At 42.2% G+C, this 102500-nt stretch overlaps 5 protein-coding genes across 6 annotated transcripts in view; 3 read left to right on the top strand and 2 right to left on the bottom strand.

Annotated features, from left to right (window-relative positions):
* Positions 1–827: 827 nt before the first annotated feature.
* chrm5a (cholinergic receptor, muscarinic 5a) lies at positions 828–35474 on the top strand. The gene is made up of 2 exons (XM_067454446.1): positions 828–966; positions 31461–35474. Exon 2 carries the CDS (start codon positions 31488–31490, stop codon positions 32898–32900), a length of 1413 nt encoding a protein of 470 aa, XP_067310547.1. The 5' UTR covers positions 828–966; positions 31461–31487; the 3' UTR covers positions 32901–35474.
* Positions 35475–37454: 1980 nt separating this feature from the next.
* On the bottom strand, positions 37455–40851 carry zgc:194887 (uncharacterized protein LOC571819 homolog). Its single transcript, XM_067454444.1, has 2 exons — positions 40548–40851; positions 37455–38925 (listed from the first exon to the last, which is right to left on the bottom strand). The coding sequence occupies exons 1-2, from the start codon at positions 40669–40671 to the stop codon at positions 38231–38233; spliced, it is 819 nt and encodes a 272-aa protein (XP_067310545.1). The 5' UTR covers positions 40672–40851; the 3' UTR covers positions 37455–38230.
* A 1134-nt stretch (positions 40852–41985) lies between these two features.
* On the bottom strand, positions 41986–51007 carry emc7a (ER membrane protein complex subunit 7a). The gene is made up of 5 exons (XM_067454855.1): positions 50645–51007; positions 45260–45379; positions 43077–43215; positions 42717–42797; positions 41986–42539 (listed from the first exon to the last, which is right to left on the bottom strand). The coding sequence occupies exons 1-5, from the start codon at positions 50899–50901 to the stop codon at positions 42333–42335; spliced, it is 804 nt and encodes a 267-aa protein (XP_067310956.1). The 5' UTR covers positions 50902–51007; the 3' UTR covers positions 41986–42332.
* Positions 51008–51913: 906 nt separating this feature from the next.
* acp7 (acid phosphatase 7, tartrate resistant (putative)) lies at positions 51914–73072 on the top strand. 2 transcript variants are annotated; one of them, XM_067454854.1, is made up of 14 exons: positions 51914–52076; positions 52607–52704; positions 55313–55513; positions 56635–56817; positions 57283–57308; positions 57894–57991; positions 61875–61937; positions 62283–62397; positions 62526–62639; positions 68409–68475; positions 70259–70326; positions 70600–70671; positions 71782–71919; positions 72230–73072. In XM_067454854.1, exons 2-14 carry the CDS (start codon positions 52611–52613, stop codon positions 72293–72295), a joined length of 1305 nt encoding a protein of 434 aa, XP_067310955.1. In that variant the 5' UTR covers positions 51914–52076; positions 52607–52610; the 3' UTR covers positions 72296–73072. The 2 variants fall into 2 exon arrangements, with proteins under 2 accessions (XP_067310955.1, XP_067310954.1); XM_067454853.1 differs by lacking the exon at positions 51914–52076 and having other exon boundaries at positions 52574–52704.
* Positions 73073–97797: 24725 nt separating this feature from the next.
* LOC137090852 (uncharacterized) overlaps positions 97798–102500 on the top strand; it is a 5114-nt gene continuing 411 nt past the window's right edge. The window contains exon 1 of the mRNA XM_067454808.1: positions 97798–99340. Within this exon, the coding sequence (XP_067310909.1) occupies positions 98219–99340 (1122 nt within the window). The 5' untranslated portion in view covers positions 97798–98218. The remainder of the gene's footprint in view (positions 99341–102500) is intronic.

The raw sequence follows: 102500 nt of genomic DNA, 5'->3' as shown, positions 1-102500 counted from the left end.
AAATGTCATACGAATTGGCGTGACATATATACGCCATTTAATGAGATCAGTCTGTCAAATTGTTTTCAAATTGTTCTGAGTTGACTGTACTAAAATGGCCGCCACAGTCCCCAGATCTCAACCCAATAGAGCATCTTTGGGATGTGGTGGAACGGGAGCTTCGTGCCCTGGATGTGCATCCCACAAATCTCCATCAACTGCAAGATGCTCTCCTATCAATATGGGCCAACATTTCTAAAGAATGCTTTCAGCAGCTTGTTGATCAATGCCACGGAGAATTAAGGCAGTTCTGAAGGAGAAAGGGGTCAAACACAGAATAAGTATAATCCTTTTGGTGAGTGTAAGTCGTTATTTCGTTTTTTTGCACACAAAAACTATTCTCGTCGCTTCATAAAATGATTGTAGAGCTGCTGTAGTGAGATGGGCTTTGTGAGAAAGGAACATTTTAAGCTAAAACAGCCTGCCATAGGGCAAGTAGCCCGCTAGTAATGAACGCCCGCTTGCCCTCTCACTGCTCCTGTTCCTTTCACAACCTCTCCTCTTTCCTCGCTCCTTGACTTTCTCCAGTCTTCACACGACTCTATCAGCCTTCAGTCATCTGTGATTAGTGTGACTCTCTCTCTCTCTCTCTCTCTCTCTCTCTCTCTCTCTCTCTCTCTCTCTCTCTCTCTCTCTCTCTCTCTCTCTCTCTCTCCCCCTCTCTCTCTCTCTCTTTCTCTCTCTCTCTCTCCTCATCCTCACTTCTGTGTGCATGTGAAGCGCAGCAGTAACTCAGTCTCACTGTGAATAGTGAGTGTAACTGTGTTTGTGACATGTGTGCAGGATTCACTGCATGTTTGGATGGGACGTTTTGCTCACAGTGGATTTATAAACGCTGGAGGAGTAAAAGTGGAGTCGTTTACCATGTTTACCGCAGGACGTCTGTGCCTGTGTCTCCATGAAGCTGCTTTTGGGACGCTGGTTTCTGTAAGTATAGCCTCAGTCTGGGTCAATGATGTGGAATGTATTGGGGCTAGTGGTCACACTTTTCATTCTCGTGGAAACACAAAGCTGGACTCCATCAATACTGCAAGAGGGGCATGTTTTTTTCAGGTGGTGTCTATTGTAGTGTCTTATTATTTAATGTGGATGTTAATTAATGTGAGAGTAAATGCTGTGAGATGCAACACAATGGAGGAAATTACAACAATAATGTGAAATTGAATTAAATGTTGCCACAGTAAGGTTTTCAGAAAAACATTAAGTATATACATCAATCATGGAGCACTTTTCTTAAATGTTTGAATGTTCTTGTTTAAAAACTTTCAGTATTCAAAAACACATGACATTTAATGACAAATACTGAGAACGCGGCTAACAAAAATATGTTCCAGGAATGTTTCGCTGAGGTTCGCAGTACGTTATGAAAACGTCTCTGAAAGTTTTTGTCTTGGTTACGTGAACATTCCATTGTAACATTATGGAAGCGTTACTTTAGAATGTTCTCTGATCGTTCCGTTTCGTCGTTCTTCAAACATTACGGAAACGTTACTTTAGAATGTTCCCTGATCGTTCCGTTTCGTCGTTCTTCAAACATTACGGGAACGTTACTTTAGAATGTTCCCTGATCGTTCCGTTTCGTCATTCTTCAAACTTTACGGAAACGTTACTTTTGAATGTTCTCTGATCGTTCCCTTTCGTCGTTCTTCAAACGTTACGGGAACGTTACTTTAGAATGTTCCCTGATCGTTCCGTTTCGTCATTCTTCAAACATTACGGAAACGTTACTTTAGAATGTTCTCTGATCGTTCCGTTTCATCGTTCTTCAAACATTACGGGAACGTTACTTTAGAATGTTCTCTGATCGTTCCGTTTCGTCGTTCTTCAAACATTACGGAAACGTTACTTTAGAATGTTCTCTGATCGTTCCGTTTCGTCGTTCTTCAAACATTACGGAAACGTTACTTTAGAATGTTCTCTGATCGTTCCGTTTCGTCGTTCTTCAAACATTACGGAAACGTTACTTTAGAATGTTCTCTGATCGTTCCGTTTTGTCGTTCTTCAAACATTACGGAAACGTTACTTTAGAATGTTCTCTGATCGTTCCGTTTCGTTACGGGAACGTTACTTTAGAATGTTCTCTGATCGTTCCGTTTCGTCGCTCTTCAAACGTTACGGGAACGTTACTTTAGAATGTTCTCTGATCGTTCCATTTCGTCATTCTTCAAACGTCACGGAAACGTTACTTTGGAATGTTCTCTGATTGTTCCGTTTCATCGTTCTTCAAACATTACGGAAACGTTACTTTAGAATGTTCTCTGATCGTTCCGTTTCGTCATTCTTCAAACGTTATGGAAACGTTACTTTAGAATGTTCTCTGATCGTTCCGTTTTGTCGTTCTTCAAACATTACGGAAACGTTACTTTAGAATGTTCTCTGATCGTTCCGTTTCGTCATTCTTCAAACATTACGGAAACGCTACTTTAGAATGTTCTCTGATCGTTCCGTTTCGTCGTTCTTCAAACATCACGGAAACGTTACTTTAGAATGTTCTCTGATCGTTCCGTTTCGTCATTCTTCAAACATCACGGAAACGTTACTTTAGAATGTTCTCTGACCGTTCCGTTTCGTCGTTCTTCAAACATTACGGAAACGTTACTTTAGAATGTTCTCTGATCGTTCCGTTTCGTCATTCTTCAAACGTTATGGAAACGTTACTTTAGAATGTTCTCTGATCGTTCCGTTTCGTCATTCTTCAAACATTACGGAAACGTTACTTTAGAATGTTCTCTGATCGTTCCGTTTCGTCGTTCTTCAAACATTACGGAAACGTTACTTTAGAATGTTCCCTGATCGTTCCGTTTCGTCGTTCTTCAAACATTACGGGAACGTTACTTTAGAATGTTCCCTGATCGTTCCGTTTCGTCATTCTTCAAACTTTACGGAAACGTTACTTTTGAATGTTCTCTGATCGTTCCCTTTCGTCGTTCTTCAAACGTTACGGGAACGTTACTTTAGAATGTTCCCTGATCGTTCCGTTTCGTCATTCTTCAAACATTACGGAAACGTTACTTTAGAATGTTCTCTGATCGTTCCGTTTCATCGTTCTTCAAACATTACGGGAACGTTACTTTAGAATGTTCTCTGATCGTTCCGTTTCGTCGTTCTTCAAACATTACGGAAACGTTACTTTAGAATGTTCTCTGATCGTTCCGTTTCGTCGTTCTTCAAACATTACGGAAACGTTACTTTAGAATGTTCTCTGATCGTTCCGTTTCGTCGTTCTTCAAACATTACGGAAACGTTACTTTAGAATGTTCTCTGATCGTTCCGTTTTGTCGTTCTTCAAACATTACGGAAACGTTACTTTAGAATGTTCTCTGATCGTTCCGTTTCGTTACGGGAACGTTACTTTAGAATGTTCTCTGATCGTTCCGTTTCGTCGCTCTTCAAACGTTACGGGAACGTTACTTTAGAATGTTCTCTGATCGTTCCATTTCGTCATTCTTCAAACGTCACGGAAACGTTACTTTGGAATGTTCTCTGATTGTTCCGTTTCATCGTTCTTCAAACATTACGGAAACGTTACTTTAGAATGTTCTCTGATCGTTCCGTTTCGTCATTCTTCAAACGTTATGGAAACGTTACTTTAGAATGTTCTCTGATCGTTCCGTTTTGTCGTTCTTCAAACATTACGGAAACGTTACTTTAGAATGTTCTCTGATCGTTCCGTTTCGTCATTCTTCAAACATTACGGAAACGCTACTTTAGAATGTTCTCTGATCGTTCCGTTTCGTCGTTCTTCAAACATCACGGAAACGTTACTTTAGAATGTTCTCTGATCGTTCCGTTTCGTCATTCTTCAAACATCACGGAAACGTTACTTTAGAATGTTCTCTGACCGTTCCGTTTCGTCGTTCTTCAAACATTACGGAAACGTTACTTTAGAATGTTCTCTGATCGTTCCGTTTCGTCATTCTTCAAACGTTATGGAAACGTTACTTTAGAATGTTCTCTGATCGTTCCGTTTCGTCATTCTTCAAACATTACGGAAACGTTACTTTAGAATGTTCTCTGATCGTTCCGTTTCGTCGTTCTTCAAACATTACGGAAACGTTACTTTAGAATGTTCTCTGATCGTTCCGTTTCGTCGTTCTTCAAACATTACGGAAACGTTACTTTAGAATGTTCTCTGATCGTTCCGTTTCGTCATTCTTCAAACATTATGGAAACATTACTTTAGAATGTTCTCTGACCGTTCTGTTTCGTCATTCTTCAAACGTTATGGAAACGTTACTTTAGAATGTTCTCTGATCGTTCCGTTTCGTCATTCTTCAAACGTTATGGAAACGTTACTTTAGAATGTTCTCTGATCGTTCCGTTTCGTCATTCTTCAAACGTTCTGGAAACGTTACTTTAGAATGTTCTCTGATCGTTCCGTTTCGTCATTCTTCAAACGTTATGGAAACATTACTTTAGAATGTTCTCTGACCGTTCTGTTTCGTCATTCTTCAAACGTTATGGAAACGTTACTTTAGAATGTTCTCTGATCGTTCCGTTTCGTCATTCTTCAAACGTTATGGAAACGTTACTTTAGAATGTTCTCTGATCGTTCCGTTTCGTCATTCTTCAAACGTTATGGAAACGTTACTTTAGAATGTTCTCTGACCGTTCTGTTTCGTCATTCTTCAAACGTTATGGAAACGTTACTTTAGAATGTTCTCTGATCGTTCCGTTTCGTCGTTCTTCAAACGTTATGGAAACATTACTTTAGAATGTTCTCTGATCGTTCCGTTTCGTCATTCTTCAAACGTTATGGAAACGTTACTTTAGAATGTTCTCTGATCGTTCCGTTTCGTCATTCTTCAAACGTTATGGAAACGTTACTTTAGAATGTTCTCTGATCGTTCTAAAACAAGTAGTAACACTTAAAACACTTAAAATGAACGTCCATAAATAACGTGTATAAATAATTTTTTTGTGATAATGTTTTGAGAACAATATTAAAGTGTACATAACAGTTTCGGTCAGTCTCATGTTAATCTTGAGTATCTATAGAGTAGTGTTGATCCTTCATATCTCACAAGAATCTTTAGTTTATCATATTTGCAAAAGAGATACACTGTAACAATTCTTTCAGAAAACAGCTGAGTCCGTGGAGGCGTGCAGTGGGTGGAGCTAAAGAGTCACAAGAGTCTTTGTGTGTGTGTGTGTGTGTGTGTGTGTGTGTGTGTGTGTGAGTGCGCGCTCCTCTGGGAGAAGTGCCCATATAAGGAGTTCCACTCTTTATGACGTCATACAGGTCCATACTCGGAAAAAAAAACCTCTCAGAAACTTGTTTGAATCCTGAAGGAGTGTATTTGGCACAGAAATAATTCCTCCAACTCATTTTTTTAAATGTTGTCCATGATTATCATGAGAATCTACTCTTTAACAGTGTAAATAAGGCAGAATGCAAGAAATAGCATTAACTTTAACCCTTTAAAGACCAGACAAACATTCTGCTAATGTTACTGGAAGAAACACTTGTTCATAACATTGAGAGAAACCTTGCCAGAGTGTTTCCTCTGAACACAGCTGAACCCTTTAGATCTTCATTATACACCGAGTTCTGTGGTCTTAGATATTTGGATGCAGTTTTAAGCGACACACAGAATGATTATTAAAGAATAAGTAAAGCAGGACTTGAACAGAATTGTGATCCGAGTTCATTCACACTAGAAATGCTTTAACATTCATCAGCAGGAGCAGTGCTGATAGATGCCATTGGTTTAGTGTTTCTCATTTCCTCTCCACCATCAGAATTAATCACACATGAGCATGACACAGATTAGAGGCGGTCAGCCGTGATTTTAACGAGTCCTGCAGAGAACTAAAATGAGCCAAACGCTGGGGAAATGTGAGCTTTCTGACCCGAGATGCTGTAAAACACTCAAATCAGACATACTGACAGATGCACTCCAAAAAATGATGTTCTTCCTCATGTTCGCTCTTTCCAGCACAAATATCTAAACATTTTTAAATCAAGAAACATTTACTGGAGAAACAAAATGACAAAATTAATAATGTATTATATATAATGTATTATGTTCATTATACATTTTCTGAATGCTTTCTGGATGTTTATTACTTTCTGGTTTTAAAAAAATGTAGGGAAAATTTCATTCTTTTTCTAACATTGTGGGAATGTTACATTTAAATGTTCTCTGAGCGTTACTCTAGAGTGTTCTCTGAGCGCTACTCTAGAGCAGTGGTTTTCAAACCTGTCCTGGAGGACCCCCAGCCCTGCACATTTTGTATGTCTCCTTCATCTAACACACCTGATTCAACTCATGAGCTCATTAGTAGAGACTTCAAGACCTGAAGTGGGTGTGCCAAATATGGGAGACATATAAAATGTGCAGGGCTGGGGGTCCTCCAGGACAGGTTACCACTGCTCTAGAGTGTTCTCTGAGCGTTACTCTAGAGTGTTCTCTGAGCGTTACTCTAGAGTGTTCTCTGAGCATTACTCTAGAGTGTTTTCTGAGCGTTACTCTAGAGTGTTCTCTGAGCATTACTCTAGAGTGTTCTCTGAGCGTTACTCTAGAGTGTTTTCTGAGCGTTACTCTAGAGTGTTCTCTGAGCATTACTCTAGAGTGTTCTCTGAGCATTACTCTAGAGTGTTCTCTGAGCATTACTCTAGAGTGTTTTCTGAGCGTTACTCTAGAGTGTTCTCTGAGCATTACTCTAGAGTGTTCTCTGAGCGTTACTCTAGAGTGTTTTCTGAGCGTTACTCTACAGTGTTCTCTGAGCGTTACTCTAGAGTGTTCTCTGAGCATTAATCTAGAGTGTTCTCTGAGCGTTACTCTAGAGTGTTCTCTGAGCGTTACTCTAGAGTGTTCTCTGAGTGTTACTCTAGAGTGTTCTCTGAGCGTTACTCTAGAGCGTTCTCTGAGCGTTACTCTAGAGTGTTCTCTGAGTGTTACTCTAGAGTGTTCTCTGAGCGTTACTCTAGAGTGTTCTCTGAGCGTTACTCTAGAGTGTTCTCTGAGTGTTACTCTAGAGTGTTCTCTGAGCGTTACTCTAGAGTGTTCTCTGAGTGTTACTCTAGAGTGTTCTCTGAGCGTTACTCTAGAGTGTTCTCTGAGCGTTACTCTAGAGTGTTCTCTGAGTGTTACTCTAGAGTGTTCTCTGAGCGTTACTCTAGAGTGTTCTCTGAGTGTTACTCTAGAGTGTTCTCTGAGTGTTACTCTAGAGTGTTCTCTGAGCGTTACTCTAGAGTGTTCTCTGAGTGTTACTCTAGAGTGTTCTCTGAGCGTTACTCTAGAGTGTTCTCTGAGGGTTGGGAATCGTGAGAAATTTTCCGGTTCTGGTTCCGGTTCCGATTCCGCCTAACGATTCCGGTTCCGATTCCGGTTCCATTAACATTATTAAACAAATAGTGGTAAAGGAAAAAGGCACAATACGCAACTTTAAACAATCCTTTTTTGTGTTTATTACTTGCTCTCAAATGAATTTACAGGTTGGCAATGTCAAAAAAAAAGTCTTGAACTATACATATATTACAGGATTAATCAAGCCATATGGAATTTATGGAAATTAAAATAAACATGTTCAAATTAACACCTCTGAAATTGTCTTATTACATTTTCTCTCTCTGTTTTAGGGATGTTAACCGATGACCGTTTGACCGATGGTTGACCGTATCAACGTTAACCGATCAAAGTTGTCGGTTGTCGGTTAAAAAAAAAGTGATCTCTAAATTAGGCTATTATAGACAGTGGACTAAACGCTACTACAGTTAGCCGTCTCATTCCAAAATCTTTTTGTGTGAAGTGAACATATCCCTAGCACTCAATTTTTCATAACTCTCCTGTTTGTACTTTAGAAACCAATAAAAACACTGGCGCGAGGTCGTAGCGTTTGCGCGCTCACAAGGTTTGCAAAAAGTAAACAGGCTAAAACACTCGAGGTTAGAGCCAGAGCAGACGACAGTATGAAGCGTGCATTCGGCATAAAATGGGCTTACATTTGGAAATATATTACATCTACATTTCAGTGGTAACACATAAGGTGTTGATCGTCTTTCTTTATTATTGTTAGCACTAACTGTTACCTCGAACTAAAGCGGCGTCTCTTCGGAGCTGTCATTTTCTTAAATGAGCCGCGGCAATGTTTCAAATGAGCTCATAACGCTAGACAAATGCCTTTATTTTCAACTCGATCACCTTGCCCAAACCATTTCGAGCCATTGTCCTTGGATTACATACAAGCTCCTCTGCGCCGCGTTTGCGGAACTCACGCTGTGGGGGATTTTAAAAAAGTGATGTGAGGGGAAGGGAGGCGGCAGCGTTAGGACAGTGTGTGTGTGTGAGAGAGAGAGAGAGAGAGAGAGAGACAGAGCGGGAGTGTGGCTCGCGGCTATGCTCCCAGCGTTTCGCACTACACATTGCACCAGAACCGTTTTCGGAACCGACACTCAGGAATTTTGCGCGGTTCCGGTATTTTTCAAAAATCAGTATCGGTTCTGCATAAGAACCGGTTCTCGGTTCCCAACCCTACTCTTGACTGTTCTCTGAGCGTTACTCTTAAGTGTTCTCTGAGCGTTACTCTTGAGTGTTCTCTTGGCATTCCTCTTGAGTGTTCTCGGAGCGTTACTCTTGAGTGTTCTCTGAGCGTTACTCTTGAGTGTTCTCTTGGCATTCCTCTTGAGTGTTCTCGGAGCGTTACTCTTGAGTGTTCTCTGAGCGTTACTCTTGAGTGTTCTCTGAGCGTTACTCTTGAGTGTTCTCTGAGCGTTACTCTTGAGTGTTCTCTGAGCGTTACTCTTGAGTGTTTTCTGAGCGTTACTCTTGAGTGTTCTCGGAGCGTTACTCTTGAGTGTTCTCTGAGCGTTACTCTTGAGTGTTCTCTGAGCGTTACTCTTGAGTGTTCTCTTGGCATTCCTCTTGAGTGTTCTCGGAGCGTTACTCTTGAGTGTTCTCTGAGCGTTACTCTAGAGTGTTCTCTGAGCGTTACTCTAGAGTGTTCTCTGAGCGTTACTCTAGAGTGTTCTCTGAGCGTTACTCTTGAGTGTTCTCTGAGCGTTACTCTTACTCTTGAGTGTTCTCTGAGCGTTACTCTAGTGTTCTCTGAGCGTTACTCTAGAGTGTTCTCTGAGGTTACTCTAGAGTGTTCTCTGAGCGTTACTCTAGCGTGTTCTCTGAGCGTTACTCTAGTGTTCTCTGAGCGTTACTCTAGAGTGTTCTCTGAGCGTTACTCTAGAGTGTTCTCTGAGCGTTACTCTAGAGTGTTCTCTGAGCGTTACTCTAGTGTTCTCTGAGCGTTACTCTAGAGTGTTCTCTGAGCGTTACTCTAGAGTGTTCTCTGAGCGTTACTCTAGAGTGTTCTCTGAGCGGTACTCTTGAGTGTTCTCTGAGCGTTACTCTAGAGTGTTCTCTGAGCGTTACTCTAGAGTGTTCTCTGAGCGGTACTCTTGAGTGTTCTCTGAGCGTTACTCTAGAGTGTTCTCTGAGCGTTACTCTAGTGTTCTCTGAGCGTTACTCTAGAGTGTTCTCTGAGCGGTACTCTAGAGTGTTCTCTGAGCATTACTCTAAAGTGTTCTCTGAGCATTACTCTAGAGTGTTCTCTGAGCGTTACTCTAGAGAGTTCTCTGAGCGTTACTCTAGAGTGTTCTCTGAGCGTTACTCTAGAGTGTTCTCTGAGCGTTACTCTAGAGTGTTCTCTGAGCGTTACTCTAGAGTGTTCTCTGAGCGTTACTCTAGAGTGTTCTCTGACCATTACTCTAGAGTGTTCTCTGAGTGTTACTCTAGAGTGTTCTCTGAGCGTTACTTTAGAGTGTTCTCTGAGCGTTACTTTAGAGTGTTCTCTGAGCATTACTCTAGAGTGTTCTCTGAGCGTTACTCTAGAGCAGGGCTATTCAAATCTTACCCTGGAGGGCCAATGCACTGCAGAGTTTCGCTCCAGCCCTGATCAAACACACCCACCTGTGATTTTCTAATGATCCTGGAGACACTGATTAGTATGTTCAGGTGTGCTTGATTAAGGTTGGAGCTAAACTCTGCACCGCATTGGCCCTCCAGGGTAAGATTTGAATAGCCCTGCTCTAGAGTGTTCTCTGAGCATTCATTCTCGTGTTACGCGTCACGTTTGAGATTCAAGAACCAATGATGTTCATTCTCGTTTTATGCATCAGGGTTTCAGCTTCAAGAACCAATGAGGTTCATTCTCATGTTACGCATCACATTTAAGCTTCTCAAGAACCAATGAGGTTCATTCTCATGTTACGCATCACGTTTAAGCTTCTCAAGAACCAATGAGGTTCATTCTTGTGTTACGCATCACGTTTGAGCTTCAAGAACCAATGAGGTTCATTCTCGTTTTATGCATCAAGGTTTCAGCTTCAAGAACCAATGAGGTTCATTCTCATGTTACGCATCACGTTTAAGCTTCTCAAGAACCAATGAGGTTCATTCTTGTGTTATGCATCACGTTTAAGCTTCTCAAGAACCAATGAGGTTCATTCTTGTGTTACGCATCACGTTTGAGCTTCAAGAACCAATGAGGTTCATTCTCGTGTTACGCATCACGTTTGAGCTTCAAGAACCAATGAGGTTCATTCTCATGTTACGCATCACGTTTGAGCTTCAGGAACCAATGAGGTTCATTCTCATGTTACGCATCACGTTTGAGCTTCAGGAACCAATGAGGTTCATTCTCGTGTTACGCATCACGTTTGAGCTTCAGGAACCAATGAGGTTCATTCTCGTGTTACGCCTCACGTTTCAGCTTCAAGAACCAATGAGGTTCATTCTCGTGTTACGCATCACGTTTGAGCTTCAAGAACCAATGAGGTTCATTCTCGTGTTACTCATCACGTTTGAGCTTAAAGAACCAATGAGGTTCATTCTCGTGTTACTCATCACGTTTGAGCTTCAAGAACCAATGAGGTTCATTCTCGTGTTACTCATCAAGTTTGAGCTTCAGGAACCAATGAGGTTCATTCTCGTGTTACGCATCACGTTTGAGCTTCAGGAACCAATGAGGTTCATTCTCGTGTTACGCATCACGTTTGAGCTTCAGAAACCAATGAGGTTCATTCTCGTGTTACGCATCACGTTTGAGCTTCAGGAACCAATGAGGTTCATTCTCGTGTTACGCATCACGTTTCAGCTTCAAGAACCAATGAGGTTCATTCTCGTGTTACGCATCACGTTTGAGCTTCAAGAACCAATGAGGTTCATTCTCGTGTTACTCATCACGTTTGAGCTTAAAGAACCAATGAGGTTCATTCTCGTGTTACTCATCACGTTTGAGCTTAAAGAACCAATGAGGTTCATTCTCGTGTTACTCATCACGTTTAAGCTTAAAGAACCAATGAGTTTCATTCTCGTGTTACGCATCACGTTTGAGCTTCAGGAACCAATGAGGTTCATTCTCGTGTTACGCATCACGTTTGAGATTTTAGAACCAATGAGGTTCATTCTCGTGTTACGCATCACGTTTGAGCTTCAGGAACCAATGAGGTTCATTCTCGTGTTACGCATCACGTTTGAGCTTAAGGAACCAATGAGGTTCATTTTCGTGTTACGCATCACGTTTGAGCTTCAGGAACCAATGAGGTTCATTCTCGTGTTACGCATCACGTTTGAGCTTCAGGAACCAATGAGGTTCATTCTCGTGTTAATGCATCACGTTTGAGATTTAAGAACCATTGAGGTTTATTCTCGAGTTACGCATCACGTTTGAGCTTCAGGAACCAATGAGGTTCATTCTCGTGTTTATGCATCACGTTTGAGATTTAAGAACCATTGAGGTTTATTCTCGAGTTACGCATCACGTTTGAGCTTCAGGAACCAATGAGGTTCATTCTCGTGTTACGCATCACGTTTCAGCTTCAAGAACCAATGAGGTTCATTCTCGTGTTACTCATCACGTTTGAGCTTAAAGAACCAATGAGGTTCATTCTCGTGTTACGCATCACGTTTGAGCTTCAGGAACCAATGAGGTTCATTCTCGTGTTACGCATCACGTTTGAGATTTAAGAACCAATGAGGTTCATTCTCGTGTTACGCATCAAGTTTGAGCTTAAAGAACCAATGAGGTTCATTCTTGTGTTACGCATCACGTTTGAGCTTCAGGAACCAATGAGGTTCATTCTCGTGTTACGCATCACGTTTGAGATTTAAGAACCAATGAGGTTCATTCTCGTGTTACGCATCATGTTTGAGATTTAAGAACCAATGAGGTTCATTCTCGTGTTACGCATCAAGTTTGAGCTTCAGGAACCAATGAGGTTCATTCTCGTGTTACGCATCACGTTTGAGCTTCAGGAACCAATGAGGTTCATTCTCGTGTTACGCATCACGTTTGAGCTTCAGGAACCAATGAGGTTCATTCTCGTGTTACGCAGCAAGTTTGAGCTTCAGGAACCAATGAGGTTCATTCTCGTGTTACGCATCACGTTTGAGCTTCAAGAACCAATGAGGTTCATTCTCGTGTTACGCATCACGTTTGAGCTTCAAGAACCAATGAGGTTCATTCTCGTGTTACGCATCACGTTTGAGCTTCAAGAACCAATGAGGTTCATTCTCGTGTTACGCATCACGTTTGAGATTTAAGAACCAATGAGGTTCATTCTCGTGTTACGCATTAAGTTTGAGCTTCAGGAACCAATGAGGTTCATTCTCGTGTTACGCATCACGTTTGAGCTTCAGGAACCAATGAGGTTCATTCTCGTGTTACGCATCACGTTTGAGCTTCAAGAACCAATGAGGTTCATTCTCGTGTTATGCATCACGTTTGAGCTTCAAGAACCAATGAGGTTTATTCTCGTGTTACGCATCACGTTTGAGCTTCAAGAACCAATGAGGTTCATTCTCGTGTTACGCATCACGTTTGAGCTTAAAGAACAAATGAGGTTCATTCTCGTGTTACGCATCACGTTTGAGCTTCAGGAACCAATGAGGTTCATTCTCGTGTTACGCATCACGTTTGAGCTTCAGGAACCAATGAGGTTCATTCTCGTGTTACGCATCACGTTTGAGCTTCAGGAACCAATGAGGTTCATTCTCGTGTTACGCATCACGTTTGAGCTTCAAGAACAAATGAGGTTCATTCTCGTGTTACGCATCACGTTTGAGCTTCAAGAACAAATGAGGTTCATTCTCATGTTACGGAGCACGTTTGAGCCTCAGGAACCAATGAGGTTCATTCTCGTGTTACGCATCACGTTTGAGCTTCAAGAACAAATGAGGTTCATTCTCGTGTTACGCATCACGTTTGAGCTTCAGGAACCAATGAGGTTCATTCTCATGTTACGGAGCACGTTTGAGCCTCAGGAACCAATGAGGTTCATTCTCGTGTTACGCATCACGTTTGAGCTTCAGGAACCAATGAGGTTCATTCTCGTGTTAATGCATCACGTTTGAGATTTAAGAACCATTGAGGTTTATTCTCGAGTTACGCATCACGTTTGAGCTTCAGGAACCAATGAGGTTCATTCTCGTGTTACGCATCACGTTTCAGCTTCAAGAACCAATGAGGTTCATTCTCGTGTTACTCATCACGTTTGAGCTTCAGGAACCAATGAGGTTCATTTTCGTGTTACGCATCACGTTTGAGCTTCAGGAACCAATGAGGTTCATTCTCGTGTTACGCATCACGTTTGAGATTTAAGAACCATTGAGGTTTATTCTCGAGTTACGCATCACGTTTGAGCTTCAGGAACCAATGAGGTTCATTCTCGTGTTAATGCATCACGTTTGAGATTTAAGAACCATTGAGGTTTATTCTCGAGTTACGCATCACGTTTGAGCTTCAGGAACCAATGAGGTTCATTCTCGTGTTACGCATCACGTTTGAGCTTTAGGAACCAATGAGGTTCATTCTCGTGTTAATGCATCACGTTTGAGATTTAAGAACCATTGAGGTTTATTCTCGAGTTACGCATCACGTTTGAGCTTCAGGAACCAATGAGGTTCATTCTCGTGTTACGCATCACGTTTCAGCTTCAAGAACCAATGAGGTTCATTCTCGTGTTACGCATCACGTTTGAGCTTAAAGAACCAATGAGGTTCATTCTCGTGTTACGCATCACGTTTGAGATTTAAGAACCAATGAGGTTCATTCTCGTGTTACGCATCACGTTTGAGATTTAAGAACCAATGAGGTTCATTCTCGTGTTACGCATCATGTTTGAGATTTAAGAACCAATGAGGTTCATTCTCGTGTTACGCATCAAGTTTGAGCTTCAGGAACCAATGAGGTTCATTCTCGTGTTACGCATCACATTTGAGCTTCAGGAACCAATGAGGTTCATTCTCGTGTTACGCATCACGTTTGAGCTTCAGGAACCAATGAGGTTCATTCTCGTGTTACGCAGCAAGTTTGAGCTTCAGGAACCAATGAGGTTCATTCTCGTGTTACGCATCACGTTTGAGCTTCAAGAACCAATGAGGTTCATTCTCGTGTTACGCATCACGTTTGAGCTTCAAGAACCAATGAGGTTCATTCTCGTGTTACGCATCACATTTGAGCTTCAAGAACCAATGAGGTTCATTCTCGTGTTACGCATCACGTTTGAGCTTCAAGAACCAATGAGGTTCATTCTCGTGTTACGCATCACGTTTGAGCTTCAAGAACCAATGAGGTTCATTCTCGTGTTACGCATCACGTTTGAGCTTCAGGAACCAATGAGGTTCATTCTCGTGTTACGCATCACGTTTGAGCTTCAAGAACAAATGAGGTTCATTCTCGTGTTACGCATCACGTTTGAGCTTCAGGAACCAATGAGGTTCATTCTCGTGTTACGCATCACGTTTGAGCTTCAGGAACCAATGAGGTTCATTCTCGTGTTACGCATCACGTTTGAGATTTAAGAACCAATGAGGTTCATTCTCGTGTTACGCATTAAGTTTGAGCTTCAGGAACCAATGAGGTTCATTCTCGTGTTACGCATCACGTTTGAGCTTCAGGAACCAATGAGGTTCATTCTCGTGTTACGCATCACGTTTGAGCTTCAGGAACCAATGAGGTTCATTCTCGTGTTACGCAGCAAGTTTGAGCTTCAGGAACCAATGAGGTTCATTCTCGTGTTACGCATCACGTTTGAGCTTCAAGAACCAATGAGGTTCATTCTCGTGTTACGCATCACGTTTGAGCTTCAAGAACCAATGAGGTTCATTCTCGTGTTACGCATCACGTTTGAGCTTCAAGAACCAATGAGGTTCATTCTCGTGTTACGCATCACGTTTGAGCTTCAAGAACCAATGAGGTTCATTCTCGTGTTACGCATCACGTTTGAGCTTCAGGAACCAATGAGGTTCATTCTTGTGTTACGCATCACGTTTGAGCTTCAAGAACAAATGAGATTCATTCTCGTGTTACGCATCACGTTTGAGCTTCAGGAACCAATGAGGTTCATTCTCGTGTTACGCATCACGTTTGAGCTTCAGGAACCAATGAGGTTCATTCTCGTGTTACGCATCACGTTTGAGCTTCAGGAACCAATGAGGTTCATTCTCGTGTTACGCATCACGTTTGAGCTTCAGGAACCAATGAGGTTCATTCTCGTGTTACGCATCACGTTTGAGCTTCAGGAACCAATGAGGTTCATTCTCGTGTTACGCATCACGTTTGAGCTTCAAGAACAAATGAGGTTCATTCTCGTGTTACGCATCACGTTTGAGCTTCAAGAACAAATGAGGTTCATTCTCGTGTTACGCATCATGTTTGAGCTTCAGGAACCAATGAGGTTCATTCTCATGTTACGGAGCACGTTTGAGCCTCAGGAACCAATGAGGTTCATTCTCGTGTTACGCATCACGTTTGAGCTTTAGGAACAAATGAGGTTCATTCTCGTGTTAATGCATCACGTTTGAGATTTAAGAACCATTGAGGTTTATTCTCGAGTTACGCATTACGTTTGAGCTTCAGGAACCAATGAGGTTCATTCTCGTGTTACTCATCACGTTTGAGCTTAAAGAACCAATGAGGTTCATTCTCGTGTTACGCATCACGTTTGAGCTTCAGGAACCAATGAGGTTCATTCTCGTGTTACGCATCACGTTTGAGATTTAAGAACCAATGAGGTTCATTCTCGTGTTACGCATCAAGTTTGAGCTTCAGGAACCAATGAGGTTCATTCTCGTGTTACGCATCACGTTTGAGCTTCAAGAACCAATGAGGTTCATTCTCGTGTTACGCATAACGTTTGAGCTTCAAGAACCAATGAGGTTCATTCTCGTGTTACGCATCACGTTTGAGCTTCAAGAACCAATGAGGTTCATTCTCGTGTTACGCATCACGTTTGAGCTTCAAGAACCAATGAGGTTCATTCTCGTGTTACGCATCACGTTTGAGATTTAAGAACCAATGAGGTTCATTCTCGTGTTACGCATCAAGTTTGAGCTTCAGGAACCAATGAGGTTCATTCTCGTGTTACGCATCACGTTTGAGCTTCAGGAACCAATGAGGTTCATTCTCGTGTTACGCATCACGTTTGAGCTTCAGGAACCAATGAGGTTCATTCTCGTGTTACGCAGCACGTTTGAGCTTCAGGAACCAATGAGGTTTATTCTCGTGTTACGCATCACGTTTGAGCTTCAGGAACCAATGAGGTTCATTCTCGTGTTACGCATCACGTTTGAGCTTCAAGAACAAATGAGGTTCATTCTCGTGTTACGCATCACGTTTGAGCTTCAGGAACCAATGAGGTTCATTCTCGTGTTACGCATCACGTTTGAGCTTCAGGAACCAATGAGGTTCATTCTCGTGTTACGCATCACGTTTGAGCTTCAGGAACCAATGAGGTTCATTCTCGTGTTACGCATCACGTTTGAGCTTCAGGAACCAATGAGGTTCATTCTCGTGTTACGCATCACGTTTGAGCTTCAGGAACCAATGAGGTTCATTCTCGTGTTACGCATCACGTTTGAGCTTCAAGAACAAATGAGGTTCATTCTCGTGTTACGCATCACGTTTGAGCTTCAAGAACCAATGAGGTTCATTCTCGTGTTACACATCACGTTTGAGCTTCAGGAACCAATGAGGTTCATTCTCGTGTTACGCATCACGTTTGAGCTTCAGGAACCAATGAGGTTCATTCTCGTGTTACGCATCACGTTTGAGCTTCAAGAACCAATGAGGTTCATTCTCGTGTTACGCATCACGTTTGAGCTTCAAGAACCAATGAGGTTCATTCTCGTGTTACGCATCACGTTTGAGCTTCAGGAACCAATGAGGTTCATTCTCGTGTTACGCATCACATTTGAGCTTCAGGAACCAATGAGGTTCATTCTCGTGTTACGCATCACGTTTGAACTTCAGGAACCAATGAGGTTCATTCTCGTGTTACGCATCACGTTTGAGCTTCAAGAACAAATGAGGTTCATTCTCGTGTTACGCATCACGTTTGAGCTTCAGGAACCAATGAGGTTCATTCTCGTGTTACGCATCACGTTTGAGATTTAAGAACCAATGAGGTTCATTCTCGTGTTACGCATCAAGTTTGAGCTTCAGGAACCAATGAGGTTCATTCTCGTGTTACGCATCACGTTTGAGCTTCAAGAACCAATGAGGTTCATTCTCGTGTTACGCATCACGTTTGAGCGTCAAAAACCAATGAGGTTCATTCTCGTGTTACGCATCACGTTTGAGCTTCAAGAACCAATGAGGTTCATTCTCGTGTTACGCATCACGTTTGAGATTTAAGAACCAATGAGGTTCATTCTCGTGTTACGCATCAAGTTTGAGCTTCAGGAACCAATGAGGTTCATTCTCGTGTTACGCATCACGTTTGAGCTTCAGGAACCAATGAGGTTCATTCTCGTGTTACGCATCACGTTTGAGCTTCAGGAACCAATGAGGTTCATTCTCGTGTTACGCAGCACGTTTGAGCTTCAGGAACCAATGAGGTTCATTCTCGTGTTACGCATCACGTTTGAGCTTCAGGAACCAATGAGGTTCATTCTCGTGTTACGCATCACGTTTGAGCTTCAAGAACAAATGAGGTTCATTCTCGTGTTACGCATCACGTTTGAGCTTCAGGAACCAATGAGGTTCATTCTCGTGTTACGCATCACGTTTTAGCTTCAGGAACCAATGAGGTTTATTCTCGTGTTACGCATCACGTTTGAGCTTCAAGAACAAATGAGGTTCATTCTCGTGTTACGCATCACGTTTGAGCTTCAGGAACCAATGAGGTTCATTCTCGTGTTACGCATCACGTTTGAGCTTCAGGAACCAATGAGGTTCATTCTCGTGTTACGCATCACGTTTGAGCTTCAGGAACCAATGAGGTTCATTCTCGTGTTATGCATCACGTTTGAGCTTCAGGAACCAATGAGGTTCATTCTCGTGTTACGCATCACGTTTGAGCTTCAGGAACCAATGAGGTTCATTCTCGTGTTACGCATCACGTTTGAGCTTCAGGAACCAATGAGGTTCATTCTCGTGTTACGCATCACGTTTGAGCTTCAAGAACAAATGAGGTTCATTCTCGTGTTACGCATCATGTTTGAGCTTCAAGAACCAATGAGGTTCATTCTCGTGTTACGCATCACGTTTGAGCTTCAGGAACCAATGAGGTTCATTCTCGTGTTACGCATCACGTTTGAGCTTCAGGAACCAATGAGGTTCATTCTCGTGTTACGCATCACGTTTGAGCTTCAAGAACCAATGAGGTTCATTCTCGTGTTACGCATCACGTTTGAGCTTCAAGAACCAATGAGGTTCATTCTCGTTTTACGCATCACGTTTGAGCTTCAAGAACCAATGAGGTTCATTCTCGTGTTACGCATCACGTTTGAGCTTCAGGAACCAATGAGGTTCATTCTCGTGTTACCCATCACGTTTGAGCTTCAGGAACCAATGAGGTTCATTCTCGTGTTACGCATCACGTTTGAGCTTCAGGAACCAATGAGGTTCATTCTCGTGTTACGCATCACATTCGAGCTTCAGGAACCAATGAGGTTCATTCTGGCACATCAAGCGGGTTCGATTGAGCTTCTGTATATGTCCGCTGATCAAAATTTAAATATGAATAAAAGCCTAAATTAAACCTTTTTATTATATAATATGATCAAGTCTCTTCCTATAATTTGGACTAGTTGGACTTCTTATGAGCTCTTTTTGAACTTTTTGATGCATCAAAGTGGTATTTGTGTGGACTGTCAATGGAGAACTAGCTCAGATAACCAAAAGTCTTACTGGTGTGCAATGACATGATGGTGAGTAGTTAATAGTTGAGCTTCAACTATTTATGGTTGAAGTATTCTCCAGAACAACCAACAAGGTGTGATGAGGCATCCCTACAGCGAATCTATAAATCGGATGGAAAGCACCTTTTTAGCCTGACAGGTTAGGATGTGAGGCCGATATTCCCTCTCTCCACGGCCTCAGAGAAGATGAGCTGGGACACTTTTCCTCCTTGGACACTTCATTACCCTTTTGGACAATTTTTTTGTTTTATTTTTTGTTAAATAAAAGCCTCTCAGAGGCCTGACGCCACACCCACTGCGTCGGTGGTTTGTTTCTCCTGCCACAACTGGAAAACGAGAAAAACACAGTGCGCTTTTTTTGTCTTTTTCTTTTTTTTGCAATGCGCTGCACATAAATGAACTGGATGATAAACGAGTTGCAGGATTGTCTGGCGTCTGCAGTTTCACCTGAGACTCAAACACAAACTCACCGCTGGAGGAAGTTTGTCAGTCGCAGCAGAATGCAGGGACATTAGATACAGGTCAGATCACCACACACACACACACACACACACACACACACACACACACACACACACACACACACACACACACACACACACACACAGCTGAGGCTCACTGGAATGTGACGTGAGACAGTAAAACATTGTGAGGACTGAGAGTCTCAGAGGTCATTAGCAGATCCGACGCTTTCATTAGAGTCAGAAGTCAGGACTCACAGCAGCTGTTTATATGGAGCTTTTTCTGACACAAAATAAAACAATTAATCTCATTGCAAGATTTGATCTCAAATGCTTGCTATTAAGAGTTTCTATCGCACAATTCAGAGAAAAAAACGTCAGAATTGTGAGATAAAAAGTCTTCTTGTATTCTTTGGCGGGGTCATATCATACAATATTTATATTGGTTTTGTTCTGACCAAATGGCTATATTAAGTTTTTTTTTTTTTTTACACTGAATTTATAGATTGAAGTAATGAGTAATGTTAATAAACTGCATGTTCTTACTATAGGGTTAGGATAAGGGTTTGGTTTAGGGTTAGTTGCATACAATTATGCATAATTTACTGTTATTACTATGGTAAGTACATGTAACAAAAACTCATTTCTTAATTTCCTATATTGTTTGTTCTTATTGTAAGGAGTAATTAACAACTACACAGTAAAAAATGCTGGGTTAAAAACAACCCAAGTTGAAAATGGACCCATTTTCAACTTGGGTTGTTTTTAACCCAGCATTTTTACAGTGTAGTAGGTTTAAGTGGTTGAAGCTCAGTTTCAGATGATCTGATTGGTTTGTGAAGAAGTTTTCAGTTCTGACACTTCCTGGATTTTTTCATGTAGTTTTGACCGATATTTCAGTTTGTGATCTAGGTAAGTTTATCTTTGAGCTGCATCATGATTTGGGTGAATCATCCGATATGATTATTGATTTTTAAAATCAAATCTGAAAATGCATACGTGCATGCATATTTAATAAGATAATGCGTCATTTGTGTATATCTAAACAATATTTCTGAAAACTTGTTTGCAGTTCTTAACAGGGCCGTAACCAAGTCCCCCCCCCCCCCCCCCCTCCCAATATTTGAAGCACTTGCACTGCTCTGCTGCACTTTATTACGCAGCGCTCTGTATGTTAGGATGACAAAAGGTTTAAAGGTTACATTTTCAGTCTGGTTTGCCTCAGGTCTAAAGCGATCGTCAATATGAAAATGATTGAGTCAAATCAAAGTAGGCAGGGTTTGCGTTCTCTTTTGGCTCATAGACGGCAATCTATTGCTTAATGCCTTTGCGGAGAGAGACTTTCTGGTGAAATCACAAAACAAAATACACACAAACGTGTCCGTGCTCTGAAAGGGTTAGTTCAGCCAGTAATGAAATGTGTGTCATTAACTCCTCTCCCTAATGTCGCTCCACACCCGTAAGACCTCCGCTCATCTTCACACACAGTTTAAGATATTTTATATTTAGTCCGAGAGCGTATGCAAGTGTATGCACACTATACTGTCCATGTCCAGAAAGGGAATAAAAACAATCAATATCAATTCGCTGATTCATAACCGTTTGAATCTTTATTTTAGGATTGAACACAAACGCGGAAGAGAAGCCAATGCTGAATAAAGTCGTAGTTTTTGTTATTTTTGGACCCAAATGTATTTTGGATGCTTCAAGAGACTCTAATTAACCCACTGATGTCTCATATGGACTACTGTGATGATGTTTTTATTCCCTTTCTGGACATGGACAGTATAGTGTGCATACACTTGCATACGCTCTCGGACTAAATATAAAATATCTTAAACTGTGTGTGAAGATGAACGGAGGTCTTACGGGTGTGGAGCGACATTAGGGAGAGGAGTTAATGACAGACATTTCATTTTTGGCTGAACTAACCCTTTAATATACAATCATTGATGAACATGTTTGATTTTAATAAGGAAGGGAAAAACTATAGGAGAGCGGATTAGGACCTGTAACCTTTGCCAAGGTTTATAAAAATCCTACCACCATTAAGGTATTCAAACTAGAATTAGACCTTGAATTTTGTTCACTGTTCTGTTTCTTTATGCTTTATAAAGACCCCCCCCCCCCCCCCCCCCCCCAATGTAATGAATACCTATTAGTTAAAGCTTCTGGCCACACCGCAAAAAACGCTTTTCTCACTTAGTATTTTTGTCTTGTTTCAAGTCCAAACAACTAAAAATTCTTACATTAAGAAACATTTACTAGACAAGTAAAAATTATTGTCTTGTTTTGGGGAAAATAACTCAAAATGAAGAGAGTTTTTGCTTAAAATAAGATAAATAATCTGCCAATGGGGTGAGAAAAATAATCTTGTTTTCTGTTTGAATTAAGATTATTTTTCTCACCCCATTGGCAGATTATTTATCTTATTTTAAAGCAAAAACTCTCTTCATTTTGAGTTAGTTTTCCCAAAACAAGACAATTACTTTTGCTTCTCTAGTAAATGTTTCTTAATGTAAGAATTTTTAGATGTTTGTACTAGAAACAAGACAAAAATACTAAGTGAGAAAAGCATTTTTTGTAGAGTTGTTCTCTGGTTATTTTAATGCTAAATCTAAAACTCTCAGCTCATCAGAATGAAGAGAACGCCAGTGTGTGTGAGTGACAGTGAGATCAGACCATCCGTCAATAATACAGTCATCATTTATTCATCTGCTTCCTCAGAAATCTGCCCACCACATGCCGCCTTCACACCAGAAAAACACAAGATATCGGCGAGGCAGATCGTCCAGCTTTTATCACTCTGACTCAAAGCCTTTAGCGTGTTGTTTTAGATCAGCTGGTGAATTTAAAGTCACTGAGCAATACCGTGATTCAGTGTCTATTTCCAGCAATGAGGATGGCAATAACAGGATGAGCTATTGAAGTTAAAACAGTTCTATTAAACATCTCAAAGTTAACTCTGAATATCTGTCTGAGATTAGATGAAGCTCAGAGACGGTGATGCTCTTCCTCATGTGCCTGTTTATATTAACATCTACACATTCTTCAATCAACACACGTTATCTTGAGATGCTAAATTAGATGTTAAATGTTAAATTAGTAAATTTTATCATAAAAAAAAGAAAATCGATAACACTTTAGAATAATGGTTGGTTATTAATAGATATTAAACTATGCAGGACTAATGCGTAGCACTACATTAACACTTCAGCTACTGCTATTAACTAATATAGAAACAAGCTGAACTCATCAGTAAGTAATAATGAATTTAGGAGATAGTTCCTTATTAAATAATCAATAATTACTGATGGAGATTAGCCTCATTAATAACTATTAATAAACTGACCAATTATCACAATACTGTGTGTCTAAGATGTAATTAATCATATTCTTTACTGTGAATAAAGTCATAAAATGCTTCACTAATTACTGAAGTGTTATCTAGTCATTATGCAGGAGCTACTGGTGATCTGGGCCATTATTTTAATGTGGAAAATATGTTTTTCACTTTAAAATAATGGTCCAGATCACCAGCAGTCATTGAAGAGTGATTGGGAGTAATTATAGTGATGCATTGTATGACTTTATTCAGAGTAACAAAGGACAATTTTTAAGAACTACTAGTGATCTAATAATGTTTTCCACTTTAAAATTATGCTCCAGATCTCTAGACGTTCCTGAATATTGCCTCTAGGTAACACTTAAGGATATAGTGATGCATTTTATGACCACATTAAGAGTAAAAAAAGACAATTTCTCACATCTCAGACATGTTAATGTTGTGATTAGTAATTAATTCGTAATTCTTTATCATTTTTTCTTGTTACCTATTAGTTATTAGTAACGCCAGTCTCATTCAGTAACTATTGATTACCTAATAAGGAACTATCTTAGTCCTGAATTCAATATTACTAACTGATTAGTTCAGCTGATTTCTATATTAGTTAATAGTAGTAGCTGAATTGCTAATGTAGTGCTACTTATTAGTCCTGCATTACTTCCTGCATAGTTAATAACGGACGATTATTATAAAGTGATACCAAAAAATCTAACTCTTCCTCCTCTACTTTTTCTCTTTTCCCTCCTTTTCTGTAATATCCAAATCTTGGTATTTAGGACACTTTTTGCGTTTCTTTGCCTCTTCATGACAGATCGCTTCTGTACTCCTCAGTTGTAAGTCGCTTTGGATAAAAGCGTCTGCTAAATGTATAAATGTAAATGTCAAGCTGTAGTGAACTACAGCCGCTAAAGAGACTGGGCGTGATTCTGATATATTAGAAGGCCTTTCTGTTCTTTACTTGAAGTAAAAAGAAGTGGAAATATCTTTGCAGCGATATACCGAACATCTCGGCACTGCTGAGAGCGACGTTTAGATGAACAAGTGAAAATGTGCTGCATGCTTTTCTCTCAATAACAAAATAAACAGAAGTGAGAAAACATGAGTTGAGAAAGCATCTGATCGCAGTCATGTGAGTGTGTTTGCAGCAGCTCCACAGATGAAGTCATTAAATCACACTATGATAGCTTGATTATGAAGTACACTACAAAAAATGCTTTTCTTACTTTGTGTTTTTGACTTGTTTATGCCTGTCCTGTCTTGTGTGCACATGTGGGTTTTGTGATGTCTAGCAGTGCTCCTGTCATTGTCAGATCCCTCCCCATTGTTATCTGGTTAGTGTTGATTTCTCCCACCTGTTCCCTCTTGATTTCTTCCCTTTATAAGCTCCTTGTGTTTGTCAGTCTGTGTCGGATCCTTGTTTGTCTACGTCTCCCGTTCCCTATGATTCCTTTTGGTATGTTTTTTGAGCTTTGGTTTATGTTTCGGTATGTGTTTAGCCCCCTCGTGGGTGTTTGTTTTGTATTTATGTTTTGTTTTGTTAATAAATTATCATTTCCCTGCAATTGAGTCCTCGCACTAGTTTTCCTTTGTTTGTGACGTGACAGTTTCTAATCCAAACATCTGAAAAAATTAAAACAAGAAGTATTTACTAGACAAGCAAAAGTAATTGTCTTGTTTTGGGAAAAAATAACTCAAAATGAAGAGAGTTTTTGCTAAAATAAGATAAATAATCTGCCAATGGGGTGAGAAAAATAATCTTAATTCAAACAGAAAACAAGATTATTTTTCTCACCCCATTGGCAGATTATTTATCTTATTTTAAGCAAAAACTCTCTTCATTTTGAGTTATTTTTCCCCAAAACAAGACAATTACTTTTGCTTGTCTAGTAAATGTTTCTTAATGTAAGAATTTTGAGATATTTAGACTAGAAACAAGACAAAAATACTGAGTAAGAAGAGCATATTTTGCAGTGTATATTTGAGACTATAGACTATATACATCTGACAGTTTGAAAGAATCCCGTTTCTTTTCGACACACATTGACATTACCGTACATGAATGGCACTTTCGGCTTTACTCTGAACATTGTATAAGCATTTATTAATAAGTTTCATGTGTCATTGACCGGATGAGAGCCGTAAACGTCACATGCTCTTGATTTTCTCGGTGAAAGCATAAAAACTTCTTTACATAAAAATCAATCTACAGTCTTTCATAGGAAGGTCTCGTTTTTAAGTTTCATTACAAGCTGTTCACACATTAACAAAATGTGATTAATACAGTAAAAATTACTACATGCATTTGATAAATTCTTCAGAAAAAGACTTAATACTTTATCCAGCTGACAGGAAACATTCTGGCAAAGGTTCTCTTAATGAACACATTATTTACACCAATCAGGCATAATGATGATGATCTCTTCATCTCCTGTTAGTGGGTGGGATATATTAGGCAGCAAGTGAACATTTAGTCCTCAGAGTTGATGTGTGTGAAGCAGGAGAAATGGGCAAGCGTAAGGATTTGAGCGAGTTTGGCCAGATTGTGATGGCTAGACGACTGGGTCAGAGCATCTCCAGAACTGCAGCTCTTGTGGGCTGTTCCCGGTCTGCAGTGGTCAGTATCTATCAAAAGTGCTCCAAGGAAGGACCAGTGGAGAACCGGCCACAGGGTCATGGGCGGCCAAGGCTCATTGATGACCGTGGGGAGCGAAGGCTGGCCCGTGGGGTCCGATCAAACAGACGAGCTACTGGAGCTCAAACTGCTCCAGAAGTTAATGCTGGTTCTGATAGAAAGCTGTCAGAATACACAGAGCAGCTCAGTTTGAGGCTCTGATATAAACTTCCTGTGTGTTTTGTGCTTCATCTTCTACATTGTCAGAGTATTTTGTACGAGTGTGTCATGTCCATTCAAAGCAAATGGTTATTATTCTTGTGGATTTCTCTTTTCTTGTGTGTGTGTGTGTGTGTGTGTGTGTGTGTGTGTGTGTGTGTGTGTGTGTGTGTGTGTGTGTGTGTGTGTGTGTGTGTGTGTGTGTGTGTGTGTGTGTGTGTGTGTGTGCGTGTGTGTGTGTGACGTTAAACTCATCCAGAAGGCACATGCCGCCCGCGCTCAAGTGTTTGTTTGATTTGTCTTCTGCCTCGGATGATGTTGGCTTTATCATTCAAAAGAAATCACTCCACCGTTTCCCTGGAAACAAAAAGCCACGGACACATCATACGTGTGCCAGTTCACGTGTTCTTCATCTGACCACAGAGACGAGTTTGATATAAATTAGGCTGATTGAACACAAACATATCTAATTTCAACACAACTTAATTTAATTAAGTAAAGTAAACATCATTTAAATGTGTCTCATCTATGAAGGGCCTGAATCATTTTTTTGAGTGATGGCGAGTTTGACTGAGGATTATCCCGACTAACAGCAGCTGACCGCAGGCATTTACAACAAAATATCTGAGGTACTTTTTTCAAAAAAGTAACAAGTTTCTTTTTGACATTTATTTCAAAGTAAGTGCGAACATGATGGTTATTCGCTGCAAAAAAATGCTTTTCTTTAATTAAGAAACATTTACTAGACAAGTAAAAAACTATTGTCCTGTTTTGGGAAAAATAACTCCAAATGAAGAGAGTTTTTGCTTAAAATAAGATAAATAATCTGCCAATGGGGTGAGAAAAATAATCTTGTTTTCTGTTTGAATTAAGATTATTTTTCTCACCCCATTGGCAGATTATTTATCTTATTTTAAGCAAAAACTCTCTTCATTTTGAGTTATTTTTTCCCAAAAACAAGACAATTACTTTTGCTTGTCTAGTAAATACTTCTTGTTTTAAGAGTTTTTAGATGTTTGGACTAGAAACGAGACAAAAATACTGAGTAAGAAAAGCATTTTTTTCAGTGTTGTAGTTCTAAACTAAATGTGAGCATGTTCTCATCTCATGTGCACAATAAAGATTCAGTATTATGATGAATAAAATCAAAATCAGAATACTATGCAAACCTGCAATAATTAAATATGAAATAAAACATAAAAGTATTTTTATGCATTTAATCTACCTTTATTGACCGATGTTTAGCTGCTAACTTTCGGTGATTCATTTAAACCAAAAGCAAAAAATTACTTTAGTTTTTTTAGTTTTTATTGTGAAGTAATGTGTCCTGCGTCCTATTTTCCATTATGGAGAATAGCTGAAAGGTTTGTTTGAGCAGCGCCCTCTACTGTACACGTGTAAATTAGCATTTTTACCTCGACCTGAGGTTTATTATTTCAGTTTTGGTGTGAAGAGGTCTTTACATTTGCCCAAAAATTAAACTTTTTTATTGTAAAAAAAAAAAAACAAAGGTGAGAAATAAGTAACGCAAAAGTAACGTAACACATTACTTTTCTTAAAAAGTAAGTAACTCAATTAGTTACTTTTTAAAGGAGTAATGCAATATTGTAATCAGTGTTGGGTAAGTTCCTCTAAAAAGGAATAAATTACTAGTTACTAATTACATCTTCAATAGTGTATTTAGATTACTGTACACATTACTCTCTCCAAAAAGTATTTAATAACTTATTACTAATTACTTTCTAAATTGACATAGACATGGCTCTTTTAAGTCATTCAAATAAATATTATAAAACTACATAAATTACTCTTATTAACTGACCAAAGTTGTGTCAAAAATGTGAAAAGGATAGATAAAAACATGCATTTTAAAGTTAGACTTTCAATTGGTTAATGCTAATAAATGTTAATTCCACTATTGTATTATATTATAATACAAATCATTGGTGTATGTAATACAACATTTATTGTAATAATATCTGAAATGTATATCTTTGTAATTATCATTGTACATTCTGGGAAATGTTTATAGTAACACTATTGCATATCTTGTACCAATCTAATCGAAAAAAGGAAAGAAAAAAGAGTGACGCTCATTAGAGAAATATTATAAAGAGTAGGCATAATAAGCAGTGGCTTCTGCCTATACCTTTTTCGGTTATGTATATTATTTGTTATATTTCTTTGGTTATTTTATTTAAATATTTTGTGTTTGTGTTTTTGTTTTGTTTTATTAATTGTGGAAAATGTTCTGTAAAGACCGAAATAAATAAATAAATAAAATATATAATTGTTCTGCAGTCTATACAGTTTTTAGTTCAATTACTTGTGAAGTAACTGTAATTAAATTATAGAAAAAATGTATAGTAATCCCTTACTTTACTTTTTCAAGGGTAAAGTAATTGAATTAAACTTAGTATACTCAACACTGATTGTAATGCATTACTTTTCAAAGTAACTTTCCCCAACACTTGTTAATTTTGTCACTTATTTTTAATTTAGTTTTAGTCTTAGTCTTGTGCTAAATGTCCCTGTTAGTTTTAGTCATATTCACATATCTTTTTTAGTTAGTCAAGTTTTATTCGACTAAAAGTCTCGTCCTTTTAGTCTAGTTTCAGTCAAAAGACAACTCAAGTTATCTTAGTCACGTTTGAGTTAAAATAGTCTTTTTTACATAAATTATTTCTGAGATGATTTCTAAAACCATTTCAGTCAAATAGTGTTTCACTCGTCTCAAATATTGGTTAAATGTCTTAATTACCAGACAAAATACACTTGATTAATGATTTTTGTTGAATGCAAAATGCAACTTTGTTAATTTATCGATTTCGATCAGTATCAATTCATATAGCGTACTGTGCATATAAGGGAAATAAGTTTGCCTTTTTAAGCACTTTTTTAAACTTTTCTTGGGTTAAATTATTTAAAAAAAGGTAAATGACGAACATATTTCGTCTCATCTCGTCTGACGAAATTAACACTAATCAGTGATGACCTCTGAACCACGGCAGACATTCACTCACAGATGGACTTGAGATTCTTCCAGTAATGACTTTATAATGAATGACAATGATGTTTAATCATAGACGCTATCATCTATTTTATTAGATGATTATGATTATATTCTATGATGAACTTAATTAATGAACCTTCACAGACAAATACTATTACTTAACTATTTTTAAAGCATTTTGGTTGAGTTTAGAGAAACCAGTGGCATTTAAATGGACCTGTGGTTTCTCTTCTGGATATCATATTCAGATATTATTTCTGACAACTATCGGAAAAATACATAATAGTTTTTAAGATTAAACAAGGGTTATTTAGGTTTTAGTTTTTATTAATAATGTTCTGAATTATCTTTTATTTTTATAAATTCATTTTTATTTTTATTTCAATTGAATTGTTAGTATTTTTGTTATGTGCTTTTGACATTTTTTTCCAGATTTTGTCCAGATAGTGCTTCAATTAGAACATATTTCCCTTTTTAGTCCAATTATCAAAGTTTAGTTTGTTTATCCATCCAATATTTATATTTAAGATTTATTTTAATCAACAAAATTTTCTAAAGTGTTAGTTGACGATGATAACCTTGGGTTAAATGTCCAGACTATTTTATTTCATTTTATTTATTTTTTTGTCTTTATTTATTTTCAGTTAGCCATTTTTGTGCAACATTTTCATCTTATTTTTGATATTATTTCAGATTTATTTCACTTAAAAAAATGTTTAAATCCTTGTAGTTGGTGGTGATAACCCTGTATTAAATACAGACTCTTTAGGTAAGTTTTATTTTTATTTCAGTTTTTATTCCAGTTAGATATTTTAGTGCACCATTTTTATTTTTATTTTAAATCTAATATTATATTTATTATTACATGCAATTAATCATGAGTTAACCCACAGCAATCATGCGATTAATCGCAAGTAAACTCACGACAGCCATGCGATTAATCGTGAGTTTACCAATGACAGTCACACGATTAATCGTGAGTTAACTCATGACAGCCATGCAATGAATCGCGAGTTTACCCACGACACCCATGCAATTAATCGTGAGTTTACTCATGACAATCATGCGATTAATCACGTGTTTGCCCACAAAAGCCATGCGATTAATCGTGAGTTTTCCCATGACAACCATGCAATTAAACGTGAGTTCACCCACGACAGCCATGCGCTTAATCGTGAGTTCACCAATGACAGCCATGTGATTAATTGTCAGTTAACACACAACAGCCATGCAATTAATTGTGAGTTTACCCACGACAGCCACATGATTAATCGTGAGTTATCCCATGACAACCACCCATTAATCATGAGTTTACTAATGACAGCCATGTGATTAATCGTGAGTTATCTCACGACAGCCATGTGATTAATCGTGAGTTATCTCACGACAACCACGCAATTAATTGTGAGTTTACTAATGACAGCCATGCGATTAATCGTGAGTTCTCTCATGACAACCATGCAATTAATCGTGAGTTCACCCATGACAGCCATGCAATTCATTGTGAGTTTACCCATGACACCCATGCAATTAATTGTGAGTTCACCCATGACAGCCATGCAATTAATTGTGAGTTTACCCATGACACCCATGCAATTAATTGTGAGTTCACCCATGACACCCATGCAATTAATTGTGAGTTCACCCATGACACCCATGCAATTAATTGTGAGTTTACCCATGACACCCATGCAATTAATTGTGAGTTCACCCATGACACCCATGCAATTAATTGTGAGTTCACCCATGACAGCCATGCAATTAATTGTGAGTTTACCCATGACACCCATGCAATTAATTGTGAGTTCACCAATGACAGCCATGCAATTAATCGTGAGTTTGCCCATGACAACCATGTGATTAATCGTGAGTTTACCCATGACAACCATGCAATTAATCGTAAGGTTATCCACGACATCCATGCAATTAATCGTGAGTTCACCCATGACAGCCATGCAATTAATTGTGAGTTTACCCATGACAACCATGCGATTAATCGTGAGTTTACCCATGTCAAACATGCAATTAAGCGCAAGGTTATCCACGACATCCATGCAATTAATCGTGAGTTCACCCACGACAGCCACATGATTAATCGTGAGTTATCCCATGACAACCATCCAATTAATCATGAATTTACTAATGACAGCCATGTGATTAATTGTGAGTTCACCCATGACAGCCATGCAATTAATCGTGAGTTTACCCATGACAACCATGCGATTAATCGTGAGTTTACCCATGACAACCATGCAATTAATCGTAAGGTTATCCACGACATCCATGCAATTAATCGTGAGTTCACCCATGACAGCCATGCAATTAATCGTGAGTTTACCCATGGCAACTATGCAATTAATCGTGAATTAGCACACAACAATGCAATTAATCACAAGTTAACTCATGACAATCATGCTATTAATCCCGATTAAATATTTTAATCGATTGACAGCTCTAATATATATATCTTAATTTTATTTCTATCTTAATTTTTTTACAGTGTGGCCTTATAGCTCTATATGGAGCAAATGAGCCGTTCCCACAGGGTCCTAAAGTCAGTTTTTCTCCAGTATGCATCCAGGTAAATCTTTAGACATTTCCTGACCTGAAGTCATCGTGTGTGTTTCTGCAGGAGATGGCCGTGCTGACCAGCGTGTGAATGAAGGATCGACCTGCTGCGATCATCATGAGCGGTGAAAATATCAGCGCCAACGCCTCGGGCCTCCTGCTCACACACAGCCTGTGGGAGGTCGTGACCATCGCCAGCGTTTCCGGCATCGTGAGCCTCGTCACAATCATCGGGAACGTCCTGGTCATGCTGTCCTTTAAGGTGAACAGCCAGCTGAAGACGGTCAACAACTACTACCTTCTGAGCCTGGCCTTCGCTGACCTAATCATTGGCGTCTTCTCCATGAATCTCTACACCTCTTACATCCTAATGGGCTACTGGGCGCTGGGCAATCTGGCTTGTGACTTGTGGCTAGCTCTGGATTATGTGGCCAGTAATGCTTCTGTGATGAATCTATTGGTTATTAGTTTCGACCGGTACTTCTCTATCACCCGACCGCTGACGTATCGAGCCAAACGTACGCCGAAGCGAGCGGCCGTAATGATCGGTTTGGCTTGGCTCGTGTCTTTCGTCCTCTGGGCTCCGCCAATCCTATGCTGGCAGTATTTTGTAGGAAAACGTACGGTTCCTGAACGTCAGTGTCAGATCCAGTTTTTTTCAGAGCCTGTTATCACTTTCGGGACGGCGATTGCGGCGTTCTACATCCCTGTATCCGTAATGACTATCCTCTACTGCCGGATATACAAGGAAACCGAAAGACGCACCAAAGACCTCGCAGAGCTTCAAGGCGTCAACTCTTCTTCCGACTCCGAGCCACAAACCATCCGCTCGTGTTTCGGCTGCAAGCACACTAGCGAAAAAGAACGAAGTGACACTCCCAAACCCGCCGACTTCAATAGCTACGCCTCTTCTGAAGACGACGAACGCTCCACGTCTCCCGCCGTCTTCCAGGCAAGCAAACTTAAGGCCGAAAGCGAGGACTACTTCCGGGCAAGCCCTATGAGGAGCAAGAAGTGTGTTTCGTACAAGTTCAAACCGGCATCCGGTCCGCTTAAGAACACCAACGGAGACGCCAAACCCTCGTCCTTTTCATCCGCCGAGTCTGTGAACGCGCCCTCATCCTCGTCTTCTTCCAAACCCGCCGACGGCACACTAAAAAGCCAGATTACCAAGAGGAAGAGGATGGTCCTGATCAAAGAAAAGAAGGCGGCCCAGACTCTGAGTGCCATCTTGCTGGCCTTCATCCTCACCTGGACCCCCTATAACATCATGGTGCTCGTATCTACCTTCTGCTCCCAATGCATCCCGCTCTCGCTCTGGCATTTGGGATACTGGCTGTGTTATGTCAACAGCACCGTGAACCCCATGTGTTACGCGCTCTGCAACAAAACCTTCCAGAAGACCTTCCGCATGTTGCTGCTTTGCCAGTGGAGGAAGAAGCGGGTGGAGGAGAAGTTGTACTGGTGCGGACAGAACCCGACGGCCGGTGGCAGACTCGCCTGAGAGCCATCCTGAACTTTACATTACAGTCACTTGAGGACAGAAACACCACCCAATTTTACTCTGCTGCATTTATCTGATCATAAATCCAGTAAGCAGTGAAATATTCCTCCTGTGTAAATCATCTGTTCTCTATGTTAATATATAGTAAGGTGTGATTTTTTTTCCTGTGATCAAAGCTAAATTTATCATCATTACTCCAGTCTTCAGCATCACTTTACTGTCGCTTTTGAAAAGTTTAAAGTTGACCTATTATGCTCAGAATGTGTGCGTGAAGTTTCAGCTCAAAATACCCCACAGATCATTTTTTATATCATGTTGTAAATGTGCATTTTTGAGTGCAAGGAAATACATGTTATCATGCATGTGTCTTTAAATGCAAATGAGTGGCTGCTCTGCCCCCTATCCAGAAGAGGACAGAGCCTGTACTGATCCTCTGAAAAAAACTAAAACATCTGTTTGGGTTTGTTGATCATCTCTATCGCGCTCACTCACGTGGGCAAAGTCCGTCGGCAGCCGTGGGCGGAGTCTATGATAATAGAGCGGACTCCATCAGCAGCCGTGGGCGGAGTCTATGATAATAGGGTGGACTCCATCAGTAGCCGTGGGCGGAGTCTATGATAATAGGACGAAGTCCGTCAGCAGCCGTGGGCGGAGTCTATGATAATAGGGTGAACTCCATCAGCAGCCGTGGGCGGAGTCTATGATAATAGCGGACTCCATCAGCAGCCGTGGGCGGAGTCTATGATAATAGGACGAAGTCCGTCAGCAGCCGTGGGCGAAGTCTATGATAATAGGGCGGACTCCATCAGCAGCCGTGGCGGAGTCTATGATAATAGGGCGGACTCCATCAGCAGCCGTGGGCGGAGTCTATGATAATAGGGCGGACTCCATCAGCAGCCGTGGGCGGAGTCTATGATAATAGGACGAAGTCCGTCAGCAGCCGTGGGCGGAGTCTATGATAATAGGGCGAAGTCCGTCAGCAGCCGTGGGTGGAATCTATGATAATAGGGCGAACTCAATCAGCAGCCGTGGGCGGGGTCTATGATAATAGGGTGGACTACATCAGCAGCCGTGGGCGGAGTCTATGATAATAGGTCGAAGTCCGTCAGCAGCCGTGGGCGGAGTCTAGGATAATAGGGCGGAGTCCGTCAGCAGCCGTGGGCGGAATCTATGATAATAGGGCGGAGTCTGTCAAAAGCCGTGGGAAGAGACTGATAATAGGGCGGAGTCCGTCAGCAGCCGTGGGTGGAGTCTATGATAATAGGGTGGAGTCCGTCTGCAGCCGTGGGTGGAGTCTATGATAATAGGGCGGAGTCCGTTGGCAGCCGTGGGCAGAGTCTATGGTAATAGTGCGGAGTCCGTTGGCAGCTGTGGGCAGAGTCTATGATAATAGGGTGGAGTCCATCAGCAGCCGTGGGTGGAGTCTATGATAATAGGGTGGAGTCCGTCAGCAGCCGTGGGTGGAGTCTATGATAATAGGGTGGAGTCCGTCAGCATACGTGGGTGGAGTCTATGATAATAGGGTGGAGTCTGTCAGCAGCTGTGTGAGGAGTCTATGATAATAGGGTGGAGTCCGTCAGGAGCCGTGGGTGGAGTCTATGATAATACGGTGGAGTCCGTCAGCAGCCGTGGGTGGGGTCTATGATAATATGGTGGAGTCTGTCAGGAGCCGAGGGCAGAGTCTATGATAATAGAGTGGAGTCCGTAAGGAGCCGTGGGCAGAGTCTATGATAATAGGGTGGAGTCCGTCAGGAGCCGTGGGTGGAGTCTATGATAATAGGGTGGGGCCTAAGCAAGGTGATGTCACACTGCTAGAATCTGCAAGCGGCTTGTTCTGAGACACTGCTTATGATTTGATCAAAATACCCCACAGATTATTCATTATATCATGTTGTAAATGCCCATTTTTGAGTGGGAGGAAAAACATGTTGTTTCTGTGCATGTGTCTTTAAATGCAAATGAGCAGATGCTCCACCCCTTATCTAGAAGAGGCGGAGCCTGTACTGATACTCTGCCAAAAATTAAAACATCTGTTTGGCTTTGCTGATCATCTCTATCGAGCTCACGTGATAGTCCATCAGACATTGTGGGCGAAGTCTGTCAGCAGCTGTGGGTGGAGTCTATGCTAATAGGGCGGAGTCTGTCAGCAGCTGTGGGTGGAGTCTATGCTAATAGGGCGGAGTCTGTCAGCAGCTGTGGGTGGAGTCTATGCTAATAGGGCGGAGTCTGTCAGCAGCTGTGGGTGGAGTCTATGCTAATAGGGTGGGTGCGGGGCCTAAGCAATGTGACGTCACACTGCTAGAATCTGCAAACGGCTTGTTCTAAAACACTGCTTATGATTTATGGGGATTAAAAAAGAGGAGTGAGTGGATTTTATCATTATTGTGTGGTTGTGTAACACTGCCGCCACACACATTTATGCTCAAACATTTAAGAGTGAATTTTGCATAATAGGTGCCCTTCAATGTGTCCTTGATGATTAAAAGTAACTAATGCTAACATTTAAATGTTAATATATCACAAACCCAATCCTCATCTGAGAATGATTAGTGAAGGATCATGTGACACTGAAGACTGGAGTAATGATGATAAATTCAGCTTTGATCACAGGAATAAATCACACTTTACTATATATTCACATCGAGAACAGATGATCTACACTGGAGGAATATTACACTGATTACTGGAGTTATGATCAGATTATTGGGCAGAAGAGACTTCTTAGTTATTCAAACATTTGACCGGTAGTTTAGTTCACCCCAGTAAAGCCCTAAATGCCCTATAAACTGGCCCATATGAGTCTCCACGTCTCCTGTAAAACTTTACCATGTTTGAGAAGAGTCAAATCTCCCCTTTAATATTTTCATCAGTATTTATGTGAGAACTTAACTCTATAAAGCAGCAGTGTGTGATGTTCAGATGTTTCACAGCATTGATGTAGATTGAGTGGTCAGAATATGATGGTGTTCAGTACAGAACAAACTCCATCTGATCCTGTTATACCGTCACAGTGTTAATAAGGGCTCATGTCGTCCGTGTCAAAGGCTTGATGTCGATTGTACCCACTTCAGATGCCTTACTGTGCCATTATAGGGGCGGAAGATGCAGGGACACTGTAACAAATTTTGTTGGTTTAACTTAAAAAAGTAAGTAATCTGGTTGCCTTAAAAAAATTGGAGTTGATACAATGAAGGAAATTGGCTTAATTGGAGAAACTCAAAATATTGTTGTATCTCAACCACATAAAAAATATGATAAATCATGAAAATAGCACAATTTGGCTGCGTCATCACAAATAAAACACACAATTACCCAACATGCTTACACAATATTTTGATAATATTTGAATAAAGGTTGTCGATTCTCAAAAATGTTCATTGTATTAACTCAAATTTTTAATTTCAATGAACTTAAAATGTTAAGGCAACCAGTTAACTTATTTTTAAAGTAATTTTTTACAGTGAGGAAACAAACAGCGTGTGATTTCTGTCTGTAGATGTGCTGTAAACAACTCAATGAAGGCGAACAAACATTCAGAACTTCATATTTTCATCAGCTTTATTGCTTGGTGGATTGAAACCACACTGCAAAAACTTCAGTGTTTCTCCAGCACACATATATAAACCTTCATAAATCAAGACATGTTTACTGGAGAAGAGAAATGAAGTGGGTTTGCTCAGAAAAGATCGACTTAATTCATTAAAACGAGATTATTTTGTTCTTGTTTTAAACACACTCACTTCATTTTGATGATTATTTTCTTCAGTCGTGTCTCTTCTCCAGTAAATGTGTCGTGATTTATGAATGTTGAGATATTTTTGTGCTGGAAAACCAGACAGAAACTCTGTAACCCGCGGTGTGTCTTTGGTCTGTTCGTTCCCTGTAATCGTGTGTGTGATCAGGTTTGAGAGACGTTTTGTACTCTTCAGTACAAATAAATCTGACGTTTAAATGTTTATTGAATAAAAAAGAAATAGATAATTGATCGTCATGTGGTGAATGGGTTAAATGGGGGGGGGGGGTAATTAACATTTAAAAATTTCACATTTTAAAAAATCTAGTGTTCTATATGTCTAAACATGTATTCAAATGCAAAACCTAAAAATAATTAAGCAGTTATGATCTGCAATACTTTGAGCAACTTGACTATTATTTATTAAAGAGCCATAAATAATAAGCTATACTTAGTGGGTACTGGCATTACAAATTAAAATTATTATTTTTCAGCCACAAAATGACTCTAATTTGCCTCTTTGCATTAGAATTCTCTCTGTTAACCTTAATTACTACACTAATTGTAATATAAATAATATAAATATTAAAAGAAAAATATTTTAAGTGGTCATTAATGGACCATAATTAATGCACAAATAGTATTTAGTACCAAACGATCTCCTCAAAATATTCAAAAAATATTACTAAACTAAACTTAAATATACAACATTTATTTAATTGAAAAATAGTTAATGTGTACGGTCACATTTGACCATGATAGTAAGGAAAACCTCAAATAAATCTGACGTTTAAATGTTTATTGAATAAAAAAGAAATAGATCATTGATCATCATGTGTTTAATGGGTTAATAATTCAATACCCTGGAAAAAAAATCACATCTTATCAATTCTTTTGACTTGTTTTATCTAATCATTCCTTGATGAATTCATTTTAGAAGCTAAACGACAAGAATTAACATATTGATTTCAGAAAATCGAACAGCATATTGTAAATGTTAAAAATAAGAAAAAAATGCAATTGGGGTCAGAAAAATAATTGGTAAACTTTATTTTACAGTGTTCTTATTACACATATGAGACATCAGTGGGTTAATTAGAGTCTCTTAAAGCATCCAAAATACATTTGAAAAATAACAAAAATAACAAAAACTACGACTTTATTCAGCAAGTCGTAGTTTTTGTTATTTTTGGACCCAAATGTATTTCTGATGCTTCAAGAGACTCTAATTAACCCACTGATGTCTCATATGGACTACTGTGATGATGTTTTTATTCCCTTTCTGGACATGGACAGTATAGTGTGCATACACTTGCATACGCTCTCGGACTAAATATAAAATATCTTAAACTGTGTGTGAAGATGAACGGAGGTCTTACGGGTGTGGAACGACATTAGGGAGAGGAGTTAATGACAGACATTTCATTTTTGGCTGAACTATCCCATTAATGGTTGAACAGAGTTCATCCCTGTCAATTTTTTGTGTGTATTCGTGTGACAGAAGTCCTGAGGTCTTAGACCACTCCGAAAAACAATTTAAAAAATATATATGAGTTTGGGGTCAAAATGACCAGAGGTGAGGCCGAATAATGGATGATCAGAGTTCGTCCCTGGCACAGTCTCCGGTGCGAATGACCTTGACCTGCTCTGACGGTCTCACCATCATCCAGGCGTATTTGCACAGGTGCTCTTTATTGCAATCTTTCTGCCAGTAGATGACGTTCCTCCGGTTGAGGTTCGCACCGGCGCACGCGTCGTACCACCATCCACCGCCTGCGACGCCCTGGAACTCCAGTTTGGCGCAATTTTGGAAGTAGTTGTCGTTGTCGCGATCTCTGGTGGTGAAGCGTTGGTTGTCGTGAAGGTAATTCTCGGTGTCCAGCGTGAGCGCGTCCGCCGCCGTGCCGTTAAACGGACCCAAACGCAGCCGGTACTGCGCGTCCTCGCCCTCCACCAGAACCGGATCGTACTCGCCCGTTTTGGTCAACGCGTCTTTGTCCACCAGCTTGATCCCGAGCTTATATCGCACAGGTCCGGTTGTGAGCCGGTGCAGGTGCTCGTTGCCCAGCCAGTGGTTTCCGGTGAGTGATCCGAAGCCACGCTTATACTCGTCCCAGCCGCGGTCGAAGTCTACGCTTCCGTTAACCGTGATGTGCTGAACTACCGTCCATCCACCGGCGCTCATGGCACAGTGCACCGCGATCGGAGAGGCTCCGGGCTGGATCAGGTACAGGCCGTCCCGCGTCTCACCGGCGGAGCTCTGCCACAGCTCATGACAGTCCCGGGGAATCTCTGAGAGAACATCACACACACACACACACACACACACATTAGGTTTTAGAATTGTGGGGACTTTCCATAGGGGTAATGGATTTACTCTGAACGCTCAGAGAACACTCTAGAGTAACGCTCAGAGAACACAAGAGTAACGCTCAGAGAACACTCAAGAGTAACGCTCAGAGAACACTCTAGAGTAACGCTCAGAGAACACAAGAGTAACGCTCAGAGAACACTCTAGAGTAACGCTCAGAGAACACTCTAGAGTAACGCTCAGAGAACACTCAAGAGTAACGCTCAGAGAACACTCTAGAGTAACGCTCAGAGAACACTCTAGAGTAACGCTCAGAGAACACTCTAGAGTAACGCTCAGAGAACACAAGAGTAACGCTCAGAGAACACTCTAGAGTAACGCTCAGAGAACACTCTAGAGTAACGCTCAGAGAACACTCTAGAGTAACGCTCAGAGAACACTCTAGAGTAACGCTCAGAGAACACTCTAGAGTAATGCTCAGAGAACGCTCAGAGAACGCTCAGAGAACACTCTAGAGTAACCCTCAGAGAACGCTCAGAGAACACTCTAGAGTAACGCTCAGAGAACGCTCAGAGAACACTCTAGAGTAACGCTCAGAGAACGCTCAGAGAACACTCTAGAGTAACGCTCAGAGAACGCTCAGAGAACACTCTAGAGTAACGCTCATAGAACACTCTAGAGTAATGCTCAGAGAACGCTCAGAGAACACTCTAGAGTAACGCTCAGAGAACGCTCAGAGAACACTTTAGAGTAACGCTCAGAGAACGCTCAGAGAACACTCTAGAGTAACGCTCAGAGAACGCTCAGAGAACAATCTAGAGTAACGCTCAGAGAACGCTCAGAGAACACTCTAGAGTAACGCTCAGAGAACGCTCAGAGAACAATCTAGAGTAATGCTCAGAGAACGCTCAGAGAACACTCTAGAGTAACGCTCAGAGAACACTCAAGAGTAATGCTCAGAGAACACTCTAGAGTAACGCTCAGAGAACACTCTAGAGTAACGCTCAGAGAACACTCAAGAGTAACGCTCGGAGAACACTCTAGACTAACGCTCAGAGAACACTCTAGAGTAACGCTCAGAGAACACTCTAGAGTAACGCTCAGAGAACACTCTAGAGTAACGCTCAGAGAACACTCTAGAGTAACGCTCAGAGAACACTCAAGAGTAACGCTCGGAGAACACTCTAGACTAACGCTCAGAGAACACTCTAGAGTAACGCTCAGAGAACACTCTAGACTAACGCTCAGAGAACACTCTAGAGTAACGCTCAGAGAACACTCTAGAGTAACGCTCAGAGAACACTCTAGAGTAACGCTCAGAGAACACTCTAGACTAACGCTCAGAGAACACTCTAGAGTAACGCTCAGAGAACACTCTAGAGTAACGCTCAGAGAACACTCTAGACTAACGCTCAGAGAACACTCTAGAGTAACGCTCAGAGAACACTCTAGACTAACGCTCAGAGAACACTCTAGAGTAACGCTCAGAGAACACTCTAGAGTAACACTCAGAGAACGCTCTAGAGTCTGGATGGTGAATGATTATGTTTTATATCTAAGCACTGATGACACTCAAGCTCTTCAGAATAAACAGTGATCTGACCTTTCTGTCCGAGGTTCAGGATGAGTTTGTGTTCCTCTGGCGTGAGCAGATGGAAGTTTTCAGCAGGAGACGCTTCAGTCCGAACACACGGCAGCAGCCCGAGACAAACCCACAGCATCAGCATCCTGAGTGTGTGTGTGTGTTTGAGAGAGAGTCTGTCCTGACAGCAGAAGTGTGTGTATGTGTGAGAGTCTGTCCTGACAGCAGAAGTGTGTGTGTGTGAGAGAGTCAGTCCTGACAGCGGAAGTGTGTGTGTGTGTGTGAGAGCCGTCCCTCTCTCAGCTGGACTTCAGCCCGTCACTGGAGGGTTTAAGCCTTTATCTGGACTCTTTACTGTACTGAGTTTCACTTCTTTTATCTGATTTATTTCGGCCTTTGACTCTGTGTTGAAACGCCAGTCACTGATTGATGACCCGATCACCAGCCGAACCTTGACCTCCGTCCACAGATCAGCCATGATTCAGTCAGACCGGCTTTATCTTTACACGTGGAACTGACAAACTACCACACTTAGTACTAACATTTCTAAAACAAAACAAAAAAAATATTATTATATTAAAATAAAAAGCACAAAACTATAAATCTGAAAATATAACATTAAAAGTGAATTGAAAATATTAATAAATACTTTTCGAATTATATATTCATAAATACTGATCAAATTATATTTCACCTCAAATTGTATTTCTGAATACTAAAATGTGAAGTATTTATTGCTTTTGTGCTGATTATCGGCCCAATGAGTGCCAGGGACTGATTTTGAACATATATTGTGGATAATATTGCCACAATATTAAACAGTTTGATGGTTGTTCACATTTTTGTGAGATGCAGATTCACACAAGATCAGTGTTTTCATGAACTTTGTGTTTAGTGCTCTGAGACAGGTGTGTGTGTGTGTGTGTATGTGTGTGTCCTAGAAGAATCACACACATCTGCTAAATATAGATTCAATCTCTGTCCATAAATGTCACACTGAGCTCATTTGACTCTCTCTCTCTCTCTCTCTCTCTCTCTCTCTCTCTCTCTCTCTATCTCTCTATCTCTCACACACGCACACACACACACACTCACTCACTAACACACACACACACACACTCTCTCACACTCACTCTCACACATGCACTTTCACACACACACACGCATTCTCTCTCACACACACACTCACACACACAGACACACACACTCTCTCTCACACACAGACACACTCTCTCTCACACACAGACGCACTCTCTCTCACACACACAGACACACACACTCTCTCTCACACACACAGACACACACACTCTCTCTCACACACAGACGCACTCTCTCTCACACACACAGACACACACACTCTCTCTCACACACACACTCACTCACACGCACGCACGCACGCACGCACGCACACACACACACACACACACAAGTGACTCATTAACCTACATAACCCAATCTCTGAAAATAGAAAATAAAAGAAACAACATTTATTTATTTAAACCTTTATTCATTAGTCCTTAAATGTGTTTAATTACTTATAATAACTTCAATAAATAAAATAATTTGGTATCACTTTCCATTTATGAAATTGTATAGTAAAGTATCACCAATGTCTCTTTTAATATATTTTATGATGAACATGAACTAACAGTGAACAGTTATATTTGTATTAAATAATATAACAAAGGTTAATAAACACTAGTCTGTAACAAACGTCCAGCTGCTTTACTGGAGCTTTATATTAAAGTGTTACCGATGTAGGAGCAGATACACTCTAGAGTTTGTTCGTAATGAATAATCGCCGTTTTATTCTGTATTTGGCACGGACGTATTAATCTTTGATCTGCGCCGTGAAGCCCCGCCCCTTACACTCGGAGCCCCGCCCCGAGGTGGCCTGGCTCCGCCCCCAGACCTCCCGTGGCTTTTAGGCGGCGAGAAGAACTTGGTCATGAGCTCCGAGACGTCAGGAAGCTCCTGGTTGGTGTTCAGCATGTTCATCGACTGCTCCATCTCCTTCAAAAGAAACCACATGATCAGTGTGTGTGTGTGTGTGTGTGTGTGTGTGTGTGTGTGTGTGTGTGTGTGTGAGTGATGGGTAGGTTTAGGGGCAGGGGCAGGGGCAGTGTTTGTGTGTGTGTGTGTGTGTGTGTGTGTGTGTGTGTGTGTCTGTGTGTGTGTGTGAGCTCATACCCGCCTAATCTCCGGATCACTGGTGTTCATGACTTTAGGAAGGAGAACAATGATCAGAAGAGGGAGAACCATCATGAGAACCTGAGGGGACGCACAAGAGTACAATAATAACGTCACACCGGTGTGACCGCAGTCACATGAGCACACACACACAACTGCCCCTGCCCCTAAACCTACCCATCACACACACACACACACACACACACACACACACACACACACACTGCCCCTACCCCTAAACCTACCCATCACACACACACTGCCCCTACCCCAAAACCAACCCATCACACACACACACACACTACCCCTGGGCCTAAACCTACCCATCACAAACACACACACACACACACGGCGACCCACCATCGGGTTCATGAGGAAATCAGACCAGACCCAGGTCTCCCGCTGGATGAAGTATGAGTGTGTGCCGACGGCTCTCATCTGGAGCGGGTACGGCAGCCGGATCACTGCCGATGTCTGGATGTAGTTCACCACACGAGCCCTGCACGGCACACACACACGCACATTGGGGCTCAATCATGAAACACATGCGGAACGAATCTGTGTGTAAATCGTTCGTAAAGCCGCTCTTACGTAAATTTTCGGATTCACGAAAATGTTTGTATTTTCAAAATGTTAGTTGGTACCATAGACTGTAAAAAAAAAATGACCGTAGTGTCCGTGACGTCACCCATTGGATTCCGACGAGCCGCTCTGAAGCGTAAAGTAGAGCGAGTCATCACGAGTCACTCCTGGATAACAGAAAATGGGCAAAGAGGCGGGATGTGGGTGGAGCTTAGGTGACGCGATGATAACAGACAGCGGATAAATGGCTAATCCACCTGTCAATCAAAGTGACCACACCCTAATTATGCTGAAATTTAAGGCTTTATACAATGTAAACGAATGAGTTATAAAAATAATTCACCCCCTCACAGTCGTCATGAAGGGCAAAATTAGCCGTATAGACCAAAACCACAATCTGTCTCAGACTGTAAACATGTTTTATTCTGCTGTAAAGTTGGGCATTTTAACATGAGGCTCAATGAGATTCTGCTCCTTCTGGAGCCGCTCTAGTGGCCAGTGGAGGAACTGCAGTTTAAGTCACTTCCGTATCAGCTTTAAGAGAAACTGTGTGAGGTTGCCGCTTGGTTGGGACCAGCTCCCTCCCACGTGTAAATGGTGCGTAAAACATTTGAACGGTCTGTGTTTTTCTAATTTAGGCAAACTGATGACATTGCATTTTAATGCACTATGTAGGGCAGGCCTAGCATAATCATATTTCAAGAGTTGATTTGCCCCGTCTTTTTTGTGTTGTTTTGTTTGTACTGTTTAACGTTGGGTAATAGGCAGCGCTCGTCACTGTCATTTTTTTACCAGGCCATCCAATCACAGTGTAGGAGGGGCGGGACAAAAACTGCACCAACCAATCATGCCACTTATACACCAAGTGACACCAACAACAATAATAGAGAAGTTAATACTGCTTTTTACTGCTTTTCTAAATTCAGTAATATTCTTCAAAATGAGATAATAGTTACACATTACTGCCATGGATATTCTTTATCATAGCTACCGAAGTATCTCAGCTGGAAAAAAGCTGCCCTTGCAAAGCACTGTTTAAAAAAGTGTTTAGCTGGCTAAAACATGCTTTGGTGGACACACGATAATTTAATATTAATTGCTAGTCATATGGCCAATTACTCTCTTTAGCATTTATCCAAAATACTGAATCCAAACCTGAGAAAGAATTCCAGAAGAGTCCGCAGCGTTCCTGGCCATGCCATTTGCAGTTGTAACTCATGGGCGGGGATTATGCTAGTTAAAAAATGAGCGTGCATGCGCTTCTTATTTACTCATGTCTGGAATTCATTAATATACACGCATTTAACTAACGAATCTGTGGTATATGAATTTGTGAATCTGGAGGAGAATTTCATAAAGGTCCATTTTGCGCGCAAATGACTCAGAATTTGCTCATATATTTACAAAACTTTCATGAATTAGGCCCAATGTAATCCGATTACAAAGTACTTGTAATTAGATTACATGTATTAAAACGCTCAGTTACAGTTACTTTTATTGGTTGGTAAATCATGCTAACAATGTGTTAAATAATGCTAACAACATGACAAATCACATTAACAAGATGTTAAAACATGCTACCAACAAGCTAAATCAATGTGTTAAATCTAGCATGTTAATGTAACGAGTTAAATTATGTTATCAGCATGGTAATCATGCTAGCAACATGTTAGCAAATGTGCTAAATCATGTTAGCGATCATGTTTAGCTATCAAAAATCTGTGTGAGCCAAAAGTAATCCAAAAGTGGTCAGAATACACTACCTAAAATGTGTAATAGAAAATATAACGTTACTAAGTACAATTTTCATCATGTAATTTGTTAACAACTACCCAACACTTCACGGAATATTCATCATGCTTAACAACTATCGTAATTAACCATCGGTATTACAACGCATTAAAATCAATGTAGGAGTTTGAACGGTGAGCATCCTATGAAACTGTTTTACATCCACACACCTCATTTTCCCTGTAGCGGTGATGTCGACTCGGACAGGCTGGAATCTGTAGGTTGGAGAGGAGATTTCCAAAACATACGAACCGGATGGAACGTCACTAACTGTAAAACCTCCATCATCTCTGCAGGAAGGAGCGGGACAAAAAGTAAATTCTAAAAACGTTGTGTTACTCTAGAGTGTTCTCTGAGCGGTACTCTAGAGTGTTCTCTGAGCGTTACTCTAGAGTGTTCTCTGAGCGGTACTCTAGAGTGTTCTCTGAGCGTTACTCTAGAGTGTTCTCTGAGCGTTACTCTAGAGTGTCCTCTGAGCGTTACTCTAGAGTGTCCTCTGAGCGTTACTCTAGAGTGTTCTCTAAACGTTACTCTAGAGTGTTCTCTGAGCGTTACTCTAGAGTGTTTTCTGAGCGTTACTCTAGAGTGTTCTCCGAGCGTTACTCTTGAGTGTTCTCTAAACGTTACTCTAGTGTTCTCTGAGCGTTCTCTGAGTGTTACTCTTGAGTGTTCTCTAAACGTTACTCTAGTGTTCTCTGAGCGTTCTCTGAGCGTTACTCTTGAGTGTTCTCTGAGCGTTACTCTAGTGTTCTCTGAGCGTTACTCTAGAGTGCTCTCTGAGCGTTACTCTAGAGTGCTCTCTGAGCGTTACTCTAGAGTGTTCTCTGAGTGTTACTCTAGTGTTCTCTGAGCGTTACTCTAGAGTGTTCTCTGAGCGTTAATCTAGAGTGTTCTCTGAGCGTTCTCTGAGCGTTACTCTTGAGTGTTCTCTGAGCGTTACTCTATTGTTTTCTGAGCGTTACTCTAGAGTGTTCTCTGAGCGTTACTCTAGAGTGTTCACTGAGCGTTACTCTAGAGTGTTCTCTGAGCGTTAATCTAGAGTGTTCTCTGAGCGTTCTCTGAGCGTTACTCTTGAGTGTTCTCTGAGCGTTACTCTATTGTTTTCTGAGCGTTACTCTAGAGTGTTCTCTGAGCGTTACTCTAGAGTGTTCACTGAGCGTTACTCTAGAGTGTTCTCTGAGCGTTAGTCTAGAGCGTTCTCTGAGCGTTACCCTAGAGTGTTCTCTGAGCGTTCTCTGAGCGTTACTCTTGAGTGTTCTCTGAGCGTTACTCTATTGTTTTCTGAGCGTTACTCTAGAGTGTTCTCTGAGCGTTAGTCTAGAGTTTTCTCTGAGCGTTACTCTAGAGTGTTCTCTGAGCGTTAGTCTAGAGCGTTCTCTGAGCGTTACCCTAGAGCGTTCTCTGAGCGTTAGTCTAGAGCGTTGTCTGAGCGTTACTCTAGAGCGTTCTCTGAGCGTTACTCTAGAGCGTTCTCTGAGCGTTACTCTAGAGCGTTACTCTAGAGCGTTCTCTGAGCGTTACTCTGAGCGTTACTCTAGAGCGTTCTCTGAGCGTTACTCTAGAGCGTTCTCTGAGCGTTACTCTAGAACGTTCTCTGAGCGTTACTCTAGTGAGTTCTCTGAGCGTTACTCTAGAGCGTTCTCTGAGCGTTACTCTAGAGCGTTCTTTGAGCGTTACTCTAGAGCGTTCTTTGAGCGTTACTCTAGAGCGTCCTCTGAGCGTTACTCTAGAGCGTCCTCTGAGCGTTACTCTAGAGTGTCCTCTGAGCGTTACTCTAGAGTGTCCTCTGAGCGTTACTCTAGAGTGTTCTCTGAGCGTTAATCTAGAGTGTTCTCTGAGCGTTCTCTGAGCGTTACTCTTGAGTGTTCTCTGAGCGTTACTCTATTGTTTTCTGAGCGTTACTCTAGAGTGTTCTCTGAGCGTTACTCTAGAGTGTTCACTGAGCGTTACTCTAGAGTGTTCTCTGAGCGTTAGTCTAGAGCGTTCTCTGAGCGTTACCCTAGAGTGTTCTCTGAGCGTTCTCTGAGCGTTACTCTTGAGTGTTCTCTGAGCGTTACTCTATTGTTTTCTGAGCGTTACTCTAGAGTGTTCTCTGAGCGTTAGTCTAGAGTTTTCTCTGAGCGTTACTCTAGAGTGTTCTCTGAGCGTTAGTCTAGAGCGTTCTCTGAGCGTTACCCTAGAGCGTTCTCTGAGCGTTAGTCTAGAGCGTTGTCTGAGCGTTACTCTAGAGCGTTCTCTGAGCGTTACTCTAGAGCGTTCTCTGAGCGTTACTCTAGAGCGTTACTCTAGAGCGTTCTCTGAGCGTTACTCTGAGCGTTACTCTAGAGCGTTCTCTGAGCGTTACTCTAGAGCGTTCTCTGAGCGTTACTCTAGAACGTTCTCTGAGCGTTACTCTAGTGAGTTCTCTGAGCGTTACTCTAGAGCGTTCTCTGAGCGTTACTCTAGAGCGTTCTTTGAGCGTTACTCTAGAGCGTCCTCTGAGCGTTACTCTAGAGCGTCCTCTGAGCGTTACTCTAGAGCGTCCTCTGAGCTTTACTCTAGAGTGTCCTCTGAGCGTTACTCTAGAGTGTCCTCTGAGCTTTACTCTAGAGTGTCCTCTGAGCGTTACTCTAGAGTGTCCTCTGAGCGTTACTCTAGAGTGTCCTCTGAGCGTTACTCTAGTGTGTCCTCTGAGCGTTACTCTAGTGTGTCCTCTGAGCGTTACTCTAGAGCGTCCTCTGAGCGTTACTCTAGAGCGTCATCCGAGCGTTACTCTAGAGCGTCCTCCGAGCGTTACTCTAGAGCGTCCTCCGAGCGTTACTCTAGAGCGTCCTCCGAGCGTTACTCTAGAGCGTCCTCCGAGCGTTACTCTAGAGGGTCCTCCGAGCGTTACTCTAGAGCGTCCTCCGAGCGTTACTCTAGAGCGTCCTCCGAGCGTTACTCTAGAGCGTCCTCCGAGCGTTACTCTAGAGCGTCCTCCGAGCGTTACTCTAGAGCGTCCTCCGAGCGTTACTCTAGAGCGTCCTCCGAGCGTTACTCTAGAGCGTCCTCCGAGCGTTACTCTAGAGCGTCCTCCGAGCGTTACTCTAGAGCGTCCTCCGAGCGTTACTCTAGAGCGTCCTCCGAGCGTTACTCTAGAGCGTCCTCCGAGCGTTACTCTAGAGCGTTCTCCGAGCGTTACTCTAGAGCGTCCTCCGAGCGTTACTCTAGAGTGTTCTCTGAGCGTTACTCTAGAGTGTCCTCTGAGCGTTACTCTAGAGTGTCCTCTGAGCGTTACTCTAGAGTGTTCTCTGAGCGTTACTCTAGAGTGTCCTCTGAGCGTTACTCTTGAGTGTTCTCTGAGCGTTACTCTAGAGTGTTCTCTGAGCGTTACTCTAGAGTGTTCTCTGAGCGTTACTCTAGTGTTCTCTGAGCGTTACTCTAGAGTGTCCTCTGAGCGTTACTCTAGAGTGTTCTCTGAGCGTTACTCTAGTGTGTCCTCTGAGCGTTACTCTAGAGTGTTCTCTGAGCGTTACTCTAGAGTGCCCTCTGAGCGTTACTCTAGAGTGTTCTCTGAGCGTTACTCTAGAGCGTTCTTTGAGCGTTACTCTAGAGTGTCCTCTGAGCTTTACTCTAGAGTGTCCTCTGAGCGTTACTCTAGAGTGTCCTCTGAGCTTTACTCTAGAGTGTCCTCTGAGCGTTACTCTAGAGTGTCCTCTGAGCTTTACTCTAGAGTGTCCTCTGAGCTTTACTCTAGTGTCCTCTGAGCGTTACTCTAGTGTGTCCTCTGAGCGTTACTCTAGAGCGTCCTCTGAGCGTTACTCTAGAGCGTCCTCCGAGCGTTACTCTAGAGCGTCCTCCGAGCGTTACTCTAGAGCGTCCTCCGAGCGTTACTCTAGAGCCTCCTCCGAGCGTTACTCTAGAGCGTCCTCCGAGCGTTACTCTAGAGCGTCCTCCGAGCGTTACTCTAGAGCGTCCTCCGAGCGTTACTCTAGAGCGTCCTCCGAGCGTTACTCTAGAGCGTTCTCCGAGCGTTACTCTAGAGCGTTCTCTGAGCGTTACTCTAGAGTGTCCTCTGAGCGTTACTCTAGAGTGTTCTCTGAGCGTTACTCTAGAGTGTTCTCTGAGCGTTACTCTAGAGTGTTCTCTGAGCGTTACTCTAGAGTGTCCTCTGAGCGTTACTCTAGAGTGTTCTCTGAGCGTTACTCTAGAGTGTCCTCTGAGCGTTACTCTTGAGTGTTCTCTGAGCGTTACTCTAGAGTGTTCTCTGAGCGTTACTCTAGAGTGTTCTCTGAGCGTTACTCTAGAGCGTTCTCTGAGCGTTACTCTAGAGCGTTCTCTGAGCGTTACTCTAGAGCGTTCTCTGAGCGTTACTCTAGAGCGTTCTCTGAGCGTTACTCTAGAGCGTTCTCTGAGCGTTACTCTAGAGTGTCCTCTGAGCGTTACTCTAGAGTGTTCTCTGAGCGTTACTCTAGAGTGTCCTCTGAGCGTTACTCTAGAGTGTTCTCTGAGCGTTACTCTAGAGTGTTCTCTGAGCGTTACTCTAGAGTGTTCTCTGAGCGTTACTCTAGTGTTCTCTGAGCGTTACTCTAGAGTGTCCTCTGAGCGTTACTCTAGAGTGTCCTCTGAGCGTTACTCTAGAGTGTTCTCTGAGCGTTACTCTAGAGTGTTCTCTGAGCGTTACTCTAGAGTGTTCTCTGAGCGTTACTCTAGAGTGTTCTCTGAGCGTTACTCTAGAGTGTTCTCTGAGCGTTACTCTAGAGCGTTCTCTGAGCGTTACTCTAGAGTGTTCTCTGAGCGTTACTCTAGAGTGTTCTCTGAGCGTTACTCTAGAGTGTTCTCTGAGCGTTACTCTAGAGTGTTCTCTGAGCGTTACTCTAGAGTGTTCTCTGAGCGTTACTCTAGAGTGTTCTCTGAGCGTTACTCTTGTGTTCTCTGAGCGTTACTCTAGAGTGTCCTCTGAGCGGTACTCTAGAGTGTTCTCTGAGCGTTACTCTAGAGTGTTCTCTGAGCGTTACTCTAGAGTGTTCTCTGAGCGTTACTCTTGTGTTCTCTGAGCGTTACTCTAGAGTGTTCTCTGAGCGTTACTCTAGAGTGTTCTCTGAGCGTTACTCTAGAGTGTTCTCTGAGCGTTACTCTAGAGTGTCTTCTGAGCGTTACTCTTGAGTGTTCTAATTAACTAACTGTAGTTAACTAACTTAATTAAAACACCACAGCCCATACTGTTTTCTTCTTTTTAATTATTAGAATATAGACATTAAGTGAATAAATTGTTATACAAGTACTTTTAAAATCAAGTACTTTTTAACTTTTAATTAAGTAGGATTGTCGTTGTAGTACTTCTACTTTTACTAAAGTAAATATGGCTCTGGTTATTTGTACTTTTACTTATGTACTGAGATTCAGTACTTCCTCCACCAATGGAGTTATGTATATTATATTGCATTTATGTCATTAGATCCTCATAAATATTACACACTGCACCTTTAACCAACAGAACGATTCTGGTTAGCTGTGATGGAAGTGAAATCTTATCATATTAATAAAGCATGGTGTGATCACGTGTCTCAGTGTTTGTGTTGACGTCATTCACGCACCTGATGAAGCCCACATGTGCGTCCCCGTCCAGCAGAACGCGCGCGGCCGAGATCCAGTCTTGACCACTGACCCCCGGAACCAGAGCTCGACCCGTCACATGAACCCGCACGTCTCCCTCGGGCGTCCTGAACTTCACATCTTCTGAAGTCTCGTCGTCTTCGTCCAGTTTTATGTGCTCGTGACAGAGACTCGCGTGCAGCGCAAACAGCAGCAGAGTAACGCACGCGCGCACACGATATCGCCCGCGCGTCTTCATCGGACCGTCGGTGTTTGGTTAAATGCGCACTCCCGTTCGGATAAAAATAAATCCCCGTGAGGGGTCACATTACTGTGCCAGTTTGACAGGCGCTGCGTGATGATGTCACCGAACGCGTGCCACCTTTTTCAACAGCTATACTATAATCTCAGAGATCATTTCTATAGTCCACCAGGAAATGTGTTTCGAAATTATTTCTATATATTATATTATCAGTGATGATTAATTTCATAAGCTTTAACTTACACGTGTGTGTCTGTGTGTGTTTCTTGTTTGGCAATACTTGTGATGGCAAATGTCCTAAAAAAATGAAATCAACTCACTAGTGTGACATTGGCCTGGTCCTCACTAGTTAAAAAGGCTTATAAATCAGACAAAACATTTTTGTATTTAAATCTATTGTTTTGCGCATGTTTCTGTGATGGGTTACTGATGGGTAGGTTTAGGGATAGGGGTAGTGTGTGTGTGTGTGTGTGTGTGTGTGTGTGTGTGTGTGTGTGTGTGTGTGTGTAGGTTTATAGGGGTTGGGTTAGGGGATAGAAAACATCATTAACCTGATATAAAATCAGTGGAAGTCTATGTAATGTCCTCATCAATATAGTGAAACAAACGTGTGTGTGTGTGTGTGTGTGAGAGAGAGAGAGAGAGAGAGAGAGAGAGAGAGAGAGAGAGAGAGAGAGAGAGAGAGAGAGAGAGAGAGAGAGAGAGAGAGAGAGAGAGAGTGTGTGTGTGTGTGTGTGTGTGTGTGAGAGAGAGAAAGAGAGCTAATTCAGGTGGCTTACACGCGCTAATCTCACTGACAGACAGCTGTCAATCAAAGCACGAGAAAACACACACACACACACACACACACACACACACACACACACACACACACACACACACCACAAACAGCTAAAAACAGACAGTTACAAATAACAACCAGAAACAATAAAACAGAGAAAAAAGTGAAGGGGACTTAATGTATTTTTTAAAGCTTTTTTTATTGTTCTTAGACAATTTAACCAGTGTGAGTTATTCCAACCCTTCTGGACGTGAGCGCGCACGTCGACGCCCAAAACACACGTGGGAAAGGAGCGTCACGTGATCTGCCGGGAAAAACACTGATCATGTGACCAGCAGTCAGACAGTTTGAGGAAATCAGAACACACACACAAACACACACACACCAACAGGTTTGAGAGTTTAATCTGTCAGATATAAATGTTTGTGTCGTTTATTTATTTAGCTGAGATTGGTTTGAGTGTTTATTAATGTAGGGGTTGTTTAAATGTATACGTGGGTGTTTATGCATGTGGCATTAGATGTGTATTTGTGATATTTTATTGTTTGATAAATTATGTTGTGTGTCACTCTTCCATCTATTAATTAACACAATTCATTTTTAAGTTATTCAGACATTCAGGAAGTTGTGTTTGTGAATGTGCATGTTAGTGATGTTATCAGACATCCCATAGACATTAAGAGTTTGTGTATGTGTGTGTGTGTGTGTGTGTGTGTGTGTGTGTGTGTGTGTGTGTGTGTATCCTAACATTTAATAAACCTTTACAAAACATAATGTATACGTTTCTGTCAGCACTGGTTAGTCATGTGACCCTCATGTTGTCTGTCTGTCTCTCTCTCTCACACACACACACACACACACACACACACACACACACACACACACACACACACACACACACACACACACACACACACACAGACTGATGGCGCTTCTGCTGATCCTGTGTGTGTGTGGATCCGTCGCCGCCGTGCCGCCCGTGGGGACTCAGCCGGATCAGGTGCACATCTCATATCCAGGTGGGAGTTCAGGCATGATTGACAGCTGTCTGTCAAAGAGGATTCTTCCTCATCACAGCAGTGTGTGTGTGTGTATGTGTGTGTGTGTGTGTGTGTGTGTGTGTGTGTGTTATGTGATGTGTGTGTCCTCAGCAGTGTTGTGGGTAACGCATTACAAGTAACTTGAGTTGCGTAATCAGATTACTTTTTCAAGTAACTAGTAAAGTAATGCATTGCATGAGTAAATGCAAAGATTATTGTACAGGTTACTGTAGTTCTAAACTATATGTGAGCATTTATTTATTCATCTGCACAACTCCTCAAAATGAATAAAATCAGTCAAATGCAAAATCAGAATACTATGCAAACCTCCAATTTTATGCTTGTATGTATATGAGTGACATACGTATATGGTTTTGAAATGATTTGGAAAAGCCCAGCCAGGGACAGGAGTTGAGAATTAGCACTAGCTATAAACTCTACATGCTGCGCATCATTTGCAGTACTGGTATTGTAGCTATGTCTGTATGCATTGTCCCTGTTAAATAAACAAATAAATAAAATAAAATAAATAATTAAATATTAAATAAAACAAGTTTTTAATCTACCTTTATTGACCCATGTTTTGCTGCTAACTTTCGATGATTCGGTTAAACCAAAAGCAAAACTGACTAGATATTTAGCCTTCAGGGCTTGAGATGTTAGGGTTAGAATCGTTCATTCACTTGTCTGAGTAAAACATTTGCTTGTCCGGGAATTTTTATTGTGTGTGTGTGTGTGTGTGTGTGTGTGTGTGTGTGTGTGTGTGTGTGTGTGTTGTAAATATAATTGATTCTGAAGCAATATTCTCACCAGTGTTCAATCAGCTTTGACATATTTAAATCTGCATATTTGTGAATTTTTATTTTTTATTTTTTTATTGAATCATTTCAAATTTGTGATATTTTTACCTTTTATAAAGGGCATTTCCCCCTAATCTGGTTAAATATAGGCTATGCTTCAGGCTTAATTTTATATTGTTAAATTTGATCAATACATTAAATTAAAATACAACACTATAAGGGCTGTTACCAATCAAATAAAAAAATTACACTAAAAAAATTACAACTGCATTTAATAATGTTTTGAGATTTGTAGTTTTGAATAGACACAAAATAAATGTTGGAAAGTTTGTTTAAACATGAAACTAATCCTCCAGTAGGTGGCAGCAGATGGCCATCTTAATGAGTGAGTCACTGAGCAAACGATTCATTCAAACACTGAATCGTTCAGTAACACACTTGTTGCTGTGAGACGCATTAAGGTTTTGTTGTGAACAATTTTCGCTGCTGAAATAGAAACAAAAGCACTCAATATAGCATCTAAAATGTAAGTGACTTTAAGTGAATGTTAATGTAAGTGAATGTTAATTAATTGTTTATGAAACTCATGAAATCAGTGTCACTTTCAGTCGTGATGGTGTTCAGGAAACAGCTTAACGCTCTAGTGTTGTATTTTCTCCTCGAGGCTGCACGAGCGTCAACAGATCGACCTTATTATCGTCAGTTCATTATATATTATTATCCACAATCGATCACCACTTACACTTAACTAATGCACAATCATTCCTGAATTTTGGTGATCCGCTAGTTATTTTTTGTTTTAATCAGCCTCTTGTCCGTCGGACAAGTAAAATTCTCTTTCAATGTCCCTTCAAAAAATCCACTTGTCCCAGACAAGCGTTAATGTCGAGCCCTGAGCTTTTATTGCTGAAGTAAGAGTTCAACTTTTTTCTTCTGCGTCCTATTTTCTGTTATCCAGAACGACTGAAAGGTTTCTTTGAGCGGCGCCCTCTACTGTACATGTGCGAATTAGCATTTTTACTTCAGCCTTAGGTTTATTATTTCAATTTTGGTGTGAAGAGGTCTTACATTTGCATAAAAATAGATTTTTTTCTTATAAAAAACAAAGGTGAGAAAAAGCAACGTAACACTACTTTTTAGGGCTGTGCAATATATCGAAATTATCAAAATATCGCAAATGTACATATTGCAATATGCATATTGCAACGGCATGCAATATCTGAATAATTTTAATATGATAATAATATTTTAATAGGCTACTTCAACATTGTGAAGAGTGTCCGTTTTAGGTTGACACATATAGCAGAGAATAGACTGGGCATGTGACTGTTACTTATGGGAATTGTTTGACGTTAAAAAGAGTTATTAAACGCAATAATTTGCGAAAAACAATAACTTGCAGTCTCACACTGTCTGACACACACACACACACGCACCGAAACGTGAACGATTTGTGACATAAATGTTTTCCTAAAACACTGCTGGTCAGTTTCAGATGTTGTTGCAATGCTTTCTTTTCCCCGAGACAAAAATGGTTTCATTCTCAGTTTCATTTTTTAAAAATATAATTTAAATAGATTTTACACACTAATTGCAATATCGTATCGCAAATCGAATATCGCATTATTTAACAAGATATTGCTTATCGCATTTTTGTTCAGTATCGCACAGCCCTGCTACTTTTCTTAAAAAGTAACTAAGTAACTCAATTACTTACTTTTAAGTGAGTTACGCAATATTGTACTGCACTACTTTTCAAAGTAACTTTCCCCAACACTGTTCCTCAGGTGTCTCGAGCTCTATGGAGGTCACATGGTCCACAGCCAATGAGACGGAGAGTATTGTGGAGTACAGCGAATGGGGCGGCCAAATCTTCAGTCACATGGCGAAGGGAAACGCCAGCAAGTTCATTAATGAAGGGTCGGAAGGAAGAACCGTATTCATACACCGAGTCAGGCTGAGCGGGCTGAGGCCAGGCGTCCAATACGGTACCCTATGATATACTATAATATGATATCATAACACTATAACGCCGTAACCCTATGATATACTATGTGAGGGATAATGTCCACCCAGCCGGTTGTTACCGCAGAATAAACCCCTCCAGAGCGATCAGGACCCCGAGGCGAAGCGGAGCGTCACTCTGAAGGGGTTTATTCTGCGATAACAACCGGCTGGGTGGACATTATCCCGCTTATTACACGCCTACTCGTCTCAAATAAATTACACACTAAATATTGTCCTGAGATGAAATATTTTATTAGCTCTTACGCAAAGCTTCCGCGAAGGAAAACAGTTCCAACCTGCTTTAAGCCTTTATCTATCGCTGCTAAATGTTGAGAATGAATGCTGAAAGGGTTAGTTCAGCCAAAGATGAACCCAAGCCTCTGATTTACTCGCCCTCAGGTCATTATAGGTGTTTATGACATTCTTCTGTCAGACAAATACAATCAGAGTTATATTTAAAAAGTCCAGGCTAACGTTAACCCCAGCAGTAGTTGGAGCTGTTTCTGAAGTCCATTAAATGCAGCTGTCCGTCAAATAACGTGCTCCACACGACTCCGATGGGTTAATAGAGCCTTCTGATTCCAATCGATGCGTTTGTGTCAGAAAAATATCCATATTTAAAACGTTATGAAGGAAACCTGCCTTGAAGTCTTCCATTGTTACCCACGGCTGTTTAAGCCACAAGATGGCGCCAGCGTTAAGCACAGAAGTAGAACCGGTCGAGATAACTCGCAGTACCCGGATGAGCGGTGTGTGTTATCTGGAAATAACACACCGCTGGAATGGGCGATGGACCAATCAGAATCAAGTATTTCACAGAGCCGTGTAATAAAATATGATATCATAACCCTATGATCCGTGCATAAAAATGCTATAAATGTGTCATGAGTCATAATTATACACACTTTACATTATTCTACTCTTATCACTTTTTATTTATTTATTGTAATTTATTTGTAAATTATTAATTATTCTATTATAATTAAGAATTAAATAATTTCTAAAAACCAAAAGTAATTTATATGAATATTTTTAAGGCTTTGTGATGTCCTTGTTAAAGTTTCTGTGTGTGTGTGCGTGCGTGTGTGTGTGTGTGTTTCAGTGTATCACTGTGGCAGTGACGCCGGCTGGAGCGATGTCTTTTATTTCACCGCTCTGAATGAAAGCGTGAGTTTCAGCCCCAGGTTCGCTCTGTTCGGGGACATGGGCAATGAAAACCCTCAGTCTCTGAGTCGACTGCAGAAGGAGACGCAGATGGGCATGTACGACGTCATTTTGCACATCGGTGAGACTCGCAGCATTCACACACACACGCACACGCACACACACACACAAACACACATGAGCACTCTCACACACTCTCTCACACACTCTCTCTCACGCACACACACACATACACACGCACTCTCTCACACACACACACACACGCACACTCTCTCACACTCTCTCTCACACACACGCACACTCTCAAACACTCTCTCACACACTCTCTCTCACACACACACACACACACACACACACACACACACACACACACACATACACACGCACACGCACACGCCCTCTCTTCCACTCTCTCACACACACACACACACAAATTCTTTCACACACACACACACACACACACACACACACACACACACACACACACACACACACACACACACACACACACACACACATGTGATTACCAGAGTCTGAGCCTCTGCATGTGCTGAAAGTGCATTACAGCATGTCATTGTTTTCACAGGGGACTTTGCATATGACTTACATGAGGTAAGAGAACACACACACACACACACACACACACACTGCCCCTGCCTTTAAACCTACTCATCAAACACACAGACACACACACACACACATGCACACACCACACAGCCCCTGCCCCTAAACCATCAGACACACAATTTATCCTTTTTTATCTGTAAAAATGATCCTCTTAATCGGTTAACAGGAATGACAGCGAGGCTGTGAGGGATACACACATCTCTTCGGTTGTTATTTCATGTGTTTTGGGGTCATTCTGCTTAAGAAACACTGCAAAAATATCTTACAAAGGTCACCTATTTCAAAGACTCCTTCAGGTTGTGTGTGCGTGCGTGCGTGTGTATATGTGTGTGTGTATGTGTGTGTGTGTGATGGGTAGGTTTAGGGGCAGTGTGTGTATGTGTGTGTGTGTGATGGGTAGGTTTAGGGGCAGTGTAAGGAGATAGAAAATACGGTTTGTACAGTATAAAAACCATTACGCCTATGGAATGTCTCTATATTTCACAAAAACAAACGTGTGTGTGTGTGTGTGTGTGTGTGTGTGTGTGTGTGTGTGTGTGTGTGTGTGTGTGTGTGTGTGTGTTCACTCAGGACAATGGCCGGATCGGTGATGAGTTCATGAAGCAGATCCAGTCCATCGCTGCTTACACACCTTACATGACCTGTCCAGGGAACCACGAGTGGGCTTTGTGAGTGTGTTTTAACGGATCTTCCCCTAGGGCAGGCATTACGAGCTTTTTTAATTAGGTTACAAAGTCAAAAGGCAGAAATTAGATGAAAGTGACCGATCGGGGCTATGTTTGTGTCTTAATTATGTTGTGACATTATTCGTGGCATATATATACACTCACCTAAACTGAATGTCAGAATGGGAAAGAAAGGTGATTTAAGCCGTTTTGAGCGTGGCATGGTTGTTGGTGCCAGACGGGTCGGTCTGAGTATTTCACAATCTGCTCAGTTACTGGGATTTACACACACAACCATTTCTAGGGTTTACAGAGAATGGTGTGAAAAGGGAAGAGCATCCAGTATGCAGCAGTCCTGTGGGAGAAAATGCCTTGATGATGCTCGAGGTCAGAGGAGAATGGGCCGACTGATTCAAGCTGATAGAAGAGCAACTTTGACTGAAATAACCACTCGTTACAACCGAGGTATGCAGCAAAGCATTTGTGAAGCCACAACACACACAACCTTGAGGCGGATGGGCTACACCAGCAGAAGACCCCACCGGGTACCACTCATCTCCACTACAAATAGGAAAAAGAGGCGACAATTTGCACAAGCTCACCAAAATTGGACAGTTGAAGACTGGAGAAATGTTGCCTGGTCTGATGAGTCTCGATTTCTGTTGAGACATTCAGATGGTAGAGTCAGAATTTGGCGTAAACAGAATGAGAACATGGATCCATCATGCCTTGTTCCCACTGTGCAGGCTGGTGGTGGTGGTGTAATGGTGTGGGGGATGTTTTCTTGGCACACTTTAGGCCCCTTAGTGCCAATTGGGCATCGTTTAAATGCCACGGGCGACCTGAGCATTGTTATTGATATAATCTAATATATATATAGTAGGGATGCCACAATACTCAATATAATATTGAGCCGTTCGGTACAGCATTGATGGTTCAATACGCTCTTGTGAATCGGTTTTGCATTTAATCAATTATTTCTATTTCTCTTCGTTTTAAATATGTCTCTGTTATTTCGGCTCTGTTTCAGTGAGCCTGTGAGTCTACGCGCTGATATGAGCAAATATCCTATCATATGCACTAAAGTTAGGGGTGTTAGCCGCGTTTTAAAGCCTTGCCGGTTAAACATTTCATTCAGGTTTTTCAAGCGTGGAGCGTGCACTAAAGCCTGTCAAACACACGGGATTACTGGACATAGTTGTATTCCTGCGCTAATACTCTCTCACACACACACACACACGGTTAAAATATACAAACCCAGTCGGATATGTCTAAAGTGAAAGCGAACTCACGTGTCTGTATATGAGATGCGAGCAGGTCTCAGCAGCGCAGTCTAGTGATTATGAACACTTGTCCTTAAAGGGACAGTTCCCCTCTAAAGTTATTTTTAATTAAACAACTAAAACAAAGAGAAATATTCACTTACTGCTCTTGAATAATGTATATACAGTAGCTTTTAATCGAAGACTATGTAGTTTTAATTTTAGCCTACATTTATTCATTCAATTATATACTTTAAAGCTGCTGGACATCTCTGAGCTGCCACTGTAAATCTTTTTATAGTAAATATAGTTATATATATTTATTTTATATTATACAATACACCAGGAATGTGTACAAGTTTTTTTTTTAAAGTAAAATTAAGTTTAAGTAAGGTTTTTTCAAGTCTTTTAAGTAAAATAATTCTGTTCCTGTCTAAGAACAGAATAGCAAAAAAACTCTTAAAATCTTGGACCAGAAGCCTTACAGTTCACATCATTGTATTATCCTTAATAACGTCAAACTGCTAAGCTAAGAAGATGTAATTTACATTTACATTCACGCATTTGGCAGACGCTTTAATCCAAAGCGACTTACATTGCATTCAAGGTACACATTTTTTTACTTTTTGTCTGTTCTTGCTTTCCTTGGGAATCGAACCCATGACCTTGACGTTGCTAGCGCCACACTCTACTGTTGGAGCTACAGGAAAGCTAATCAGATATAAAAATATCTGTCTGGTCTATAAAATCTTGCATAAGACTGCTCCTGCTCCTTTAAACTCATTCATAACTCAATGTAATAATAGTCCGAGCACCAGAAGCACTGCATGAGGTGATAACTGCACACATTAATCTGACAGATGGGATGTGTTTGCTGCCTCAGTGTTAGGTCTTGTGTCTTAATGTGGCCTTTGTATGATTATTCTGTATGCAAAATGTGTACTTCTTTTAATGCATGAACTGCTTTTATGCCTTTGCAGTTGATGCTTGTTTGTTTGTGCTTGTCTCAAGTGTTGTACGTCTTACACTCTGTTGTTTTGCCCTGTTGTAAATATAATTGTAATTTATTGTACCTGAGGTATGCCTGTTAACAACGGGCCGGGGACTACAGCTGGAAATTAGCCGTAGAGGCTCAAGCTGCTCTTTTTTTAAAAAGGGACTGCCCACGTTATAATAAACTAATAAACTAAACTAAACTAAAAAACTGAAAACCGTGGTTAAAAACCGAGGTATGTATTGAACCGTGGACTAACTGTATTATTGCATCCCTAATATATATATATATATATACCCCCCGTGTCTCTATGATGTTCAGATGTGAAGATATACACTTTGGATTTGGGTTGTTAGGGTGCTTGATAATGGTTGCTAGGGAGTGGCTAGGAGGTGTTGAAGGTGATTTGTGATTGGCCGTTGATGCCCTGAGTCAATCAAACCCACCCCCATGTTTCTATGACACTCCTATCCAGAGATATAACTTTGATCTTTTTCAATGGAAGTCTATGGGATCGGTTGTTAGGGAGCTCTAAATGGTTGCTAGGGCGTGGCTTAATAGCATCATCATGATCCTGACATAGTGATTGGTTGTCTGAGTAGATTGGGCCCACCCCCTTGTCTCTGTGAGTCTGTGAAGCAGAGCTATGCTCAATACAAAATCCCTATGGGATTTACCATTGAATGAGAAACGCATGCGTTGCATGGGGCGACCCTCCCCATTATAAGTCTATGGGAAAATTTTCGATTTTTGGGGAGCTCTAGCACCCCAGGGGTACAACTTACACCCCTTTGAGATGTGTGTTCTGAGAGATCCTATCAGGATCTTCAACTTTCGTATAAGTGACGAGTGTTTTGGATTTCATCGTTTGGCGCTATGAGTGCTCAAAGTTTTCGTAATGCATTCTCGATGGGACGTTTTCGCTACTTTTTCGCCCCTGGGGCGAGACCCGCACCCCCGATCCCTTAGCAGAGATATAGCACACCATTCCCGATTGGGACGCACCTTTTGACAATTGCTTTGTTGGGTGTTTGACAAAATTTATATAAATATATATATATATATATATATATATATATATATATATATATATATATATCAAATAAATGCAGCAGAAGACTGTTAATTATTCCAAGCCTTTGCCCGGCAATGTAAATGATTCGCCCTGACACACACACACACACACACACACACGCACTGACTGACGGTGCAGTTTGCTGTCTGACCACTGGAGGGAGGCAGTGGATTATGGATTAACTCATAACTCATGGGATTTATTTTGGATGGAGTATTTTTGGGCTGTAGTTTCTCCCTGTAATGCAGCAAACGTCTGTTGTTTTCCCAGCCTTGACCTTATGACCCCTGTGCACATCCATATCTGCATGACGGAAATGATCCTGAACCCCTCCTGACCTCTTAACCTTTGACCCCTTCCTCTCTGACCCTGAATTGGGCCGTATTTAAGCACAGCCGTGTCTCATCCGGGACGGCCGTCGCTCATGTTTACGAACCGAAGGAAACTTGAGAGTTCTTGTGTTTGTTTCACACAACGATCCGTTCGTGTGTGTGTGTGTGTGTGTGTGTGTGTGTATGTGTGTGTGTGTAATGCCTGCTCTGTTTGTTCTTCCAGTAATTTCTCCCACTATCGGAGTCGCTTCAGTATGCCGGGACACACGGAGAACCTGTGGTACAGGTACGAGCTCAGAGAGAGAGAGTGTGTGTGTGTGTACGAGCTCAGTCAGAGAGTGTGTGTGTGTGTGTGTGTGTATGTGTGTTCAAACTCAGTCAGAGAGAGACAGAGTGTGCGTGCGTGTGTGTGTGTGTGATGGGTAGGTTTAGGGTGTGTGTGTGATGGGTAGGTTTAGTGTAGAGAGATAGAATATACAGGTTATACAGTCTAAAATCCATCACACCTATGGAAAGTCTCCACAATTCACAAAAACCTAACCTGTGTGTGTGTGTGTGTGTGTGTGTGTGTGTGTGTGTGTGTGTGTGTGTGTGTGTGTGTGTGTGTGCGTGTGTGTGTGTGTGTGTGTAGCTGGAACGTCGGTCCCGCTCACATCATCTCCTTTTCCACTGAAGTCTATTTCTATCTGGAATACGGCCTTGACCTGATCTTCAGACAGTACGAGTGGCTGCGAGCGGATCTCGAGGTGCGATTGATAATCTATTGATGTATTAATTAAACCTGAGCTAACTTTAACGTGTGTGTGTGTGTGTGTGTGTGTGTGTGTGTGTGTGTGTGTGTGTGTGTGTGTGTGTGTGTGTGTGATTGGTTCAGGAGGCGAATCGGCCTGAAAATCGAGCGCAGCGGCCGTGGATCTTCACGATGGGACACAGACCAATGTACTGCTCCGATGATGACGACGACGACTGCACACACTTCCAGAGCTACGTATGTGTGTGACGGTCAATCAATCAATCAATCAATCAATCAATCAATCAATCAATCAATCAGTCAGCTTTATTTCTATCGCTCTTCTCCAGCGGCGATTGTGTCAGAGCAGCTTCAGTGTTAAACAGGACAATACTGCAGCAGAATTAGATTTGGCTGTACAGTCGTTCTGGAGTAAACAGTGATGTTATCAGCTTATTTTAATTTATCATAGAGAGACAATGTTGGCAGATCAGTATTATAGTTTATAGAATTAAATAAGACCTCATTTATTCATTTTATTTGTATATTTAGTTGAATAACTTTGATCATAATGTTAGTGCCCCTTCATTACAGCATCTCTTTAATTCATTCTCACCTGATCGTTCCTCTGTTCTGCTAGCGTAAAGCTCCTAATGCTGCTCTGGCGTCTCCTACAACAGATCCACATGCAATACAAACTCTTCTCTCTAAGCTCCGCCTCTCTGAGAGCTGCTCTGCTCTGATTGGTTAGAAACCGAATGCTCATTATCATATCTGAATCTCAGCTCTTGACAGACAGTGATGTGAACAGTCAGTGTAACTCGTTACTAAAAGTATTGCCACAGTTACTGAAAAAGTAATCTGATTACTGATTACTCCTTTAAAAAGTAACTTAGTTACTTTACAGATTACTTGATTCTAAAAGTAACTAAGATTATAAATTACTTTATTAGTTACATTCAGCAGTTGCCACCTCAACAGAAATGACAGCCGTTTTTGCCGACACTCACTTAATTGAAGTGCATTTTTAACAGTAACGTCAACAATGCATCTCCTGACATTTTAAGTTGAAATTAAAAAATATGTCCTGAAAAGATACTCTCCCTGAGACGTGAGAAGAAAGCAAAAAATATTTATTTTTTATTTTTTACTATGGAAAATGACTAAAATAGTAACTCACAGTTACTTGGATAAATTAATTTAATCTGATTACTGGTTTGGAAATACTAACGCGTTAGATTACTCGCTACTGGAGAAAAGTCGTCAGATTAGAGTAACGCGTTAGATTACTCGCTACTGGAGAAAAGTCGTCAGATTAGAGTAACGCGTTAGATTACTCGCTACTGGAGAAAAGTCGTCAGATTAGAGTAACGCGTTAGATTACTCGCTACTGGAGAAAAGTCGTCAGATTAGAGTAACGCGTTAGATTACTCGCTACTGGAGAAAAGTCGTCAGATTAGAGTAACGCGTTAGATTACTCGCTACTGGAGAAAAGTCATCAGATTAGAGTAACGCGTTAGGTTACTCGCTACTGGAGAAAAGTCGTCAGATTAGAGTAACGCGTTAGATTACTCACTACTGGAGAAAAGTCGTCAGATTAGAGTAACGCGTTAGATTACTCACTACTGGAGAAAAGTCGTCAGATTAGAGTAACGCGTTAGATTACTCGCTACTGGAGAAAAGTCGTCAGATTAGAGTAACGCGTTAGATTACTCGCTACTGGAGAAAAGTCGTCAGATTAGAGTAACGCGTTAGATTACTCGCTACTGGAGAAAAGTCGTCAGATTAGAGTAACGCGTTAGATTACTCGCTACTGGAGAAAAGTCGTCAGATTAGAGTAACGCGTTAGATTACTCGCTACTGGAGAAAAGTCATCAGATTAGAGTAACGCGTTAGATTACTCGCTACTGGAGAAAAGTCGTCAGATTAGAGTAACGCGTTAGATTACTCACTACTGGAGAAAAGTCGTCAGATTAGAGTAACGCGTTAGATTACTCACTACTGGAGAAAAGTCGTCAGATTAGAGTAACGCGTTAGATTACTCACTACTGGAGAAAAGTCGTCAGATTAGAGTAACGCGTTAGATTACTCACTACTGGAGAAAAGTCATCAGATTAGAGTAACGCGTTAGATTACTCACTACTGGAGAAAAGTCGTCAGATTAGAGTAACGCGTTAGATTACTCGCTACTGGAGAAAAGTCGTCAGATTAGAGTAACGCGTTAGATTACTCACTACTGGAGAAAAGTCGTCAGATTAGAGTAACGCGTTAGATTACTCGTTACTGGAGAAAGTCGTCAGATTAGAGTAACGCGTTAGATTACTCGCTACTGGAGAAAAGTCATCAGATTAGAGTAACGCGTTAGATTACTCGCTACTGGGGAAAAGTTGTCAGATTAGAGTAACGCGTTAGATTACTCGCTACTGGAGAAAAGTCGTCAGATTAGAGTAACGCGTTAGATTACTCGCTACTGGAGAAAAGTCGTCAGATTAGAGTAACGCGTTAGATTACTCGCTACTGGAGAAAAGTCATCAGATTAGAGTAACGCGTTAGATTACTCGCTACTGGAGAAAAGTCATCAGATTAGAGTAATGCGTTAGATTACTCGCTACTGGAGAAAAGTCGTCAGATTAGAGTAACGCGTTAGATTAATCGCTACTGGAGAAAGTCGTCAGATTAGAGTAACGCGTTAGATTACTCACTACTGGAGAAAAGTCGTCAGATTAGAGTAACGCGTTAGATTACTCACTACTGGAGAAAAGTCGTCAGATTAGAGTAACGGGTTAGATTACTCGCTACTGGAGAAAAGTCGTCAGATTAGAGTAACGGGTTAGATTACACGCTACTGGAGAAAAGTCATCAGATTAGAGTAACGCGTTAGATTACTCACTACTGGAGAAAAGTCGTCAGATTAGAGTAACGCGTTAGATTACTCGCTACTGGAGAAAAGTCGTCAGATTAGAGTAACGGGTTAGATTACTCGCTACTGGAGAAAAGTCATCAGATTAGAGTAATGCGTTAGATTACTCGCTACTGGAGAAAAGTCGTCAGATTAGAGTAACGCGTTAGATTAATCGCTACTGGAGAAAGTCGTCAGATTAGAGTAACGCGTTAGATTACTCACTACTGGAGAAAAGTCGTCAGATTAGAGTAACGCGTTAGATTACTCACTACTGGAGAAAAGTCGTCAGATTAGAGTAACGGGTTAGATTACTCGCTACTGGAGAAAAGTCGTCAGATTAGAGTAACGGGTTAGATTACACGCTACTGGAGAAACATCATCAGATTAGAGTAACGCGTTAGATTACTCGCTACTGGAGAAAAGTCATCAGATTAGAGTAACACGTTAGATTAATCGCTACTGGAGAAAGTCGTCAGATTAGAGTAACGCGTTAGATTACTCGCTACTGGAGAAAAGTTGTCAGATTAGAGTAATCTAACGGGTTGCGAGTTGCGAGTAATCGAGTTGCGATTAATCGCTACTGGAGAAAGTCGTCAGATTAGAGTAACGCGTTAGATTACTCGCTACTGGAGAAAAGTTGTCAGATTAGAGTAACGCGTTAGATTACTCGCTACTGGAGAAAAGTTGTCAGATTAGAGTAACGCGTTAGATTACTCGCTACTGGAGAAAAGTCGTCAGATTAGAGTAACGGGTTAGATTACTCGCTACTGGAGAAAAGTTGTCAGATTAGAGTAACGCGTTAGATTACTCGCTACTGGAGAAAAGTCGTCAGATTAGAGTAACGCGTTAGATTAATCGCTACTGGAGAAACATCATCAGATTAGAGTAACGCGTTAGATTACTCGCTACTGGAGAAAAATCATCAGATTAGAGTAACGCGTTAGATTACTCGCTACTGGAGAAAAGTCGTCAGATTAGAGTAACGCGTTAGATTAATCGCTACTGGAGAAAGTCGTCAGATTAGAGTAACGCGTTAGATTACTCACTACTGGAGAAAAGTCGTCAGATTAGAGTAACGCGTTAGATTACTCACTACTGGAGAAAAGTCGTCAGATTAGAGTAACGGGTTAGATTACTCGCTACTGGAGAAAAGTCATCAGATTAGAGTAACGCGTTAGATTACTCGCTACTAGAGAAAACTCGTCAGATTAGAGTAACGGGTTAGATTACACGCTACTGGAGAAACATCATCAGATTAGAGTAACGCGTTAGATTACACGCTACTGGAGAAACATCATCAGATTAGAGTAACGCGTTAGATTACTCGCTACTGGAGAAAAGTCATCAGATTAGAGTAACGCGTTAGATTAATCGCTACTGGAGAAAGTCGTCAGATTAGAGTAACGCGTTAGATTACTCGCTACTGGAGAAAAGTTGTCAGATTAGAGTAACGCGTTAGATTACTCGCTACTGGAGAAAAGTCGTCAGATTAGAGTAACGGGTTAGATTACTCGCTACTGGAGAAAAGTTGTCAGATTAGAGTAACGCGTTAGATTACTCGCTACTGGAGAAAAGTTGTCAGATTAGAGTAACGCGTTAGATTACTCGCTACTGGAGAAAAGTTGTCAGATTAGAGTAACGCGTTAGATTAATCGCTACTGGAAAAAAGTCGTCAGATTAGAGTAACGCGTTAGATTACTCGCTACTGGAGAAAAGTCGTCAGATTAGAGTAACGCGTTAGATTACTCGCTACTGGAGAAAAGTCGTCAGATTAGAGTAACGCGTTAGATTACTCACTACTGGAGAAAAGTCGTCAGATTAGAGTAACGCGTTAGATTACTCGCTACTGGAGAAAAGTCGTCAGATTAGAGTAACGCGTTAGATTACTCGCTACTGGAGAAAAGTTGTCAGATTAGAGTAACGCGTTAGATTACTCGCTACTGGAGAAAAGTCGTCAGATTAGAGTAACGCGTTAGATTACTCGCTACTGGAGAAAAGTCGTCAGATTAGAGTAACGGGTTAGATTACACGCTACTGGAGAAAAGTCGTCAGATTAGAGTAACGCGTTAGATTACTCGCTACTGGAGAAAGTCGTCAGATTAGAGTAACGGGTTAGATTACTCGCTACTGGAGAAAAGTCGTCAGATTAGAGTAACGCGTTAGATTACTCGCTACTGGAGAAAGTCGTCAGATTAGAGTAACGCGTTAGATTACTCGCTACTGGAGAAAAGTCATCAGATTAGAGTAACGCGTTAGATTACTCGCTACTGGAGAAAAGTCGTCAGATTAGAGTAACGCGTTAGATTACTCGCTACTGGAGAAAAGTTGTCAGATTAGAGTAACGCGTTAGATTACTCACTACTGGAGAAAAGTCGTCAGATTAGAGTAACGCGTTAGGTTACTCGCTACTGGAGAAAAGTCGTCAGATTAGAGTAACGGGTTGAAGCGACCTCAATTATGGGATATATAGTCCCAGGGATGCCAGTTTTAGCAGCAACCTTACCAAAATAACACACATTTACCCCCAAACGCCTTCCCCCCATCTGTCCATCATCGGCTAAAGCCCGCCCTGATGATCTCATTGCTCAGTTTCTGTTGATCATCAGTCCGTCATCGGCTAAAGCACGCCCTGATGATCTCATTGGTCAGTTTCTGTTGATCATCTGATCTGAATCATGAATCGATTCGCTGACTCATAACCGTTTGAATCTTTATTTGAGGATTGAACACAAACGCAAAAGAGAAGCCAATGCTGAATAAAGTCGTAGTTTTTGTTATTTTTGGACCCAAATGTATTTTGGATGCTTCAAGAGACTCTAATTAACCCACTGATGTCTCATATGGACTACTGTGATGATGTTTTTATTCCCTTTCTGGACATGGACAGTATAGTGTGCATACACTTGCATACGCTCTCGGACTAAATATAAAATATCTTAAACTGTGTGTGAAGATGAACGGAGGTCTGACGGGTGTGGAACGACATTAGGGAGAGGAGTTCATTTTTGGCTGAACTAACCCTTTAATTAACACTTTAAGCATGACTGTTTTCTGAGATAAAACTGATGGGATAAAATTATTGTGTGTATTTGGTCATGTCTGACCGATCCCTCGTCCCATTTCAGGTCCGACTCGGACGCAATGACACCAAACCTGCCGCTCCTGGACTGGAGGATTTATTCTATCAGTATGGTAAGAAGATTTGGGCTGTTCTGCTTATATAGCAGGTCTTTTTTCAGACTAGTGTAAAGAAAACGAGTTTTCTTAAAGGGATAGTTCACTTTAAAATGAAAACTGTCATCCTTTACTCATCCTCCAGTTGTTTCAAACCTGTGTGAGTTTCTTTCTTCAGCTGAACACGAGGGAAGATATTCTGAAGAATGTCAGTAACCAAACAGTTAACTGGAGCCATTGACTGCCACAGTATCTTTCTTTCCTACTATGGCAGTCAATGGCTCCAGTTAACTGTTTGGTTACTGACATTCTTCAGAATATCTTCCCTTGTGTTCAGCTGAAGAAAGAAACTCATACAGGTTTGAAACAACTTGAGGCTGAGTAAAGGATTAGTTGACTTTTAAATCAACTTTAGCTGATAGTTTCCTCACCCGCATCTTATCCAAGATGTACATGTCTTTCTTTCTTCAGTGGAAAAGAAATGATTTTGTGATATATGAGGACACAAATGTGTATAATGACATATGTCAGGGGTTTCCAAACTGGGGTTTCCAGAAAATTGCAGGGACTAAAACATAAAGCAAATGGTTAGAAGAAAAAAGAAAAACGTCTATTTTCATACATAAAAATGTGACCCTGGACCACAAAACCAGTCATAAGTGGCAATAGCCAACAATACATTGTGTGGGTAAAAAAAAATATTTTTTTCTTATATGCCAAAAATAATTAGGATATTAACTAAATATAATGTTCCATGAAAATATATACAAATCTTTATTTTAAAAAAGTGACTTATGACTGATTTTGTGGTCCAGGGTCACATATAAAGAGGGATTTTAGGAAGGGGGTCCCATAAAAGGTTTATCATATAAAAGGCACCAAAACCCCTGACACAGGTATTACAGGAGAGGGTGAAATATGAGGACATTACCCATGGCCCCACTTTACAAAAGGCTTATAAATCACACAGGAGGAGTTTTTATGAGAAAGTAAAAATGCAGAATGTTTCCTGTGATGGGTAGGTTTAGGGGCAGTGTGTGTGTGTGTGTGTGTGTGTGATGGGTAGGTTTAGGGGCTGTGTGTGTGTGTGTGTGTGTGTGTGTGATGGGTAGGTTTAGGGGCTGTGTGTGTGTGTGTGTGTGTGTGATGGGTAGGTTTAGGGTGTGTGTGATGGGTAGGTTTAGGGGTTTTGTGTGTGTGTGTGTGTGTGTGTGTGTGTGTGTGATGGGTAGGTTTAGGGGCTGTGTGTGTGTGTGTGTGTGTGTGTGTGTGTGTGTGTGTGTGTGTGTGTGTGTGTGTGATGGGTAGGTTTAGGGGCTGTGTGTGTGTGATGGGTAGGTTTAGGGGTTGTGTGTGTGTGTGTGTGTGTGTGTGTGTGTGTGATGGGTAGGTTTAGGGGCTGTGTGTGTGTGTGTGTGTGTGTGTGTGTGATGGGTAGGTTTAGGGTGTGTGTGATGGGTAGGTTTAGGGGTTTTGTGTGTGTGTGTGTGTGTGTGTGTGATGGGTAGGTTTAGGGGCTGTGTGTGTGTGTGTGTGTGTGTGTGTGTGTGTGTGTGTGTGTGTGTGTGTGTGTGTGTGATGGGTAGGTTTAGGGGCTGTGTGTGTGTGATGGGTAGGTTTAGGGTTTGTGTGTGTGTGTATGTGTATGTGTGTGTGTGTGTGTGTGATGGGTAGGTTTAGGGGCAGTGTAAGGGGATAGACATTATGGTTTATACAGTATAAAAACCATTACGCCTATGGAATGTCCCTTTATGTCACAAAAACCAACGTGTGTGTGTGTGTTAATATTTATATCTCTCAGGAGTGGATCTGGAGCTCTGGGCTCATGAACACACGTATGAGAGACTCTGGCCTGTGTACGGATACAAGGTAATCCTGCAATAATCAAAGGCCTGTATTAATGCTTTTGGGGATATTACATTCATGCAGTGTGTACTAGGGCGGTTTGTGAAGGTAAAAACTCACACAAATTTAAATGCAATTAAATTAAGGCAACGAGTTTGCACAATTGAATTATGTAAACTGAACGCATGCGTTTTTACGGTGGAGGAGACGCCAGAACAACATTAGGAGCCTTACGCTCGCAGAATAGCGGCACTTTAACGGCAGATTCTCGTTATGGTGTTTGTGTGTGTCTTACAGGTGTTTAACGGGAGCTCTGAAGAGCCGTATGTGAACCCTAAAGCACCCGTTCATATAATCACCGGATCAGCCGTGAGTATCATCATGGGCAATAATACACATTCATTACTAACTTTGTCACATGACCTCATCATGCTGCATCTTGGTTTTGCATTTTAAGGCAAGACTCTACACGTGAAAAGAGTAAAAATGAAACGAATAGATATTAACATTGCGTAAAAATGTTTAAATATGCAAATGAAGCATTATTTAAATCAAATATTCACTCATTTGCAATGCATACATTTCCAGAACAGAAAGGGGCACATTGGATAAAGTCAGTCGGTAAAGTTAGAGGTTTTTATAGACAGGATTCAGGGTTTGTCTTTTAATCGAATCCTGTCAACAGCCAGAAACGGATCATTTCACCGTTTTTAGGAGTAAAATGCTGTATAAATCAAGTAACCCTTGAGAATATAGAATATGTGTGCGCGTGTGTGTATGTGTGCGCGTGTGTGTGCGCGTGTGCGTGTGTGCGTGCGTGCGTGTGTGTGTGTGTGCGTGCGTGTGTGTGTGTGTGCGTGTGTGTATAGAGATTTCTGAGATTTCTAAAATCTGCAGATGCTAATAGATCAAGTGCAATGATAAACACTTGGTTTCTTTCAACTACACACCGCTAAAAATGCTCTTCTTACTCAGTATTTTTGTCTTGTTTCTAGTCCAAACATCTAAAAATTCTTACAACAAGAAGTATTTACTAGACAAGCAAAAGTTTTTTCTTAAAATAAGCTAAATAATCTTGTTTTCTGTTTGAATTAAGATTATTTTTCTCACCCCATTGGCAGATTATTTATCTTATTTTAAGCAAAAACTCTCTTCATTTTGAGTTATTTTCCCAAAACAAGACAATTACTTTTGACTTGTCGAGTAAAACCTTCCTAATGTAAGAATTGTTTGATATTTGGACATAAAACAAGACAAAAATACTGAGTAAAAAAAGCATTTTTTGCAGTGTAGTCAAATCGCTCTTAAACTGAGCCGTGCATGAAAATAAAATAAATTTGGCATTAAAAGAATCACTTCCAGGACATTCATCACACTGCAGATATGGTGAGTGCATTGCATTGTGGGATACAGTGTCCAGTGCATTGCATTGTGGGATACAGTAGTGCCTTCTGCTTTACACTGATTGTCTCTCGTCAGGGATGTCGAGAAAAGCACGACGGCTTTATCCCTAAACCTCGAGACTGGAGCGCGTTCAGAAGCACTGATTACGGATACACACGCATGCGTCTGATCAACAACACACACCTGGACCTGGAGCAGGTGTCGGACGACCAGGTGACTACTCTTACACTCGTCATTTCTTCACTATTGTGCCGTTTATAGAGTGAACCGCTTCTCAAACAAGAACAAATGTAACACACACACACACCCACACAAATGTGGGCGGGGCTTGATTGTGTCTGTGGGGAGTTGATTGGATGGCTGTGGTTTGCTATTGGCTGATCTCCTGTGAGTGACAGGTGGCCCCGCCCTCGTCATCAGAGAAGGAGATGAAGTTATTCTGACTCAGGATTATGATGAATCATTTACACTGCATTATACTGTCCATTCATCCTGACTCTAATGTTCATGTGACTGTCTGCAGTACGGTAAAGTGATCGATCAGATCACGCTGGTGAAGGAGAAACATGGACCGGACGCCTGGCGCTGAAGATCTACGTCATCCAAACACACACACACACACACACACACACACACACACACTCTCTCTCTCTCTCTCTCTCTCTCTCTCTCTCTCTCTCTCTCTCTCTCTCTCTCTCTCTCTCTCTCTCTCTCTCACACACACTCTCACACACACACACACACACACACACGTTTGTTTTTGTGACATTCCATTGGCGTAATGGTTTTTATACTGTACAAACCATATTTTATATCCCCTTACACTGCGCCTAAACCTACCCATCACACACACACACACACACACACACACACACACACACACTCTCTCTCTCTCTCTCTCTCTCTCTCTCTCTCTCTCTCTCTCTCTCTCTCTCTCTCTCTCTCACACACACACACACACACACACACACACACACACACACACACACACACACACACACACACACACTGCCCCTAAACCTACCCATCACACACACACACACCCACACACACACACTCACACTGCCCCTAAACCTACCCATCACACACACACACACACCCACACACACACACACACACACACACTGCCCCTAAACCTACCCATCACACACACACACACTCACACACACACACACACACACACACACACGTTTGTTTTTGTGACATTCCATTGGCGTAATGGTTTTTATACTGTACAAACCATATTTTATATCCCCTTACACTGCGCCTAAACCTACCCATCACACACACACACACACACACACACACACACACACACACACACACACACACACACACACACACACACACACACACACACACTCTCTCTCTCTCTCTCTCTCTCTCTCTCTCTCTCTCACACACACACACACACACACACACACACACACACACACACACACACACACACACACACACACACACACACACACACACACACACACACACACACACACACACACACTGCCCCTAAACCTACCCATCACACACACACACACTCACACTGCCCCTAAACCTACCCATCACACACACACACACACCCACACACACACACACACACACACACTGCCCCTAAACCTACCCATCACACACACACACACACCCACACACACACACACACACACACACTGCCCCTAAACCTACCCATCACACACACACACACTCACACACACACACACACACACACACGTTTGTTTTTGTGACATTCCATTGGCGTAATGGTTTTTATACTGTACAAACCATATTTTATATCCCCTTACACTGCGCCTAAACCTACCCATCACACACACACACACACACACACACACACACACACACTCTCTCTCTCTCTCTCTCTCTCTCTCTCTCTCTCACACACACACACACACACACACACACACACACACACTGCCCCTAAACCTACCCATCACACACACACACACTCACACTGCCCCTAAACCTACCCATCACACACACACACACACCCACACACACACACACACACACACTGCCCCTAAACCTACCCATCACACACACACACACACTCTCACACACACACACACACACACACACACACACACACACACACACACACACACTGCCCCTAAACCTACCCATCACAGGAAACATTCTGCATTTTTCCTTTCTCATAAAAACTCCTCCTGTGTGATTTATAAGCCTTTTGTAAAGTGGGGCCATGGGTAATGTCCTCATATTTCACCCTCTCCTGTAATACCTGTGTCATACCCATGGCATTATACACATTTGGGTCCTCATATGTCACAAAAACACGCCCACACACACACACACACACACTCACTCTCTCAGGAAACACTTTGAAACCCAATCAACAATGAGACGCACTTTAGCTGTAATCAAACGAGCGAGGGAACTGAAGATCAGACGTCTGAAGCTCTCACACGTGTTTTGAGTTAAAATGGAGACGATTCTTCAAACCCTTCCAGTCTGATTTAAACCCTGATCCTGCTCTGATTATCTCTGGATCTCTGGGAAACAACATGCACTTCACAGGATGGGAGGATATTTTTAGGGTCTTTAATTGGATGGACTGAATGAACATTCTTTGATCTAACTTGTAAATGATTATATTTTAGTGAGGAGATAAAGTACTGTATGTAATCTACTATCTGTTCCTAAACCCAGTGAGCTGCCTACACAGACAGCGCCTTAAAGGGATAGTTCAGCCAAAAATGAAAATGTGACATTATTAAGGCGTCACATACATTATGCTGCTTTATAAATTGTTTTAAGATGATATAGATGTGTTTTCTTTTTTAATTTTATATCTTTTTAACTTGAACGCCGTGTTTTTATTACTGTGTTTTGCAATGAAAAGATTCTAATGTATGTTGGGTTTGAGCTCATGTTTGAGGCTCACTGGGGTTTGGATTTGAGAGGATTACTCTTTGAACTTCACAATAAGCTTTAATAAATTCATCTTGTCTCAGTAGCTGGTGTGTGTTTGACCAGGGTCACATCAGCTTCTGGTTTCAGTTATTCAGGATGGAGATAAGCTGCGGTTAAAGTGATGGACATTCGCTGCACATTAGCTCTTAAATTTGTTGCAATTTTTGTGGTCAATGCGGATCAGCAGGAGGAAAAACGGTCCACCAAAGAGCTTTCGCTCAGGAATTATTTATATTATAGAGTTAATTTCATATTACTCTGTTCCACATGGCAGAGAGATTGTTTTTTTTCTGAAGATGCTGGAAATTGGTAAGCTTGAGCTGCCATGTATACAGTATAAAAGCCTATTTAGTTCAATTTTAAAATCTATAAATCTCGTTCTTCAACTGCTGAGCGATCAGGACTGAAGCCGTCAACAGATCAATGAGGCGAGCAGCTGAAGTCAAGTCAGTTTTTTCACAATAAACTTTTTTCAGTGATTGAAATGTTGGTAGTATGAATGAAAATATGACCAGTTATTGCGGGTGAAAAGTCTGATCAAGTTTGAAAGTTCTGATGCTCAAGCACACGCCTGAACATTCAAGGGGAACTCAGGCATTTAGATAAAATGATCAGTTTTGTTGTAAGAGAGAGTAAACAATTCTCAAAAAGCATCAATGAAGATACAATAAGTTGAAAAATAGATGGTTATCAAAGAGTCTGGTGTGAGTATTTAAAGCAATAATGTTGAGAAATATAGAACATGGCTTTAATTTTTGTAGAAATTTAGAAGAAATTTACTAATAGGATGGTAAAGATGTTCGTATCAGTTCTATGACTCTAGCAGCAGGAACTTTCCCCTAAACGTCTGAACTAACAGAGAGAGTAAATAATAACTAAATGTAGATGGTTGAAGTATTTCCTATAGTATTTCCCTGAACGAGGAGCAGCAGATGAAGTGTGTGTCCTCAATAAAACACACACATCTTGAGCTGGAGGAAGCTGAGATTGTATCGAGACGTGGAGCGGTTGTGTGTTTTCTTGCTCAACATTCCAGAGGGACAGACGCACTTCTGGTGTTTGTTTTTCTCCGTCATGAGATGGAAATGAAAGTCGTTCCTCACAGAAGTTTTCTTCTCTGGATGTTCCTAACCAGCTGATGTTTTGTGGAGATTCTTCTCGTCTGAGACGTTCCTGTAATAGACACACACGAGACTCAACAGGCATGCTGGGATAGATATGCCACCACAGTGTGTGAAAGAAACCGCACTGCTGACGTGTGTTTACATCTGCACCGCATGGAAAATGTGTGTGGAATATGAATTTCAATGAAAGCAGCAGTTTTGTGCCATTTTGGTGATACTGCACCACAAATCTGATGTTCTTCCTCAGGATTTCAGTCTTGTTTTCAGCACAACTGTCTCAACATTCTAAAATCAAACAAAATGACTGAACATATTAAGTCTTGCTTTATGGAAAAATATCAAACTTAAGTGATCTTATGCTTAAAACGAGAACAAATATCAGCCAATAGAGTAAGGAAAATAATTTTAATTCAATGGGAAAACAAGATTATTATTCTGACCCCACTGGCAGATATTTGTACTTGTTTTAGTCATAAACTCAGTTCATTTTGAATAAAATTTATTGGTTAGGTGATTGGGTGGTTGGTTGGTTGGTCTGGTTGGTCCTACTTCTCCGAGAAAATCAATAATATTAGAAAGGCGATCAGCACATCCTCTAGTTGCTCTGGGGTCAGTCAGATCATACCAAACCCTCGGAAAATTACCATGTCAGATTTCGACGCTATTGACTGCAAAATTTTAGAAGACACAGTACAGCATCTTAAAACATCAACCTGTGCCCTAGACACACTCCCCACTTCTTTCTTCAAAAGTGTGTTTAACTGTTTAGAAGCAGATCTCCTAGAAGTGGTAAACTCCTCACTTCTCTATGGGACTTTTCCAACCGCCCTTAAAACTGCAATAGTTAAGCCTCTTCTGAAAAAGAGAAATCTGGATAACTCCATACTGAGCAACTACAGACCAATCTCAAATCTCCCCTTCATAGGCAAAATCATTGAAAAAGTTGTTTTCAATCAGTTGAACAAATTCTTACGCTCAAATGGATACTTTGACAATTTTCAATCTGGTTTCCGTCCACATCACAGTACAGAGACAGCGCTCATAAAGATTATAAATGATATTCGCTTAAACACTGATACAGGCAAAACATCAATTCTGGTACAACTGGATCTCAGTGCCGCATTCGATACTGTTGACCACAACATACTTCTAGACAGGTTGGAAAACTGGGTTGGGCTTTCTGGAATGGTCCTCAAATGGTTCAGATCATACTTAGAAGGGAGAGGTTATTATGTGAGTATAGGAGACCATAAGTCTGAGTGGACGTCCATGACATGCGGAGTCCCACAAGGGTCCATTCTTGCACCACTCCTGTTTAACCTGTATATGCTGCCACTGAGCCAAATAATGAAAAAGAACAATATTGCTTACCACAGCTATGCTGATGACACCCAGCTCTACTTAGCACTATCACCTAATGACTACAGCCCCATTGACTCCCTGTGCAAATGCATTGATGAAGTTAACAACTGGATGTGCCAAAACTATCTTCAGTTAAACAAAGACAAAACCGAAATCATTACATTTGGAAACAAAGATGAAATTCTCAAGGTGAACGCGTATCTTGAGGCTAAAGGCCTGATAACAAAAAATCAAGTCAGGAATCTTGGAGTGATTTTACAGTCCGACCTGAGTTTCAGTAGTCATGTCAAAGCAATAACTAAATCAGCATACTATCATCTGAAAAATATTGCAAGGATTGGATGTTTTGTCTCCAGGCAAGACTTAGAGAAACTCGTTCATGCTTTTATCACCAGTAGGGTGGACTATTGTAATGGCCTTCTCACTGGCCTTCCTAAAAAGACCATTAGACAGCTGCAGCTCATACAGAACGCTGCTGCCAGGATTCTGAGCAGAACCAGAAAATATGACCATATCACACCAGTCCTCAGGTCTTTACACTGGCTTCCAGTTACATTTAGGATCGACTTTAAAGTACTATTACTTGTTTATAAATCACTCAATGAGCTAGGACCCCAATACATCGCAGATATGCTGATTAAATACAAACCCAACAGATCACTCAGATCAGCAGGATCAAATCAGTTAGAAATACCAAGAGTTCACTCAAAGCAAGGAGAGTCTGCCTTTTGCTATTATGCCAGCCGCAGTTGGAACCAGCTTCCTGAACAGATCAGATTTGCTCCAACAGTAGCCACATTCAAACCCAGACTCAAAACACATCTGTTTAGCTGTGCGTTTACTGAATGAGCTCTGAGCACTGTACGTCCGACTGATTGCACCCTATCTTATCTCTTTATTCTTTTTATAATTGTTTTAGTTTACCTTTGTTCTTATCTCTGGTTATTGTTTATTTTATATGTTCTTTTGAGTTGAATATGACGAGTGAAAACTGGGTTTGATGGAAATAGTAAGTTTGACAATAAGGTTTGAGTATGTGTAAATCTGTGGAGGGTATGATGAGTGAGTAAGGGTTTTAACAAGAAGGTTCCTGAGTAAAAATCAGGGAATAGTGATCAAAATGGATGTTATGAACGTGTTTGAGAAAGAAATGAATGAGAGGTGTTCTAATTAAGATGGTACATGTATGTAGGCTGTAAACTGAAGAATGTTTATTTTTATATCAGATCATTATTGTGGATCTGACCATTTTATTTTATCTTATTTTTTTTATTTTATTTTTTTATTTTTTTCTTATTATTATTATTTTAATTACTATATCTTCACGACTGTTTTAACTATGCTTGTTTTTAATTCTTTATTCGTCCATATGGTATTCTTTTTTTCTCATGCATTTGTTACCACTATTTTAATTAATTTCTATGTAAAGCACTTTGAATTGCCATTGGGTATGAAATGTGCTATACAAATAAACTTGCCTTGCCTTGCCTTGCCTTGGTTGGTTGGTCAGGTTGGTTGGTTGGTTGGTCAGGTTGGTTGGTCAGGTTGGTTGGTTGGTTGGTCTGGTTGGTTGGTCAGGTTGGTTGGTTAGTCTGGTTGGTTGGTCAGGTTGGTTGGTTAGTCTGGTTGGTTGGTTGGTCTGGTTGGTTGGTTGGTCAGGTTGGTTGGTCAGGTTGGTTGGTTGGTTGGTCTGGTTGGTTGGTCAGGTTGGTTGGTTGGTCTGGTTGGTTGGTCAGGTTGGTTGGTTAGTCTGGTTGGTTGGTCAGGTTGGTTGGTCAGGTTGGTTGGTTGGTTGGTCTGGTTGGTTGGTCAGGTTGGTTGGTTGGTCTGGTTGGTTGGTCAGGTTGGTTGGTTGGTCTGGTTGGTTGGTCAGGTTGGTTGGTTAGTCTGGTTGGTTGGTCAGGTTGGTTGGTTGGTTGGTCTGGTTGGTTGGTCAGGTTGGTTGGTTGGTCTGGTTGGTTGGTCAGGTTGGTTGGTTGGTCTGGTTGGTTGGTCAGGTTGGTTGGTTGGTCAGGTTGGTTGGTTGGTTGGTCTGGTTGGTTGGTCAGGTTGGTTGGTTGGTCTGGTTGGTTGGTCAGGTTGGTTGGTTGGTCTGGTTGGTTGGTCAGGTTGGTTGGTTGGTCATGTTGGTTGGTTGGTCTGGTTGGTTGGTTGGTCCGGTTGGTTGGTCAGGTCGGTTGTTCGGTCTGATTGGTTGGTCAGGTTGGTTGGTCAGGTTGGTTGGTTGGTCTGATTGGTTGGTCAGGTTGGTAACACTACTTGAAGGGGTGTGCATAAGACTGACATGACACCTTCATAATCATGACATGACACGTGTCATGAATATGAAGGAGTTTTTATGCATGTTTATGACAACTGTCATTAAGTGTCATTCGCTTAATTATGTCATTTTTAATGCAATGATGACATTTCAGAGTTGTCTTTGTTATGGCAACTTGACATAAACCAATACATCATAACCTGTCAGTGTCTTTGTCATGACAACTTGACATTACCAAGACAACATAACCTGTCATAAACAGACATGAAATGACATAGCAGATTAATTATCAAATTTAAGAAACTACTTAGCTTTTTGGGTTTACATTACATTAGTTGCTAGGCAACGTGGGGGAGAGGACGCTGGCGTTGTCTGTTCGCCGCTTCTCCACCCACAAATCATGTTAACTTTACTATTAAATTTAGATTTTATTTTATTTTATTATGTTTGTGAATAGTCTAACAGAGCTACTATTGGGACTGTTGTTGATTGCTGGCAGCCACTGAGAGGACGTTGTTTGCCGTTTTTTCACCGCTTCTTCTGTTTTTGTTTGAATTTGTGGTTGGTTTTGGTTTGAAGGACATTTGATGTTGCTCGCTGCGGCTGCTCTCTCTTCTGGGTGTCGGCTGCTCACTGGTGGTCTCCCTCGGGCTTGAGCTGCATGGTGGCTGAAGTTTGCTCCAGGCTAGCGTCATCAGCGTCCGGCATGATGTTGAGATGTCATTTTTACTTGTTATTCATGTATTGTTATTTTTTCCCTTTGTTGCACTTTGAGATTCTTCGGAATGAAAAGTGCGTTATAAATAAAATCTGTTATTATTATTATTAAACTGTCATGTGGTTGGTTTTGACGTTGGCTGTCATTAGGCTATTATAATGTCATGATTTTTTAATAAATTTAATTTGTCATTAACATGTCATTAAGTGTCAATACTCTGTCAAAATATTTTCTAACATTGTCATGAATATATTTCTTGACCTAAACTACAGTGGTACAAGTTGAATTTGTCATTAACATGTCATTAAGTGTCAAATTATTTTATAACAGTGTCATGAATATTTAGCTTGACCTGAAATATGGCATCATAGAGGAAATCGTACAGAGTCATTAAAAACTATTAATATAACTCAAAATGATAGAGTGGCATAGACATATACACCTATATGATGATGTCTATGGTGGCACCACTGGTTATGTGTACGCTGTAACAGTTGTTGGCAGAGCCTCAGTCAGGTTAGTTTGTTTAGGTGTTTAATGTCAATTTAGTTTGCAGTAAGTAAAAACAATTCACAACAACGTTATTTTGGGTTTAATATACTTTATTTAAACTTTCGCTCACTCTTTAACGAATAGTTTGAGTTTATTCTTACCATTCCGTTTGTTATGGTGGAGTCTCCATAGACAGTAAAAGAAATGGAATGAGCGTTCCCATTGACGTCAACGGCGAAATAATGAAGTCAACCTAGGGGCGCTCACTTCCTGATGGCGGAGCGAACTGCGCCGGCTCAGACGGAGCTTGAGGACGTAGATGTGACGTGAGCCTCCTGTCTGACAGCTGTAGGTCTTCTAGTAGATGTGGAAAGTGAAAGCTGAATCCCGTTGTTTAAATATTTTCTCCCGTTGCTTTTGGCTCACTATGGGCTTCTCCCCATTCTTCCCCCTTGACTTTATCAGACTTTATGTCTCCACGTCCCCCCGACGGTCTCATAGACAGTAAAGATTGCCTGCGAGCGTCTCCTCAGGTCTATTCGGTAATTTCTCAACTGTGCGACAGAGTCGCGTTGGTTATGACGCAATCGTTAGCCTATTTTTACAAAAACAGCTTCTGCGGGGCGATAGTGTAAGATACAAGGTAATGGAGCCTTTTATGCATTGTCGTGTTTCTTTAGAAATAAACAATGGACAAATGGAGTCTTTAAACGCCTCAGATGTAAAGTTATTCACTGTCAAAGTGACTCAAAATGAATGGGAGTCAATGGGATGCTAACAGCAGGTGATGGCTTGGTTAGCAATGGCCGCCCCTAGGGGTGGAGCGCTTTCCGAGCGCTAGATTACCCGCTTGGGAGTCTCATGTGCTGGTGCACCGTCAAAAGGGGTTCGGGCGGAAACGTTGGCCCTATATATAATGTTCTGGCCTAGGCTCTAGCCGCAACCATTCCTTGTTCAGCCCGGGGTGGGGCTCTAAAGACTATTCCTCTTACTTTTATACATAGGAAGATAATTTATAAAGTGAAGTCATTTGACAAAGTGTTATTTTTCTGTGTTTGTTTATGTGTGTATATGATGTTGATATATATATGTTTATTTTGTGTAATGGCCATTATTTGTGAACGTGTTTTCCCCTTTTTGCGTTAATTGGTGCTGGTCACCTGTGTATAAAGTCATGCCTTGTGTTTTTAAGAGTCAGTTCTGTGAGAGGGCAGGTCTTAAAAATTAAATGATTGATTTTATTTCTCGAACTCCTTTTTATATTTTTAAGACATTTGAAATTGTCTATTATCTAACCTTCTGTTGAAGCTGGTGGAGGAAACTTAAAAAATAAAATAAAACATTGTGAACTGAAAAATATTAATGATGCTGTTATTAAAAAATAATTTGACAGCGTATTAACACCTAATTACATTTTAATGACAAATTAAACTTTTGCCACTGAAAATTTTTTATGACATTATAATGGCCTCCGTCAACATCAAAACCAACCACATAACAGTTTAAGGTTAACCCTATAAGCTAAGTAAGTTTCTTAAATTTGATCATCTGTTATGTCATGTTTATGACAGGTTATGTTGTCTTGGTAATGTCAAGTTGCCATAACAAAGACAACTCTGAAATGTCATCATTGCATTAAAAATGACATAATTAAGCGAATGACACTTAATGACAGTTGTCATAAACATGCATAAAAACTCCTTCATATTCATGACACGTGTCATGTCATGATTATGAAGGTGTCATGTCAGTCTTATGCACACCCCTTCAAGTAAAGTGTTACCGTCAGGTTGGTTGGTCAGGTTGGTTGGTTGGTTGGTTGGTTGGTCAGGTGGTTGGTTGGTCAGGTGGTTGGTTGGTTGGTTGGTTGGTTGGTTGGTTGGTTGGTTAGGTGGTTGGTTGGTTGGTTGGTTGGTTGGTTGGTTGATTAGGTGGTTGGTTGGTTGGTTAGGTGGTTGGTTGGTTAGGTGGTTGGTTGGTTGGTTGGTTGGTTGGTTAGGTGGTTGGTTGATTAGGTGGTTGTTTGGTTAGGCGGTTGGTTGGGTTGGTTGGTTAAGTGGTTGGTTGGTTGGTTAGGTGGTTGGTGTGTTGGTTGGTTAGGTAGTCGGTTGGTTTGTTGGTCGGTCGGTTAGGTGGTCGGTTGGTTGGTTGGTTAGTTAGGTGGTTGGTTAGTCGGTTGGTTGGTTGGTTAAGTGGTTGGTTGGTTGGTTAGGTGGTTGGTGTGTTGGTTGGTTAGGGGGTTGGTTGGTTGGTTGGTTGGTTGGTTAGGTAGACGGTTGGTTTGTCGGTCGGTCGGTTAGGTGGTCGGTTGGTTGGTTGGTTGGTTAGTTAGGTGGTTGGTTAGTCGGTTGGTTGGTTGGTTAAGTGGTTGGTTGGTTGGTTGGTTGGTTAGGTGGTTGGTGTGTTGGTTGGTTAGGGGGTTGGTTGGTTGGTTGGTTGGTTAGGTAGTCGGTTGGTTTGTCGGTCGGTCGGTTAGGTGGTCGGTTGGTTGGTTGGTTGGTTAGTTAGGTGGTTGGTTAGTCGGTTGGTTGGTTGGTTAAGTGGTTGGTTGGTTGGTTAGTCAGTTGATTGGTTGGTTAAGTGGTTGGTTGGTTGGTTGGTTAGGTGGTTGGTGTGTTGGTTGGTTAGGGGGTTGGTTGGTTGGTTGGTTAGGTAGTCGGTTGGTTTGTCGGTCGGTCGGTTAGGTGGTCGGTTGGTTGGTTGGTTAGTTAGGTGGTTGGTGTGTTGGTTGGTTAGGGGGTTGGTTGGTTGGTTGGTTAGGTAGTCGGTTGGTTTGTCGGTCGGTCGGTTAGGTGGTCGGTTGGTTGGTTGGTTAGTTAGGTGGTTGGTTAGTCGGTTGCTTGGTTGGTTGGTTGCAGGGATGGAAATTAGCACCCGCCACCAGCCAAATGCGGGTGATTTTGAGTTTTGGCGGGTAAACTCGCTTCACCTACCGGCCACCGTGGCGGGTAAATAAAAATAGCATACTGTTTCACCCATTTGTAAACTGTGTTCAGTGCATGCGAGTGCGACCGTATGTCCGAATATGACCAGTCGTTTTCGCCGTCATTACCCGGATGTAGTGCCAGAAGACGCGAATAAGAACTTGCACGCGCTGAGAGAAGATCCATCACTGTGCATCATCCGAAAGCGCGCACTCGTCTCACAGCACGCAAATATTGAGTTCTCTTTCAAGTCTTGCGCTTAAATGGACAAACTCACACAAGAAGTATGTCAACATGTCCATCTTGATGAGTATCCTAGCAGACAGTCTGAATATGCCTTAAGTGAACGTTATACAGTCGAGAAAGAAGAGCATATCCCTACACTAGCTCTTAAAGGGGCAGTAGCCTTTACTGTCAAATTAATGTCAAACAAAAGGACATCACTCACTGCTCTTGATTGAATATCTTTTGTAAGTTTAATAAGGATTAATCTTTCATTTAAACAGTTAAATATGCAGTTATTTTACATTTGATTACTTTATTAAATGTCTGTTCCTTTCTGCAGGCCAGTAGGCCTTTACATTATTAATTAATGCACACATCAGTGAGGTCAAGTTAAAAATTTTAGTTTGAATTGTATTTTATACTGTGGATTGTTGCAATGTGCTAAATAAATATTTGCATAATTTGTAATTGATTTATTATTTGAAACTTTAATATGAATGAATGCAATTCCAATACCTTGATTTTTAGTAAAGTTACACAGTCACAGCATTAGCCATAAATGCAATGGTACTAATAATTGGCATCATTTGTTTTTAGTCTTTTGTTTCGGCCAAGAATTTTTATTTCAGTCCATCCCTACTGACAATGTTCTGCTCGGTGTGTCGTCAACACGCTTCAGGAGATGCCAAAACTAATAGTTTCATTGTTGGGACTAAAAACCTAAAACTGGAAGCCATAAAAGACCACGAATCATCCAAACGCCACATCCAGGAGCGCACAGAGCACAGAGCCCTACTCATTGAATGAAATGTATATCAGTTCATGGTTTTTGTGTGTATAAGAAAGAATAAGAGAAAATGACAGCATTTCATTGAGACTTGAGATTAAATAAACAGCTTAAGTATTGTAGAGCTTGTAGTATTAATTTTTCACATGCAGTTACACATTGTCGGTTAAAAACAAGAAAGTGGCTGGTAAAAACATTGAGTGGCTGGTAGATTTTGAAATCCACAGTGGCCGGTGGACAAAAAAGTTAATTTCCTTCCCTGGTTGGTTGGTTGGTTGGTTGGTTGGTTGGTTGGTTGGTTAGGTGGTTGGTTGGTTGGGTGGGTGGGTGGGTGGGTGGTTGGTTGGTTGGTTGGTTGGTTGGTTGGTTGGTTGGTTTGGTGGGTGGGTGGGTGGTTGGGTGGTTGGTTGGTTGTTTGGTTAGGTGGTTGGTTGGGTGGTTGGTTGGTTGGTTGGTTGGTTGGTTGGTTGGTTGGTTGGTTGGATGGTTGGCTGGTTGGTTGGTTGGTTGGTTGGTTGGTTGGTTGGTTGGTTGGTTGGTTGGTTGGTTGGTTGGTTAGGGTGTTGGTTGGTTGGTTGGTTGGGTGGTTGGTTGGGTGGTTGGTTGGTTGGTTGGTTGGTTGGTTGGTTGGTTGGTTGGTTGGTTGGTTGGTTGGTTGGTTGGTTGGTTGGGTGGGTGGTTGGTTGGTTGGTTGGTTGGTTGGTTAGGGTGTTGGTTGGTTGGTTGGTTGGTTGGTTGGTTGGTTGGTTGGTTGGTTGGTTGGTTAGGGTGTTGGTTGGTTGGTTGGTTGGGTGGTTGGTTGGTTGGTTGGTTGGTTGGTTGGTTGGTTGGTTGGTTGGTTGGTTAGGGTGTTGGTTGGTTGGTTGGTTGGTTAGGGTGTTGGTTGGTTGGTTGGTTGGTTGGTTGGGTGGTTGGTTGGTTGGTTGGTTGGTTGGTTGGTTGGTTGGTTGGTTGGTTGGTTGGTTGGGTGGGTGGGTGGTTGGTTGGTTGGTTAGGTTGGGTGGGTGGGTCGGTGGGTCGGTGGGTGATGTAAGCTTGATGGTTTCAGATGTGGATAAAGTGTAGTGTTGTTTTAGTATCATTGATATACTATATTATATACTTATATCGTTTCTATTAATATTTAAATGTTTTATATTTACATTTATTTTTAGATTTTTTTGTGTTTTTATGTTTTTATTATTTTTAACGTCTATATATTTTTCATTGATATACTATTACAGTTCTTATTAATATTTTATTTCATTTTAGTTTTTTGTTTGTAATTTTGTTGTTTTTAAATATTATTATTTTGTAATATCTATATATTTTTTATTGACATGCTATAACTATGCTATATCTTTTTATATTTTCCATTGTAATGTTTTAGTTTGAATTTTTTGTCAGTTTAGTTGTTTTTATACCTAAAGTAAAAAAAAATGCTGCCTTGGCAACTAGCTGAAATAAAACTAGTTTTAGTTTTTGTATATTTGATTTGATTTTAATTTAACATTTATTTGATTTCAAGTAACAAATATGTGTTTAGTTTTATTTGATGTCAATAATAACCCTGTCCGAGAGTCTCTGCAGAGGTTCTGTTCCCATCTGGATGTCTGGCGTTTATCAGCGCTGGTTTCCTGTGAGTCACGCAGAGATTGGGATGAAACAAACGCTCTCCAGAACATGTGATGTTCACCGCACAGAAACAACACACACTGAGATTACACTCTTCCTCTGGAGACGAGTGTCTGCTCACGGCTCAGGTGTGACAAGCTAGCTGTCTGCGTTTGAAGATCTTCAGTGAGTAAAAAGATGAAACAGCTGCATAAAGTATATGAGTGTGTTCAGTAATCTGGTCACGCTTCGAAGGAGTTTAGAGGTCAGAGGTCACAACACCCATCCGCATCCGTTCCTGTTCTGTTCACGACTCAAACCGCTCCAGATCCTCATAGAGTAACTTCAGCACTGCCTCCTTTCATTCGTTTATTTATATTATTATGTTTCTACTCCAATTATTTATATATGATATATACTGTATTTTAGTACCATCTTTTGATGCATGGACTTCACTGACCCCTGAAGGTGTGCTGTGGTATCTGGTACCAAGATGTTAGCAGCAGATCCTTTAAGTCCTGTAAGTTGCGAGGTGGATCGGACTTGTTTGTTCAGCTCATCCCACAGATGCTCGATTGGATTGAGATCTGGGGAATCTGGAGGCCGAGTCGACGCCTCAAACTGGTTGTTGTGCTCCTCAAACCATTCCTGAAGCATTTGTGCTTTGTGTCAGGAGCATTATCCTGCTGGAAGAGCCACAGCCACCAGAATACCGTTTCCATGAAAGGCTGAACATGGTCTCAGCAATGCTTAGGTAGGTGGAGCGTGTCAAAGTAACATCCACATGGATGGAGGACCCAAGGTTTCCCAGCAGAACATTGGCCAAAGCATCACACTGCCTCCGCCGGCTCGCCTTCTTCCCATAGTGCATCCTGGGGCCATGTGTTCCCCAGGTAAGCCACACACACACACACACACCCGGCCATCCACGTGATGTAGAAGAACACGTGATTCCTCAGACCAGGCCACCTTCTTCCATTGCTCCGTGGTCCAGTTCTGATGCTCACGTGCCAATGTTGGTGCTTTCGGCGGGGTCAGGGGTCAGAGGTCACCCTGACTGGTCCATACGCCTCAAACTGAGCTGCTCTGTGTATTCTGACAGCTTTCTATCAGAACCAGCATTAACTTCTGGAGCAGTTTGAGCTCCAGTAGCTCGTCTGTTTGATCGGACCCCACGGGCCAGCCTTCGCTCCCCACGTGCATCAATGAGCCTTGGCCGCCCATGACCCTGTGTTTGTATATATATATATAGATGCAAGACTGGGATTATCTGTCCTTTGAACAGTTGAATTCATGCATAAAAGAAAAATAATGTCTTAATATTTCTGAACTGAATTATTTTTGCATGAGCTTGAACAATTTACCTGAGAGGGTGATTTCAAGCGTGTGTGTGATTGCATACATGCACCTGTGTAGAGAAGCTCTTTTCAAATCATGATGAATCTCAGAACTGTGTGAAAGCACTGCATTGTGTTCAGCTGACGATAAACCCCTCAAACGCTCATACTCAGCGGCAGATTGGCATTCTTCACAACTCTTAAATCTGCTTCCGCTCGCTGGCGTGCCCATGAAAGGCCGAGCCGGAAGCTGTGGTGTCAGAGTGGAGGAATTCTGGGAGATTAGGGCCAGTGAGCTGAAGCAGCTGCTGATGCGGTGAGTCACATTCACTCCCAGTGTTTCTGTCTCCGGGCGGCTTTATCAGTAAACCTGCGCCGCGCAACAGCCACTGTCGCTCAATGAAGATGGAAAACACATGAAACACTCGAATATTTGGAGGACATTTAGGGTAGACCAGCGCTTGTTGTGCTGGTGTTGTGCCGTTTCCATGGTGACAGATGTGCTGTTGCACAAGTGTTTGCTTATCGACGCTCCTCCAAATGTGTCCATGCATGTTTTATAAGGCCTTTCCTCAATATCATGATCTCAGGGTGAAACGAGGGATTATTTGAGCTGTTTTTCACCAGCTTGACTTCAGTGTGACTCACAAGCAGTTCATGTCCTAAAATTAGTTTAGTTTCATTACAAAATTAGCAAAAGACAATTTAAAGATTGTTTAGGGGATAGGGAACGATCAGACAGTGCTCTATATAGGGGATAGAGAACGATCAGACAGTGCACTATATAGGGGATAGGGAACGATCAGACAGTGCTCTATATAGGGGATAGGGAACGATCAGACAGTGCACTATATAGGGGATAGGGAACGATCAGACAGTGCTCTATATAGGGGATAGAGAACGATCAGACAGTGCACTATATAGGGGATAGGGAACGATCAGACAGTGCTCTATATAGGGGATAGAGAAAGATCAGACAGTGCACTATATAGGGGATAGGGAACGATCAGACAGTTCTCTATATAGGGGATAGAGAACGATCAGACAGTGCACTATATAGGGGATAGGGAACGATCAGACAGTGCTCTATATAGGGGATAGAGAAAGATCAGACAGTGCACTATATAGGGGATAGGGAACGATCAGACAGTGCTCTATATAGGGGATAGGGAACGATCAGACAGTGCTCTATATAGGGGATAGGGAACGATCAGACAGTGCTCTATATAGGGGATAGAGAACGATCAGACAGTGCTCTATATAGGGGATAGGGAACGATCAGACAGTGCTCTATATAGGGGATAGGGAACGGTCAGACAGTGCTCTATATAGGGGATAGAGAACGATCAGACAGTGCACTATATAGGGGATAGGGAACGATCAGACAGTGCTCTATATAGGGGATAGAGAAAGATCAGACAGTGCACTATATAGGGGATAGGGAACGATCAGACAGTGCTCTATATAGGGGATAGGGAACGATCAGACAGTGCTCTATATAGGGGATAGGGAACGATCAGACAGTGCTCTATATAGGGGATAGAGAACGATCAGACAGTGCTCTATATAGGGGATAGGGAACGATCAGACAGTGCTCTATATAGGGGATAGGGGACGATCTGACAGTGCACTATATAGGGGATAGGGGACGATCAGACAGTGCTCTCTATAGGGGATAGGGGACGATCAGACAGTGCTCTCTATAGGGGATAGGGAACGATCAGACAGTGCTCTCTATAGGGGATAGGGGACGATCAGACAGTGCTCTATATAGGGGATAGGGAACGATCAGACAGTGCACTATATAGGGGATAGGGGACGATCAGACAGTGCTCTATATAGGGGATAGGGAACGATCAGACAGTGCTCTCTATAGGGGATAGGGAACGATCAGACAGTGCTCTCTATAGGGGATAGGGGACGATCAGACAGTGCTCTATATAGGGGATAGGGGACGATCAGACAGTGCTCTATATAGGGGATAGGGAACGATCAGACAGTGCTCTCTATAGGGGATAGGGGACGATCAGACAGTGCTCTATTTAGGGGATAGGGAACGATCAGACAGTGCACTATATAGGAGATAGGGGACGATCAGACAGTGCTCTATATAGGGGATAGGGGACGATCAGACAGTGCTCTCTATAGGGGATAGGGAACGATCAGACAGTGCTCTCTATAGGGGATAGGGGACGATCAGACAGTGCTCTCTATAGGGGATAGAGAACGATCAGACAGTGCTCTCTATAGGGGATAGGGGACGATCAGACAGTGCTCTCTATAGGGGATAGGGAACGATCAGACAGTGGTCTATATAGGGGATGGGGAACGATCAGACAGTGCACTATATAGGGGATAGGGAACGATCAGACAGTGCTCTATATAGGGGATAGGGAACGATCAGACAGTGCTCTATATAGGGGATAGGGAACGATCAGACAGTGCACTATATAGGGGATAGGGAACGATCAGACAGTGCTGTATATAGGGGATAGAGAACGATCAGACAGTGCTCTATATAGGGGATAGAGAACGATCAGACAGTGCTCTATATAGGGGATAGGGAACGGTCAGACAGTGCTCTATATAGGGGATAGGGAACGATCAGACAGTGCTCTATATAGGGGATAGGGAAGGATCAGACAGTGCTGTATATAGGGGATAGAGAACGATCAGACAGTGCTCTATATAGGGGATAGGGAACAATCAGACAGTGCTCTATATAGGGGATAGGGAACGATCAGACAGTGCTCTATATAGGGGATAGGGAACGATCAGACAGTGCTCTATATAGGGGATAGGGAACGATCAGACAGTGCTCTATATAGGGGATAGAGAACAATCAGACAGTGCTGTATATAGGGGATAGGGAACGATCAGACAGTGCTCTATATAGGGGATAGGGAACGATCAGACAGTGCTCTATATAGGGGATAGAGAACTATCAGACAGTGCACTATATAGGGGATAGGGAACGATCAGACAGTGCTCTATATAGGGGATAGGGAACAATCAGACAGTGCTCTATATAGGGGATAGGGAACGATCAGACAGTGCTCTATATAGGGGATAGGGAACGATCAGACAGTGCTCTATATAGGGGATAGGGAACGATCAGACAGTGCTCTATATAGGGGATAGAGAACAATCAGACAGTGCTGTATATAGGGGATAGGGAACGATCAGACAGTGCTCTATATAGGGGATAGGGAACGATCAGACAGTGCTCTATATAGGGGATAGGGAACGATCAGACAGTGCTGTATATAGGGGATAGGGAAGGATCAGACAGTGCTCTATATAGGGGATAGAGAACAATCAGACAGTGCTGTATATAGGGGATAGAGAACTATCAGACAGTGCTCTATATAGGGGATAGGGAACGATCAGACAGTGCTCTATATAGGGGATAGGGAAGGATCAGACAGTGCTCTATATAGGGGATAGGGAAGGATCAGACAGTGCTCTATATAGGGGATAGAGAACGATCAGACAGTGCTCTATATAGGGGATAGAGAACGATCAGACAGTGCTCTATATAGGGGATAGGGAACGATCAGACAGTGCTCTATATAGGGGATAGGGAACGATCAGACAGTGCTCTATATAGGGGATAGGGAACGATCAGACAGTGCTCTATATAGGGGATAGAGAACGATCAGACAGTGCTCTATATAGGGGATAGAGAACGATCAGACAGTGCTCTATATAGGGGATAGAGAACGATCAGACAGTGCTCTATATAGGGGATAGGGAACGATCAGACAGTGCTCTATATAGGGGATAGGGAACGATCAGACAGTGCTCTATATAGGGGATAGGGGACGATCAGACAGTGCTCTATGTAGGGGATAGAGAACGATCAGACAGTGCTCTATATAGGGGATAGGGGACGATCAGACAGTGCTCTATGTAGGGGATAGGGGACGATCAGACAGATATCGGCAGCTACAGGTATGGTGGCCGAAATACATTGTGTTTCCATTGCAACAATATTCATAGTGCACAATGACAAACGCAGAGAGAAATGCAGAAAAGAAGCATTTTAAACGAGTTGAAGTGTTTCTGCCGATCTTCGGTATCATTAATGCAGTGGGAAGCGGCTTCAGTGTCTCTATCAAGGGCACGTTTATATCTGAAACCTCTGAGATGATCACAGTTGGTTTGGCCCCATAAGTGCAGTGAATGAAACGACTCGCTGGATTGTGTGGATGTTTGCGTTCTGGACAGTCTAGAGCTGCTCGCTGTGGATTGGGAAGTTTCCGGAGCTTTTATGTGCTTATAAGGACACATCCGCCCGCCGAACTCCTGACTCAGTGTGATGGAGGAGCAGGCTGCAGAGAACAATCGATTACATGAGCAGACAGAAATCTGAAACTGGAACTTGGACTTGTCACCAATTCGGAATGACAGGAATCCTCTAGAGCTGTTCTCAGCCACAGGAACAAGCTGAGGTTTGTCCCGCAATCCCACATGATGTTACAGCGCTGTTCAACTCGAGTGTGTGGGCTTTCTCACAGCGTTATGAACAAAAGTTCTTCCAGTAACACTAATAGAACGCTCATTCAAAGTTGGTCTTTAATAATGTTCTCAAAATGATAATGGTATGATATAAACCAAATAATTCATGGCTTTAATTAGCTGTGGAAAAACACATGCTGACAATTATTCTGACATGACATTAATATCAGAGCTGACCATGATTATGTAATTGGCTGATTTATTAAAGACTTCTTGACTAGTTTACCGCAGTGCTTTGGGAGGAATACATCTGAAACAGATTTGGAATATAAAGAAGATCATGCACAATATCACTCAAGCAAAAGCATTATTCTGCCTCTTGTTGAAGGGTGTGTGTGTGTGTGTGTGTGTGTGTGTGTGTGTGTGTGTGTGTGTGTGTGTGTGTGTGTGTGTGTGTGTGTGTGTGTGTGTGTGTGTGTGTGTGTGTGTAGAAATGTTGCATAAGAAATAACCTCATTGATAGATAATGAAGCACATGTTTGGAAACACTGGGATTTTCCATTGTTTATATATAATGACTGTCAATTTAAAGTATTCATTTTGTGCAATTAATTCTATAAAAATGCCGTAAAAACATTAACGTATTTAATTCTGTCTCTTGTAAATGACATAATTAGGATTTTTCCCGTGCACATTACAGCATCCTGTAAATGGGAAGCACGTGTTTGTGATTCTGCAGCTTCAGACGCTCACGTCATTTGAGATACTGTTATAGTTCATATTTTGAATTACATTTTTTAAAATATATTTTCTGTTATCATTTAAATTTTAGATAATGTTTTAGTAATTGAGTTATGTATTTAAAAACAATAATTAAAATGTGTCTTTTTTTTGTTTGTTGAATTATTTTAGAACATTAGGTTGAACTAAATGAAAAACTTGAAAACTTTGGCAACTATATAAAGAATAAATATAAAGAAAATAAGTTAATGTTAAATAAGTTATTTTCAGTTAATGTTTATTTTAATTCAAGAAAACATTATTATGGTTTTAGTTAACTATAATAATAACAACCCTGATTTATAGACACTTTCTCATCAAATATGGAAAAAATTTAGCTGCGTGTGTGTGTGTGTGTGTGTGTGTGTGTGTGTGTGTGTGTGTGTGTGTGTGTGTGTGTGTGTGTGTGTGTGTGTGTGTGTGTGTGTGTGTGTGTGTGTGTGTGAGAGAGAGAGAGAGAAAGGATGTGAGCTTCTGCTCCCATTCGGATGCGTCTCCTCCTCATTTTAATGTTGAGATGTGTGTGTAAAACAGCGTTTCTGCTGCTGTCCGCTGAGAGTGTGTTTCACAATCACTGAGTCTGTGAACATTTATTCCATTATGTCATTCAGCTGGAATTCACCTGGAGACTTACAAACGTTTGGCAGTCTATACCTGTGTGTGTGTGTGTGTGTGTGTGTGTGTGTGTGTGTGTGTGTGTGTGTGTGTGTGTGTGTGTGTGTGTGTGTGTGTGTGTGTGTGTGTGTGTGTGTGTGTGTGTGTGTGCGTGCATGCGTGCATGCGTGTGCGTGCGTGTGTGTGTGTGCGTGTGTGTGTGTGTGTGTGTGTGTGTGTGATTTTGTTTCCCTTTTTTATTATTATTTGTATTTATTCTTGATATAAAATGGTTTTGAGGAAGTGTAAAGTGACCTTAAATGTCTTCAGTAACTCAGAGAATTTTGTTCTATATCAATCAGTATGTATTCTTGTATTTACATTTAATCATTCAGCAGACGCTTTTGTCCAAATTTAGTCAAATCAAATCAAATCAAGTCACCTTTATTTATACAGCGCTTTTACAAGTCCAATTGTTTTAAAGCAGCTTCACGGTGTTAACAGGAAGATAATAAAACAGAGTTTGATTCGGCTGCTTCGACAGCCACTCTGGAGAAAACGGTGATGTTTTCCAGCTAATTTTTTATTATTTTTTAAACGATCGGTAATATAGTTTAAATTTAAGTGTCCCCAACTAAGAAAGCCAAAGGCGACGGTGGAGGAACACTGCTAAAAATGCTCTTCTTCCTCAGTATTTTTGTCTTGTTTCTAGTCCAAACATCTAAAAATTATTAAAACAAGAAGTATTTACTAGACAAGCAAAAGTAGTTGTCTTGTTTTGGGAAAAATAACTCAAAATGAAGAGAGTTTTTGCTTAAAATAAGATAAATAATCTGCCAATGGGGTGAGAAAAATAATCTTAATTCAAACAGAAAACAAGATTATTCTCCTCACCCCATTGGCAGATTATTTATCTTATTTTAAGCAAAAACTCTCTTCATTTTGAGTTATTTTTCCCCAAAACAAGACAATTACTTTTGCTTGTCTAGTAAATACTTCTTGTTTTAATAATTTTTAGATGTTTGGACTAGAAACAAGACAAAAATACTGAGTAAGAAGAGCATTTTTGCAGTGAACCAGAACTCCTTCAGGGACAGAATGGAGGGAAAAAAACTTGGGAGGAACCAGGCTCAGTCGGGGTGCCAGTTCTCTTTGAATAATAGAAATTGATAATGTTCTGTGTGTATGCCATAGTAAAGAGATGTGTTTTAAGTCTAGATTTAAACTGACAGACTGTGTGTGCTTCCCGAAAAATGCTAGGAAGACTGTTCCAGAGTTTAGGAGCTAAATAGGAAAATGATCGACCGCCTGCAGTTGATTTAGATATTCTAGGTATGATCAACTGGCCAGAGTTTAGAGACCGCAATAGACGTGATGGAGTATAATGTGTTAAAAGCTCGCTTAAGTACTGGAGCTAAACTATTTAGTGCTTTGAGTAATAAGCAGGATTTTAAAATGTCTGCGATGTTTAATAGGGAGCCAGTGCAGTGTTGACAGAACTGGACTAATATGATCATACTTCCTGGTTCTAGAAGAACTCGAGCTGCTGCGGTTTGGACCAGCTGGAGTTTGTTTATTACGCGAGCAGGGCAACCACCCAGTAGAGCATTACAATAATCTATCTATCTATCTATCTATCTATCTATCTATCTATCTATCTATCTATCTATCTATCTATCTATCTATCTATCTATCTATCTATCTATCTATCTATCTATCTATCTATCTATCTATCTATCTATCTATCTATCTATCTATCTATCTATCTATCTATCACGGACCAGCTGGAGTTTGTTTATTAAGCGAGCAGGGCAACCACCCAGTAGAGCATTACAATAATCTAGCCTTGAGCCCTGAGGTCAGTGGTCACCAACCTTTTCAAGCCAAAGATAAATGACCTCTGCCTTGATGAAAGGCAAGATCTACCTATAGATTTTTCTTGGCCGAATCAGTTTTTTCGGTGTTGTTGTTTTTTGTTTTTTTTGTTTTTTGTTTTGTTTTTTTTTTGGTAGGGTTACAAGCAAATTGGCTATTTCCCATACTAGCTGCTGATTTTCTTTGTTGAAGCAAAACTGTTTTAGTTGTTTATTTGCTCTATAACAGGCCAAACTGGCCTTGAAAAATGTGGCCATTTGAAATGAGAGGCAACCACTGCATTTTAATCACAATCCAAACAAAGATACACCCATGTAGCATGAGCAGATGCTTTTGATTTAAATTAGATTGCATAATTTCAATGACTTTAGCTTTGTGAAATTGTTACATAAGACACACCAGCACAGAAACAGAATTAATAAAATATGGAAATGGACTGAATAAAAATGCAAATTCACTTTCTGACAGTAGGTGGTGCTTATGGAAAAGAAGTGTTTCTTTGGGTACCCCAAAAGTAATTCAGTAATGCGGTCATAATTATAACATGACATACAGTCCATAACACGCTCTCACACATTCATTTATTTATTAGCATTGTTGGGAGGAGTAAAATTTGCATATGTGGTTTCAACAACCAGATGCATTTACATTTGTTCAGTTTCATCTGGAATGGGTCGGACACTCTATCTGGTGTTTTGGGGAGAGAATCGGCTGTTTCCGATTTATGGCTGATCGAATTTGTTCGGAGAAAAATTTGGAGGTTGCAGAGAATATATTTTGGGAGCATATGGAGCAATTTCGAGCATTGATAATGTGTTGTTACTTATTTTTAGGTTACTTGTCGGTAGCTACCAGGAAAGTGATAAGTGAAAGGGTAGCGACCACTGCTCTAGATGATAGCAGTGATGGAGAAACCATGTTTCTGAAGGACAGATCTAGTGATGAGATGTAGATGGAGAAGAGAAGCGGACCCAGCACTGAGACCTGAGGCACTCCAGCAGCTCTAGATGATAGCAGTGATGGAGAAACCATGTTTCTGAAGGACAGATCTAGTGATGAGATGGAGATGGAGAAGAGAAGCGGTCCCACCACTGAGCCCTGAGGCACTCCAGTAGCTCTAGATGATAGCAGTGATGGAGAAACCATGTTTCTAAAGGACAGATCTAGTGATGAGATGTAGATGGAGAAGAGAAGCGGTCCCAGCACTGAGACCTGAGGCACTCCAGCAGCTCTAGATGATAGCAGTGATGGAGAAACCATGTTTCTAAAGGACAGATCTAGTGATGAGATGGAGATGGAGAAGAGAAGCGGTCCCACCACTGAGCCCTGAGGCACTCCAGTAGCTCTAGATGATAGCAGTGATGGAGAAACCATGTTTCTGAAGGACAGATCTAGTGATGAGATGTAGATGGAGAAGAGAAGCGGACCCAGCACTGAGACCTGAGGCACTCCAGCAGCTCTAGATGATAGCAGTGATGGAGAAACCATGTTTCTGAAGGACAGATCTAGTGATGAGATGGAGATGGAGAAGAGAAGCGGTCCCACCACTGAGCCCTGAGGCACTCCAGTAGCTCTAGATGATAGCAGTGATGGAGAAACCATGTTTCTAAAGGACAGATCTAGTGATGAGATGTAGATGGAGAAGAGAAGCGGTCCCAGCACTGAGACCTGAGGCACTCCAGCAGCTCTAGATGATAGCAGTGATGGAGAAACCATGTTTCTAAAGGACAGATCTAGTGATGAGATGGAGATGGAGAAGAGAAGCGGTCCCACCACTGAGCCCTGAGGCACTCCAGTAGCTCTAGATGATAGCAGTGATGGAGAAACCATGTTTCTAAAGGACAGATCTAGTGATGAGATGTAGATGGAGAAGAGAAGCGGTCCCAGCACTGAGACCTGAGGCACTCCAGTAGCTCTAGATGATACCAGTGATGGAGAAACCATGTTTCTGAAGGACAGATCTAGTGATGAGATGGAGAAGAGAAGCGGCCCCAGCACTGAGCCCTGAGGCACTCCAGCAGCTCTAGATGATAACAGTGATGGAGAAACCATGTTTCTGAAGGACAGATCTAGTGATGAGATGTAGATGGAGAAGAGAAGCGGACCCAGCACTGAGCCCTGAGGCACTCCAGCAGCTCTAGATGATAGCAGTGATGGAGAAACCATGTTTCTGAAGGACAGATCTAGTGATGAGATGAAGAAGAGAAGCGATCCCACCACTGAGCCCTGAGGCACTCCAGCAGCTCTAGATGATAGCAGTGATGGAGAAACCATGTTTCTGAAGGACAGATCTAGTGATGAGATGGAGATGGAGAAGAGAAGCGGTCCCAGCACTGAGACCTGAGGCACTCCAGCAGCTCTAGATGATAGCAGTGATGGAGAAACCATGTTTCTGAAGGACAGATCTAGTGATGAGATGGAGAAGAGAAGCGGTCCCAGCACTGAGCCCTGAGGCACTCCAGCAGCTCTAGATGATACCAGTGATGGAGAAACCATGTTTCTGAAGGTCAGATCTAGTGATGAGATGGAGATGGAGAAGAGGAGTGGTCCCAGCACTGAGCCCCGAGGCACTCCAGCAGCTCTAGATGATAGCAATGATGGAGAAACCATTGTGGCAAGGGGGGCGTGGTTCAGCGAGGTCTGCAGCGGGAGAGAGAGCCGCGGGACAAGCGGTACGTGAGTGGGTTGGAAGCAGATTAATAACACCTGTCTCTTGTTCTAGTAATGAGCGCGGAGAGGGGATAAAACAGCAGTGGAACCGGAGATCGAGGAGAGAGAGAACCCGGACGGTTGATGCGAACCCCCATGTACAGAGACTGAGTACCGGAACCCGGAAGTGCCGACCCGGAAGTGATCGAGAGATCGTGTTATGAGATTCCACACTTGAATGTGTGTGTGCTGACAAGTTTATTGAGAAAATAAAGAGCAAGCATCAACCGTCCAGCCGACCCCTTGTCCTCTTCCTTCCTCCTTATATCGAACTTTGCTACAGTGGTGCCGAAAACCCGGGAGGAAGTAGGACCGCGCCGCCGCCATGACTACTCCAACGCCCTCCGCCACGCCGTTTGCGGACATTATCACCTCTCTCGCGGCCCTCCACCAGGAACAACATCAGTCCATGCTGGAGCTGCGGGCGGACCAGGAGCGCCGATTCGAGGCCATCGTCCGCGGCCAGCAAGAGGACCGCGAGAGGTTCCGGAGCTGGATAGACCGGGAGGTTCGCACCGAAGCCGCCGGGCTCGCCAGCGCACCGGTCCACGTGCCCCTACACAAGATGGGGCCACAGGACGATCCCGAGGCCTTCATTGACCTGTTTCAAAAAGCGGCGGAGGCCTGCGGGTGGCCCCGGGCACAGTGGCCGGTGCGCCTTATTCCACTGCTCACCGGAGAAGCCCAGGCGGCCGCCCAACAACTGCCGGTGGCGAACCTCCTGGATTACGAAGATCTGAAGAGGGCCATCATCCAGCGGGTCGGTCGGACCCCCGAACAGCACCGTCAGCGTTTCCGCTCGCTGGAGTGGGGGGAGACCGGCCGGCCCTTCGCGATGGCCCACCAGCTCCGGGACGCCTGCCGCAAATGGCTATTGGCCGGTGGAAGCGACGTGGACCACATCGTCGATCTGGTGGTACTGGAGCAGTTCATCGCTCGGCTACCCAAGAAGACCGCCGAGTGGGTCCAGTGCCACCGGCCCACGTCGCTGACGACGGCCATCAACCTGGCGGAGGACCATCTGGTGGCGTGCCCAGGGGTCGGCGAACCCCGACTAACCTCTCCCTCTCTCTCTCCCCCCTCTGTCTCTCCTTCTCACCCTGTCCCTCTCCCTAGGTCCCGCCCTCCAGGGCCCCCTCGCATTCCCCCCAGAGGTCGGGGGGGAATGGGCCCAGGGCAGTACGGGAGTTCGAGGGCCCCGCCCAGGGGGGCGGGGCTGCTGGGGTCGGGCGGGGATAACGGTTCCGGTTCCACCCCCCCTCCGCGCTCATATTCCAACCCACTCCCCGCCGCAGGGGCGGCGGGCAGGCCTGGGCTGGCCTGCTGGCGGTGCGGCGACCCGGACCATTTTGTGGACCAATGTCCAATGATGGACATCGGGACAATGATCCGGGTCCCGGACGTTCAGCGGGCCACCCCTGATCAAGCAGGAGAGTACCAAGTTCCTGTGAGTATCAAGGGGGGTACATATCAGGCCTTGGTGGATTCAGGCTGTAACCAAACCTCGATCCATCAAAGCCTGATGCAGCCTGGGGCATTGGATACAAGCCGCATGGTTAAGGTGCGGTGTGTGCACGGGGATGTGGTGGAATATCCGGTTGTCCCAGTCACGATACAGTTTAGGGGAGAAAATCATAGTGTTGAGGTGGCGGTTAGTCCCCACCTCCGGCATCCGCTAATTCTGGGGACAAATTGGCCCGCCTTTCCGGCGTTATTGGGGTCGATATGCGCGGATGCCGCTTGGGGGAACAAGGCTAGGAACGGGGCGGTGCGAGTGCAGGTTGGGGAGACTGATACGGGACCCTCGGGAACTGCTTCAGAGGAACCGAGCGGGGTCGAGAGACTGATTCTCTCGGACCGCGATGACTTCCCTCTGGAGCAGTCTCAAGACGATACCCTCAAACATGCTTTCCACCAGGTCCGCACGATCGACGGTCAGTCCCTTCAACCCGCCTTGCCCGTCACGTATCCTTATTTTGCCATAATTAAGGATAGGTTGTATCGAGTGACCCAAGACGCTCAGACAAAAGTGGATACAACCCAGTTGTTAGTACCAAAGAGCCGCCAGGAAATGCTTTTCCAAGCGGCTCACTCTAACCCAATGGCGGGCCACCTGGGACAGGCGGCCACGCTGAATCGTTTAATGACCCGATTTTTTTGGCCAGGCATTCACGACAATGTGCGCAGGTGGTGCGCGTCTTGTCCTGAATGTCAGTTGGTGAATCCCCTGGCCTCCCCAAAAGCGCCATTGCGCCCCCTTCCATTAATGCAGGTCCCCTTCGAGAGAATTGCGATGGACCTCATCGGGCCATTAGAGCGATCCGCACGCGGACATCGTTTTGCGCTAGTTATCGTGGACTACGCAACACGATATCCGGAAGCAGTGGCTCTCCGCAACATCTCGGCGAAGAGTGTTGCGGACGCACTGTTTCGTTTAATCTCCCGAGTGGGGATTCCGAAGGAAATCCTCACTGATCAAGGCACGGCGTTTATGTCACGCACGTTAAGCGAATTATACGGGTTATTGGGCATCAAATCGATTCGGACAAGCGTCTATCACCCACAAACAGACGGCTTGGTCGAACGATTTAATCGCACTCTTAAATCCATGATCCGTAAATTCGTACAGGAAGACGCCAAAAATTGGGATCGGTGGTTAGAACCCCTCTTATTCGCGGTGCGAGAGGTCCCGCAAGCCTCCACGGGGTTTTCCCCCTTCGAGCTTCTCTACGGACGACAGCCCCGTGGGGTGCTGGACGTCCTACGAGAAACTTGGGAGGAGGGGCCTTCTTTGGCCAAAAACGAAATTCAATATGTGCTGGACTTGCGAACAAAACTCCACACCTTGGGGCGGCTATCTAGGGAGAATTTGTTGCAAGCCCAGGACCGCCAAAGCCGGTCGTATAACAGGGGTACGAGACTACGCAAATTCACACCGGGAGAGAAAGTGCTTGTATTACTCCCAACATCGAGCTCTAAATTAATGTTGAAATGGCAGGGGCCGTTTGAGGTCGCTCGACAGGTGGGAGACCTCGATTATGAAGTGATACGGTCCGATAGGAACGGAGCACGGCAAATATATCACCTCAATCTCCTGAAGAAATGGAATGAGGTCGAATCAGTGTTGTTGGCGACGGTGATCGGGGGAGAGGATGATCTCGGGCCAGAGGCGAGCATCAAAGCACAATCGGTCGCACTGGCCCCTGGGGGAGATCACCTCTCACCGTCCCAACTCACTGATCTCTCAAAACTACAGGCGGAATTCGCCGACGTGTTCTCGCCCCTACCGGGCCGTACCGACTTAATTCAGCACCATATCGAGACCGAGCCGGGCGTGGTAGTTCGCAGCCGGCCGTATCGTTTACCTGAACACAAAAAAAAAGTAGTTCAGGAAGAATTAGGGGCAATGCTCGATATGGGAGTAATAGAGGAGTCCAACAGTGACTGGGCGAGCCCGATCGTTTTGGTCCCTAAAACCGACGGCTCGGTCAGGTTCTGTGTGGACTACCGCAAGGTGAACGCAGTGTCGAAATTCGACGCGTATCCAATGCCGCGGGTTGACGAGTTGCTTGATCGGCTGGGCACGGCTCGATTTTATTCGACATTGGACTTAACGAAGGGCTATTGGCAGATCCCCTTGTCTCCATTGTCCAAAGAAAAAACAGCCTTCACCACGCCGTTCGGATTGCACCAATTCGTCACGCTTCCCTTCGGTTTGTTCGGGGCACCCGCTACCTTTCAGCGCCTCATGGACAGGATTTTGCGTCCCCATGCCGCATATGCTGCTGCCTACCTGGACGACATCGTGATTTACAGTCACGATTGGCAGCGGCATATGCAACATGTCCGGGCGGTCTTGAGGTCGTTGAGGGGAGCGGGGCTCACGGCCAACCCGAAGAAGTGTGCAATTGGGCGGGTGGAGGTAAGGTATCTGGGCTTCCACTTGGGTCATGGACAGGTGCGTCCCCAAATTGATAAGACCGCCGCAATTGCGACCTGCCCGAGGCCCAAGACCAAAAAGGAGGTAAGGCAGTTCTTGGGGCTGGCGGGATATTATAGACGGTTTATACCAAATTATTCGGACCTCACCAGCCCCCTGACTGACCTTACTAAAAAGGGGCTACCAGATACGGTCCAATGGACGGAGCCGTGCCAGCAGGCCTTCACCCGAGTTAAGGCTGCTCTATGTGGCGGGCCGCTTTTACACTCCCCTGACTTTTCTCTCCCTTTTCTGTTGCAGACTGACGCGTCGGACAGGGGGCTGGGCGCAGTCCTGGCCCAGGAGGTGGAGGGGGGAGAGCGGCCGGTGCTGTACATTAGCCGTAAGCTCTCGAAGAGAGAGGCTAAGTACAGCACCATCGAAAAAGAGTGCCTTGCCATCAGGTGGGCCGTTCTCACCCTCCGCTACTACCTTCTGGGGCGGGAGTTCACCCTCTGTTCGGACCACGCTCCTCTCCAGTGGCTCCACCGCATGAAGGATACCAACGCGCGGATCACCCGTTGGTATCTAGCTCTTCAGCCTTTTAAGTTCCAGGTGGTCCACAGGCCGGGTGCTCAGATGGCTGTGGCCGACTTCCTCTCCAGAAATGGGGGGGGGGGGGCTGCAG

The sequence above is a fragment of the Pseudorasbora parva genome, chromosome 10 (assembly GCF_024679245.1).
Source record: "Pseudorasbora parva isolate DD20220531a chromosome 10, ASM2467924v1, whole genome shotgun sequence".
Lineage (NCBI taxonomy): Eukaryota > Metazoa > Chordata > Actinopteri > Cypriniformes > Gobionidae > Pseudorasbora > Pseudorasbora parva.
The sequence above is the reverse complement of the archived record's forward strand: the minus strand, read 5'-3'. Positions and strand labels throughout refer to the sequence as shown.

Coding starts and splice junctions, on each gene's coding strand:
- emc7a (XM_067454855.1), bottom strand. CDS start 50,901: ATGAAGACGCGCGGGCGATATCGTGTGCGCGCGTGCGTTACTCTGCTG. Junction 42,798..43,076: donor ATTTCCTCATGAACCCGATG/GTGGGTCGCCGT, acceptor GCGTCCCCTCAG/GTTCTCATGATGGTTCTCCC. Junction 42,540..42,716: donor GTGATCCGGAGATTAGGCGG/GTATGAGCTCAC, acceptor TTTCTTTTGAAG/GAGATGGAGCAGTCGATGAA.
- chrm5a (XM_067454446.1), top strand. CDS start 31,488: ATGAAGGATCGACCTGCTGCGATCATCATGAGCGGTGAAAATATCAGC.
- zgc:194887 (XM_067454444.1), bottom strand. CDS start 40,671: ATGCTGATGCTGTGGGTTTGTCTCGGGCTGCTGCCGTGTGTTCGGACT. Junction 38,926..40,547: donor CCTGAACCTCGGACAGAAAG/GTCAGATCACTG, acceptor ATGTTCTCTCAG/AGATTCCCCGGGACTGTCAT.
- acp7 (XM_067454854.1), top strand. CDS start 52,611: ATGGCGCTTCTGCTGATCCTGTGTGTGTGTGGATCCGTCGCCGCCGTG. Junction 52,705..55,312: donor GGTGCACATCTCATATCCAG/GTGGGAGTTCAG, acceptor ACTGTTCCTCAG/GTGTCTCGAGCTCTATGGAG. Junction 61,938..62,282: donor ACGGAGAACCTGTGGTACAG/GTACGAGCTCAG, acceptor GTGTGTGTGTAG/CTGGAACGTCGGTCCCGCTC.